At 42.2% G+C, this 144179-nt stretch overlaps 2 protein-coding genes and 1 long non-coding RNA gene across 11 annotated transcripts in view; 2 read left to right on the top strand and 1 right to left on the bottom strand.

Moving 5' to 3' along the window:
- Positions 1-9698, bottom strand: part of LOC115647014 — a 143606-nt gene extending 133908 nt beyond the window's left edge. For both annotated transcript variants that reach the window (XR_003999189.1, XR_003999190.1), the window contains exon 1: positions 7173-9698. This is a non-coding gene — a long non-coding RNA (uncharacterized LOC115647014). The remainder of the gene's footprint in view (positions 1-7172) is intronic.
- An 88-nt stretch (positions 9699-9786) lies between these two features.
- Positions 9787-33299, top strand: PABPC1 (poly(A) binding protein cytoplasmic 1). 3 transcript variants are annotated; one of them, XM_030553595.1, is made up of 15 exons: positions 9787-10396; positions 16832-17025; positions 17121-17236; positions 19086-19216; positions 21492-21586; positions 23628-23765; positions 23864-23959; positions 24938-25210; positions 25504-25594; positions 26045-26155; positions 27445-27599; positions 28360-28444; positions 29158-29288; positions 29420-29515; positions 32858-33299. In XM_030553595.1, the coding sequence occupies exons 1-14, from the start codon at positions 10204-10206 to the stop codon at positions 29510-29512; spliced, it is 1902 nt and encodes a 633-aa protein (XP_030409455.1). In that variant the 5' UTR covers positions 9787-10203; the 3' UTR covers positions 29513-29515; positions 32858-33299. The 3 variants fall into 3 exon arrangements, with proteins under 3 accessions (XP_030409455.1, XP_030409454.1, XP_030409453.1); XM_030553594.1 differs by having other exon boundaries at positions 19086-19225; positions 32862-33299; XM_030553593.1 differs by having other exon boundaries at positions 19086-19225.
- A 20947-nt stretch (positions 33300-54246) lies between these two features.
- On the top strand, positions 54247-125616 carry SNX31 (sorting nexin 31). Of its 6 annotated transcripts, none has more exons than XR_003999188.1 (14): positions 54247-54557; positions 54868-54942; positions 71958-72072; positions 73068-73132; positions 101944-102054; positions 106284-106374; positions 108681-108768; positions 109961-110030; positions 111184-111276; positions 112037-112240; positions 112640-112747; positions 114781-114858; positions 124513-124625; positions 125333-125420. XR_003999188.1 is itself a non-coding variant. In XM_030553587.1 (14 exons), exons 1-14 carry the CDS (start codon positions 54351-54353, stop codon positions 125426-125428), a joined length of 1458 nt encoding a protein of 485 aa, XP_030409447.1. In that variant the 5' UTR covers positions 54247-54350; the 3' UTR covers positions 125429-125616. The 6 variants fall into 6 exon arrangements, 5 of the variants coding, with proteins under 5 accessions (XP_030409447.1, XP_030409449.1, XP_030409448.1 ...); XM_030553587.1 differs by lacking the exon at positions 124513-124625 and adding an exon at positions 118841-118897 and having other exon boundaries at positions 125333-125616; XM_030553589.1 differs by lacking the exons at positions 111184-111276; positions 124513-124625 and adding an exon at positions 118841-118897 and having other exon boundaries at positions 125333-125616.
- Positions 125617-144179: the final 18563 nt, after the last annotated feature.

Genomic DNA, 144179 nt, shown 5'->3' with positions numbered 1-144179 from the left:
ACCTGTGAACTCCACGTCAATATAATAGTCTCACTTCAAAGTTCTATCTATAGGGGACATCTGCCTAAGACAAGGGGGCATTGCTGCAGCTTAGCGGGGTGGCACTCAAGCGACTGACACGGTACCATAAAGTTGCAAGCAGGTAATTCTCAAATTTCTCATTTCTGACCTATATATCAGACCCTGCTTAGATTAACTTTACCAAGACATACATAGACATTTACATCGACATTCATACCATTGTATTGTTTTGATATGACTTTCTCTACTTCCAGTAAATCATGTTTTAATAAAATCCATGAAGTTAGCCTATATTATGTGGGAAATTCAGTCTGTCTTCAAAGAAGTAAACAAACACAACCACTCCATAATCAAAAAGCACATAGAGGACAATTGTTTTATGCTGATCACCAAAGTTACATCTTCCTCTTAAAGTATTGCTAGGCATATAAATTATAACCATCTTGTTTACAATATTTACAGACAATTAAATAAATGCCAAGTCCTGAATTGCACAAGTTACTTGGTGAGAACAGAAGGTAGTGTAGTGGTGAAAAATCACATGTAGGATTGAAGACATGTGTATATATAAAAACATGTTGTGCTTCACATTTATTACAATCTATATGCAAGCTTTACCAAACTAATTATCTTTTTCAATTTTGAGATAACTACTGATTTTTGAAAACTCATTAAACTTTCAAAATGCATTTATTTTCTCTTGTATTTATTTACAAGCTTTTTTTTGCATTCAACATTGTAATATCTGAATACCTCACAACACTCCTGAGAAGCAAGGAATAATTCCTATCTTTTGGACAGAGAAAATGATGAACAGAGGTTAAGTGACTTGTCCAAATCCACAAAGGAAGCCCTATGACAGTACTAGGAATGGAACTAAAGGCTCAGCTTAATCTTGTGCCCTAACCACAAGACCATTCCTTGCCTTCTCCCCCAGAGTGACTGACCTAGACCACATCTCAAAAAGTTTAAAGGTATGCTGGATAGGATCCTTTAATGTAGTACAGGGGCACGACTAATGATGTTTGGGTAACCTTAACTGCCTATTTCTATACTTCCTAAAGGTTAGTTTTTCCTTTTTAAAGAGAAAGCTAAAAGTTGCTTGTCCAGTTTAATATTTCATAGTGATGGTATATGATAAAACAGTGTTAATACAGATTCCCTCCCCTCTATTTATTTTTACTTTAGAGCAAAAATAGTTCAGCTGTTTCTGTGAACTAGAGGAAAATAAATCATTTTGATTAAAATTCTTACAACTATTTAATTGAGACGCTGTAGCATATCTATGTGTTGGAGCAAGGATCTGAAATATGGAGGAGGATCACCCTGGGTCCAGAGAGGTTCCTTTATACTGCCCCCGTGAAAATCAACTTCTGAGTTGTAAACCTATAAAAATCTATTTGCATATTCTCAGTAGAGGTTTGTTAAGGGCTGGCAGCCAAATGTAGTGAACATTCCATTTCTACTGAGCATTGCTCAGCTCTGGGGTGAAGCAGACTTTTTCAGCAATTTTTTCTGACTGCCAAGTCATTATTGTGCTGGGTGATGAACCTGAGAACAAGGAAGGTAAGTCTTACATTACCAGCACTGAAGCGGCACAGTACAGCAACACCACTGAAGCACAGACATGTTAGAGTGACAGGTTTTTCCCATCACTGTAGCAAATTCACCCCCTTGAGAGGTGGTACCTAGGTTGGCATAAACATTCACCATCGACCTAGTGGTGCCTACAGTGTTGCTTAGGTTGGCTTCTGTGACGTTATTGACATGAACTGTGACTGTATAAATCATTTTTGCAACCAAGGTCCTATAGTTGCACCAAATCTTGTACAAAGGAGGACAAGTAAGGTGTCTATGAAAAGGTTGTAATTTGCTGGTTACGATTATGCTGTCTGTATGTATGTAGCATTTTTGCATGTGAAGTTATGAATATGGGCTATGTACTTGTATCTCAATGTGTTTGATGCTAAGTAGCATTAGTGAAGCATTTGATTAGCTTCTTGAGAAAAAATTATTCAGATTAAGTGCCCAATCAACACTTAACTGACAATGGACCTTGGGAGACACCAATCCACATCTGAGGAGCCTTCCTGGAGATGTTCAGGGTAACATGTGAGCAATGGCTGTTCTACCTGCAAAGAGCTGAGTCATGCAGGAACATGTGACTTGCCCATGTGACTCCAAACTCCATCTTGCTGCTTTGATTTTCCACAGTAAGAACAAAGGAGTCTTTCCACATGGCAGAGGATATAAAAGGCCCCCGAAACCCCTCCATTTGGTCTCCAATCCTGCTTCTAACCTCTGGAGGAACTCTGCTTGAAATTGAAGCTCTGAACAAAGGACTGAACGACACATCCAAGCTGGGATGTTTGTACTCCAGAGACTTGATTGGTTTAAATCAGCAGTAATCCCATCAAGCCTAAAACAAGCCTAAATTAAGAACTTTGCAATTGTTGTATGTATTTGATTCCATTTAACCAATTTTAACTCTCATCTATATTTCTTTTTATGAATAAACCTTTAGATTTTAGATTCTAAAGGATTGGCAACAGCATGATTTGTGGGTAAGATCTGACTTGTATATTGACCTGGGTCTGGGGCTTGGTCCTTTGGGATCGGGAGAACTTTTTTTCTTTTACTGGGGTATTGGTTTTCATAACCATTCATCTCCATAAGGAGTGGTGCTGGTGGTGATACTGGGAAACTAGAGAGTCTGAGGGAATTGCTTGTATGATTTCTGGTTAGGTAAAACTGAAGTCCTCTCTGTTTGGCTGGTTTGGTGTGCCTTAGTAGTGAAGGACCCCAGCCTTCGACTGTGACTGCCCTGCTCTAAGCAATTTGTCCTGAACTGATATTCTCAGTAGTGTCCCGCCAAAGGCCGCTTTGTTACAGCTTCACTTTTTCACATCTCTAAAGAATGTGGCTAGGTCAACTTCAGTTTTAGGTTTAGATCAGGCCAGAGTGGTCTCCTGTGTTCCCAGTACTCCCCTGCTGATTCCAAGGCAGTATGGAGGAGGAGGAGAAAGCAAGTTGACTCAGATACAGAGGGGTGAGAAGCAGGAACTGGTTAGGGGGAATGGAACAGGGTGGTGTAGAAGCAAGGGAATAGAGAAAAGGAGACACTGGAGAATAGGGAAGAAGGGGGTGGCTAGTGGGCACAGAAGCAGGAGGGTCTGTAGCACACAGCTGAACATACTCATCTTCAAAACTTGGAATGAAGCTGAAGATTCTTGAGTTACATTATTTCTCTGTTATCAGTAAATATCTCTGAAAACCACTGGCAAAAACTGGCAGTCAGAAATATGGTTGCTCATGCAACATTAATTTGTATTCCTTGTATAAGGGTATTAGGATAGCCGTGAATTACTTGACCATATTTTTTTCCCACAGGACCCTTGCCCCATACACAGGATGGGTCGTACTTAGAGTAATCAGGGTTGTGTAGTAAAGAAGGCTGTTGTCTGTAAGACCCTTGCCTGGTTTGTTGTGGAAGTTGGAAGGTATGTAGTGAATGAGGAAGAGAATTGCAGGAAGAGAGAGGATGGTTTTGTGATTAAGTCAGTGAATGCTACCAATGAGAATTCGATTCTATCCCTGCCTTTCAGTCCCCAGGTGATGCTGGGTAAGCCACACAAACTGAATTTTCACAGCTGGCAACAGTATTCCTCATTTTCTGGGTATCCTATTTGAGAAAACTTGTGCCAGGTTTGCACAAGTGGTGAACACCTATAGTTACAACTGAAGTCAGTAGAAGCCATGCTTCAGAGTGCTATTAAATGCTAAGTACTCTGAAAAGTCAGGCCATGGCTTCTCAAATTGAGCATCCAAAATTTTTGCTTTCTTATCTTGTTGCTTAAGTTCCCCATTTCTAAAATGGGGATAATAAACCACTTCAATTCACTGGCATGTTTAATGAATGTCTTTTATGTTTATGAAGTGCTCATGCTACAGTGAACACCAACAAAAGACTCCCTGAGGAAATTACTAAAGCTGTGTCTACAATTACAAGCTTACAGTGGCACAATTGTACCGATACAGCTCTGATGCTGTAAGAGCGCTCGTGTAGTCACGTTATGCTGATGGGAGACACCTCTCTGGTCAACATAACACCAGCTAAATGAGTGGCAGAATCTGTCAGCAGGAGAGCGTCCCCCACCAGCGTAGCACTATGCACAAGCGCTTATGCCAGCAAAATTTATGTCACTCCCGGGGGGCAGGGAAAGTTCACACCCCTGAGTGATAAAAATTTTGCTGATATAAATGCTAGTATAGACATGGCCTAATTCTGTACTCAATACAGAGCTTGGATGGTATATAATAAATACAGAATGGGACAACATACAGAATGATGAGGATAAAAAAATTAAATAGTTACTAGAACTGACTAAACTCACAATTTTTGGTTCGTAAGAATTGAAATCTGGGTTCATTCCGCACTGGAACAAACCCAAATTTGCCAAAATTTCTCAATGAATCAAGAATTTTGTTTTGCAAACACTGAATTATAATATTTCCTACATGAAGGTAAATGAATTAATTTTTGCTGGAACATTTCTGACCAGCAACACATTCAGTGAGCATAGTCTCTCCTCTGCACCAAATGAGGCTAGGGTTCTGTGGAAAAAAATTGCATGTGATTATGCACTAAGGGCTTGTCTACATCAGAAAGTTGCAGCGCTGGTGAGGGAGTTACAGCGCTGAACTTTGAAGGTGTACACATCTGCAGGGCACCACCAGCGCTGCAACTCCCTGTTTGCAGCGCTGGCCGTACTCCCGTTTTGTCTCGGGTGTAGAGGATCCAGCGCTGGTGATCCAGCGCTGGTAATCCAATGTAGACAGTTACCAGCGCTTTTCTTGACCTCCGTGGAAGGAGGAAGCCTCTGGTAATCAAGCTGGTTTCCTTTCCCGGTTTGCTCTCTCGGTCCCGGAGCCACCCAGCAAACCGCAGGGAAGGAGACCTGCTTGCTCGGGGTTCCGGGACCGAGAGAGCAAACCGGGAAAGGAGACCAGCTTCGCCGCGGTTTGCTCTCTCGGTCCCGGAGCCACCCAGCAAACCGCAGGGAAGGAGACCTGCTTGCTCGGGGTTCCGGGACCGAGAGAGCAAACCGGGAAAGGAAACCAGCTTCGCCGCGGTTTGCTCTCTCGGTCCCGGAACCCCGAGCAAGCAGGTCTCCTTCCCTGCGGTTTGCTGGGTGGCTCCGGGACCGAGAGAGCAAACCGCGGCGTTCCCGGTTTGCTCTCTCGGTCCCGGAACCCCGAGCAAGCAGGTCTCCTTCCCTGCGGTTTGCTGGGTGGCTCCGGGACCGAGAGAGCAAACCGCGGGGAAGCTGGTTTCCTTTCCCGGTTTGCTCTCTCGTCCCGGAACCCCCCTTGAAGCCGCCCAACAGCGCTGCAGTGTGGCCACATCTAACACCACTTGCAGCGCTGGTTGCTGTAAGTGTGGCCACTCTGCAGCGCTGGCCCTATACAGCTGTACTAATACAGCTGTAACAACCAGCGCTGCAAAATTTTAGATGTAGACATGGCCTAAGTCTGCATCAAAGTCTACACAAAAGGGTGGTTAAATTACGGTTGCATGGGCAACTTTAAATTTGGCATTTCCTAATTTAAGTGCTTGACTTTGCAATTTCAGCACTCTTAGATTTGTATAGTGTATGCATACATACACTATAGTTTCATCACTATACCTTTACTTTAGAATTAGATTAAAAATAGCAAAAAATAACTACTATAATGTAAATTAGCATGTAAATATAATTGGATTATATCTGTTTTAATACATCTGACTATCTTATTTCTTCAAAATACATCTGTAAACAAGATTGTACTTATGTCTGTTCTGTTGTAAAATAAAACCAGAAATCTTCATTTATTCTTAAATCTGGATTAAAACAATTTCATTGACAAATTATCACTATTAACATGCAATAATAGGTTATCACATTACACTGTTTGAATAGTCAGTTGCCTGGATTATAATTTCTCCGATACAAAATTCAGTGTCTTCACGTGAGGACTAACTCCCCTCCTCTCCAGCTCCAGATACAATTCTTTCGGTGGGCTAAGGATTCTCACCCTAGCAAAATAACTCTTAACATGTGGCAGCAAAGACCACAAATAATCACTCCTGCAGCTCTATTTAGGGCTCAAGATGACAGATGTTGGTGAAAGGAAATGAAAACAAGATTTCAAATCCTGGGCTCTTACTCTTTCCCCTGAAACTATGTAAAGAAGCCTCAGAAGGGGGAGGGAGTGAAACACTAACAAAGATAAAAAACAAGTAGTATATCTAAGACTACTGTGAAGCAAATGCTTCTTAGCCTATGATATTTTAGGGATGTGTGCTGTAATGAACACAGCAGCCCATTTAAGCAGTTTTTCAACAAGAATCTGAAATTTTATTTAATTATCTTAACAGAGCAAAAAGACAAGACTATACAATTCTAAATGAATGCTACATCCTCCACTTCTAAAATGGAGGATGTTTATAAAGAGGAAGTTTGGATTTTTTATGAGTACTGTCATACAGCCTTTCTAAACTGCATCCATGGTGTTTGCACCAGTTATTTCTTCCCATAATTAATGCCTTATGTGTTGAAGATCATGACAGTGGTTTATGATAGGCTCCTAATAAAAAGTCAGAGAACTGAGCTGTTTTTTACGATCCAAAAATGCCCAGATGTGGTATTAAGTCTTCAGTACCTAATCCAGAAACACAGCAAACTGTGATAACAGAAATTCTGTGAAACAGTCTAACTTAACTGATCAAAATTAAAATTTGTAGGTTAAGTAAAAGCAATAGACTAATCATATAAAACAACTAGAGCAGAAACGGATGTCTTGCCTACACTAGAAAGGTTTGCCAGTATTGCTACACACACATCTTATCCTGCCAAAGTTCTTCTGCTGGTATAGCTTATATTACACCAATCCTCAAAAGGACTTTTTGCCAGTATAACTGCATCTAGGGCTTTTGCTGGTGTAGCTATGTCAATCAGAAGTGTCATCCCCCCTCCCACACACATACTGTTGTTAACCAACATAGCTGTAACAGCAAAATTTAAGTGTTAACCAAGCCTTAATGTGATACAACAGAATGATAAAGTCCAGCAGTAAAACTGAAAGACTCAATAATATGAAATCCAACCTACCTGGAACACAGATTCTCAACCAGTAAAACTGATATCTGGAGAATGAGGCAAAAGCCCATGATTTGATTAAAAACCAATCTACCTTTAAATTTTTAAAACAATAGCTACAGGCATTATTAAAATAGAATCCAAAGTAAAATTCAATTTGTTTTGAACAGATTTATTAGGTACCAAGATGGGGGCAAAATAGTTTAGCAAAACCAGCTAGTACTTATTCTCAGTTTTTAGACTGGACGATATTATCAATAATTTGCTAGCATTAGGATATCACATAAAACAACTTAATCTGTAGTCCCATGCAAAGGGAAAATAACTTTTCCTCCTTAAACAGGCACTTATGAACAAAAATGATGAGGTAGGCTGCTGTATACTGCAAATCTTTGAACAAGATGTGGTGGAGAACTGTAAATCCAAAGTGCTCTACACTTGGGTCTAGAACCACAAAATGACTTAAGCACCTAAAGTGGCAGTTCAGTGCCTAAATTCAATGTTCCACTGTGTATAAATAATTGAATATGCACTGAAACAGGGAGGAATATGGATCTCCAACACATTCCAGGTGAATGCTCTAACCACTGAGCTGAAAGTTATGGGAAGGCACCGCCACCTCTTCCGGTATTTCTTGAAAAATAAAAAATTAAAAAAACAGTCCAGGCACCTAGCTCCAGGAGAGGTTTCATGACTATGAATTCACGTGGAAATAGGTGCCTAACTCCCTCTGAGGGGCAGAGTTCAGGTCCCAACCCTTTCCTCATAATTTCCTATTGGCTGGCTGAAGCAGGTCTCTGCTCAGCTTGCTGACTTTAGTGGGAAATTTTTTTAGAGGCCTCTCTCTCCATGCATTATATAAAGATCCTGGGTGCCTAATTCAGGACTGTGGATTTCACTAGGTAGTAAAGTGCTACAATTCTGAGTGTTGCAAAGCTTAAATCACCAGTTCTAGCCCTGGGTGCATAAAGTTAGATGCCTAAAGAAGTGGTCTATTTTTTAGTGCTGGGAGCTGCAAATGCTTTAAAAAAAAAATCAGGCCACCTACTTAAGGACCCAACTTAAAACACTTTTTTGAAGAAAATTGCCTAAGGTTGTAGCACAGTTGCCAATTTTCACGTGATAAATAAGCACCCCCAACTTTCACAATAAGCCAAAAATCAAGCAAATCCCATTTCAAAACAAGGCGAAAACAAGCCAATCCCTAAGAACCCCAACACTCTAGATGTGACTAGATCTCCCTGGCATGCAGTCTGGCACTGTACTGGGCCTGCTGTGCACCCCTGAATTTCTCCCCCCCTTGCCCATGCTTGCCGATCACATAGCTCTAAATCTCCCCACTGTTTCCACCTGTTACTGTGTTTTTAGCTGCTTTTGAATGTAGTTTATTTACCTACTCCTAATTTCCCGTGTTATCAATTGCGTAGTTTCCACAAGGGTGCTGTATAATCAATCCTGCTTGACTAGGAGCTCGATCTAGGTCAGGAGTCCGAGAACTGCACCCTTGCAGGTTGAATGTGGGCAGAAGCAGGGCATGGCCAAACTCTAGCCCAGGGTGGGTCAGGGGAGGGGGAGGGTCTCTGCCTGCAAAGGCCAGTTTGAGCTCAACACCGTCGCAAGGCGTTACCGCCCCAGCCTGATGGCGCCATGGGAACACACGCAGGCAAGGCAGCGGCAGGCAAACGTCACCAGCCAGAGCCGTGTACCCCAGGCCAGGGAAAGAGGGCGACGGAGCCCCCCTGGGCAGCACCAGACGGGAAGGCAGCGCAGCTCGTCCCCGCGCCCCGGAACAGAATGGGGATAGAGATGCGGCCGAGCAGCACAGGCCGGCACCGGATCACCCAGGTGCTCCCACAGTGCAACCCCCTCAGCCGCGCACACAACCCCTCCTCCCGCCTAGGCGGCTGAGAGAACAGCACCACCTCTACGTGAAACGGTTCTCTCATGGGGCGCGCGCGGGAGAAGGGCACGAGCCACAGCTCAGCAGAAGCCTCCTACCCAGAGCGGAGACAGACCCCGCACACGCGCACTAGGACCTTCCGCCTCACACCACACGCGACCCGAGCGCTCAGTCCTGTCACGGCGCGTGCGCGGTCAGTATCTTCCTGACCTCCCCTGCTGTGCAATACACGCACACACATACTTACTTCTCTAGCGCATGCGCTCTCTTCTGTCTCTAGCACTATGCACGCGTTCTCGAGATCCTTAGCCAATACCCGTATCCAGACAGCTTGACTTTCAGCGGCGCACGCGCTTTACGTCTCATCAGTCGTCACACATCTCTACTGCGCATGCGCTTTCTAGCTAGTTCGTTCTCCTCCCTTTGCATGTGTACGGTCGTCCCCGCGGCTGTCACTTAGCGCATGCGCTCTCGTCCACTTCCCCTTCCCCCTCGGCTTTCTCCTGCGTTCAATCTGTTGTCCGCTCCCTCTTCGGCGCATGCGGCTTTCCCTAACTCTCCCTGTTGCACTCAAGCGCTGTGCGCGTCTCCAGTCTCCTGTGCTGGCGCCTGCGCTTTGCGTGCAGTCGGTGCGTGGCGTACAGTACGGTGGGGGCGGGCGGGGGCGGGGCGGGTATATATAGAGCGCGGCCGGGGCGGCGGCCTCCCCCTTGTCCCCCGGCCGCTGTCGGTGCTGTGTGCGCAGTGCGTGTGCTCCGGCCCCCCGGACACGCCGGCCCGGCCCCGCCGCACCATTTATTACTAAAAATACTTAAAAAATCCAAAAAAAATCCAAAAATCCTGAAAAACCCATAAAAATCCCCCCGAAACCGGCCGGTTTGATATAAAATAACCCGGTGAAGCGAAGCCCCGGACCCGGCACAGCCGAGAGGAGACACCGAGCGAGCCTGACCCCCGCCTAGACCAGGAGCAGCCGAGACCTCCGCCAGGGTCGGCCCCGAGCGACCCGGGCCTTCCCCGCCGAGAATCCGCCTCCCGGAGCCGTTAAGTTTCGAATCTTCCACTCGCCCCTCACGGAACCCGAGGCCGCTGCGGCCTCCTTGCGTCAGTGTGACCCCTTCCCCTGCTGGAGACGGCGGCAGGATGAACCCCAGCGCCCCCAGCTACCCCATGGCCTCCCTGTACGTGGGGGACCTGCACCCCGACGTCACCGAGGCCATGCTCTACGAGAAGTTCAGCCCCGCCGGGCCCATCCTCTCCATCCGCGTCTGCCGGGACATGATCACCCGCAGGTCTCTGGGCTACGCCTATGTCAACTTCCAGCAACCTGCCGACGGTGAGCACCCGTGGGGGGCAGTAGGGCAGACCCACACTGTGAGACGAGAGGGTCAGAACCGGGAGCGTGCTCCCTCCCCCCCCCCGCGCAGCACCCTTGGGTGGCTGGTGCTGCGTTCCCCTTGCAGAGCCCTGAAACCCCTCTCCGGCCTCTCCCTGGGAGGGGGCAGGGGTTCCTCGCCTCCCGGTATTTCCCCAGCTGGAAGTTGGGGTGCGGGGTTTTGGGACATGAGCAAAACTTGGCGCGGTGCTTGGGGAAGTTTGTGCGTTGCAGCCGCCGCTGCTGCTCGGTGACATGCGGCCTGGGGCTGTGTCTGCGCCTCGTGGCGTGGGGGAGGCGCTTACTCGGGAACCGAAAGCAAATGCGAACCCATCAAACTCGAGAGACGGGCCTCGCCTCCCAAAGGTCTCCTGTCTCCGGGAAGAGCATTCGGTACCTCGTCGAGTTGTAACCGCCGGCCCAGCCGGCTCTGCTCAAAACTAGTTTCGACCTAGCTGCAGTGACTCCCTGGTTTCCGGAACCTGGGCTCCTGCAAGTATCGGTGGTCACCAAGAGGGGAGTGTGCAGGTATTTCTCCGGAGGTTAATACGCTGAGTACACGGAGGGAACTGTAATTAAAGCCTGTTTGAAGGAAATGCCACAACAATGAGCACCTTTACTGTTGCCCTAAGAATTGGGTGTGTAGGCATGACGTGGTGAAGTGGTAAAAGGTGGAAGTGTCGGGCCATTGTGAAATAACCTAGCACTCAGATATGAAGTCACATAATGTCCATGGAAATGGATGGGTGTAAAAAAAAGAAGTTAAAGCTTTATAAGCAGGTGCGTGCAGCAAAATGTAGGGTTTTACTTTTGAAATAATGTAGAGCTGAACATCTATAGTCTGTGTCATCTAGCAATCTTGCTTTTGGTACTTAATTTGTCCACAGTACATTCCTCAATGTGTACTGTTGAGTTGTAAGAGCTTGCATTATAGTGTTGGTGCAGCTATAAGTTAGGTTAAAGCAAAGCAAGACAAATTATTTTTATGCAGTTCACAAATAATCTGTAAACAGAGCTTCCGGGTGAACCTTGGCATACAAGGCCTTCCTTTGGAATTATATTTTGAAGACTCCATCTGACCAATTTGAAATTGAATGACTCACTGATTATGAAATGTCATTATCTCAAATGACTTTGATTAAAGCACAATTTGCCAAATACCAAAATATGTATTTTTAGAAATGTTAAGGAGTCTGCACCAGTTAATTTCCCAACTGTTCAGGCATATGCATTAACTGGTGTTTGAAATTAGTTTTCCTGTGTATATGTTATGGCCAAATTCCTGAGTCTGGTTTGCTGACATCTATATATATTAAATTGACTGTCTATATGGATGGTAGATATGGTCTCTTCAGCCTATTTAACAATTCTCTCTCACTGTAGAGAGCTTTTAATTTAATTTGACTAATATTTCAGAATGAGAGGATTTAAATGCTTATTTTTAACATAAATTTGTCTGGTTTTAAATTGACAAAGGCCTACAACCCAGACAGCTCTCACAAAGGAAAAGGGTGGGTTGGGACTAAACCAGTCAGTACTTTGATGTGGTAACTTCATGATGTGTAAGTATTTTAGGAAGTTGTAGGTGATTCAACATATGCTAGTCTTCTTTCTGATTTTGTATTGAAACATGCCCTTGTATATTACAAGGGTTGATTTTATCACTTTACTCACTGGATTGAATAGGTAATTTCATTCTGCTATATGCCTAAATTCTATTTGCAGTTTCAGTTGGATAAGGTGTTTTCTTAATACAGAGTTGTTGGTTCTTCAATACCTGCTGTTTCACCCAGAGACAGTTGGATTTCAGTAATGGATAATGATCCTTCCGTATAGTTAGTGTCATTTAAATTTGTAAATTATTTTGAGATCCTTTGGGATGGAAGGCTGTATACACACAACTAAGTCTTTTTCAAAAGTACAACTCTTTTGGTTGAAAACCTCTCCTTCCACTACAGTCTCATGTTCAAGTGACAGCAATGTTCAAAATGTATCCAAACTATATCTAGTGAATTAAATCTTGCAATATTTTTTTAAATTAACAAATTTTGCAAATACCATCAAAAGCTATATTTGTGGAAGAATTTTGCAGATAATCCTGTAAAGGCCTAAAAACTGAGTTGAATCTGAAATATCATCCTTGACTCCTACTTAATTCAAAATTCAATTTAAAACTAGTTATCTGCCTTTTCTCAATCTAGGCTTAATTCTCATCTATACTTTAACATATCTTATTTTTGTTTTATTAACTATTAGTAACTTGTTAAGAGGTCTTTGAAATTCTTGTTTCACATATAGAGTACTACTAATCCGGGACACTCAAACTCTCTTCAAACACTAATTATGTCTGATGACACCCTTGTGAGGTATGCAGGTATCTATCTCCACATAATTCTGATTTATCTGATGAGAGTGAGTCAGTGTCAGTCAGAGCTAGGACACAGGTATCTTGTCTAATCCCTGTATACTAGAGAGAATTATGGGCAAATAGCGTCTCAAACAGCAGCTTTTTTCAGACGATTTCTAGTTTAAATAATGTTTGCAGCATTTTGTTTAGTGTACTAAAATATATTTCTGTATCTGTTTAGCAGTACCAGTCCTGGTATTATGGGATATGTTCCATGCAGAGTCTCTATAAAGTGACAAAGTGCAGTCACTTCTGAAGCAGACTGTCCGGTTCCCAACTAAAATGGGAACTAATGACTCATTCAATAGACGCTTAAGCAGAATCAGCAGAAGTATAACATGGGTAAACTCAGGAGGTGTGGCCATTTTGTAATAAGTTAACTATTTAATCTATTTGTCTCTTACAAACTAATGCACAGTCCTTTATGGAAAAGAAGCTGAAGTATGTTGGATGCAGTCAGTTTTATTAGTTATAACTTCACAGATGTGTAAATAGGCCAGTGACTGATTGGGATATCTAGTTTGAGGTTAAAGTGTATTCAGTCCTCATTTTATGCCGAGTGACTATAGCTTTACAGATGGAAAAGGAATTGAAACTTTCTCTATACAAAGGTTATTGTTTAAGAATTGCTGTGAATTCAGTGCTTAGGAAAGGTGCCAAATTGGCAGCCATAGATGCTGATGACACGTGTTTATCCAGACCAGGTATATCATGGGCAACCGTAGTTCAGATTTTTTGTGCTGGCCTTGTCTATGTGGGAAAGTTGTGCCAACCTTAAAGATGGTCATTAACTTATTGTAGTTAATATGTTTGTAAAAGGGTAGTTTGGACTCACCCTGGAACAAATGTTTAGGGAATGTGTCCTGGAACACTGTCCTTTACAAACAATTAATGTGTATGCACAAGTCCTTAAGTGTTACTGGAAACAAATAGTGAACTCATTTTTGGCCCCTCTTCTAAGACTGCCAATGATGATTCTAATTATCTCCAGTTGTGGTAACTGAGACTTTTACTGATCCTCCAATTCATTTCACTTGGCCACTGTTTCGATGCTAAAAACTTCTGATTTTTATTAGCCTCGGATGAGACTCCATTTCTCACTACTGATCACCCAAATTGTCCATCCTCCCCTACTCCATGTTCAGAATTAAATTTGTGTGTATATTGCATTCGTTTATTCAGTGGGAGAATAAACTTTCATTTTGTACAGTTTTAATTTTTATCCAGTTTAACAATTTTAATAGTGTCTTATGCAACCTGATATTTTCTCCAGAGCAAATACTCTTCTCATTTTATTCTCCTTCCACTTTATAACTGATACAGTTATACGTGAATATAGGGATAACGTGTCTGTTTGGATGAGAGTTTAAGTGGAACCAATTTTCCATCAATTTCTTTCAAGTAGTAGACCCCCATCAGTTGTATGTACCTACTTACTTTCTGCAGAGCAGTAATCTTTCAACACAAAAACATTTCCAGTTTAATATGAAAATCTGAAAATAAGATAGAAGTAACAGAGGTATGTGCATTATCAAAAAAGGCAGTGATCAGGATATAAAGATTTTCCTTGGGCTATGATATGCATTTGTTTAGCTAGAAATGAGATGGCAATTCAAAAATGCATAAAATATTAGTAATTTAGGCAGCACTCATCTTGTTAGAAATAATTTTAAGTAGATTTTTAAATGGAAATTGGCAGTAAATTCTACAACTCCTTATACATTTGACCCTTCTTCCACTTAGAAAAAATGGTTAAATGACATTACTATTTTTAAAAGAACAGCTTACTAATACAGTACAGTATTTTGATTTTCCATTAACATTTTCCTATTATAACACTAAAATGATTCAGTCTCCTTACGTTGTGAAAAAGACAGGCTCCGTTTTGCTTATAATTTGTCAATTCTGTTCTTTTCATAGAAGTCGTGTTATCTTTGTGGATGACTATAACAGTAAAGAATGCTCTGTAAAAAGCTTACGAGCTCATAGGTTAGAAGGGATAATTCCATAGCTGATGTTTTTCTTTTGAAAGTGAGCAACATTTTAGTCCTGATAATTAGCTTTTTATTTGTATCAAAGCTTTTTCTGATTTGGTTGCTGCTTACATCGCATCACTTTCTCTATAGTACCATTGGTTGAGGCTTCAGGCATCTACTGAGGCTCTGCTTTGATCTCCCTCTCTGGACTTATACGAAGAAATAAACACTGAAAGAAGCTGGTCCACCATAATTTAGTACCATCGCTACTTCTTGCTTAAATAACTTCTCACTCTTTTCATATATACCTGTGATTTTTAGTCATGTTATTGCTAGGAATTACCATCCCATGGACATTGAGGATTACTTTTAAAAGATGGAAATGTCAAATATAGTGACATCAGAAATCCTACTCTTCTAAAAGAAAGTTGGCCGTGGACGTCTACTGGAGTGGTTAAAAACTAACTTACATTATTTCATATTATATGTAGTGTTGTAGCTATGTTGGTCCCAAGATACTAGACCAGGGATCGGCAACCTCTGGCACGCAGCTTGCTAGGATAAGCACCCTGGTGGGCCAGGCCAGTTTGTTTACCTGCCACGTCGGTAGGTTCAGCAGACAGCAACTCCCACTGGCCGCGGTTTGCTGTCCCAAGCCAATGGAGGCAGCAGGAAGCGGCACGGGCAAGGAATATCCTGGCCATAGCTTCCTGCCACCCCATTGGCCTAGGACGATGAACCGTGGCCAGTGGGAGCCGCGGTCCGCCAAACCTGCAGATGCGGAAGGTAAACAAACTGGCCTGGCCCGCCAGGGTACTTACCCTGGCAAGCCATGTGCCAGAGGTTGCTGACCCCTGTATTAGACGGACAAGGTGGGTGGGTAATATCTTTTTGGATCAACTTCTGTTGCTATGTGAGACAAGCTCTTGCATGTACACGGAAGTGTTCCAGTCTGGGAGATGTAGTACGTTTGTGTAAACTGTAAGCTTGAAAGCTTGTCTCTCTCCTAACAGAAGTTGGTCGAGTGAAAGATAATGCGTACCCACCTTCTCTCCGTTATTTCGTATTGCTGTTTTAATACTTAATACTTTATGCATCTTGCAAATTTTCTAAAAAAAATTATTGCTTTTATCTGTAAAAAGAGTTTGTATATGAAAAGTATGGCAATGTTTCCATAAATCCGTTGTTTAGAAGTACAAATAGTATTTCTACACTAATGAGTTAAATGCTTGCTACATGCATTGTTCACTTCTTTCTTTGTATATTTGAAAAACAATATAAGCTTGGTTAAACTAATATGTCCTAGTCTTGCTTTTTCATCCTCATCCCTCTTGGATCCCCCTTCTGCGCCTCACACCATCTTAGTAAACATGTTGCTCTAAGAGTTGTATTGGACTTATTCAGGAACCTGACTTAGGTCAGGTCTACACAAGAAATTGCTGGTAATGTTTGTTAGAGGTACAATTTTTTGCAACTTTTTATATCAATAAGACAACTATATCTACATAAGGGCTATCAGCATAAAAGTGTTTTTGCTGTTATCTGTTCTCCATTACATAAGTTATATCAGTTATATTGGCAAAAGTGCTTTTTTGGTATAAGCTATATCTGCACTAGGAGGGTTTGCTGGCGTAGGTATGCCAGCAAACCTTTTCAAGGGTAGAAAGGTTGCCACTAATTGATATATTGTGTTCCTTGCTCTTCCATACTGTATCTTGAGCACAAGGTGTTCACAGTGATCACAGCTCTTGTTAACCCAGGAACAGAGAAAATCCTACCATTCGCAATCCAATCTATGTATTTTTCTCTTTTTGGTAGAATGTAGTTAATTATTTAACTTAAATCTCCGAACAAAAAATTATTTTGGTGATTGAGATGGGAGTATGATAGTCATTATCAAAACCTCTCTAATGTCTTCAAGTTTATCAGGAATTAATGAACTTCAGGTGGAGTTAGTATGTTGATAAAGATAAATGGTTTAATACTTCCCATTAACTTTAGTGTCTCTTCCAGCTGAACGAGCTTTGGATACCATGAACTTTGATGTCATTAAAGGCAAGCCAGTGCGCATCATGTGGTCTCAGCGTGATCCATCTCTACGCAAAAGTGGTGTTGGAAACATCTTCATCAAGAACTTGGACAAATCAATTGATAATAAAGCTTTGTATGATACATTTTCTGCTTTTGGAAACATCCTCTCCTGTAAGGTAAGTGGAAAGTAACAAATGTGCCCAGTGATTTGACATTAGAAGCTGCAAAACTGTACTGGGGCTGTTTGACATGTTGACATTTTTTCTTATAGGTAGTATGTGATGAAAATGGGTCCAAGGGCTATGGATTTGTACATTTTGAGACACAGGAAGCAGCAGAAAGAGCTATTGAAAAAATGAACGGTATGCTGCTTAATGACCGCAAAGTGTAAGTACATAAATACATACTTTGGGGCTCTCAACAGACTGTAATTCAACCTAAAGTAGATTACTTCCTGAAGTGTATCTAGAAAAGGCAGATTTTTCTAAATAGGTTGCTAATTTTAAAATGATTAAAAATCTAGTGCAGTTGTTCTATAAATATATTGATGCATGTGCTGAAGGTAAGAGGAATGTGAATAAAAATTGACATCTTAAAGTCTTTAAAGCTCAATTTATGGTGGTAAAATAATGTTGCAGCTAATGTGTTTACAGCTGAATGTAGTACGGTTGGACACTAGGACCGGTTACTGGTCTTCAGGCCAGAGTAAAAGCCTTTTGATCAGGCTAGAATAAAATTGAATCCATCAAGTATTCAAAACAATACTTATTTTCCACATCAGGTGTTATCAAAAACTGACACAAAAGCTCTTGTTTGACCTCTGGATTCCTGATTCCTAGTCTAATGGAGGTTTGAATGTGTTACACAAAAGGTTCTTAGGACATAGTAATGATCCCTGTTCCAAACCATAGTACTGCTAAAACTTAGCACGTGCGATACAAGCATGGCTGTGTAATAGTCTTTTGGAGGGCAGGCTAAGAATGGTAGTGGCTTGGTAAAATGGGAATAATAGAAGCTCAGAATTCTTTTTTTCCTGTTGTCTTCATTTATACATAAAGGGGAGAGTGAGGCAGCAGCCAGGGAGAGTCCATATCTTAGAGGTGTGAGGCCCTGTTCTGTAAAAGGTTGATATGGGAGGCTCTTCCAAGTAGTTTTATACCATGATTTTAGCTGAACTGAGGCACTTAATAGATGGTGGTGGTTTTTTAACTAGCCCAGTAGTTCCAGCAGGTTAATCGCTGAAAAAACCTGTAAATTAAATAACTAAACATGATTTAATGTATCATAAAAGTTACATTTGCTTCAGGCTTCTATTTAGATCATGGAATCGAAGGACTGGAAGGGACCTCGAGAGGTCACCTAGTCCAGTCTTCCGAAGAACATTTTAAAGTAGACTAACAATTTTCCTGACTATCAAAATCTGCAGAGTATCAGGCATCACCAACATTAAAGTCCAAACATAGCTACAAACCAAGTCAAGGCAATGTTAAATTTTGACGACTGAGCCATATCGATTTTGATGTGGGTTTGCCAGTGGGGTAATTTTAGAATATAATTGGAAAGACTAGAAGAATGATTCAGTTTCTATACCAGTCATGTAGCATTTGTAATTGTGCTGAAGTGATTCTGTGGGCCAACAAAAGCTGTGCTAACAGCACATTCCTCCTCTGATGGTAGGAACTGACCTCACTGTTTTCAATCAGCTTTTGGCATTGGCCAATTCAAGAGCAAGTCAGATCCATACCTTCTTACTAGTAAGGAGGGACACTGATATGAGGCTTCTGTAGAGAAGAGGAAAGTTGGGGGTTTAGTGAAAGTCCCTTGCCTAAAAGTCAGATGGGCTATGGAAACAATATTTGAAGGCTACAAAAAACTTTCAGTATAGCAGAAACCACTATGATAGAGTTTGCTCATTGTCTGATTAATGATGCTGAAAAGCAAGCTTTACACTAATTAAAATTACAATTCTATCAAGTCTTTGGTAAGATTATCACAGTTACTCTGATAAAAAGGATTTAAATGGTAAAGAATAGTCTAATTGTCTCTTGTAAAGTTGTATCCTAAGTATTTTATCCGTTGCAGATTTCATGCCTATCATTGATCAATACCGCGTTTAAGAAATAACCCATGGTTGAATATTAGTCTGGCCGTATGCTGATGTATGTAGTCTAGGAAGAACCTTAGACCTGGATAGATTCATTTTAACTCTGTAGTCACTTTGGTTTTCTATAACTAGATTTGTTGGAAGGTTTAAATCCCGTAAAGAACGAGAAGCAGAACTTGGAGCTAGAGCAAAGGAGTTCACGAATGTTTACATCAAGAATTTTGGAGAAGACATGGATGATGAAAGACTTAAGGAACTCTTTGGCAAGTTTGGTAATGTCTTAATTTTCCACATTGTTTGTACAACAGCAAATAGACAAGCTTCAGTTTGCTTGTTAAAACCTTTTAACATTAGGGTTCAGGCCATTGTGCAGAGATAATTAAAATGCATGTATGCTGAATAGTTAGTTGTCAGTTCAGTGTTCAGATCCAGCGAACTGATTAATACCCACTAAAGAATTTCAATTGTCCAGAGTAGCGCACACAAGAACTTGGCCATCAGAAATGTCCTCATCCAGTTTAAAAACAACAGGAGGACATTATATTTGAATACATACACATTTTGAGGATCTTGGAGTTTCAAATGAAATGAGGAAGTGAGCCTTTTAGGTTTGGTATGGCCATTGAATAGTGGATCTTTGAAAGATGTGTAAACGAATGATGCCTTTGTTACATCTCCATTGCCATGCGGGTACCCCTGTGCATTCTTCCTTCTGAGGGTCTTCTATTCCACACAATTGTTTGCTTGGTTTCTGAATTAAGGATGGAAATATAGAAAATTAAGCTTTCGACAATATCAGTGTCAAGATGTTAAATTTAATCTTGCATAGCAATTTTGTTTAATATCTAAAGTCTGTATTGGTGCTGTCATCCATGTCCTAGTAATTCATACTGTATGACATCACTATTGAAGCTAGTGATGTTAAAACCTTTGTAAATGGTTTTTCCAAACATGTTAATACATCTGCCAAGCCATCTTCTACTTACTGACTTGAGTGGTGATATAGGAGGACATTTAGCAAATTATACGGAGGAAAGAGTCTAGTGTATAAAACTTGAAATTCTAGCTCTGATTTATATGGATCATTATGTACTGTTCTAATTCCAGATGTCACATGAAGTATCTTGCTAGTGTTTCAAAAAGTATTTCATAATTAATATGCATGCTTGATGACTATTGTCCTTTTAAAGTTAGTATATGATGCCAGCTATGTCATTTGTGGAAAGGGTGGAGTGAAGTAAATTCCAGGCTCTGGAAGTGCTCTGGTAGGCATAGATTCTCCTGCTTGCAGAAATGGGCAGATGTCTTTTGACCCATTCCCTCCAACCTGTCTTTGTAAGGCTTACAAATTGGCCAAATTTGGTTGGATTTTCGTGGGACCTGCAAAAGGCATGTCCTTGACAGAAAGGCCACTCGTATGCCAAATTCAAGTCCTGCTTCAAATCATAGGGCACTAATGCTTTTCAAAGAAAAGGTCACCAGAATTTTTTAATATGGGCTAAACAATGTATTTTCCCCTTGTTCTCTGAAATGACTGGACTGTTTTGGTTGGAATTTTCTGTAAAAATTGGGCCTTGAGACAGACACCAAGCATGGAAACTTTCAGCCCAAATTGTTGATTTGGCAAAATTTATAAGGAAATTAAAACAATTTTATAATGAGAAGTATCGGGCAAACTTAATAGATGGGGCTACCAGCCCTGCCTATGCATTTGTACAAAGGAAATAAAATATATTGAAATTTTGTCATAAAATTTCAGGGTTATGTCAGTTAAGGTAAACTCATCTAGGAAAGCCCCATTTGTTTATGCAGAATCTTGCTGTCAACTTCAGTAAAAAAAAAACACCAAGTGCCTAATGTAAACTCCTAAATACAAGTGACTTATTTCTCACGTGCTGAGCTTCAATTGGCGTATGTAGGATTTGTGGATGCTCAATACTTGTGAAAATCAGGCAACTTCTATTTAAATACCAAAATGTAGATTTAGGAGCATAACCTGAGACAACTGTGACAGAAAGTTTTGGCCAAGAGACTTAAGTAAACATCGCTCATGTAGAAAGTGCTTCTAGGGGCTGAGGATGGCAGCACACCTGGGGCATTCTTTAGGAAAGGAATCTGCTGTACACTTAGCAACTGGAACATTTCTGGATCAATAGACATTCTGTATAGCATCAGTGTTAACGCAAGCCTTAGTTAGATGCTGAATAATATAAATTAGATTATAATCTCTTCAGGACCGGGACTGTGTCCTTTTGTACTATCAAGCACCTAGCAAACCTGTGGACATTGTAAAACTTAACCAAAAAAAGTGTGTGGGGGGGGGGGGGGGGAGCTTGGAAAATGGATTTTTATGGAAAACCCACATCTTCACGTGGTATGTAAGATCTCATACCATCATGGTGCTGTGAATGGAACAGATTTACTAATTCTGTAGGTTTTTTAGGATTTAACTTCTTGCAGTTAATACTAAGATTTAACTGCCAAACAGACAGGTATATAGAATGTACATATAACATAAATATTGCATACTTTTTTCAGGCCCTGCCTTAAGTGTGAAAGTTATGACCGATGAGAGTGGAAAATCCAAAGGCTTTGGCTTTGTTAGCTTTGAAAGACATGAAGATGCCCAGAAAGTAAGTTTACTCCGGATATTTTTCTTTTAGATGCATCATTCTGGGAGACTAGTAATTTTGAGTCTTGAATACAAACTTTTTGCATCCTGTAGATCCTTCCAAATGTTTATTGATTTGATCTTTATGAAAAAATGTGAGGAATCAGGAATGAAATCTGCTACTTTGGATGATGTAATGGTTTTTTATTCATATTGAGAAGACTTCTGGGTTGGATTTTTGGAGCATATCACTAAGTTTGCTGCTTCCCCAGAAATAGTCCTGTCTAGAAATGATATAATGGCCTTTAAACTATTTAACATTTATATTGTAATATTGCCTAGAGAGCTTAGTGGGGTTTGGGTCTTGTTGTGCTAGGCATTGTGGAAACAGTAAGTAACCCCGACTCCAAAGAGCTTATGAGCTGAAAGACAGGGTACAGCAGGTGGCTATGACAAGTGGGCAGGGAGAGTGCATTATTTTTTAAAAATTACTAAGACTGGAAACTTTACACAACGAAACTGTTTCCTGTATGTATTCAGCCGTATCTACTTGCTTTAGTTAACAGCATATGGTTTGCGCTGCTTTTTATTTCTTTTTGCATCGCAGAGACAACACAGCTATGACAACTGACCTGAGGACTCTATTCCATCTTGTATACATGGACAATTGTTTAAACTATAGTTACTTACACCTTTGTGAAACACACTGGAAAAAATAGGACATAATTTGACCTATATAATCTTTATTACTATTGATTTGCAAGACAGAAAGAATGCTGCTTTGAGCGCAGGTTGATGTTACACGGCTGGAAGTTAGAAAGAGCATCTTAGTTTCCCTCAGTTGTCACGAGCTCAAACGTGCACACAACACATTAGAATAAATCCCACCTTATAAATAATAAGTAACATTTAGATTTGCAGATTTTCTTAGTCTGAGTGTACTTAAGCTCTCGTGTTCTATATATGTATTACATTCTTATGGAAAATGGTTCACTTTAGTAACTGTAATGCATTTGCACAATGGTAGACAAGTTATTCCAGTATATTGGGTAAATACACATTTAAAAAAGCTTTTAAATTAATAGACAGACCTGTACTAAAGCTTTCACACTGAAGAGGATACACTATAAATTCAAAATCTTAGTGTCAAGTATTGCCTCTGCTAGAGTGCCCTTACCAATTTAGAATTGATGTTCAGTATTGTCCTATTTTGAAAATGTGTGAAAGATGCAGGAGGAAAAAAGGGAAATTGAGTATATGGATGGCACTATCAAATGCACAAAGTGAACAAAATTTGGAAAAGTTTCTCTTAAATCTTTAAGTGACAGTAATTTTACATGTTTAACAGTTGTGGGTAAAATTCAGATGTATGATTTTTGAGCTTATGGCCCTTTAACAATCTTCTTTGCATATGATTCAGAGTATGCCTATACTAGACATGCTATAGGGGCACAAGTGCACCGCTGTAGTTGTAGATATTGACCCATCTCTGAGAGGTTGTGGCTAGGTTGGCTGAAGAATTCTTCCATCAACCTAGTGGTGTCTACATCATGGGGTAGGTTGGCTTACAGGGTGTGAAATTTTCACAGCCCAGAGTGACGTAGTTAGGTCAACTTAACTTTAATGTAGACTAGCCCTGAGTTAGACAGGGCTATGAACATGTTGTGGGTTTTGGATATGTATTCTCTATGGGCCTTGGTTCTCAGAAAAATTCTTAGAGGATATCTTTAATAGTCTCAAGTGCATTTATCAGTACAGTTGATGAATGTTTACTTCTGTCCCCTTTTGATTTTTCTTTAGTCCATATACTGGACAGAAAATACACTTGTACATATCATCTTTTACTTAATGAAATATGATCCAAGAGGTTCTAAAGATGGCTTTGTTTCAGTTAACCATATTTTACATCTATTTGTTGTGGCAAAAGGCGGGGAAAACATTTCGTTTTTATTGTTGGAAATTTTATATAACTTGTGCTCTTAAACTGCTTTAGTCAGTGGCTGAAAAAACATGTTAGGTTTAATATACTATGAGCATTGGTAACCCTTTGTTTATTTATGAAGGCTGTGGATGAGATGAATGGAAAGGAGCTCAATGGAAAGCAAATTTATGTTGGCCGGGCTCAGAAAAAAGTGGAAAGACAAACAGAGCTCAAGCGCAAATTCGAACAAATGAAGCAGGACAGGATCACCAGATACCAGGTTACACTTTTAAATTGAATGAAGACATTTATTTTATTACTAATCTTTTTAAATAAAGCAATTCTGTCTTTTCTAAAGAGGGTAGTTTTATTTTTTAGGGTGTAAACCTTTATGTGAAAAATCTTGATGATGGGATTGATGATGAACGTCTAAGAAAAGAATTCTCCCCATTTGGTACAATCACTAGTGCAAAGGTAAAGTTAGCATTTTAGACTTAATTTGTGTTTTGCAACGTCTTGTATGAAAGAAAGTAAGTCATGGTTTGTCACCGAAGAAGTGAGTGGCATTCAGCTTTTTCTCAACTGGCAAAAATAAGATGTGGCGATATCGTACAACCACCCCTACATCCAATCATCATTAAATTTGAGTACGGATTCTTACTAAAAAAAAATATGGTTTTTGAAAGTGTATTCATGTTGTATTTTTGGATGCAGTGATACATGATAGTTTTAAAAATGCATGCATTATAGGCTTTCTACAGTACCTTATTACTCCTTTGTGTATCACATTCATGGTCATGAACCACTGCATGAGTATTTATTTCTCTTTTTTTCACAAATTAATAAAAACTCAGATCAATCAACCATAGAAAAACTCCAGAAATCTCAATTTACATCTGGGATGGATGGACGCTGACATTACTAACAAAAAAATCAAATATTTTTTCAGTGCAATAGTTCGTTCATACTGTTCCTCACTAATAGGCCTGAAGTGACTAGTGTTGCGAGAGGATAGACTTATATCCAATAAACCAGCTCTGAAAGAAAAGAACAAAAATCATCCTATGCCATTCACGGTCCTGGCACAGGAGCTGGCAGGTCCATTGTATGCAGAGCAATTTATTAAAAGGGATTTTTAAATTATATATTCCTCAATTCAAAGCTGGAACAGATTACTTGAGTCTTAGAAAACTGTAGGTTAAATCAGAATTTTGAGATTCTGGCTGTTTGCAGTCAACTGAGTTGGATTTTTTTTCCCTAGCAGAAGGCAGCATTGACAGTGGGTATATTATGTTTCAAAATTAAGCAGTATACATCATATACCTTCTACTTGCAGAAAGTGTGTTTAAAAAAAAAAAAATTCAGAAACCTGGAATCCAATTCTTATCTGTACCAAATTGTGCATCCTGCTCCAGACTGGTTTTAAAAAACTACCTTGTGTTTTTTTGGCAGGTCATGATGGAAGGTGGCCGCAGCAAAGGGTTTGGGTTTGTATGCTTTTCTTCACCAGAAGAAGCAACCAAAGCTGTCACAGAAATGAATGGTAGAATTGTGGCCACTAAACCATTATATGTAGCTCTAGCCCAACGCAAAGAAGAGCGCCAGGCTCACCTCACCAACCAATATATGCAGAGAATGGCAAGTGTGAGAGCAGTACCTAATCCTGTAATCAACCCCTACCAACCAGCACCTCCTTCAGGTTACTTCATGGCAGCTCTCCCACCGGTATGTATAGAAATAATCAATTTCATATTCTATACCATTGATAGAATCTGTTTAGATTTAGCAATAAATTATGACTCAAACATCAATATCACCAGCTTTATGAATTTAAGTACTGAAGAACCTGTGAAAATGTCTAAATGTCTGGATGGAACCATACATTACATTCTATAAATCAGTATTTTTTCGGATATTTGAATTAGGAAAGTTTATAGAAGAAAGTATTTAAAAATGCCTGGGTGGTAGGTGGAATAGGTACATCAAGATTAATAAACAGATGTTTTATTTTTTGACAGACTCAGAACCGTGCTGCATATTATCCAACTAGCCAACTTGCTCAACTCAGACCAAGTCCTCGCTGGACTGCTCAGGGTGCTAGACCTCATCGTAAGTAGTCTCCTTAACTTTCTAAATAAAGGGGCATGCATTGAATGCTTATTGTCTAGCGAAGGTTAACTATGTGGCACTAAAATAAAAATGTTTGATGGTCATTACATGTAATTGGTAGAAAGGTAATATGCCAGTTCTGGCTCCTGTTTGCAGATGTTTGCCAGGAGACCTAATTTAAAGTTAACTTTTTAAAATATAACTGATGAGATAGTTTTTATATAAAACCACCTAGCTTTTATTAAGCAGCTGTATCACAAATTGTCATTGGGTTAAATTTCAACTCCCCAAAAACTAGACTGCTGACTTTTCCCTTTCTACCCTTATCTATAATACTAGTTAACGTGCCATGTGAGGATGGCAAAGGAAAAAAAATGACTGACAGTCTTCCATCACCATTCAATATTGTTACATGATACAACTTAAACACTCTCATTGTTTTAAATGCAGCATTCCAGAACATGCCTGGTGCTATCCGCCCAGCAGCACCCAGACCACCATTTAGTACCATGAGGCCAGCTTCTTCACAGGTTCCACGTGTCATGTCAACACAACGTGTTGGTGAGTTTCAGGTTTTAAAAATTGCATGTTCCTTCATCAGGCTGCACCAATATCCACCTTTTGTTTAGTATGTAACTCATTTGTGGCCACACTTCAGAGATTCTGTTCATGCTGAATAATATTTCAAATACCTTTCTGAAGCTGAATAGTGCAGAGGAGGCACCCCTTTGCTCTGTATTGTACCTGCCCTTAGCTGACTTGGGGTTTCTAACCTCCTAATGGCCAGTTAACATGTTAGCCCGGCGTGTATAAGGAAGGTTGAGGAGGCGCCTAGTCCTCATAGAACCATCCATTTCTCTTCTGCTTATGGCTATATGGCTATTTCATACTTCTCAGTATTTCCCTCCCAGGTTAGATTGCTGTCCTCCTACTCCCTCGCTGTGATTTCTCTACCACCTACCCCTCTTCCAGTAAAAACCCTTTCCCTGCTTAGGAATGTGCCCTGTCAAGACTGCACATTTGAGGCTGACCTCATGTCTCTAGGGGAGGCTGCTTGTTTAATCCTTCTCAGTCATAACCTGTATTTTCCAATTATTTTGCAACTATGAGAAGATGTTGCTCAATATATTGATCAACTTAACCCACTAGATTAATATTAACCAGGAGTTCTCAACTTTTTCATGCTGTGGGCCACATCTTAATGATATTGCATGGGTGGCCTTCCCCTCCCATTTGTATCTGTACCATTCCTGTGGTAACTACAGCAGTGGATTATGTGGCAGAATAATATTGAGAAAACATTTATTTTTAGCTCTTAACATTGTTGCAGATGAGAACAAGGAGTGCCAGTATCACATGACAGTACTGTCTGGAGATCAGCGGCAAGTGGGGACCACTGTTCTATAAAGAAAGGCACAGTCAGAATGTATTAGTCAGCTATATATTAGTAACACATCTAATCATTTAAAGTAATTTTTAGAGTAATTTAATTAGCAAAATGTTTTAATTGAAAAAGAGAATCACCTTTAATTATGACTGGGGTAGAATGAAATTCAAGTAAACATGTTTAATCGAAAGCAGATATTCTCTCCATGGTGCTTTTTTATAGTGTTTAAAGAGAAGCAAGTAATTAGCAAAATAATGAGAAAAGAAACATGCTTTTTGGTTTTGAGCCCACAGGTTGACCATTGGTGTTCTTATTTCCTATCATTGCTGTATTCAAATATAATACAATACTAAAATTAGATATTCAGTATAGTCGTAACATTGTGTCAATTCATTAACTTGTACAAAATGTAAGCTTAGTGAAAGCTGAATTATTAACATATAAATCATGTTAATCTTTACAGCTAATACATCAACACAGACAATGGGTCCACGTCCTGCAGCAGCTGCTGCTGCAGCCACTCCTGCTGTACGCACAGTTCCACAGTACAAGTATGCTGCAGGTGTTCGTAATCCTCAGCAACATCTTAACACACAGCCACAGGTTGCTATGCAGCAGGTATGGAGTCTTGGTTTTGGTAGCCAAGTGATGTCTTTGCGAGGAAACTTTTCTTTTGCCTAATCTGTATCATAACTGTAAAGCATCTGCTTTCACCACTGAGATCATTGAAATCACAGAGTCTGATGTTAAGGCTTTATTTTTCACAATTCTAAAATATATTGGGAACAAAACTTATTTTCTATTGTGATATTACATATTTTTGAGTTTTCTCACCTTATATGGTTGAGATTTTTTTGTGCTTCTGCATTAGTTTTCCCCCCATTGCGCCAAAATTCAGGTACCAAATTGTGGCACCAAGTTTGCAAGCTTGGAGTTTAAAATAAATCTCAAGCATTCTTAAGGAGGACATGACTCTGTTCTTCTTGTTTTGTACTACCCAAGTGCTTGATGATACATTCTGGGCTTGAGCTTTGCTTAATATATATAAATTATGCTCAGCAAGAGATTGAATCAGCACTAGTGTGCCTTGCAGTATCAGTCATCTTTTACCAGCCTCTTGAAGAAAATTACTCAGCTATAATTTTTTCTAATATTTGACAAATATGCAGGCATGATTGTTATGTTGAAGATTCCCTGTTCTGTTCATGCCATCTGAAGCACCTGGCATTGGCTGCTGTCAGAAGGCAGGATACTGGGCTAAATGGACCATTGGTCTGACTCAGTATGGCCGTTCTTATGTTCTAAGTCGTGGAGGTATAAAATATGTTTGAATGTTCCAGAATTTAACTTTAAAGTACAATGTTTTATTAACTTGCAGCCAGCTGTCCATGTGCAAGGTCAGGAACCCTTGACTGCTTCCATGTTGGCTTCTGCCCCTCCACAAGAACAAAAGCAGATGTTAGGTATGTACATTTGATCCCACTAGCCAATTGTATTAGAGATTAAATAGTTTTCAACTTTTTTAAAATATGTGCTTCTAATCAGTTGTAAAGGAGTATTTTGAATCCTCCTGTTGTAGGATACATGGTTGAGTTTTTAAGATGAAAGTATTTGCCCCTTTTCACATTGTAGGATTTGACATCTGACTATAGCACTGCTGTCTATCCTCATCAGATGTAAAATGGAGAGACATGAATGAAATATCAGACCACTTTAGATTAGGATTAGGCAGTTGATGTATTTTCTATTCCAATAAACCAATGATTTGTTTACCTAATGCAAAAGCCTTAACTAGGTGAGAGCATGGAATGCATAGCAGTGGGGTTGATACTGCTGTAATTTAGGCTTTTAATGGATACCACTTTTCTGCAACAGAGTTAACCTCTGAGTATATGCAAAGCAAAGACTCAGTTGCTGATTACTTTAAAGGCTCCTTTAATCTTGTTTTAAATGACTGATACTCTAGTTTTATACAATCATATTCAGGAGTTTTTATTTTTAGCATTCAAGTGGGTAGGATATAATACTTAACCTTTTAATAATTTTGAGGAATTTAGATAAAGTCCATAGATTGCTTAACAGATTTTAGTGCCTATGTTTAGCATTGTTAAAGGCTAAATTAAATTTTAATGACATTGATCACTGTAGCCAACGTAGAGTTTTAATGTTTTTCTAGGTGAACGGCTGTTTCCCCTTATTCAAGCTATGCACCCTACTCTGGCGGGTAAAATCACCGGTATGTTGTTGGAGATTGACAACTCTGAACTCCTTCATATGCTTGAGTCTCCTGAGTCTCTTCGTTCGAAGGTAGATAGACTTTTAGCATCTAAGCCCTCCTTTTGATACTACATGTGTATTGTGTGTAATTTAGCTGCTTCACTATCTTAACTTCACTGAAATTAAAGCATTCTTTTGTAACAATTGTTTTATCCTATTAGGTTGATGAAGCTGTAGCTGTACTACAAGCCCACCAAGCTAAAGAGGCTGCTCAGAAAGCAGTTAACAATCCCACTGGGGTTCCAAGTGTTTAATATGTAAGTTTTCCTACAGAATGCATTCTTAATTTTTCTCATCTGACCAGGGTGTTCTACTGGCATTTTATTGTGTATATAGTTAATCAAGAATGTTTTAATATGACCTGCTGTAGCTAAAGTTTCTGTACTCCTAGAAATAAGTTTCTAGTTATAAGCCACTGTTAAATAGACTATCATTAGACAGCTTTGGCAACAATAATTTGGAAAGAAGGGAGGGAATTATATAAAAATATAGCTTTAGTTTAAGTTGACCTATTTACTAGAGCTATTGGGATGCAGGACTTCACTAAAGCTTTTCCCTAATCTGGGACCTTGTAAACTTGAGACTGCTTGGAGATGGCCTTTTTATTCCTCAAACAAGAGGTATGTGCAGCTATGTGAAGGTTAAATTCTATCATAAATTACTCATATACTTGCTTCAGAATAAAAAGAAACAAGATATTAATACCTGAACATAAATGCAACTGCAAGATTCTGTTGTAAAGCCCTCAATGGGGGGGAGGGGGAGAGAAGGCGATTAGAATTGGAATTGTAAAAGGAATATCCCTAATTAGCAATACAGAAGATACTGTCCATAATTGAAATGTAAATGTCCTCAGAAATACAGTTCATTGAGGAATACATCATAAATTAGAACTTCGGAGGAAATCACCACCTCTGACAAATATAAATCACCATCCATATAATTATTCAAATGGCAGCTTGAGAATTTTGGGGAGGTTTGATGAGAATGTTCTTTAGGATACACAAACTTGATGAATTTTTTTTTATATAGTATGTGTGGCATTCCCTTTTTTCACTTTCCTTTTTTCAGTAGATATGGAGCTCAGCTATTTATGCTATAGTTTGTGCATAATTGAACACCCCACCCTGCAGAATGCCTGGGAATGCCCGCCAGCGGGGGGACAGAACTATGGGTATGAGGGGAGAGGGGGCACATAGGGTTACCTGCCACTGGGCTTCTCCCTCCTCTCTCCCCCCACCCCCTTTCTGCAAGCACAGAGCTGCCCAGCTGAAGGAGGTTTTCAGCTCAGCTGACTCTGCAGCTGAATGCCACCTCCTGGGTCCTAGTGCCAGTCATGCTCCCCTTCTGTGTGCTTGGGAGCCTTCCTGTTTTCTGTGCAACAGGGCAGGGGGAGGAGAATAAGATCGGGAAGCAAAGGGGATAGGGGAATAACAAGGGGGAAGCAGGAGCCCAGCATGCCCTGTCCCCTTGGCAACAGCTGAGGCTTCCTGTTAAGCAGGTCCATCAAACCTTCATCCTGACAAATCCTACCCCCTACATCTGGACTCTCCCACTGAGCCCCAACCAGCTGCACCGGGACCCTCACCCCATCAAGCCCCAGCATCAGACACCCCCCTGCCAAGTCTCATCTCCCCACACCTGGACATGACCCACCTAGACACCCCCTGTTGAGCCCCAACCACCTTCACCTGGATTCCCTGCAGAGTTCCCATTGCCCCTGCACCTGGAACCCCCCAAGAAGCCCCTGTGCATTCAGATCTCCCACTGAACCGCCCACACCCAGATTGCCCCACACAGAAACCTCTTGCTCCTCTACACTTGAACCAAACTGTAAACCCTGTATGTAATGGAAACCACTTCAAGCCTGGGGCTGCTGCAGTAACTCCCAAACCCTTAGTTCCAGTATCTATGCACCTGGTGCAGAGGGGTGGGGTCCCAGGGTGTTTCTGGGGCAGGCCCAGCCCTTGCACTGTGAGGGTTGGGTGCAGCCTCACTGCCAAGTCCCTGTACTGGGCGAGGTGGGGGCTTCAGAGTGATCTTCTACCTCAATGTAGCCAGTGGCCTGTGCTCCTGACCACCATGCTGGAACCACATTATTTATTGAGAAAATTTGCAGAATTTTAAAATATGCACATAACTTTTTGCAGAATTCCCTCAGCAGTGACAGTTGTCCAACTAACCGTGTATATAGAATTCACTCTGCAGGGTTTTCTTTACATGCTGATTACTTTAATTTTTATATTTTTATATTTCAGTTAAAAATTGTCCTCCCCATGAGGTTGCTAAATTTTTTGTCTCCATTTTACAGATGAGAAACTGGGGCAGAAATGTGAAATAACTTGACCAGGTCCAGAAAGGGAACAGAATTGCAGAGTCATGATTACAGTGCAGAAGTCCCATCATTCAATCCAGCGTTTAGTCCAGTTAAACCACATTACCTGACTTTATATATGTTGGGGTAGTCAATAGGCAGGCCACAGGCCAAATCTAAACCACTAATGTTTTTGAACGGATCCTGAAATCTTTTTATTTACATATATATTTTTTTTATTTTCTGTGGAGTCTGGATCTTGACTACACCTTGACTAAGACATTTGGACCTTGACAAAAAATAGACTACCCCTGATATAAGTTAACATTTTTTAACAATCTTCACCGGAAATGGCTAGGGATGTGCTTTTTAAAAATGAAAGTTTAAATTCTATATCTAGGTCCCTAAAATGGAGGTTAGGGAATTGAGGAGAGAGAATTCAAAACATCTAGTTTCATCATGATCTGTTATTTTGCAGGAGCAAATACAACAGTTGTACGCTAGTTTCAATATAGTCTCTCTAAACGGCCAATTGTTGCCATTTTTAGTTTGTGCCTAGATGAACAGGGGGAAAATGTGTTCACACTACTTGAAAAGAAAATGTTTTCAATTCTAATTTTGGCCCAAACTCAACATGTACCTGAAGAGAGGATTATTTGGTAATGTTCTCCAGGAAATTTGCTCATATTTAATGTAGGTTGTCTTGGAGCTCTACTTGGGTACCTGATGCATCTTCTCCACTATTAAAGGAGACTCAGATTTGATGTCCAGCAAATTACCATCATTAAAATTACTTGGAAAGATCCTTCACTACTACTATCACAACATTACTTACCAGCATATGTGCTTGCCCATACTGTGATGTTTTTTGGGCTTCATGACACATTACTACTTGGGAATAGTTACTAAATTAGGTGTTCTCCATTGCTGTAATTAAGTGTATGGTAATAGTTGTCTCAGAATGAGGCAGTATAGTCCAGTGCTTAGAGTAGGGAGGACTTGAATTCAAACTATTTATTTGTATTACTGTAGCCCCATGGGCGATGGCCCCATTGTGCTAAGCACTGTACAAAGATAAGAGATCTAGTTTCAACTCTCAATGAGTAGCTATGACCTTTGGAAGAGGCACAACTTCTCTACCTCTTTCCACATCTGTACGTGAATTTGTAATGTTTGTGGCGGTCTTTTAGATCATTATGTAGATGATACTATGAAAATGAAGAATATTACTGTAAGTTACTAATTTTTTCACATTAACAGCTTCTAATACTGTTCTTGTTTACAGAAAGATCCGGGACTTCAAACTAGAACTTCGCTTCACCGAAGAAAAAAAATCTAAACATGGAAAAATGATTAAATATTGAGAAAAACATTGCAAAATATAAAATAAATAAAAAAAGGAAAGGAAACTTTGAAGCTTATGTACAGAGCAAATGCCAGGGCTAGCAAAACTAATGCTGGTCCTAGATTTACCTATTGATTTAAAACAAAAAAAAAAAATAGTAAAATAAAAAATACAAATTAATGTTTTATAAACCCGGGGGAAAAGAATTTTCAGCACAGTACAGAAATTTAAAGCATTCCTTTCTTTAATTTTGTAATTCTTTACTGTGGAAAAGCTCAGAATATCACCACTGTTTTAGTTAACAGCGAGAATTGATAGCTGAGCAAAGAAACGTAATTTGGATTATAAAATTCTTGCTTTAATAAAAATTCCTTAAACACTGTTTTATTTAATACTCTTTCCTTTTTCCTCTCATGTTGGTATGCCTCGAACTACATTGGTGTCATTCTAGAGTCTGAGCTGGAATCCCACTCACTATAATACCCTTATGCAGTTTCCAGATCAGATTAACCTACATTTAGCCACCTGTCGCTAATATTATAAACTCAGGTACTAAAACAAGTGAACTGAACAGCTGGATCCACATGTTTTAGTTTTCCATTCCTAGTATCATGTATTTTCTATGTCTTCATGAACGTATTTATGTATTTATAAATAAGATATTGAATTACTTCCTGTAGACCACCCTAAAACATGAGCAATTTAAAGTATAGGACTATTGAAATTGGATCTCACTCCCTTGTGCAGCAGGAGAAATTTACCAACTGTTCCCATTTTGTGGAAGGAAACATGATCTCCATGCACCCTTTTGGCTGGCTTTAAGAAGGCTGATTTACTCTGAAGGAGTTTTATCCACTGTAGCTGAAGCAAGAACTTGAGTGTGGACCAGTCTAAAGAAGGGAGATTCTCAAAAAAGATACCCCCAGGGATGTGGAAGAATTAATGGGGATTCTGTAATTGACACCTGCAAGTTTCCTCTGCCAATAACGGATGTTACATAACTCTCACTTAAATTATCTTAAAGTAATCAAGATTTTTTTATGCGTTTAATTCAGTCAGTGGACCCGGTGATTTAAGAATCTTGAAGTGGTCTGAGCCTAATCATTGTCCCCAATTAATAAACAATTTATTCACTTATAGGTATTTCACAGCAGTGGTATGTTACTAATGCTTTATATGCAGGAGCAGTAGAAATCTGCAATTAAATAACAGAATCTATTCATAACTTCCCCATTCATAAGTGATTTCTAGCTTTTTTGAGAGAGAAGGGTAATGGTTGTTGGCTGGTAGATGGTGCATGGCCTGAACTGCTACTTCCCCTTCAGAAACACTTGGTAGCAACCAGCAATCCCACTGCCCCAAAATGAAATTATAAAGCGCAGGTCTCTGGCAGAGTCAGGATCCTGTGGCAAATTTAAAAAAAAAAAAAAGTTATCTATAATCTGTATGGTGACCATTAATGTCCTACAACAGGTATAAACCTGTTTCTCCATGTAAAGTTGGCTTCTTGATTCCTTTCTACTGTTTGGAAGATGACCTAAAACGAGGCATTTCACAGTATCTGTTCCCTCTATTTAGTCTGTAAAATAAGTTTTAACCTTAATATAAAATTGAGACCCAGGGCAAATGTGGAATGACACAAAAATCAGCCTGCGAGTATTCACTGAGGGTAGAACAGGAACCTTTGTTCATCTTCCTTATAAGAAAAGAGGATGTTGAAAGGTGGCAAAATCAAAAGTAAAGAAAGGAGGAGATGCTTTAAAACCATGCACAATCAGCTCCTGAAACTCAGTGCCAGAGAACACCCTTGAGGCCAGTAGCTTAATAAGGTCAAAGTTCTATGCATAAAAGGAATATCTGGAATTGCAATGAATACTAAAACGGTACATTTGAAAGGATGCAAGCCCTCTGAATGTAAGCTATCCTCTCACTACTGGTGTTAAGAAACTCCCTAGGGACAGGTTATCCCAGAGCTGCCTGTTAGAGTTTTTCTTGCACTTTCCTCTGAAGAACAGTTACCAAGGCCCTGCTAAGTAGAGACTTGTGGGCTATGCCTACACTTTGAACTTAAGATGATGTTCACCTGCTCATAGGATCTCAAGGGACCTTGAGAGGTCATCGTGTCCAGTCCCCGGCACTCAAGGCAACTCTTTCACTTTCTTAAACATAACTGTGCAGGAACATCAAACCTTTTATTTACAGTAGTCACCTAGTTCTGCCAGCAACTGCTACATTGGTGAAAGTTTCTCATGACAACCATTTAACGCTGTAGGCAGTACTTTCCTCTTCAGTGGGCAAGAGCTAGGGTTTGGTCCTGCACGGTGCTGATGCAAGGAATGTTGCGTGTGTGAAAAGTCAAAAATGATAAGTGGAGCTGAGTGCACAGGAATCCAATCCTGCATTAATGAGTGCGCGGCTGTGCATTACCTGGGCCAAGTGACTCCTGCCTACCAGCAGGCTACACTGGAATATGTAGTGAAACAACTCAGTGTGAGGATGCCTCGGGCTCATTCTCCGCACACATCCTGCCCTTTTTTCACTGCATATTTACAAGACAGAAGGGGTATGGGGGCAGGGGGACTTGAGACTCACTGTTGCTTAATGCAAAACTTGATGCCTAGCAATATCCACTTGAACTGGTACTACATGTACTCTATAGCTCTCATCGAGCGAGAGTACGAATAGCAGTCTAGCTACACTAGCCCTGAATTTACAAAAAACTTCCCTTTGTTATAAAGTGAGCATTAGGTTAATTACTGTAATCTCTTTAAAGATATTTTGCTAGATGTGGCCTTTTTTTGGTCTGAATTTTTTAAATTCATCCTATCCTAAAATAATATTTTGCCATATTCTGAAATGATTTAAAGTTCTTAAATATGGAAGTTTTAGAAGATCTAAACAAAACTGCCTGGAAATGTGGACTTCTGGCATATGCCAGACCCCCTCCAAACCAACTGAGCACACAAATATATAGTCTACAAAACACCAGGAGTATGGATCTCTGATTTATTCACAACAGGGTTTGAAATCTTTTTTTCATAATCCCTTAAACATTCTCTAGTCATATTACTTGATTTTACAACAAGCTATACAACATGCTGCCCAGTAGGCACAAAAGATTAGCTGAGCCTGGCCCTCTGTCTCTTCATTCTCCCCTGAAGATAATCATACCTGGGCTCTGACAAACAGGAAGTGAATTGCAGAACTAAGAGTCATCTTCTGAGCTTGCAGCACACAGATTTGCAGCAATTTAGCTTGGCAAAAAGGAAAACTCTGTTAAACTCCCTTTTCTAGTTATAAAATTGATAGGATGTCTGGGTTGATCCTTAACTCTTTCTGAGTGGCAGCAGTGCTGAAGAAAACAGAAGACATGGAGTGGGAGTTTTATCACTGACTTCACTGGAAGCAGGACTAGGCTGTATGGGACCTAGATTTAAACTGGTAGTCCCCCTGAAGTCAATAAGAAATGGTTTGTGGGATTGGACCCTAAATTGGACATGGTCAGTAGAGATCAAACTGTTGTGCAATGTACAGAAGGCATATACATGATTAAATGAAAGGCTGAAGGTCAAACCCTGTCTGGCCCACAAATTAATTATATGCAGTTAACATTTGGTGGATTGGAAGGCCTTGTTGGAGAAATGTGTTGTGCCTCATTCTGTCCTATCTTAAAACCTTTTTTCTGTTTGAGACTCAGGATCACTAAGACAGAACAAGAGGATTTCTTTATAGCTTATGTTATGTGGCAGGCCCTCTACTCATTCTGATGCTTGGGTAGCAAGCTGCTAGGTGCTATGGTAATGCAAATAATGAAAATTAAGTACAATGGACTTAATTATACTTAATTACTTATATAAGGCTCTTTGACCTTATCAAAACAATACATGATAATTTTTCACAAATTCAGATTAACTCATTGAGTTTCCAAGAAACTGATTTTAAATCAAGATTTTTTTGATGGAAAACTGTTGAACATGAGAACTACAGACCAAAATTTACTGCTATCCCTGGGAAGATTATAGAGCTTATTAGTGGGAATGACATATTCTGGGCTGTACCATTCTTTCCAATATTTCCCACAGATTAGAGAAAGTAGTGGAAAACTCATTATAAGCAGGACTCCTTATACTTCATGGCATAACTATCAGATTCTGTGGTGGTAACCCCTAAATTACACAACAATGTTGGTTTATCCGGTCCTCATGAAAACTCCTTTGTTCCCAGCCCCCAAAACACACAGTAAGGCTCAGGCAAAAGCACTAATTGATATAAATGTTGGTTTTTCTACCATTATTATTGTTTTCAAGGATGGGTTTTTCATCACGCTCTTTATCTGCTACAGATCCCCATCTCAGCTCCCATGATGTTGTCCAGGAGACTCAGCTCAAAACCGCTTTCTCCCAACATGCCAAGGAAGAGGGGAGCTTGGAGCCTTCTATAGTTTATCTCCCCAGCTCTCCAGATCTTAGGCTATGTCTACTTTGTGCACCTTACAGCAGCACAGCTGTGCTGCTACAGCAGTGCCACAGAAAGGCATGCAGTGTAGCTCTCTCCTGTGGACAAAATAAAACCACCCTCAATGAGGGGCAGCAGCTTTGTCTCCTGCTGACAAAGCTATGTCCACACCTATGCTTTTCGCTTGTAACACTTTTGTCAGTTGGGGTGTGTTTTTTCACACCCCTGACCAACAAAAGTTTTACTGACAAAAGTGCAGTGTAGACATAGTCTTAGCTGCTGCACTGTTCTCCAGACTACACTTATGCTTCCTCTGGCTGGGAGCTGGATTCCACTTCTCATTCCCGTGCTGCCTGGCTCCAAGGAACAATGCAAGGAGCATATGCTGTAATCCAATTAACTTCTCCAATTAACTCAGGGTGACAGAGAAAACAAAACATTGGCTTCAGCAAAATGGTAAATACTGTGGCAGGGATGCTGAATTCCATGGCATCTTGGGAAAATTTCAAGTTATCCAGCCACTGAATTGTAGAGTCTAACAGGCTGTAACTGAGATAAATGGGGCAGGCCACTCCTCTCAGAACTATTGGTTCTTGCTCTGATCAGATGTAGGCAAATGGACACTGCATTGATTTATGCTCGGTTCATGTACTTGAAGTTTTTTTCTGTAACCATAAGGGCTGCTAACATACTGTTTTTAAATGAAAGCTGAGAGTCTGGAGCACATTTTTGCAACAAATCCCACAGCCATGGAATCACAGAATACACAGCAGGCCCTGCCTATAAATTAATTGCCCCAAATCTGTCAAAGGGAGAGGAGCTGAGACCAAGCTGCAGTAGCAGCCCCTTTGTCTCATTACCAAGCTTGTGGAAGCCCTGCATGGAAAGAGCTCCAGAAGTTTAGGTGATTGCAGATCCAGGAGAGTAACTCTTACCTGCAGGAGTTAATGCAATATTATTCTTGTGGGTTTCTAATCAGCACTGTCAATAGCCTTTGCGGGGCTATAACATAAGCCAGACATGGAGGAAGAGTCCAAGGTAGGATGGCAGTAGGGACTAGTGGAGAGGGGATTTCTACAGCACTTCATATAGCTGTAGCATTTTCTTATGAAAATAAGAATATGAATGAGTGGTGCTGGAGAGCCTCATCCCTGACCTCCATGCCGTTGGACTGCAACCTCCCCCCCCACCCCATTAAACCTGCATGATCTACAGAAACTCCACAAGAAGATATATGCAGAGTTTTCTAGGACATCTCTATAGTCCTCTTGGATTTTCCACAATGAAGGTGTACCCAGGCCCTATTTATCAGGAGCCATTTGTATGCTGTTAATGGGGCATTTGACTGACTGGGGTAACAACAATATCCTCAGGCTTTTTATTTCCTGGATTGTGAAGGGGATTGTGCTGGTTCAGGTTGGGGGCCCCGTATTCACATGCTATTGTAATAATCTTTGTACAAGATATGCCTTGTAAGGTATTTGGAAACTAAATTACTGGTCAATAATATCATGGTGATTTGTGTGTAACAACATCATGTGTAAAGTTATGAAATCCCCCCTGTATGATGTTAAAGGCACATGTTCAAACCCATGTATCCCTGATTAGGTAGAACTGGTCAAGCAGGTCTGTCTTTAAAAAAAAGGATGTGTGTTCACTTCAGTTTGCATATAAGCTGTATACAAAGGCCTCAGATCGTGAGAAGGGAAAGAAAGAAGACAAAATCTGCATTTCAGCAAACATGGGGAGAAGAAACAGCTTGGCACCTCTTCCACACCAGACTCCATGTTTCCTTGCTCTCAGCCAGAAAGAACTTTATCTAGGGGTCACTCTCAGGAACATGCATTTCAAGGGGTGACTGAACTATAAAAGTGAGGAGCAACAGCACTCCATGTTATTCCTCCTTGTCCATCTCTCTTTTTTTCACCTTAGAAGACAAAAGAAACAGACCACTAGAGCTTCTGAGCAGTTTCTGGCCTGAAACTTGGTCAGCAAGGCCACCAAAAACCTATGGTAAGAATTTCACCTTGAACCATCTCTAGTTTAAGTTTAGAAAGTGTTTTATCTTTATTTTTCATTTCTGACTTTAGTGCCTTGATACTTGTACTCATTTAAAATCTCTCTCTTTGTAGCCAAAAACATTTGTTTCACTCTTTAATCAAAACTAATCTGGTGTTGTGAACTGTGTGAGTCACTCTATTTAAGGTGGTAAGTTGCTGTATATTGTTCCCCTATAGTGACAATGAACCTGAAGTATCTGAACTGTCCAGGAGAGGGCTGCACATTACAGAACACACATTTTGAGGTGGAGATTCAGGACTGGGAGTGTGTTGGGGTCACCCTGCAAGTAATGACCCAGACCGGTTGAAGCTGGTGTTTGCTAACAGGCTGCTGGGATCAAAGTTGCTGAACCAGCACTGTGATCATACACAGACACTCTGGATGTGACCTGTATGCTGACAGGCTGTTTGTGAATGACCCAGGTGAGAAGGCAAGGCATTGTGAGTCATCTGAGGTTGCAGGGCAGGGGTGACTCAGCCCCTCGCTCATTTGTATTGCACCCTGGAATGTCATAGGAATTAATTCTGATGAGCCCACTGATGCTTACACACAAATGTAAAAAAAAAGTTTGAGATAACACAGGGTCATTCTCAGGAATAGCCCCTGCTTCCAGTAAATCCACATCCCCTTTATACACTGGTTGAGGTGCAGTAGTTGCAATCTCAGCTGGGAAGGCCTGGCTAGGGCCTTCTTGTCAATGGAACTTGTCAAAAAAGATGTATGGTGGCTTCATCAGAAACAGTGCCGGATTAAGGCATAAATTAACTAAACTACAGTTTATGGCCTCACGCTATGAGGGGTCTCTAATAAAGAGGAAACTGACTCCATTTCAAATTTTATCAAAATTGGTTGATAAATAAAGGAAATATGGGAAAAAGAAGAGTCTTTCTAAATATAGACATTTTCATTCAAATATGACAAAAATATACAGATCTGGCTACACAAATACCCTTACGCTACCCTTCGCTAAATTGTTCATTATTGACAGGCGGAAGGCCAGGGCTGAGAAAAAAATGATAATTGCACTTGTAAAATTAGTATTTCTACAAGTAACTCTATTATCAGTCTCCTAAGGCAGCGTTTTGTTGGCCAGCTGCTACTGGTAAAATTCTGACCATGCCTTCATAACTTATTTAAATAAATGAATAAACAAACAATCACCCTTGCCAATAAAATTGGGAAAACTGTGAATTCAGAGACAGCAGTGCCATGATGCAATTCTGCAAAGCTTATACTTGTATGTTAGTGTGTTCTTTCTTCTTTTGATCTGTACATACATACAATTGTATATTTTAGTGCGCATGCCACTTTCTGCCCCATGCAGTATCCATGCTTCACGTGATTGAGTTGGTAGGTGATCGTCTTATGGATTTGGGTTAAGTGGATCTTGAGAAAGATAAATTTGTGTTGGCTTCCCTCCATCAGTTTTGGGAACCTTCACAGTAACTATCAGAGAGTACTAATGAAAGGATAACTAGAAGGTTTTGAGAAAAGTGAAGGAAGATACACATATATACACATATATCAAATTATTCTGAGTACTTGGTGAGTAAGTTATTTCAAACTATGTGCATATATGATTTATAGGCTATTAAAGCCTATAATATTCATTATATTTGCTTGAATATAGGGTAAAAGCAGCAAAGAATCTTGTGGCACCTTATAGACTAACAGATGTTTTGGAGCATGAGCTTTCGTGGGTGAATACCCACTTCTTCAGATGCATGTAGTGGAAATTTCCAGGGGCAGGTATATATATGCAAGCAAGCTAGAGATAATGAGGTTAGTTCAAACAGGGAGGATGAGGCCCTGTTCTAGCAGTTGAGGTGTGAAAACCAAGGGAGGAGAAACTGGTTCTGTAGTTGGCAAGCCATTCTTTGTTTAATCCTGAGCTGATGGTGTCAAATTTGCAGATGAACTGAAGCTCAGCAGTTTCTCTTTGAAGTCTGGTCCTGAAGTTTTTTTGCTGCAGGATGGCCACCTTAAGGTCTGCTATAGTGTGGCCAGGGAGGTTGAAGTGTTCTTCTACAGGTTTTTGTATATTGCCATTCCTATTACCTGATTTGCGTCCATTTATCCTTTTCCGTAGAGACTGCCCAGTTTGGCCGATGTACATAGCAGAGGGGCATTGCTGGCATATGATGGCGTATATTACATTGGTGGACGTGCAGGTGAATGAACCGGTGATGGTGTGGCTGATCTGGTTAGGTCCTGTGAGGGTGTCACTGGTATAGATATGTGGGCAGAGTTGGCATCGAGGTTTGTTGCATGGATTGGTTCCTGAGCTAGAGTTACTATGGTGTGGTGTGCAGTTACTGGTGAGAATATATTTCAGGTTGGCAGGTTGTCTGTGGGCGAGGACTGGCCTGCCACCCAAGGCCTGTGAAAGTGTGGGGTCATTGTCCAGGATGGGTTGTAGATCCCTGATGATGCGTCGGAGGGGTTTTAGTTGGGGACTGTATGTGATCGCTAGTGGAGTCCTGTTGGTTTATTTCTTGGGTTTGTCTTGCAGTAGGAGGCTTCTGGGTACACGTCTGGCTCTGTTGATCTGTTTCCTTATTTCCTCATGTGGGTATTGTAGTTTTGAGAATGCTTGGTGGAGATTTTGTAGGTGTTGGTCTCTGTCTGAGGGGTTAGAGCAGATGCGGTTGTACCTCAGTACTTGGCTGCAGACAATGGATCATGTGATGTGCCCGGGATGGAAGATGGAGGCATGAAGATAGGCATAGCGGTCGGTAGGTTTTCGGTATAGGGTGGTGTTAATGTGACCATCACTTATTTGCACCGTGGTGTCTAGGAAGTGGACCTCCCATGTAGATTGGTCCAGGCTGAAGTTGATGGTGGGGTGGAAGCTGTTGAAATCCTGGTGGAATGTTTCCAGAGTCTCCTTCCCCTGGGTCCAGATGATGAAGATGTCATCAATGTAGTGTAGGTAGAGAAGGGGTGTGAGTGGACGAGAGCTGAGGAAGCGTTGTTCCAGGTGGGCCATAAAAATATTGGCATATTGTGGGGCCATGCGGGTGCCCATAGCGGTGCCACTGATCTGGAGATATATATTGTCATCAAATTTGAAATAGTTGTGTGTGAGGATAAAGACAGAGCTCAGCAGCCAGTTGTGCTGTGGCATCATCAGGGATACTGTTCCTGACCGCTTGTATTCCATCTGTGTGTGGGATGTTTGTGTAGAGAGCCTCTACATCCATGGTGGCTTGGATGGTGTTTTCTGGAAGGTCGCCAATGCATTGTAGTTTACTCAGGAAATCGGTGGTGTCACGGAGATAGCTGGGAGTGTTGGTGGCATAGGGTCTGAGTAGAGTGTCCATATATCCAGACAGTCCTTCAGTGAGAGTGCCAATGCCCGAGATGATGGGGCGTCCAGGATTTCCAGGTTTGTGGATCTTGGGTAGTAGATAGAATAACCCTGGTCGGGGCTCTGAGGGAATATAGGGTAGTTATTCTCACTTTCTCAGTGCCTGTCTAGAGATTACCAGTGTTTTTTCTGGTAAATTCTTTCTCTTTTGTGCATATAGCTTGTTGTCACTCTGTGTATCCAAGGTGTTTTCTCAAAATTAATTAGTGGTCCTAGGGGAGACAGAGGATAGAGAAGCAAACACGAAAAGATATGTCTGCCTAGAAAAAAGACTGGGATATTCTGCTCAGCAGGTTTGGAATGTGCAAGATAATATTTTATTACAGGTAGTATGCTATGTAAAAATTCTTACACAGACTTATAAATCACATATCATATGCATAATGCATTGTAGTATTTTTATAGTATGGCAAAAGAAAAATCCCACAATTCATTGTTTCGTAGCGAAAATTAAATCAGAATAAACATTTGTAACACTTTGTATTTCCCTAACAAAATCAATCAAATGCTTTTTAATTTATTCGTATGAAAAGAAGGATAAATTTCCTTATTCATGGTGTAAAAAAGGGTATATATCTTCTCTTGTTTTCCTGTGAGAAAATAGACAAAATAGCACTAACTTGCACAGAAATATCCTGGTAAAATAACACAGGTTCTTCTTTGAGTGCTTGTTCATGTTAATGCCAATCAGGTGTGTGTGCACTGCGTGCACAGTTCTCAGAAAGTTTTCCCTTAGCAGCTTCCATCAGGTTGGCTGTGGAGCCCCCTGGAGTGGCACCTTCATGGTGCTCAATATACGACCCTGCCAACCTGGCCCCTCCTCAGTTCCTTCTTACTGCCAGTGATGGTCGTTAGAACTGCAGTCGCTTGCTTAGCAAGTGCGTCCTTAGCGTTCTTTCATATAGTTAACTTAGCCTAGTTTAGTTGTAGTTAGTCTTAGTTGTTAGCATATATAGCTTTGGGAGCAGGATTTCCCCAGTCCCAACCTCCATACACCTCCACTATAGGTGTCTATACCATTCATTCTAGAGTATCTTCTGTACCTGAAACAACAAGGACTGGCAGCGTCATCCATCAAAGTACATCTCGCTTCTATCTCAGCCTTTCACCCAGGAGCAACCTGCCAATCCATATTTGCTAACCCCATGGTCATTTCCTCGAGGGTCTGGAACACCTACATCCTCAGACCAGACAGTCTGTCCCAGCGTGAGACCTCAATCTTGTCCTCTCCAAATTAATGGGGGCCCCTTTTAAGCCAATAGCGACTTGCTCCCTTCTCTATCCATCATGGAAGGTAGCCTTTCTGGTGGCCATCACATCAGCTAGGAGGATGTCAGAGGTAAAGGCCCTTACCTCCGATCCACCCTACACGATCTTCCACAAGGATAAGGTGCAACTCAGGCCTCACTCAGACTTTCTTTCCAAGGTAGTGTCACTCTTTCATACTAGCCAAGACATTTTTCTACTTGTCTTGTATCCTAAGCCTCATGCCAGTAGTTGAAAGCAGAGACTACACTCATTGGAAGTTTGGCGAGCACTAGCATTCTACATCGAGCATGCTAAGCCGTTCAGGAGGGATAGCTCAGTAGTTTGAGCATTGGCCTACAAAACCCAGGATTGTGAGCTCAATCCTCGAGAGGGCTGCTTAGGGATCTGGGGCAAAATCAGTACTTGGTCCTGCTAGTGAAGGCAAGGGACTGGACTCGATGACCTTTCAGGGTCCCTTCCAGTTCTAGGAGATAGGTAGATAGGAAGTCAACCCAGCTGTATGTAGCAGTAGCAGACCAGATGAAAGGACTCCTGGTCTCATCTCAAAGAATATCTTCCTGGATCACAGTGTGTATCCGCACATGCTATGAGCTGGCCAAGGTTCCAGCCCTGATACTTACAGCACATTCCATGAGGGCACAGGCCTCATCAGCAGCGTTCCTGGCCCAGGTCCCAACACGGAAATCTGCAGGACAGCTACTTGGTCCTCAGTGCATACATTCACCTTTCACTGTGGCAGCACATTAGAGATGATGCAGCTGTCAGCAGAGCGGTGCTCCAATCAGCGTTTCCTTAACTTGGGAGTCACCTGACTGGAAATGACATGAACAAGCACTTGAAGAGGGGAAAAAATGGTTACTCATCTTCTTGTAACTTTGAGATGTGTTGTTCATATCCATTCCAATATCCACCCTCCTACCCCTCTGTCGGATTAGCTGGCAAGAAGGAACTGAGATGGGGCTGTGTTGTCAGGCTCATATACTGAGCACCATGAAGGCACCACTTCAGGGGGCTCCACAGCCAACCTGACAGGAGCTGCTAAGGGAAAATTTTCTGATGACTGTGCACATGGCATGCACATACCCAATTGGAATGGACATGAACAACACATCTCAAAGAACAACCGTTACAAGAAGGTGAATAACTGTTTGTTTTGTTTTTTTTTCAAAAAAAACTTTCTGCTACTAATTTTAGTACCAATATTAGATAATTCAGCATAACCTTCTATAAAAACAAAAATCAATTTATTGAAAAAATGCAATTCACATACAATTTTTTGATGATTTTCTTATTACCTGGATGTAATTCATATAAATATAACTAATAGTTGAATTTTAAGACTGTGGGTTATCCACATCCGGTATCCTCTATTGCAGTGGTCCCCAACCTTTTAGTCTGGCGGGCGCCAGATGAAGGACCACTGCAGCGGTGGACAAGTGAAGTCATTGAGAGGCGTCCCCGCTGAAATGCTGCTGAAATTCAGCTGCATTTCAGTGGGTGCTCTCCTAGGGGCCAGGACGCAGGCGCATTAAGATGCCCTTGCGGGCGCCATGGTGCCCGTGGGCACCGTGTTGGGGACCACTGCTCTATTGCCATCTTATCTTCTCTAAGAGTTTCTTTCCTGTTCAGACAAGGAATTCTGCAATTTAGATGCCCCAACAGAGAAGAAGAGTTTTCTGAAAACTCTTCTAGTAAATTGTATTGTTTACTTCTACTTTACTTACATACACAATTAGTTCAAAGAGTTTGTCTAAAATGTATTTCTGTCATGATGTCATCGTTACAGAGAGGGCTGCTGAAAATGAAGATTATTATTCTATTTTTACAACTTCGCCTTTGTATATATGCAAATATAAAGCTTTAGTGTTTATATTCATTTTTTTATTATATGGGGCCTCTTACACTTGACATAATTTAGGGCCTCAGATTGTCATAATCCAGCTGTGATCAGGAATGAACAAGTTGCAGCTATTGATTGTGAAAAGAAAAGAGACTTTTTTTTGTCAGTGCAGCCTGAACATCTTGTGCCTAGATACTCTGGTGAACGGCACTTTTCAGGTTTAGTAAGTTTCAAGACTAGCCTGAATTTTCATCTCAACAAAAGTTTTAGGTATGATTCTGAGAGAACAGGAAAAAAAGGCTGAGATTGTGTGCTTTGTATCCAGGAGGCCAAAGGTCACCTAAAGCCATCTTTGTACTCTCCCATTTTAAGCCAGGCAGGGGCCAAAATAGTCCTTGCTGTCACAGGTAGCCCAGGGAGCTGCTCTAAATTTTAGCAGGACTTACAGGATTGTACTCCACACAACCCAGAGCTGCCCCGCACTCTCCAGTTCACTATTATGACCTCACCCCCTCCAGCTTCACAGATGGCCCCATTCATGCTTGCTAGGCTAGTGCTTGAAGCCTACAATGCCTGGCTGGAGGAGTTCTCCCATGGCTGGCTAATGAGTTTTTACAGCTCTTGTACATTGCTGCAGTAGGGTGGAGGGCCACAGAAGGAGAACCCCATCCAATGTCAGGGAAACAAACCTAACAGAAAGATTAATCATAGAAATGGGAGAATTTCTTACCTCATCTGAAGTATTCTGAGCTGCAGAGGCAGGTTTGTCAGAACAGCTGGAGATAGAAGACCCTGGCAGAACAAGTGTCTCTTATAAGCCCTAATCACATGAAACAGTGGGACATGAGACTCTGGCAATGTGTGTCAGAATTATGGATCATAACTTGGATTATCTCTAAAGATAAATAAAACTCTTGTTTTGAAGATTTACTTGATATTCCATGCAAAATCTTGGTTACTAGAGCAGAAGGCAAAAGCCTATTTGCCAAGGTTCTTAGTCTAGGAAAATGATAGTGGCTCTCTTCCAATATCCAGTTATCCATGACAGTCACTGACAAAGTTGCTGATTCCCTGTAAGGGAACATAATCAACCTGAAGGGCATTGTTTACTTTTTGAAATGCAGATTGTGTTTTGATGTGGTAGTCACACAGCCTTTGATGTGGTAGTCACACAGCCTATCTGAGGTGAGAGAGGCATCTGTGATTATGCTGCGTGAACCAGGGATACTGATTAGATTTCGCCTCCAAAATCTTATCCAGATCTCCAGGCCCTCTGCAGAAACCCAGAGAGAATACTTGCAAACCCAAGTAATTTCATTTGTGTGTGACTACACTAAAGTATTCCTTGCTTAAGAACCTCAGGGGCAGGGGCGGCTCTAGCTTTTTTGCAGCCCCAAGCACGGCAGTCAGGCTTGCCTGTGAGAAGTCCTCGGTCCCATGGATTTGGCGTACACACCGCCAAATTGCTGCTGAATCCATGGGACTGACAGATCTCCCACAGGCAAGCCGCCGAAGGCTGCCTGACTGCGGCCCTCGCAGGGACCAGCAGGGTGCACCCCGTGGCTTGCCGCCCCAGGCACACGCTTGGAGCACTGATGCCTGGAGCAGCTGCTGCTCAGGGGTTTACATGATTCCATCAATTAATTCTAGTAACCATACATTTCAGGCTAGGGGCAGTGACTTTTGACTCTCTCTCATCCCAATTCTGAAATGTTTGCTGTGGCTAAAATGGAAGATGGGGGAGGGCTGAGGGAATGAAATGCTAGAGGATTCAGCAAAATCGGCTTAGGGCTGAGTGTTTAGTGGTACTGCAGAGAATCAATGTTTCCCTGTTTTCTGCTCTAGATCAGTTGAGCTAATGTAAGCCTCTGACACACAGAATGCCCTGAGGGAATGTGAGATAGAAGGAAGTTGCTGATTAAGCTGGCTAATATCCTGAGGGAACAATGCCCTACCTACTGAGTAAACTGACATTTCAGAGTGGAGGTTGTAGCAGAAATGTTAACAATACACTTTTACTACTTACTACAAGATTATCTTTTTAAACTAAATAATTCTGTTAGCTTTAAAATACTGAAACAAATATTTTAGAAGGTAAAACAAATCATGGAAATTAGGTGTCTGTTGGCTAGTCTGGGTGGTTGATCCTGCTCTCATTGAGGACTCAATGAATGGGAGAACTCCAGCTGACAGCAGAATTCCCTCTCATCCCTGCACACATTTGTTGCTTTGTTCAGTGCTGGCACATATGCTACTCTCCCTGAGCATTTATACAGCACTTGTTCATAGATCTCAAAACAGTTTACAAGGGTTGGAGAACATAATTTTTCCATTGTATAGATGGGGAAAATGAAGCACACAGAGGTTAAATGACTTGTCGCAATTTGCACACTATGTGGAAGCACAGGCCCCGACTTTCCAAAGAGCTGGGGGGTGCTCAACCCCCCAGCTCTGCCACAGGCCCTACCCCCACTCCATTCCTTCCCCCTAGGTCCCACCCTCACCCCGTCTCTTCGCTCTCCGTCCACCCTTCCTCCAAGGCCCAACCGGGCTTACCTCTTCCTGCCTCTGCTCCACCCCCGCCATGCCTTTTCGCAGTGGACAGGAGGTCTGGGGAGGGAGGGGAAGGCGTTGATCCATAGGGCCCGCAGGCAGGTGGGAGATGCTGTGGGAGGATGGGGCGATCTGATAGGGGGGCTGCTGGTGGGTGCTCAGCACCCACCATTTTTTTCCCAGGGGTGTTCAGCCTCGGAGTAGGGCCTATGTGTGGAAGAACAAAGAATAGATCCAGAACTCCTGACTCTGCTACTCTAATCACAGCATCATGATGCCGCTGTCCCCCAGCTAAGAGGAAAAAGTCAATATTGCATAGGTTCACTTATTTTTTCATTCTACCAGGACCCCATTGTGCTAGGTGTTGTACAAAGACAGAACAAAAAGACAGTCCCTGCCCCAAAGAACTTTCAATTTAAGAGTAAGACAAGAGCCGACAGATGGTGGAGCACAAGGAAATGATGAGAATATTGGTCACTATGATATGCAGTGGTATCTGTATACCAGCAGCCTAACCTTTGTCACGTTTTTTTGTAGGCGTCATGGAAAAGAGGAGTTTTGACCAGGGATTTGAAAGATAATGAGGTAGCTTTGTGGATGTTTAGGGAGAAGGCCCCTGTGACACTGAGCCAGCGAAGGTTAAGCAACTAGCAGGCTGATAGAACTAAAAGCAACCTTTTAAGGACATTGTAGAAAAATATTGAAATGGTAAACAGGGCTATTCGTTGAAGATAGACTAGAGTTCTTGAAATTTAAGTGTCTATTGTTAGACAATCAGAAGTAGATACTGATTGTATTTGTCTGTGTTTACCTATATCTTGTTAGAAGTTTAGAGATATAAAGGGGATATTAACATTTAGATGAAACTTGTAGTGTAATAAAATCATTGTGTTTCTCTTTGAAGTTTGTAGTAAATTATCTATGAACCATTTGAATGGTTAATTGCCTTATGGTTTATCAGTGTAACTAATTATCAGTTTATGCCTAGGAAATAGCGATTTACTTCAAAACAACAATGTACATTACCTGTTCTTCATCCAAGGAATGCCTGCTGTGATCATTTGCTGACAAGAGGCTAATCAGCTGAGCTTTGGCTATGCAGATGCTCCCCTACTTACACAAGCGTTCCATTCCAGAACACCTTGCGTAAGTCGAATTTTGCATGAGTTGGAGACGTATACCTGACAATTATACAAAAAAAAAAAAAAAGGCTTACGGAACTTTTTCCATAAATGCGGGTTTGCCTAAGTCGGGTTTGCGTAACCTGGGGAGCGTCTGTAAAGGGACTTTGGGGACTGATCCTTACTATGTCAGATCTGCTTAAACTTTGTCATGGGAAGTTCAAGTTGCAGGACTGAGGTCTCTAGGTCTACTCTGAATTAGCCCTGCAGTTACTCATAGAAGAATTTGAACAAACTCTGCACCTGGACTGCTTATTGAACTATAAGCTATTGAACTGATTCTGGAAGAACTTTTACAAATCAGCAATTTCACCATCTCTGCTAATAAAACTGACCTAAGAACTTTACTCATATCTGTATAGATAATCTTTAACCATAGTAAATCTTTTCTTTTTTTTAAATAAATTTTAGATTAAATTCATAAGAATTGGCTGTAAGTATGTATTTGGGTAAGATCTGAAATATTCATTGACCTAGTGGGTAATGCATCTGGTCTCTTGGGATTGGTAGAACTTTATATATGGTGAATAAGGTTTTAAATAACCCTCACTATATAGACTTAGCTGTCTGGTTAGGAGCCAAAGGCTGGATTGCTTAAAGGGAACTGTATTTTGGCTTCTTGGTAATCAGCGAGGTAGTACAGAAGCTGTTTTGTTACTGGCTTGGTGAATTTAATTATCAGAATAAACCACCAGATGTGGGGATCATCTGCTCTACTCTTTGTAGTTTGCCCTTACTGAGCATTCTCAGTATAGTTCTTCCAGTGACCATGGTCACAGCCTCCCGTGCACATGGGGTCGCATGAGAGAAAGCACAAAGGTGTTTGTTTTAAAATTCAGCAAGTGGGCAGTGGAGGCTGGCATCAGGAGGTGATCAAAGGCTAGCATTGACTGCTCCACTGCCAGTGAGATGATAAGTAGGGTGATAAATGAAATTGAAGTGAAGTAGGACCCACTGTCTGGAATGACTCTCAAGCTAGAATACCAACCTCAGGGCAGACTGTTAAGACTGTTAAGAAACCCTAAACTGGTTGTGCATTCTGTAATTAGAGTTCACCAACCAAGTAACAAGTGGTGTAAAAGTAGATAATAGTGAAGGGCAGTGTCCTGATGTAGGATCTCATAGCTATGAGTAACTCCAGATTTCATTTTGGAAACTATTCGAAGGAGTGGAGTGACCAGGGCCGGGAAGATGCAAGGAATGTGTGGGAGGAGTTTGGAGAGAGCATGGCAAGCAGTTCTGCATCGGCTGCAGGAAGTGGGCTGCCTGCACATATTCTGCCTGCAGACTTCAACATCTCCATTTGCTTTTCCATCACATTTATCATCCGCTCCTGATCCATAAAAATTCGCTGTTGGATCTCCTTCCTGTCCTGCCTGTTTGTTTTATGATGTTCATTTACAGTCTCTCTCCATGCCCTGTGTTCTTGTTTTTCATCATCTGAGGACTGGAGCACCTCTCAAAACAGTTCCTGCTCAGTCACTTCCTTATCTGGCGGAGGTGCTCCACTCATGTGTAGGGGGTTCCCCTGAAGGCCACATCTGCAGAAGCACAATAAACAATAAACAGAAGCATGATGGTTAGTGCACTCACTGCATTGAATCATAGTAAAGTACACCTCTTTTAACATACAAATCAGTTTCTCATTGTCCCTTGACAAGCACACAGCCATAATAAGTTTGGCCTGGAGGTGGGCAACTCATGATGGGGCAGAGGGTGTAGATGTTTTTTTAAGGTGATAACTGTAAGTGACCAGGGACAAAATTGTAAATGCTGCCAACATTTCCCACAGGCGGGGGTCATTGAAGCCAATATCTCATTCTTGAGGGTATGCAAAGATGCAAGGGTGCATCTCCTGCAGGTGTGGGCTTCATATCCAGTCCCTAAGCTGCTCACAAATGTGCCGCTTTGGTCCTGGCAGAAGTGGTTGCCAATTGATGTGAGAAAGTTTCCTACCATAGGGGAAGGAACAAAGCATCTCTGCCAAAGAAACTTGGGTAGAGGATTGATGAGTACATCCAGGAAAGTTTCCTAGAGATCTCTCTGGAGGATTCCTGTGAAATCTCAGTGTGCATGAACAATCAGTTCTGCCCCACTCTGTAGCTGCACAGGGGAATGTGAAGCACACTCAAACACAGCTAGTCAGATACATTTCTAGCCCTTTAACTGCTTCTAACATATAAGAAAGCAAAGGACAGCTCTACCTCATATAACTGAGCAGCATTAACTCAAAAACATCATTTACCAGAGCTACCCTCTCCTGCATCATGTGTGCCAGAGATGGAGTGCTGGGACTGACTCAAACCTTCCTGGGTTGAGAAGAGGTCCTGGCTCACCACAGTACTGAATGACCCTGTCATCTGTCCCATCTTGTCCTCCAACTTGATTTCCTCATCCACCACTTTGTCCTCGGGATTGAGTCCACTGTCTCCAGTCCCTCCAAACTATCCATGTGGCTGTTGGCAGTGGAGGTGGAATCGCTGTTGAGGATGGCATCCCGCTCCCTGTAGAAGCAGCAGGTCTTTGGCGCAGCACCAGAGCAATGGTTTGACTCCCTTGCCTTCTGATATGCCTGCTTCAGCTCCTTTATCTTTGTACAGAACTGATGCGTGTCCTATTAGTAGCCCTTCTCCAATGGGCCACGAGAAATCTGACCATAGGTATCGAAGTTCCTATGCTAGAGTAGAGCTGGGACTGCACAGCCTCTTCTCCCCACAGTGCCAGCAGATCCAACAACTCAGGAGTGCTCCAAGCGAGACAGCATTTGCTGCATGGAGCTGCCATGGTCAGCTGAGAAGATGTGATGTGAGCTCTCCATGCTGAGCAAGTGGAATTTCAAAAATTCCCAGGCATTTAAAGGGCAGGGACAGATGCCTGTGTAACTGGATGAAGGGCAGCAGAGTTCGAACAGCTGACCAGAGTGGTCAGGATGGGCATTGTGGGATATCTCCTGAAGACCATTTAAAGTGACATAACCAAGCACAGTGTCAACACTTACACTTTGTCAATCTAACTTTGCCGCAAAAAGATCTATGTTCCTCGTTGAGGTGGCTTTATTTTGTTGGCGGAAGTAGTATTGTAGTGTGTACACCTCCAGAGTTTTGTCAAAAAAAGCTGACTTTTATCAACAAAACTCTGTAGTGTAGACAAGCCCTCAGACATGAGTTCAGCACATAACACAAATGGGTGTGTCCTAATCCAAAATGCAAGTTACAATATAAAATGGATCTCACTGTTTGGTCCAGATGTATTCCATGCTGTCACATCTTCACCTGTAAGTCCCCCCAACCCTGTCTCCTTCCACCATAAAAAGGGGCAACCAAGAAAGGAGGGAGAGATTTTGCAGCTAAAAGTGCCAAAGCTTCTCCCTCTGGTAGAACTCCTGTAGTCTGCCAGAGAGGAGTCATGGTCTGACAGACCACCTGTTGGAATTATTATTGTTTGTGCAGGGTATTACCATGTCACTCATTTAACCATAAATTCCTTTATTAAATCCAAAGGCTGAATGATATTTATACAATTGCTCTAAACATCCCTAAAAAATCTAAATAACAAGCAATTCACTACATGGGGGAGTCTGAAAACATGGTTCCTTGGATGGTAAGCACCTGTTTCTTTGATTGTTTCATTATCACAAGCCTGGTCCCAGGAAGCAATGAAAAGCCAGAAAATTGAGGCTGGGACTAGGAGCTGCCCAATACCTAGAGCAGGGGTAGGAACCTATGGCATGCGTGTGAGCTGATTTTCAGTGGCACTCACAATGCCCGGGTCCTGGTCACCGGTCCGGGGGGGCTCTGCATTTTAATTTAATTTTAAATGAAGCTTCTTAAACGTTTTAAAAACCTTATTTAGTTTACATACAACAATAGTTTAGTTATATATTCTAGACCGCGGTCGGCAACCTTTCAGAAGTGTTGTGCCGAGTCTTCATTTATTCACTCTAATTTAAGGTTTTGCATGCCGGTAATACATTTTAACGTTTTAAGAAAGCCTCTTTCTATAAGGATATAATATATAACTAAACTATTGTTGTATGTAAAGTAAATAAGGTTTTTAAAATGTTTAAGAAGCTTCATTTAAAAGTAAATTAAAATGCAGAGCCCCCCCCCCAACCAGTGGCCACGACTTGGGCAGTGTGAGTGCCACTGAAAATCCGCTCGCGTTCCGCCTTTGGCATGGGGCGATAGGTTGCCTACCCCTGCTCTAAACTTATAGAATGAGACCTTCTAAAAACGTTACAGTGTATTAATGGCACGTGAAACCTTGAATTAGAGTGAATAAATGAAGACTGGGCACACCACTTCTGAAAGGTTGCCGACCTCTGACCTAGAGGAAGGATGGGAGGAAAACTCATACAGAAGGAAGGCAGCCTCCAGCGGCCCTTTACCTGCTTGCATCCCTACTGTTATATCCGTGGTCACACAAGGGACCTTGCTCACATTTGGGGCAGCGAGGAGGAGAGCACAGGAAATCAGACCAATGATACCTGTAGGCTGGGAAACGCTCTCCTGGTGATTCCCAGCCTGGCTAAATAAAACCCATGGAAGGGACCCGGCCAACTACAGGGCGGGGGGAGGAGAGGAGCGGAAGTTGTAGCCAGAGCTGGATGCTGTTCCTGCCCTGGGAGCGGGGGCTAAGCCAGGAGGCCTCCCCAGTTTGTGGCAGACCCCAGCCGGCGGCGCGAAGGCAGCATCACCCGCCAGGATGAGCGGTTTGCCCCCCGCCCTTAGGAGGGAGGAGACCTTCCCGCCGTCCCCTCTATCACGTGGGAAAACAAATACTGCGGCCGCTGCCCTGCCCCAGTGGCCCGGCGAGGCGGAGCGCGGGCGGGCCGTGTGCGGCACCATGAAGATGCATTTCAGCATTCCCGTCTCGGAGCAGCTGCTGGAGAAGTTCGGAGGCCGCTACGTGGTTGAGTATCTCCGCTGTCCGGCCCCGGCGCTAGGGCTGGGGAGTCGCGCCTCCGCGGGATCCCGGCTCCCGGGCAGCGCTGTTATGGCTGCGGGCGGACGGGAGCGGCTGAGCGGGAAGGGGAACTGAGCTGTGTGGGGAGGCAGGGGAATGGGGGGCTTGTGTGGGGAGGGGAGCTGTGTGGGAAGGCAGGGGAATTGAGGGAGGGAGGGAGGGTGTGGAGGAGGAGGATGGGGGTGCTGCGTAGGTAGGGGAGCCAGGAGGTGTCTGTGCAGGCAGGGGAGCTGATGCTCCTTGGGTGTATTTTCAGCTGTACTCAGTGTACCTGGAAGGCTTCCTCTTCTGCAAGGTGCGCTACAGCCAGCTACACCACTGGAATGATCAGGTGAGAGACTCCAGCACAACCCCCTTCACTCTGCCCTTCCAGCTTCAGCTATGGGAATTTCCAACAAATATGGAAATTTGAGGACATTGAAATGAGGACAGACAAGGTGGGTGAGAGCATATCTTTTACTGGACCAACTTCTATGGGTGAAAGAGAGGAGCTTTTGAGCTGCACAGCTCTTCTTCACCTTGTTGAAATGAATAAAGGCTGATATCCTGTAATGTTGCCTCTGGATGGTAACGAGCTTTTCTTGTGTAGTACCTGAAGTGGGAGGGAGATACATAAAGGTCTGGATGCTGTGGAGTGAATGTGTTGTATTTGTTATTACACACATTTTTAAGGTGCCCAGCACAATAGGGAGTGGCAAACTCTGAAGCAAATCACAGAGAAATATTGAGAGGAGGGGTGTTGGGAAATACAATATGCTGGGAATTTATATTAGTGTCAAATAAGATCTATTTTTTGGGTAATGGCGATGGAATTTTTTGGTTGTCCCCCATTTCCTTTACACTTAAACAGGTAATATGAAGTATGAATTGGAGGTGATTACAAATCGAATACTTCTTTGGCAAACTCTTCCCCCTTTGTAAGCAGTCTGATTTTCATTTTTTTCTCCTACTTTTCCAGTTATTTTCATGGCAATTCTTTGGCTTTTATTGTGCATACCCCACGTGTGCTGGTCTGAGCTATATGCAAGAGATGAGCTCTTTCCCCCACTTTTTTCTTTGCAAAGTATTTTCCGTTTTCCCCATAATACTCCTCAGTGAAGGTTTAAGGTGTTTCCTTATTGAGACCTGGCAACATCTGAAAGCTATGAAAGAGGAATTGAGTAATGGTCATGTACCTAGTATTCAGGGGAATAGGTTTCACACAGTTATTTTTATTATCATTGACTACAAGAAGCTTGCTCTGATTTTAGGACATCCGAAACTATTGCAGCATTCCTGTCTGAGTCATAAATAACACTAGAGCCTCTTTTAGGTTCTCTCTATGCTAGAGTTCAAATCATAGGTGGTTGGTTGGTTTTTTTTTTTTCAAACTTTTCTTGCTTGGAAGGTGTTAACATTGTTTTGAGTTCAAGTATGTAGGCTCCAACTATGTATGCTGGGGCCAAGGTCCTGCTGTTAACACACCTATGGACTGTGTGAGTCAGAGTCATAGGAAAGATTATCCTGTGAATAGGGCACTGGACTGGGATTGAGGAGACCTGGGTTCAGTTTCTAACTTGACTACAGACACTCTGTGATCTTGGACATGTCAATTAATCTACCCTTTTCCTCAGTTATTTATCTGTAACATGGGAATAATTACTTCCCTTCCTCACGGGGTTGGTGTGAAGATAAAATCCCCATTAATGATAGTGGGAGCTTTATAAATACCTAGAGAGGTTTATCACATAATTTTCAGATAACAGTAAGTGTTACAGATAATTACATAACAAGCTGTTTTGTATAATGTACAATCTGTTGCTCTTCATTAATGTATGTATTCTTCTGGATCACCCATTCTCTGATCCAGTAACAAATATGAAATAATAAGTGTCCAGATCACTTATGTTTAATAGCGTCGTAGGGAAGCCACTCTGCTTAACAATTCTAACAGCAGACTGGAAATAGCAGTAGAAAATGTACTGCAGAGGTCAGTCCAGTACTGGTGATAGGTGGACTGGATAATCTATTCCAGAAGTTCTCAAACTGTAGTCTGTGGAAACATGCACGTTAACATAATGTTGGTTCCCTCCTCCTCCTCCAGCTGCTGTATTGCATGAAGACAGCTGCAAATACATAGAAAAAGGCCACTAGGGAAGTATTGTAAGTAGGGCTGTCAAGCAATTACAAAAATTAATCATGATTAATCCTGCTGTTAAATAATAATAGAATACCGTTTATATAAGTATTTTTGGATATTTTCCACATTTTCAAATATATTGATTTCAGTTACAACACAGAATACAAAGTGTACAGTGCTCACTTTATATGTATTTTTATTGTAAACATTGGTACTGTAAAATAAAAATATTAAGTGAACTGAAAAAATAATACAAGTACTGTAATGCAATCTTTTTATCATGAAAGTTGAACTTACAAATGTAGAGTTATGTACAAAGAGTAACTGCATGCAAATAAAACAACATAGGCTCTAAATTTTTACAAGTCCACTCAGTCCTACTTCTTGTTCAGCCAATCACTCAGACAAACAAGTTTGTTTACATTTGCAGGAGATAATGTTGCCCGCTTCTTGTTTATAATATCACCTGAAAGTGATAACAGGGGTTTGCATGGCACTGTTGTAGCCGGCGTTGCAAGATATTTACTTGCCAGATGCTCTAAAGATTCATATGTCCTTTCATGCTTCAACCACCATTCCAGAGGAGATGCGTTTTTGCTGATGATGTTTTCTGCTCATTAATGATCTAAAGCAGTGCAGACCAATGTATATTCATTTTCATCATCTGAGTCAGATGTCACCAGCAGAAGGTTGATTTTTCTTTTTGGGGGGGTTCAGGTTCTATAGTTTCTGCATCAGAATGTTGCTCTTTTAAGACTTCTGAAAGCATTCTCCACACCCCATCCGTCTCAGATTTTTGGAAGACACTTCAGAGTCTTAAACCTTGGGTTGAGTGCTGTAGCTATCTTTAGAAATCTCACATTGGTATCTTTGCATTTTGTCAGATCTGCAATGAAAGTGTTCTTAAAATGAACAACATGCTGGGTCATTGTCCAAGACTGCTATAACATGAAATATATGACAAAATGTGGATAAAACACAGAGCAGGAGGCATACAATTCTGCCCCAAGGAGTTCAGTCACAAATTTAATTAATGCATTTTTTTTTTAACGAGCGTCTTTGGCCGGCATTCCAGAGGACATGCTTCCATGCTGAAGCATGTCCTCTGGAATGGTGGCCCAAGCATGAAGGGGCATATGAACTTTTAGCATATCTGGCACGTAAATACCTTGCAATGCAGGCTACAAAAGTGCCATGCAAATGTCTGTTCTCACTTTCAGAAGATATTGTAAATAAGCGGGCAGCATTATCTCGCGTAAATGTAAACAAACTTGTTTCTTTTAGCGATTGGCTGCACAAGAAGTAGGACTGAGTGGACTTGTAGGCTCTAAAGTTTTACATTGTTTTGTTTTTGAGTGCATAGTTATGTAACAAAAAAAATCTACATTTGTAAGTTGCGCTATCACAATAAAGAGATTGCACTATGGTACTTGTATGAGGTGAATTGAAAAATGCTATTTTATCATTTTTACAGTGCAAATATTTGTAATAAAAATAATATAAAGTGACCACTGTACACTTTGTTTTCTATATTGTAACTGAAACTAATATATTTGAAAATGTAGAAAAACATCCAAAATATTTAATAAATTTCAATTGATACTCTATTTAACAGTGCATTTAAAACTGAAATTAATCATGATTAAATTTTAAATTGCAATTAACTTTTTTGAGTTAATCATGTGAATTAACTGTGATTTAATTGACAGCCCTAATTGTAAGCAATCATTTCAGTTGAGACAGGGATGTTACGTGGTTATGAAGGATCAGGGAAGTGGTCTTCATGATTATGGGATGTGGTGTCCGAGACAATCTCTGTGTTTAAAGTGGTCCATTTTGATACTATAATGATTCATGCAGTGAAAAAGTTCGAGAGCCCCTGGTCTGTGAGGTCTGTTCCATCCCTTAATATTATGGCCCTGATCTTGCAAGCCATTCTACATTGGCAGACCTCTGCCTCCAATGACCCACTTCTATTGCTTTTTCACTCTCCCCACTTAATGTGTAAATTTCTTGATGCTATAGAATGGAACATCACAGTATGGGATCACACTTATAGTGCAGTCATCATAAAAGCCAATGTCATTGATTGAAAATGTAACTAATTTGAAAACCAGCGTTTTTGTAGATAACAGAATTACTTGACATTGAAGTTTTGTATTTATCACTGGAATTGTATCTGGTTTTGGATGTCAAGAATGGCATTTATTCAGAAAGTGTCCCTTGAATTCCACTTCTGTCTTCTGTGAAACTGAATTTTTGAAATGTACAATATAAATCATTGTAACTTTTATTGGATGGATGTTTATGAAACTCAGGACTTAAAACACAATTTTTTTTCATTTCTTTATTTTTATTTAAGTAGATGTGACCCAATACATGTCTTCTTTTTAGCTACTCCAACTGAGTCTTCCTTTAGTGTCCAACTTAAGTAGTAATTTCTGAGAACAAAAAGGTAGAATTTTGTTCTGGATAGTTTCCACAAAACTTAAAAATCTTTTATTTGTTTTCTGTCTGATATGGATTTCATGAGTCCATGTTTCAATCATGTCAGCATTTTGAATAGATTTTCTCTGCATGTCCAAAATTTCAAGCTTGGATGCCCTCAGTTGAAGCTCTTGAATGTATATTTAGGCACCTGTATAAGTGGCCTCTTCTTTTCCCAGAGTTAGTGAGCATTTGTAACTCAGACTTCAGTAGGAATTGAGGGTACTTATATTTCTGAAAAGCAGACCACATAGATCTTGATTCTGCAATGTGTTTGTCAAGCAGTTGAAGTTGGTGGGGCTTTGTGGGGGTGCAGGAATATGCATATGTTGATTTAATTGCACAATCAGGGACCTATTTAAGTACTTTTCTTCAGGCTTCTCAAGCTTAGAAAATGTAAGCCCTAAGCTTTAAAATGTCAGCCTTTGTTTCTAGGGGATATGCTAATAAGCTATATAGCCGGAAGAACAGTGTTTTTCAGACTTGTGAGTATTTATCCCAGTGGTTCTCAACCTACAGCCCAATCAGCACACAGCTGTGGCCCATGTGACATCCTTAGTCCCATACAGGTAGAGAGAGAGAGAGAGAGAGAGAGAGTGTGTGTATGTATATTGTGTGGATGTGGCCCACAATGGTAAATAGGTTGAGAACCACTGGCTTATCCAGTGCCCAAATTGAGGATTTGATGAGTTCTAGCTCACTTCCCCCAACTTTCCAGTGACTTGAAGAGGCTGCTGTGATATGAACACTTGTCAAATACCTTTTCTCTCTGTAAATGAGTTTTTTGATGCCTCTGTTCCTCGGATTCATTCTTGGTTTTGCTCTTTATTCCCAGAGTGCCACATTGAAACAAAGCAGGCTTGTGAAACCTGGATGACTCCAAAGATTGGTCGTGGGCTATAGAAACTTTTATATCTAGGTCACCAGTTCAAAACCAGCTCTAGTGGTAATGCTCAACCAAGCAGACAATAACTTTTATCTCAATCCTAGTCCCAGAGGACACTTGTCCCATGACAAAAACCATAACCAAGTACTTTGTTGGCCATCTTGCCAGAGAGGCCAAGGACCAAAATAAGCCTGAAGAATGAATTATGTCTTAGCATCCTTGGAACAAAGTTTGGAGCCATGTTAACATCGTAGTGTGGAAAAGGTTGTAGAACTGAGGACTATGCTATATCTGTTCAGATATTAAACAGAAAACTTAATTTCTAGGGCTGGTACTCATTGCCTTTTGGCCTCAGAAAACACACATGCGTACACAGACTCAAGGAGAGCAGGATGCAGCTTTATCCATAGTCTCAATGGTGCTACTTAAGTAGACAAATGAACAGTTACAGTGACACAGATAAACAGTATCACTAAAACAACTGGATTATTTCAGAACTACTTTTTTGGGAGTTTGTGTATCTTATTTACTGTCCAAGTTGCCTCTAGTTTTGCAAGCAGGAGCACATGGCTCTATCCTCTGCCATCATCACCAGGTTAACTGCATCTCTCACCGTTCTGGGTCTTTTTGAGGGCACTCCCTCTCAAGTCTTGGGCTTCTAGCAGTTTCTGTCTCAGGTTGTAATCATGCGATTCTCTCACTCTCAAGCTAGTACCTAGTAGCAGTCCCTTGTGATCAGTGGTGATCATCTCTTTAGGTCTGACTTAGGCTCAGCCCTGCAGTTCTATAACAGTGGTGTCCAAAAACCAAACAGTCTGATTAGAGCAAAGTGTTATTTATTTAGAATAAAAACATTTCTGAGAAAACCAATCTTAAACAATAAACCTGTCTATACACAGGCCTGCCTTTCCCCAAGGTTTACCATTCTCGGGATCTGTGAATGTCCAACTCCTTCAGACTCTGTCTGTAAAGTCTCTCAGTATCAGCCTGTCTCCCAACAGCTTCTGAAAATTCAGAAGCCTAAGAAGGGCTTTTTAATTGTTTAGTGCAGGATGGATTAAAGATCCATTTTTAGAAGCAATTTTTTAAAGTCAAATTAATTAAAAAAAATCTGTTTAAAATTGACAATCATATTTAGGCCTCAACTTATTATACTATATTAAAATAATTCAAATTAAATAAAAGAAAATTCAAGCAGTATATGTTTGCTACCCAAGTTTTAAACACTCAGACCACTGAACTGGTAGAAGTCAGTGGCTAATCACCTGGAAGCAGAGTTGGTTGAAGTGCTAAACTAGCTTTTAGAGAGACAAGGTATGTGAGGTAATGTCTTCTATTGGACCAACAACTGTTGGTGAGTGAGAGAGAAACTTTCAAGCTACACAGCTCTCGCCAACAGAATTTAGTCCAATAAAAGATATTACCTCACCCACCTTTTCTTTCTCTTGTCCTGGAACTAACACAGCTATAACACCACTGCCTAAACTGGCTTTTGACAGCAGGTGCAGAGAACCTGTTTTCTTTATTTCAGTTTATTCAATTAGTTCAGTTCAATGACTAGTTCATTCTAAGTTGAGAAACCAGTTGGGAGTTGAAAAGGCAGGAAAACTTGTTTTCAATTTCAATCTGAGACTAAAAACTATGGGTGAGAGAATTAGATCTACTATTTCCAAAATGTTGAAGGACATGGTCACCAGAAATAATCAGTTCTATATGCTACCTACAGAGAATATTTCCTTTGATTCATAAAGCAGTTACTTTTTAAATGTAAATCATATTTTGATAAACTTTTTCTTATGATGTATTCAGCGCATTTAAGGTAGCTTTTATTTAATTAACAAAAACAGTTTTTAAATGTCCGGTTTTGTGCATTTTAATTGAATTCCAAATTTTCATCGAGTGCAGCTTGACACATATCACAAGTAAAAAAAGGATTAATCAAGTAAGCAAGAAATGCCTCATTTGTCATTTTCTAACATAATAAAAATATAAAAAATAAGAATCTGAAAAATATATATTAAGCCCTATAAGTGTGTGTGTAATATATAGTGAATCCCTCCGAGTTAGCAAAAAGTAGTACCAAATTATATCTACCATTATCACTCTTTTAAAATATTTTCCAAAAGAGAGTACCAGTTCAAAACAAGGTAGAAAGCCTGGATTTAAATAACTGATTTGTGCTTGCTGATTTAAATCATGATTAAAATGGATGATTTAAATTTAAATCAGTCCATCCTGTTCATTTTTCTTTAGATCTTTGTTTCCCAGAATTGGTAGAACAGCTGTCACTTTGGCCTGGTGCTGGAAAGTATGCCATTGTCCTGTAACTGCTTCCCCAATGTTTGCTGGGAGGTTGTTACTGTGTTGCATCACTGCTTGTTCTTTTCCCTACCCTATTAAGTTAGAACAGTACATTCATACAGGAAAGCCTTATAATCCAATGTACAATAACATCACCTCACTAACCAGGTCGTAGAGTATTCATAATATTAATATACTACTTATTGCATAATGTCTCCACATCTGCCACAATAAATATTCATGCTTCTGGTCATAATTGGACCACTGAACGGCATGAGTCCAGGGGAGTGCGCAGAAATTTAAATTTTACTGCTTTCGAGGGGGGGTGAGGTGACGGGACACCGGTGGAGGATACAGAACTCCTCCGGCGCGGGGAGTGTCATAAACAGATAGTTAAGGGTTAATGTCTCTTTTTTACCTGTAAAGGGTTAACAAACAGGGACCCAAACACCTGACCAGAGGTCCAATAAGGAAACAAGATACTTTCAAATCTGGGTGGAGGGAAGCCTTTGTTTGGGGGTTTTGGGTTTGTGCGTTGTTCTCTCTGGGTCCTGGACGGGACTGGAGGTGCAACCAGGTTTCTGCCAATCTCCCTGCTACAGTCTTTTATCTATTCAGAATAGTAAGTAAGTACAAAGGCGGTCATAGTCTTTTAACTTGTTTTTCTTTATTTGCAGATGTGTACTTGCTGGAAGTAGCTTAAATTGTGTTTCTGCTGGAGAAAGCTTCTTTCTATTGTCTATAAGCTAAAAATCCCTGTATATTTACCATCTTGATTACAGAGACAATTTTTATGTTTTTTCTTTCTTTATTAAAGTTTTCCTCTTTTTTAGAACCTAACTGATTTTTTTGGGTTATCTTTTGTAAGACTCCAGGGAAGGGAGTCTGCACTCACCAGGGAATTGGTGGGAGAAAGGAAAAGGAGGAGGGAAGAAAAACCTGCTCTCTGCGTTTATCTCTGTATCTCTCTCCGGGGAAGAAGGGAGGGGGAAGGGAACATTCCTTTCGGGTGGGGATTCAAGGAATTGAATCACGGTGGTCTCCTAGTGTACCCAGGGCGGGAAGGAGCTGGGAGAAAGAAAGGAGGGGGAAGGGAAATGGTTTATTCCCCTTTGTTTTGAGACTCAAGGATTCTGGGTCTTGGGGGTCCCCAGGGAAGGGTTTGGGGGGACCAGAGGGTATCAGGCCCTGAAATTCCTGATTGGTGGCAGCGCTACAGAATCTAAGCTGGTAATTAAGCTTAGGGGAATTCATGCTAGTACCCATATTTTGGACACTAAGTTTCAGATTTGGGAATGATACTATGACAGGGAGAGTGAGCAAACTCCTCTGGCCCCAGTGAGGGGTGCAGAACTCCTCCTGCTCCTAGGCTGTGGTGGGGAGAGGGAGACAGCTCCTCTCCCTGGGGCTGCGGCAGGGAGAGGGAACTCCTCCTGCTCCTGGGCTGTGGCTGGGAGAGCAGAACTCCTTCTTCAGCCCCAGGGCTGCGGTGAGGAGAGCACTTTTCTTGCCACAGCCCCAGGGAGAGGAGCTCTCACTCTCCTCGCAGCAGCCAAGGAGCAGCAGGATTTCTGCATCCCCTGCTGATTATTAGGGGGGTGGGGGGAAGAAATAGCTGAGTCCCTGCTGGCTCCGCTTTGTGCACACGCCTGCATGGGTTTGAAGGAAACTTCCCCTGTGGGCATACTATTGCATAATTGTTCACTACAGCTTCCCTTGAACAGTTCTCTGAAGCATCTAGTTCTGGCCACTGTCAGAGACATGATACTGGGTTAGTTGGACTGCTGGTCTGATCCAGTGCAGCAATTCCTAAGTACTGTTACCTCATCTCTAGAAACTCCTCTCCTCAGACTGACTCAATCTTTAGTTCATTTTTGCCTGTGACACTTGAACCTCACTTTTTTCCCCCCATTTGTGCATCTTTCCATTCACTATTATTGCAAGTAATGTACTTGCATCTTTACCACTTTTAAATTTCCTTTCCTTTCTATCTGTAGGGGCCATTGTATTCTGTAGAAAGTATTCCCTGAATTTCTCCACACAAATCATTATCAATATCTTTAAAGGGAATGTGCCAGGTAAATATTGATGCGCTTTTAATGTAAAGCACTAACTGCACTAACCCCAGATAAGTCTGATTTGAGGAACTCAGGCTGATGGTATGGTATTAGTAGATGTCAGCTGTCTCCTTCATTCAATTAGAGTATATTCTTCCTAAGTCTCAATTATAAAAGTATGGGAAACTGAACATAATTTTTTGTTTTGAAAAGGAGAGCTTTACTGCAAATTGTTTGGGAAGATTGAAATAGCTGTTGGATTTCATTACAAAACACTTCTATTTTGATGAGGGTTGTGGTGGCTAAACTCTCCTTACTTTCCAACTTTGAAAAACTGTGGTGTTAACAAATGACTTTTTAGATTTGGGTGACTGTTCAGAAGCAGATGAAAATAGTATGCTGCTTGTCCCTTTCTAGACAAATATTAGAATAACACGCATATGACAACCTGACAAGAAGTTATAAAGCCAAGAAGAAAAAGCTGCTAGGTATCATAATTGTACATTTAGTGCCTGGAAATAAGTCAACAATGAATATTCAGACAAAGAGTCACTTCTGAAATGGTAACAATTAGTCTGAAGACAAAAGCATAATGTTGATTGATTCTAAACACTGTACCAGCATTCACTGAGTCAGTCTCGGAACAACCATGATTTTCATGAACAGCTGTTTGGAAAATTATTCTAAAAGTCAATTAATCACAAAAGTAATTAGGCATAAAGGATTTAATGATTAAAATAAATTTGTTTTTCAATTTTGTGTATTCGTATAGCAGACTAATTTTATATTTTGGGTTTGTTAGGCATCTACATATACAAATATTTTTATTAGCATGTGAAACATGTTTAAATACACTTTAAAATTAGGAGCCCCTTTCTGTACACTTCATCTAAACTGTATCTAAAAGTACAACTCTCTTAATCCCTCTTTATGGACAGTTTGACACCTTTCTAACTCCTTTTAGTAAAGCTGCTCTGACTATTATTTCCAGGGTAGAAATCTTATCTCAAATGCCCCATCTGCCCTAGGCTTTTACCATATAATGGAACGTGGCTGTGGCTGAAATAGTTGGTTTAGACGGTGTGGGTGGGGCTAAACACTTCATTTAAAAACACCCCCACAAGATTAGGTAATTCCAGCCACTTACTCTTGAAACTGTCCGTCCCTAATGCGGGTTTGGTGAATTTTTTAATTGAGAGAGGAAAATTAAAACCAGACAAATTGAAACTTCAAAACACTACATGGCCGTTTATTAACAGGGAAAAAAATCTAAACTTGGGCTGGGGAGGAGCACTTTTACCAACTAACAGTACTATTGGAACAAGAAATCTTCACACAACCTGAAGCAATCTATTTACATCCATTAACAAGAAACCAAATACTTCAAAATTAACTGCACTTTAAAAAAGGTAAACGAATACACGAAATTAAACGAACTGTGTGCACACTAACCAAATACTACTGTCAAGTACACCAATTAACTTCAATAGCAGTTATTACAACGACTCAGTTCTTATATACCATATATACACAACTATACATCAGATAATATATGCAGTTCTGTATCAAATAAGAGAGGAGAAAAGGCTAAGCAAAGCACAGACAGAAAAATTAGAAAGCAAGTACCATATTCCAGGCGCAGCTGACCAGCAGTACAGACACCAGAAACATACCGAATCCGTAAAAGATAATGTTGCAAAAGCAATAAAACGACACATCCCGAGCCGGCTACATCCGGAGGAGACCCCTGGCTGAAGGGTTGATCAGGTCCTTCAGTCAGTACGTGGATACTCCTGCAGATTCTGGCACAAGGCATAGTTTTATTCAAAGGCTCTTTTACACTTGTTAAAATCTGATTGGTTCCTAGCTGCTTCACCTTCCAGGTTCCGAGCTGGCGCCCTCCACGTAGATAGTCTGCACATGGCACACTGGAAGCTGCTAGAAGCTGCACCCAGCACACTAGCATGGTTTTGCACACAACTCCAATCTGACCGTTTGAACTGAACTACGATTGGTCAGATTGGATTCCTTTGTTCACGGCACGCCGGTGCTATGCACACAGCACTAACCTGACCCTTAGATGACCAGGCAAAAAGAGCGGGAAACTGCACACGGCACACTCTAATGTTGCACACCGCACCTTAAGATTGCACACAGCACCGCGGTGTTGCACACAGTACCAGTGTGACCTTTAGATGACCGACAATTGGCCATACAGACACCATGTTGGAATAAAGACCTTAGGGCTGCGACCGAAATAAGCAACCATTTTCTGTGGAGGAGGAGCATTTTTGTGGATGGATGGAAAAGAAACAATGCTCTCTGCTTTGTATGTCTTGGGCCAGATGAATGGAGGGTTTCAACGTTAGGTGGATTCCACAAGGTAGTGTTGTAGTTATGTTAATCCCAGGATATTAGCGAGACAAGGTGAATGAGTTAATATCTTTTTATTGGACTAAGTTCTGTTGGTGAAAGACACAAGCTTTTGAGCTACACAGAGCTCATCTTCACGTCTGGGAAAGATACTCAGATGGTATATCAACACTGCAAAAAAAGACGAATGGCATATCCAAAGCTGGTCTGGGTCAGCTGACTTGGGTTAGTGGAGCTTGGGCTGCAGAGTTGTAAAATTGCAGTGTAGACATTCGGGTTTGGGCTGGAGCCTGGGCTCTGAGACCCTTTCCCTCCCAGCCTCTCAGAGCCCACGCTCCAACCCAAGCCCAAACATCTACACCGCAGTTTTAGTTAGTTCTGAAACCTGAGCCCTACTAGCTCAACTCAGCTGACCTGGGTTTGGAGACTCCTTGTGGGGTGTTTTTGTTTTTTTTTTTTAATTGCAGTGTACACATATCCAGAGTGTTGCAGCTAAATACAGGGAGGAACAGATTGTTTAGCATAAAGACTTAACATGTGAAAAGAGAGCATTCAAGGTGAAGTAGGCAGTTAACACCTTTGTGGTCATAAAATGAAGATGTATTAGTGGGTTACAGATTGTAATGAGCCAGAAAGCCAATAATGTCTTTACGGAATGCTAGACACTGAAAATCATGGCAAGTTATGAATTTAAGCTCCCAGGCTCATCTTTTTGAATGTCTTGTCCCATTTTCCTTTAAGGATGCGGACTGAAGTCCGAAATGAAGTGATCATGCTGGGAAAAGTGTTCATCCATGGTTGATAGTGTTTTTCTCTCATCAATTTTCTGTGAGTTAATTCAGGAATGTAGTGATTGTCTCATTTCACCCACATAGTTGTTGGGGCATTTAGTACACTGGATGAGGTACACCAAATGTTGATAGGCATGGGTAGGTCCCATGGATTTTTGAAAGGTTCTGTGGGGAACTGATGATTTTGGGGGGTTGTTTGAAGGTCAGAAGAGGGAGTTCAGGGAAGATTTCCTTCAGGATGTGGTCCTCATAAAGTATGGGCTGTAATTACCCCACGTATGAGTTCCAGCCTGGTGTAGTACATGACAACAAGAGGTGTGCGATTAGACAGGTTTTTCTTCTGTATTGAAGCAAGTTCTCTCAGGGTATGTGGGTGTCCTGTTCAAACAACTCAAAGCAGCACTAGACCCTGCCATAACACTGCTATGATGATCAATACTCCCAACAACACACGTTTCAAGATCCATTGGTCCTACACATGCCTGTCACACATGTGGTGTGCTCATCTAGTGCACTAATATGTGTGTGTATATATATAAAAAGAAACAATTAATTCACGCTACCCTGGCTCTTTTGGGTAATGTTGATTGCTAATTTGGCTTCTGAGCCACAGAGGTCTGAGTATGACTGTGCTAAACAATCTGTTCCATCTTGTATTTAGCTGTGACACTGAGTACTTTTCCCGGACCCAAAGAAAAGCTCAGTGAGACAAAGTGGGTGAGGTAATATCTTTTATTAGACCAACTTCTATTGGTGAAACCACTTGTCTCTCCACAAGATAGGACAGCTTTAAACCTGTCTAGGTGTTCATATGAGCTCTACTGGTGGAAGAAGCCCTGGAGAGACATTGATTCAGCTCTTCTCCCAGTCAGCCTGGCCTTGCCCACTTTGAGATGTATTACCAGGCTTTGAGGTTCTCAGCAGAGAAAGGGTTGCAAGCAGCTTGTGCTTCTGGCTCCTTCTCTAGATGGATTTACTGCCATCTGGAGATCTGCAACCTATGTTGTGCTGGAAGTGAATTTGGCCCCCAGAACATAGCTCTGCCAGGTACAGCCTCTGTTTGTGTTTAAAATATAAGTCCATCTTTTGGGCTGGTGAATATTGGAAACAACCAAGTTTCCAATCATGTTGGACTGAAACTTAATGCCTGCAAACTGATAGCTCTGTCTGATTTAAAATAACTCCCCACCTCCACCTTCCAAAGTATGTGTGTAAACTATTATGGAAAATTTCTATAGTTCTTAGAAGTACGACAAGGGAGATACTTCTCTCCCCACCCCACTTCCCCACTCCTCCAAATCCTTCAGACAAACATAGCCTAAGTTTGAAAAATAAAATTGACCAATCAGTCTGTTCCAAAGTGAATTAATTGCTCTCATTGATTTGGATATTTTTAAATAGTCCATATCTCCATTTGTACGAACTACTGATGATGATGGGTAGTGCTGTATTACGTGGGTGATAGGCATGGTGAGGAGGCAGGAGGTTCTGATTCAAGCTCTGACTCCATCTCTGAACTCTGGCAAATCACTTTTTATATCTTTGCCTCACTTTTCCTGTCTGTAAAACAGAGAATGCTTCTCTGTCTCTGAGGCTTTGGAGGCATCAGTGTATGTATATGAAGAACTTTGAAGATGAAAAGCATTCTATAAAAGCTGCTGTTCGTTATATTTATGCAGCAACACTACATGGAAAACATGATTTGGTTTTATATAGCTCCTTTTATACTCCTGTGTCTCTCAAGGCAATTTACAAGTACCTAATAATAGGTAACTAATAAACAAATTGGAAACTGGTGATGTGTTGCCAGTATAGGGGTAATGGAGTAGCTGCTACATGTGCCACAAGCAAAGCTCTCACAAATCTTAATATATTCAGAAACTGCTTTACTGAGAGAGGGATTTTTGGCCAGGCTTGTCAGAGTTAATGCCTCTTCCTTCCTGAAAATGCCTATAATTGTTTTCTACCTCCATTTCTCCTGGTTCCAGAGAGTGGCATTAAATGTATAATAAACCTTGATCCATGAACTGTCATTTCTCAATAGTGGCCGAATGGTGTCTGGTTGTAAAAATCAATCTGTAAGTCCACTAAATTAAATAGCTTTGACTAGGGTTGACTGAAGCTTTTCAAACAAAGCTTTTCTGGTATTAAAAAAAAAAAAAAAAAAAAAAGTCCCTTTGCAAACAAAAGGGTTTTTTTTGCCCTAAAGATAAATTAAAAGTTAGTTTTATGGCATTTTTTTCAAAATCCTTGTAAATATTGAGAGTCACTTTTAAAACAGTGGTCCCCAACCTTTTTGTCTGGCGGGCGCCAGACGAAGGACCGTGGCGATGGTGGAGCATCCGCCGAAATGCCGCCATATTTCTGCGTTGGGGACCCCTGCTTTAAAAAATGGCAATAACTTTGAAACTTTTTACAATTTTTAAATTTTACAACAAACTCTAGTTTTTAATCAGTCACTTGGGTTAGGATGGAAGTTTAACACTTTGTAAATACTTTAAGCTCCTTGTAGCACGTGCCATTGGTGACAATGGGATTGCGCCGCCCATTAAAAATTATTTTAAGCAGGATGTTCACCTTTCATGCTCTTTTCATGTTAGTCAGGTATGGTCTTGAGTCGTGGAGATGGGAAAACCAACACATAGTATCAATGTGCACCTTTAGTATATGGTAATGTTAAAAAAAAGTTTAAATTATTATTTACTTACTACAACAGACTCTTAGACCCTCCTTGATTATATGAGGTGCCCATGCTTCCAGCTGGCTTTTCATTTTTGCCAGCTTGTTGCCTGGTAGCCCCTTAAGGGTTTACAAAAGCTGGGTCTAAGTGTGTATTTTGTTTGTTTTTTTAACTGACCACATGAGTTCCTGCAAGCAGGAGCACTTCCAGTTTTGGGAATCACATGATCAAGTGGCATGAGTAGGAGAGAATGGACGTCTTAATTTCAGGTTTCTTTAACTTCAATATTGCCAACCCTATTGGCTCAAAATTCCTGAGTCAGCCCCCCTCCCCAAATTAATAAATTGACTAGCTGAAAAATGATGTTTTTAAAAATAATGAATCTTTCTTCTGGGTTTCTGAGGCCTTAGGGTGCACTTGGTTCATGATTTCAAGCTTTCCTCCACAAACAAGAGAATTAGAAACTTTTTTATTTTTAAGTGAAAGCTGAGCACTTCACATTCATGTGACTCTAGGAGCTGGGGCTTCAGGAAAAAATGCCAAATATCACAGGATTTTGGATAATATCACAAGAATTGGCAACATTGTAAATTGTAACTTTAAAAACAGTTGCTCCTTCTTTAGTTTGAGATCCCTCCCTCCTGTGTACTGGAAGATTCCCATTGGATTGTCCAAATGCCAAGTTGGAAAATCTCCATTTAATTCAACTGAACTAAGAGGATCATATTTCCTGTGTCTTCCATCACTTTCTGCTGGAATCTAAACTGCAAGAAAACTGGTATTGTGTTGGGTGACAAACAAAGAAACGGAGTCCTGAAGTGACTCTGCCCGATCATGTATTTTTAAAAACAAAAGCCAAGCCAATCGAGTGTTCTATGCTGTTGTCAGAACAAAGTTCAATTTTCTGCTGTGCTTGGTTGCAACTGAGTTGAAAGTGCTCAGGAAGCAACATGCTCTCTGTAAAACTTAGCTGTGGTTGAATGTGGACAGTGACTGTAAAGCATGGTAACAGTCAACTGAAAGTGTAAAGTGTCTCCAAATATTTCTCAACGCTATACAGAGTCTTTAATATGTTAAAGAAATACAGTGATGCAAGGGAGACCTGTGGCAAGGATTATGGCATGTCGAGGATTCCTTTCTTTGCATTTGTGAATGAAAATCAAGGATGGAAGTGGTTCCCAAAAGAGAGGGTTTATGTGATCATACAGTATTACCAATAAATCTTGGTATAGATAGTTTGGAAAGCAAATACTGAGTGTTGACAAAGACAGCATAGCATTTGTCTATATAGAATGTGTAAGACTTAATGAAGAAGACATGCTGCGATCCTTCTGACTTGGAACTAAAAACTGCTTCCAAGCTGCTACTCAGATTCTATAAAGCTAAAAACAAAACAAAATGCAGCATGCTTTGCATTGGTGACAGAGTCCCCTCTGAGTGGCTCTGAAGAAAGTTTCATTATTGACTACATTGTTTGGCACTGAAGGGGTTGTATGTCTTGAATACATTTAGAAGTTGAGAGAGCTGTCAGCTGCCTTGGGGCTAAAGTGAATGGACATCTCCAACCCGGGGAATGTGGTAATACGGTGATGTCCACAGAAGCCCATAGCGGATCTTCACTAACCTTAAGCATTATTTGACTGCCATTGTAGCTAAGACGGATCTTTGGGAGTACCGTGCCTGCTTTCCCTCCGAAGTTCTATCTTGCAATGACCAAGTCCATGGCTGAGGAGAGGAGGTCTCAGCTTGAGCAATATCTACAAAGTGGTACGGAGTCTCTGCTTTCACTAGATGGTTGGGTTTTCATCTCATGTGGATTGAACAGTTGAAATATGTTTATGGATTCTGCAAGTCATGATTTGTAGGCTCTGGGGGGAGCATACCCTGAAATGTTGGGATTAAACTACATAGGGGGCCTGATCCTGCAGTCCTAGCATGCCAAATACTTCCACTGACTTCAGAGTCAAAAACTGAGCCTTTGGGCAGGTCCCTTTCAGATATCATACCCCTCCTCTTGCCTTTAAATTGGCCTCCGTTTTTTCTAGAAGTAAGTAAATTTGTTTTTCTCAGATTTCCAAGCAGAGAGTTGAGAATTGTTACAAGACACGTGAAGTTTATAGGAAAACTATATATCTGAAGTGCAGGTATAATATGTCGTGCATGAATTTCATGTAAGCCAACAAATTAAATGTAACCCTTTCAACTACAAGAAATAGGAAGCTCTGAGACACTTTTTGGCCTCTGATGTAATATATGCTTTGGCCAAGACTTTAAAAAAAAAAAAAAAAAGGTTAATCTTTTAAATAACCTCACTTCCAAAACTGTTGAGCACCCAGCAGCTTCTGATGATGATAGTGGGAGCTTCTGGGTGCTCAGCACTTCATAAAATAAGCTCCTAAATAAATGACCACAACTCTAGGCCCATATATTAAATATTGGGATGAAATCCTTGCACTGTTGAAGTCCATGGTAAAACTTCCATTTACTTCAGTAGAGCCAGGTTTCACCACCGGGATGTGTACCTAATGCAGTACCTGCCTTTGGCTGAGCAGGACTTGGAAGTGATCTGAGCACCATCCAATAAAAAGCAAACTTTGCTTAAATCAAAAGATGGTTAAAGCACTCATTGACAGCTCTACCAGAAGTCTTTTGATACTTAAATGTTAACTTAGAGGGGCATTGCAGGTAATCTTACTTTCAGATGCAGACCCTTTTCTCCCATCCCTTCAATTAACTTTGATTTCTATACCTTTGTTTTTCAGTAACTGTAGATCCAAGTATTACAAACAGTGATGTCTTCATCAGTTTTTTTAGAAAATTACAGCAGGTAAGTTTTTTGAATTTTTCAGCAACACAGTTAGCTGCTTGGGACGATTGAACTTGCGCTTCAGCTCCTCTGCACAAAGGCTGCCTTTTCTGTGTGTGCTTCCTTGTATTCATATGCTCATAATATTGACCTCCTTTGTAAAGCACTTTGAGATCTACTGATAAAAAGTGCTATGTAAGAGCTAGTTGTTATCTTATCCACATGCTAAATTGTTCCTCTCGGTACAACCTCACCATTAAAAGAATTTACTTTATTTATGTCCTGGTGTGGTATCTGATGAATCTTTTGCCCCTAAATAATGCCCAGAAAAGTCTTTTGTTGAGAGCTCACTGAAAGGATTATACACATCCTTGCGTTTTGCAAGCATAGATGTTTTTTGGTTGTGTCAGTACTTTGGGGCAATGAGTGTATTGATGACTTCTGTGAATGTCAGCTTCTCTTATCTTGTAACACACCGTGACAGAGTTTGGCATGTATATGGAGTTTTGCAGCCTGAACTGCTTTCAAAATCCATTTTTACTTGCTCCATAGTGGGGCAGGGGGTGAAGGACGGGAATATTAAGTATAATCACAAAAATCCCCACTGCATTGAAAGGTCCACCATAACATTGCAGTAAATGCACAATCCGGAAACTGTTATGACTCCCAAAGTAACTAACTAACTCTCTTGCTCTCCCCTCCCCCCCATTGTATGGTGTTTGTGGATGTGCAATATGTCAATTTTATGTTTAGTTTGGCTCTTAAATACCACAGTGAGCATCTCTTTCTGAAGGGACTTTTTTGTCTTTTGTTATGGAAAGCACCTACCTGTTGTGTGACCATAATCCTAATAGTTATTAGAAATTCCTGAGAGGAAGTTATGCTTGAAAGAATTTCATAATGTAACAATTAATGTTTAACTTTGTAACTTTACTGCTCTTGGTTAATATTTGCTGTGAATTTTAGGGCTAGCAAGATTACAGGTAATTGCGTAAAGAAGCATTCCACACAAAGCTTAGACAAATTTTTTCACAATAAAAATGTGGCTTATTTACTACCTCTTCTTTTTTTCCAGACCAGGAAAGGTTCTTGAGTCAATGAGCAAAGCAGCACTCTGTATTTGAGAGTTAGGGCATGTCTTCACTAGCAATATTAAAGCGCTGCTGGCTGTGTAGTCGCTGCACAGCGCTGTAAAAAAACCACCTCCATAAGGGGAATAGCTACCAGCGCTGGTACACTGTCTACACTGGCACTTTACAGTACTGAAACTTGCAGTGCTCGGGTATGTTTCCCCAAGCTGTAAAGTGCCAGTATAGACAAGCTCTTAGAGATTTATTTAGGGAAGGACATAGCATGTTAAGCTCTGATCCAAAGCCTTTACAATCAACAGAATGACTCCTGGTGACTCCCATGGGGTCTGGCTCAGATCCATAAAGATGGCTAAAGAGAGTGGATCCTTCACAGGTCCCCTTGTCTTGTCATTTTCCCCCCTCAACTATTAATTTCTGATAATAAGCCTTTTCTATCAGAGCTCTAATGGAAAAAACTTTGCCACTATGTTGTCTTAACTGGGGGAGTGGGGCACTGGATTTGGAATGACATATTCCTACATGTGTATTGCAAGTGTTGAAACTGGCTGTCTGCATAGGGGATGTGAATTCCTTTGTTTTGGGGAACATCTGATGGGGGGGAATGTTTCAAACTATGATTGTACAGTCAAATGCATTTATTAAAGTAGAGAGATACTGAACACCACATTAGTCAATTGCTTCCTGCATTTCATGGTAGGTTGAAATAAATCTTAAGTTTTAATACAAAGTCAATGTATCCTCACAACACAAAATCAAGAGAACTTTCTGTTCCACTTTGGAATGTCTTGTTTCTTGTGCTGTTTTTTTTAAGTTTTCTGCCTGGCAAAGATACTAGTTCCGCAACATTTTTGTTTACAGCTTCGTCTTATAATTATTAGACTTACACAAAGTGATTTCTTCTTAATACACATAGCAATAGTGCTGGGTATGTTCTTCCATTATGGGGAAGAGCTGGATCCTGGGACAAACCTGAAAGCTGTGTGAATGACACAAGTTCATTCTCTGTCATCATCTGTGCTTAAGTGCCTTTAATTGGTGTAAATAAAAGCTTAACAGACATTCATTTAGATATTAAATAATCTTGCTTAACAACATGGCTTTGGTTGAGATGCTCCAAATATTTAATAGCACAATCAATGTCTTGTAAAAATGTTCTATGGTAAAGAAATTCTGCGATAGTTTTGAAAGAGGTGAATAAACTTGATCTTTCATATGTCCCTATAGAGTCCTCATTTCCATTGCTATATCTTTAAGACTTGCAGGCATCACTTATTGTGTCTTGCATGACACTAAGGGCTAGTCTACACTGGCAACGTTAAAGCGCTGCTGTGGCTGTGCTTTAATGTGGCTTGTGTGGTCATGGCGCAGCACTGGGAAAGAGAGCTCTTCCAGCACTGGAAAAAAAATCACCTCTCTGAGGGGTGTAGTAAATGAATGAAAAGTCAATTAGCTGTCCTGCTGAGTTGGGGGTGCCACCAGTACATCTTTGTAACAGGAAGTATATTTACACACTTACGCAAGGGCCCTTCCCTTGCATCAGGCTTGCCCGTTTTCAACTGCTGGGACTGACTGAACTGCAGTGGAGTCTCAAACAGGTCCTGGTTCATGGCATAGCTGGACCCTCCAGTTGCATTTTCCTCCTTTATCGTCCATGCTAAGGGTCTGTGTGTTGGGTTTCTTGGACATATCCATGGAGGTCTGCAGAGTGGTGATGGGGTCTTTACCAAGAGCTGCATTCCATAGTTGGCAAAGAGTGCAGATCTGTGGCTTGGTATCAGATTGACTCTTGGCCTCCCTGGCCTTCTGATATGCCTGCTGCAGTTCCTTTGCTTTCACACAGCACTGCTGCTGATCCCTGTCATACCCCCTCTCCTGCATTTCCCATGCAATCTGCTTGTAGATGTCCATGTTTCTATGAATGGTCCGTAGCTGTGCCTGCACAGCCTCTTCTCCCCACAGTCCCAGCAGATCCAATACTCCCTGTCTACTCCAGTCCAGAGTGCATCTGAAGCATGTAGCCAGTATGGTTGGCTGGGCTAATGTACACAACCGTGGAGAGCTGCTACTATGCTTGCTCAGTTCAACTATCAGGAAAAGCATTTTAAAAATTCCCAGAGCTTTAGAGGGTCAGGAGGTAGGGGGACTTCTCATCTCTGTGACCCATGGGCAGTGGAGTTAACAGTTATGACCAGAGCAGTCAGTGTCAGGCATTGTGGGACAGCTGCTGGAGGACTGTTAGGGTCAACATAGGTCATCAGTGTCTATGTATTGAGGTCAATGCCGCTCAGGGAGGTGGTGTCACTAAAGGGGTACTTGCATCAGTGGATGACAAATTTAAATATAGACACGTGCACAACTAGGTTGATGTCAGCCATCTTGTGTTGACCTAAGTTTGTAGTGTAAATAAAGCCACCTTTTTGCTTCTAATGTATCCGTAAAATGTTTTCTTGTGGCCTTTTTGCTTAATCTCATTTTGTGTTTTGGTCTTTTGAGTTGTGTCCCTATGTGTTTGTGATGGTGGGTTGTGTTTTTTGTTTTGTTTTTAATTTGTCCTTTGTAATTTGACCTCGCTTCCACTTTTTGTAGCACTCTTGAGTTTCAGGTTACTGAAGATCTCCTGGTTAAGCCAGGGTGATTTCTTACCATACTTCCAGTCTTTCCTGTGCAATGAGATTGTTTGTGCTTATACCCTTAGTAATATCTCTTTTTTTTTCCCTTTAAAAAAACCCAAAAACCTCTCCTGAACTGTTTTTCTCCTTAAACTTGTTTCCCATAGGATCTAACCTGCCAGTTCTCTGAGTTGCTAAAGTCTGCCTTTCGAATTCCATTTTCTTTAATCTGCTGTTTCTGCTCCTACCATTCCTTAAAATCCATAACTGTCATATCCCATGATCATTTTTACCCAGGCTGCCTTCCTCCTTCAGAATGTCAACTAGTTCCTCCATGTTTGTCAGCATCAAATCTAGAACAACCATTCTCCTAGTCACTTTCTCCACCCTATGTAAGAAAAAGTTGTCTGCAGTGCATTCCAAACACTTGTTGAATAATCTGTGCCAGCTGTATTTTCCAACTGATGTCTGGGTAGCTGAAGTTCCATATCACCACAAAGTCCTGTTCTTTGGATGATTTTGTTAGTTGTTTAAAAAAAAGCCTCATCCACCTTTTCGTGGTTAGGTAATCTGTGTTAGACTCCTACCATGAAATCACCCCTTTTATCCTGACCCTGAGTCTTTCAACAGGTCTTCCTCCTATGTGTGGACACTTGCTTCGGTTTAAACCAGGCTTAGGCTTAAATCAGGTTTAGCTTATGCCTATAAATTTAGAGGTGCAAGCTAAACTGATATAACTAGCTTTAATTTAATTTAAGAATGTCTGGACAAGGGTTTATTTGTTTTTGTTTTGTTTTAAACCAGTGCAACTTGTATGTAGGCAAAGCCCTGCAAACGGACTTATCTAAACTGAATTAAACTTTCCTTAAACCAGAACAAGAATGTCCACACAGTCCCTTGCACTGGTTTAATTCTGTCATTTAAAAAATCATACTTTCAGTTAAGCCCGTGCAACTTTCTCAACAGAGAGTCCCTGAGGTTTGGCAAATAGAGAAGTGAGAAATCCAGGAGCAAATGAGCTTGACCTTAGTTTTCTTCTAGGTTCCACTACTGATCTTGTTGTCCCTCTCCCTAATATCTGGAAAAAAGAGGAAGTGGAGATTCCTTGCAAGTAGCTTGAGTGTACATGCTCTAATATTCCTTCTTTCTTTAAAAACAAGACTTAAACGCCCAATTTTTAAAATCTTTCCTCATAGGTCAAATTTCTAAACCATATTTTTCAGTAAAGCCTTTTTACCTTTTTCAAAAGTGATCTCTCCTGTGATGTAGGTTTCCAAAGGTATTAAGCACATTCTTCCTTGAAAATTTCACCATCATAATTTCACCATCATAAAAGCTAACAAAGGAGCACTAGCTGGGCAGTGTCACTTAAATCGCTTGATTTGTTCACTTCAAGAGACATGTATTTGACATATCCAAATCAGAAAGCAGTGCTGACAAACTATCCTCGTAAATTACCTCCTGTCTTTGCACTGCCTTGGAATCAGACAGGGGAACTTGCATCATGTGGTTCACAATGTTATTTTTGTTTTTAATTTCTGGCAAAAAGCTCCTCTAGCATTTCCACTATGCACTTCTTCACAAGCTTGGCATTCAGGAAAGGCCTTTTCTTTTTAGCTAGTAGCACCATTATCCAAAGAGAAGCAGCTGTTGCTTTTGCCTGTATAGTCCCTGACGTTGTGAGAGTGACATCTGAAGTGTGATATGAAGACTTAAGATTTTCAATTTTGTCATGTCTTCCAATACTACCAGGAGACTAGGCTGCATTGATGTTACTGTGCTTTGATTTAAAGTGGTGCCTCACATTGACAACCTTACAGACAGACACAGTGGTCTGGAATGTTAAACACGAAGATTTTGTGTTTAAATGAGATGGCATAATAAAAAGAAAATCCACTATCCAGTTTACGTTAAAAGCTCGGTTTTTGCTGTCAACTTTGCAACGTTTACCTCTACTCACGTACATTTTTTGGCTCCATTTCCATCACTAATGGAAAAACAGGCAGCATCCTAGCTCAATTGTAGCTGATGCTATCGTGAGTACTTAAGATCCAGTAAGTTACTAAGGAAGTCCTAGGCAAATGATAGGCTGCACATCACTGTTTGTGAATTTAATTATAAATATTTTTGTAAGATGACCTGGTGGGCCACACAAGAAGGCTTGGTGGGCCACATTTGGTCCACGGGCTGCCTATTGAATATCATTGCATGAGACCAACAACCCTGTCAGGGAAAGAAACTAGGTTGGCTTGGCATGGTTTGTTCTTGACAAATCCATGCTGGCTAGTCCTTGTAACCCTATTATCAGCTAGGGGCTTACAAACTGATTGTTAAATAATTTGTTCCAATATCTTCCCAGATAGTGAAGTTAGACTGACTGGCCTATAATTCCATGAGTCCTCTTCATTTCCATTTTTAAAGATAGCTACGAGGTTTGTGCTTCGCCAGTCTTTTGAGATTTCACTCACCCTCCAGAAATTCTCAAAGATAATTACTAATGGCTTTGAGATATCTTCAGCTAATACCTTAGTGTTTAGCTAAAAAACCTGAAGTGGGAGTCCTGGAGCCAGCCCAGCTTGTAGACAAGCTGAAGAGATACATTTAAACAGTGCATCTCTGAGGCAATTTCTGCAGGTGTGACTTCTGTGGAGCTGCAGCCACAGAATATGATTGCTCACTATGGCTAAATGGAAAAACAAGAATTTGATTTCTTAAAAAAAAAAGACCTTTGCTTTGTTCTGCATTGAAATGAAAGCTAGCCGTTATGAATTTTTTTCATGAGGAAACACGAGAGACAGACCCCTTCCCCTCCTAAGAATAGCCAGTAGCCTTGTGCTGTGCTTCATTTAGATAGGGAGTTGAACCTGGAACCCACTCAGCAGGTGAGTGCTCTAACCACCCTAACGGAGGCCAGGTTGAAGCTCCTTTTGAAGATTTGTCCTTTGTGTAAAAACGCTGTGCTTTCCTAAACCAAAGCGAATTGAGATCCGTATTTACTGCTTTCTACTTCAATATTTTATCAATGATCTAAAACAATGATAGAAAAATCTGATTGCAAAGTTGGTGTAAATGTAAAAATTAAATAATGAGGACGACAGGTTACGGTTACAGAGTGATCTGAATCACCTAGTTAAATGGTCACAATCCAATAAAAAGATTTTTAATACAACCAAATGCAGGGCAATACATCTGGAGACAATGAATGCATGATATGCCTACAAAATGGTCTCTGTCTTGAAAAGCAATGACTCAGAGAAGGACTTAGGGGTTGTGGTGGGTAATTGCCTCAACATGACTGCTCAGTGATGCAGTGGCAAAATGAGCTAATGTGATCCATGGATGTATAAAAAGGGGGAATATCAGGTAGAAGGATTGAAGTGATCATGCCTCTGTACACTGCATTGTAAGACCACTATTAGAATGCTATGTCCAGTTCTGGTGTCCACTCTTCAATATGGATGTGGAAATACTGAAGAGAGTTTGAAGGAGGTCCACAAACATGATCTAGGGGCTGGAAAACAAGCCTTACAATGTGAGGCATAAGCACCATAACATAGTCATTGGGTTGAGACTAGATATCTTTCTAAAAGTTATGCTTTAATCCAGTTTCTGGAAGAAATTTTATGGCCCATGATGGGAGGGGGAGTGTTTGGGATGGTCATGATGGTCCTTTCCAGCCTTGGAATCTCCTTGGTTCATCCCCTTCCTTTCCTTCATGAACATGGGGAGGACAGGATTGCAGGCATTACCCTCAACATGCTCATAACACTTGCAGTTCTGCATTCAGACAGTGACTATAAACAAATCTCATGCTTCAGAGTTTGTGGGTCATCTCCAGGGTCAGGAAGGATTCCTCCCCCCACCCCCACTCTCCCCGGATGCACAATTGGCCTGATGTATTCTGGGTTTTGTTTTGCCTTCTTCTGAAGCATCAGAGACTGATCACAGCTGGAGATGAGACACTGGACAAGATGGATCAGTGGTCCTAAGTGATACAGAGAATCTTCTTTCTTAGATACTTGGCTGGTATGTCTTGCTCCCAGTGCTTGGGATTAAACTGATGATTAGATTTGGAGTTAAGAAGGAATTTCCCCCCATCTTAGATTGTCAGGGATCTTGGGGCAAGGATTGCCTTCCTTTTCAGTGTGGATTGCCTGCTAGGACCTGCTGGGCATATTTCACCTAATCACTTCCTTGCCATAGCTGAGGCCTAGGTGGCACCTTGGTCTCTCTTCTCTGCCTGTGGCAGACACAACAGTTGAGTCTCCTGAGGACTGAAATGCTCAACTTTAACTAAACTCATTGAGCTTAATATAGGAGTATTTGGGTGAAATTTAACACCCTGTGATATACAGGAGGTCAGAATAGACAATCTAAGGCCTGGTCTACACTAGTCTGTTATTTCGGAATTAGCTGAATTAATTTTGAAAAAAATGATTCCGTCCACACAAACCAGTTTTTTCGATTTAAAGGGCTCTCTAATGCAATTTTTGTACTCCACCTCAGCAAGTGGAGTAGCACTTAAATTGAGATCGCAATCCCAGGTTAAAGGTATTGTGGACGCAATTCGACGTTATTGGCCTCTGGGAGCTATCCCAGTATGCTCCCTTGTGACTGCTCTGGACGACACTCTCAACTGCCAGGTGGGCAGGAAAAGCCCCGGGAACTTTTGAATTTCATTTCCTGTTTGGTCACCATCAGCACAGGTGACCATGCAGAGTCCACCATCACAGGAGATCATGCAGTCCTGGATTTGCAGACAAGCTCCAACATGGTCCGAATGAGAGGTACTGGATCTCATTGCATGTTGGGGAGACGAGTCTGTTATGGCAGAACTATGTTCCCAAAAAAGGAATGCTAAAGTCTCCAGGGCCATGACAGAAAGAGGCTACTCCAGAGACACAGAGCAGTGTCGTACAAAAATCAAGGAGCTCAGGCAAGTGTACCAAAAAGCCAGGGAGGCAAATGGGCGCTCTGGGTCACAGCCACATACATTCCAATTCTATCATGAGCTGCATGCAATTATGGGGGGTGATGCCACCACTACCTCACCACTTTCTGTGGACACCTGCAAGGGGGCAGTTGCACGGAGCAAGGAGGAAGAGTCATTGGAGGATGAAGAAGAGGAGGAGGAGGAGGACAGTGCACAGGCGGCAAGTGGGGAATCCATTTCCTCCCCCTAGCCAGGAACAATTCTTAATGCTGGAGCCAATAACCTCCCCCCCACTCCCAGGGTGGGTTCCCGGACCATGACCCTGGAGAAGGTACTTCTGGTGAAGGAGAGCCTAATCAGAGCCACCCGGCGGGGGGCAGGGAAACCCAGCCGCGCTGGGCTGTTCACGTTTAGTTTGAAGGGCTCATCCCTGCTCAGAGCCTCATCAGAGCCGTGCGGGGCGGGGGGGCGGAAGGGGGTTTGTTGTGTGAAGCGATCATCCCAGAGAGCCCACAGGCCCTCCTTTTATATGGCAAACCCACCATTGCTTGCTATGGAAAAGGGAGCCTAGCAGTTTGAAAGCATTGAAATGAATGTAGAAGAAGCAGAACCCCGCATGCCCCCAGGCTGCCTGCATGCTGAATTCTGTTGACCGGCCATGTGTGATGGCTTACTCACACCAAAGTGTCCCCTTTGTTCTCTGAAATGTATCTTTTAAAATACTACCCTCCCTTTTTCTCCTCCCGCAGGTGCAAATATTCCATCCCAGAGGCTGGTCCAGATTAGAAGGCAGAAAAAACAAACTCGGGACGACATGATTGCTGAGCTCATTCAGTCCTCCTGCACTGATAGGGCCCAGCTGAATGCGTGGAGGCAAACAATTGCAGAGTCCCGTAAAGCATTACAGGAACCCAAAGAGAGGAGGGAGGCGCACAATGAGAGCAGGCAGGACGCTATGGTCAAGCTCATGGGGGAGCAAACTGACCTGTTCCTCTGTATGGTGGATCTAATGCGGGAAAGGCAGCAAGATCAGACTGCTGCTGCAGCCTCTGTATAACCACCCTCCCTCCTCCCCAAGTTCCATCACCTCCTCACCCAGACGCCCAAGAACATGATGGGGGAGGCTACGGGGACCCACACACTCAACCCCAGAGGATCGCTCAAGCAGCAGAAAGCTGGCATATGCAGACTTTTGATTTGGTTTCTTGACTTGTCCTTCCCTCCACCCCCCCGGGTCTACCTTTGGATTTCTCTCAGTGTGTTGTGCAGCAAATAATAAATAACAGTTTTAAAACAATTTTGACTTTATTTCCTTTCACATATATATAGGGGGCAGGTAACTTCAAGAGAAACAAACACAACTGTCACAACGTACCCTGGCCAGTCATGAAACTGGCTTTCAAAGCTTCTCTGATGTGCAGCGCACACTGCTGCACTCTTCTAATAGCCCTGTTGTCTGGCTGTGCAAAATTGGCCACCGAGTGAGTTGCCTCAACCTCCCACCCCACCATAAATGTCTCCCCCTTACTCTCACAGAGATTGTGGAGCACACAACCAGCAGCAATTACAATTGGAATATTGGTTGCTCTGAGATCTAACCAAGTCAGTAAACTGCACCAGCGCGCTTTCAAAGGTCCAAAAGCACATTCTACCACCATTCTGCACTTGCTCAGCCTGTAGTTGAACTGCTTCTTAATACTGTCTAGGATGCCTGTGTACGGCTTCATGAGCCATGGCATTAAGGGGTAGGCTGGGTCCCCGAGGATAACTATAAGCATTTCAACTTCCCCAACAGTAATTTTCTGGTCTGGGAAGTAAGTCCCTTCCTGCAGCTATTCAAACAGATCAGAGTTCGTGAAGATCCGAGCGTCATGCACCTTTCCCAGCTATCCCACATTGATGTCGGTGAAATGTCCCTTGTGATCCACCAGTGCTTGCAGCACCATGGAAAAGTACCCCTTATGGTTTATGTACTTGCTGTCCTGGTGTGCCAGGGCCAAGATAGGAAAATGTGTTTCGTCTATCGCCCCGCTGCAGTTAGGGAACCCCCAGTGCATTAAAGCCATCCAAAATGGTCTGCACATTTCCCAGAGTCACTACCCTTGATAGCAGCTGGTCAATGATTGCGTTGGCTACTTGCAGCACAGCAGCCCCCACAGTAGATTTGCCCACTCCAAACTGATTCCTGACTGACCAGTAGCTGTCGGGCATTGCAAGCTTCCACAGTGCTATGGCCACTCACTTCTCAATGGTGAGGGTTGCTCTCATTCTGGTGTCTTTGCTCTTCAGGGCAGGAGACAGCAAGTTACAAAGTTCCATGAAAGTGGACCTACACATACGAAAGTTTCGCAGCCATTGCAAATCATCCCAGACCCACAACACTGTGTGGTCCCACCAGTTTGTGCTTGTTTCCTGGACCCAGAATCGGCGTTCCACAGCATGAACCAGGCCCAATGCCACCATAATCTCCCAACCGCCACATGCCATGCTTCTAGGAATATCTGTGTCCATGTCCTCATCAGTATAGTAATTGCATTGTCGTCGCGTCCTCTCTGGTTTTGCAGGTACTGCACGTACTGCTGGATACTGCACGAGGTATTTAGAATGATCAAAACTGCAGCGGAGATCTGAGCGGGCTCCATGCTTGCCGTGCTATGGCACCTGCACAGGTAATCCTGGAAAAGGGTGCGAAACAAGCCGTTTGGTTCAAGATGGCCAATAAAAGGTGGTAAATGGTTGTCTTCTGTAGCTTTCAGGGAGTCGGGAAGCTCGTTAGAGCTACAAGAGCGGAAGAGCAGAGTTTGCGGCAGAAGCTGTGCGGCTTAGGTCACGATGGCCAAAAAACAGCGGGGAATTGTTGCTGTCTGTAGCTTCCATGGGAGCCCAGGACAGATAAACATGGAAAAACTAGCTAGCGATGCAAGAGCAGGAAAACACAGTTTGTGGCGGAAGCTGTGCTGCTCAGTTCATGGTAGCTGAAAAAAGGCGGGAAATGGTTCGATAAAAGAGTAGATAGACATGAGGACATGCGAGGTGGATTCATAATACCAGGAGGCAGGCGGTGTACGGCAGTGCACCATCTGCTGGCAGTATGGCATCTGCCATAGCTTTCACGGAGGGATGAGTGAGTGATGGCACACACCCAGAAACACCCGCGAGAATGTGTTTGCCCCATCATGCACTGGGAGCTTAACCTACAATTACAATGGGTGTAGGGAACTGTGGGATAGCTTCCCACAGTGCACTGCTCTGACATTTGATGCTTGTCTCAGTACTGTGGATGCACTCTGCCGAATTCACGCGCTTTAGTGCAGACACACAACACTGATTGTATAAAATTGTTTCCGAAAATTCGAGTAAAATAAGTTCAAATTAAGTTCGTACTGTAGACGTACCCTAACAGTCCCTTCCAGCCTAAAGATATATGAAACATTGATCTGACCTGCTGTACTATTCTCATAATTTCCACCCTGCACTAAATTTTGATATTTCAGAATTTGTTTTGATCCTAAATCAGGATGAAAAATTAAAATATTAAAATGCAAACATTGTGAAAAATTGCAATCTGGAGATGTCAAAACATTTAGTTTTGGCTTGGTTTGACTTTAATCTGTGTCCCCCTAAGCTGCTGCAGTGCCTCATGGATGCCCCATCCCTCTGTTCTGCTGTATGGGCTCGACTCCCTGTTTTGGACTCCAATAATGCACTACAGCAGCTCAGTCAGAGGGGAGGCTGCTGTATGCACTATGGGTGGTTCAGCTAGGGAGACTGGCCTATAGAGGGGAATGGGTGTGTGAGGTACCAGACCTACAGTTCCAAGGAGGCACTGCATCAGCTCAGGTGAGACCTATTAATATTGACACTAACCAAAATGTAATATTTCATTTTTAACTTAGTGGAAAATCAAAAAAAAAAATCAGTAAATTCAAAACTTTTCCAGGGAAAACTGATTGTGCAGAAACTGCTTTTGTTCCATCAAAAACATATTTTGATGGAGAATTCTTGGCCAGCCCTACTCAATAGCTTAGTTATTGTTCTGAATTCTTGTGTTAATAACTTGTTGGACTGTATAGTGAAGAGGGGGCAGCAAATGTTGTTTGCAGTTAAAAAGATGTTACTATTGGTGGTAGTAGTAGCAACTCTAAGGCCTGGTCTACACTACGCGTTTAAACCGAATTTAGCAGCGTTAAACCAATTTAACCGTGCACCCATCCACACAACGAGACCCTTAATATCGATATAAAGGGCTCTTTAAACCTGGTTTCTGTACTCCTCCCCGATGAGAGGAGTAGCGCTGAAATCGGTATTGCCATGTCGGATTAGGGTTAGTGTGGCCGCAAATCGACGGTATTGGCCTCCGGGTGGTATCCCACAGTGCACCATTGTGACCGCTCTGGAAAGCAATCTGAACTTGGATGCACTGGCTAGGTAGACAGGAAAAGCCCCACTAACTTTTGAATTTAATTTCCTGTTTGGCCAGCGTGGAGCGCTCACCAGCACAGGTAACCACACAGAGCTCATCAGCACAGGTAACAATGCAGTCTCCTGAGAATAGAAAAAGAGCTCCAGCATGGACCGCATGGGAGGTACTGGATCTGATTGCTGTATGGGGAGAGGATTCCGTGCTAACAGAACTCCGTTCCAAAAGAAGAAATGAAAAAACATTTGAAAAAATTTCCAAGGCCATGATGGAGAGAGGCCACACCAGGGACTCAGTGCAGTGCAGAGTGAAAGTTAAGGAGCTCAGACAAGCCTACCAGAAAACCAAAGAAGCAAATGGAAGTTCCGGGGCAGGGCCGAAAACATGTTTTATATTTACAAAAGTACACTCACCAGAGGTCGCTTCCATGGCTTCATTGTCTGGGCTAGTGGCTTGGGAGGGCAGGGAGGGTAATTCGTCTGGGTGAGAAAAAGCTCCTGGCTGTTGGGAAGAACGGAGTGCTGTGTGCTCTCTGCAAGGTCATCCTCCTCTTCCTCCTCCTCATCTTCCCCGTCCGCAGAATCCTCAGGCATGGCTGAGATTACCACCCCCACCTCAGAATCCACGGACAGGGGTGGGGAACTGGTGGCGGACCCCCTTAGAATTGCATGCAGCTCAGTGTAGAAGCGGCATGTTTTAAAAGCAAGCGTTCTTTAATGATTAATTTGCCCTGAGGACTCGGGATGCATTCGCGGCCAGTACAGTTATTGGAAAAGTCTGTTAACATGTCTGGGGATGGAGCGGAAATCGTCCAGGGACATCTCCGTGAAGCGCTCCTGGAGGTACTCCAAAAGCCTTTGCAGAAGGTTTCTGGGCAGGGCAGCCTTATTCCGTCCTCCATGGTAGGACACTTGACCACGCCATGCATGTAGCAAGTAATCAGGTATCATTGCATGACAAAGCCTAGCTGCGTATGGTCCCGGTAATTGCTGGCACTCAAGCAACATCCATTCTTTATCTTGCTGTGTTATCCTCAGGAGAGTGATATTGTTCATGGTAACCTGGTTGAAATTCAGGAATTTAAGTAAGGGGACAGAGATGGCCATTCCTACTGGGCTGTTTGCCTGTTGCTTAAAAGAAATCCTTCCTTGCAGGAAGCCAAGCAGGGAGAGGTGAGGAGGGGGGAATGGCGCTGAGCTTTTTCGCGTTTGGCTAGCAGGGATCTTTCCTGCTACCAGCCATGCGGTGGGGGGAGGGGTAAAGCGATCAACCCAGAAAATTGGATGGGGTGGTGGTTTCTGCTGCTGCATGTTAACAGGAAAGAAGCAGCACTGCACGGGATTTGCTTGGTATTTGGGAAAGGAGGGCACTGTGTATATGAAGGCTGCAGAAGCCAAAAGACAATGGCTTACCATGGACGTGTGCAAGCTGAATGCTGCTGCCTGGACCTGCGTCTGTGAGATCTCTAACACCAGAGCTGCAGGTACTCAATATTAAGATGCAAAGTGCGACCTTGTAGTGAAATGACGTGCTAGGTAAGATGAATAGTGTTGTTCACCGTGAAAGAGTATAAGCATTGTTCTGTAAAATGTATCTTTTTAAATACTTCTCTCCCTTTTTTCCCCTCCCTCATGCAGCTGCAAATTTTTTAAGCCTCCCTACTCCGTCCTGAAGGCTATCTCAGATAAGGCTGCAGAAAAAAAAGACACGAGACGAAATGTTCTTGGAAATCATGGAAGTGACCCGCAATGAAAGAGCTCATCTGAATGAGTGGAAGGACGTGGTATCAAATTACAGGAAAGATGCCAGTGAACGTGAGGATGGGAGGGACAAACGTGAGGAGAGGAGAGACGCTTGAGATCAGAGGTGGCGGCAGGAAGATCAGAGATGGCGGGATGCAACACTGGGGCTGCTGCATGATCAAACTGACATCCTCCGACGTCTGGAGCTTCAGGAACAGCAGCAGGGCCACTGCAGCCCCTGTGTAACCACCCTCACCATATTCCATATTTTCCTCACCCAGACGTATAAGAACTCATAGGGGAAGGCTTCATGCACCTGCCCACTCCACCCCCATGGGCAGCCCAACCAAAAGGCTGTCATTACTTTGAAATTTTTTTAGTGGCCTTTTCCTTCCCTCTTATCCTTCTCCCAAACCACACCCGGGCTACCTTGTCAGTTCTCTCCCTCTTTTTATAATGAATTAATAAAGAATACATGATTTTTAGACGACAGTGACTTTATTTCCTTAAGCAAGCTGTAATCGAAGGGGGAGGGTGGGTTGCTTACAGGGGATGAGTCAATCAAGGGGGGGGTTGATCAAGGAGAAACAAACACAGCAGTCACACCGTACCCTGGCCCATGATGAAACTCGTTTTCAAAGCTTCTCTGATGCGCACTGCTTCCTGGTGTACTCTTCTAATCGCCCTGGTGTCTGGCTGCGCGTAATCAGCAGCCACGTGATTTGCCTCAGCCTCCCACCCCACCATAAAGGTCTCCCCCTTACTCTCACAGAGATTGTGGAGCACACAACAAGCAGCAATAACAATGGGGACATTGGTTTGGCTGAGGTCTGAGCGAGTAAGTAATGTGCACCAGTGTGCCTTTAAATGGCCAAATGCACATTCTACCACCATTCTGCACTTGCTCAGCCTGTAGTTGAACAGCTCCTGACTACTGTCCAGGCTGCCTGTGTATGGCTTCATGAGCAATGGCATCAAGGGGTAGGCTGGGTCCCCCAGGATAACTACAGGCATTTCAACATCCCCAACTGTTATTTTCTGGTCTGGGAAGTAATTCCCTTGCTGCAGCCGTTTAAACAGAGTAGTGTTCCTGAAAACACGAGCATCATGAACCCTTCCCGGCCATCCCACGTGGATGTTGGTGAAACGTCCCTTGTGATCCACTAGTGCTTGCAGCACCATGGAAAAGTACCCCTTGCGGTTTATGTACTGGGTGCCCTGGTGCTCCAGTGCCAAGATAGGGATATGGGTTCCATCTATCGCCCCACCACAGTTAGGGAATCCCATTGCAGCAAAGCCATCCACTATGACCTGCACATTTCCCAGAGTCACAACCTTTCGTAGCAGCAGCTTAATGATTGCTTTGGCTACTTGCACCACAGCAGTCCCCACAGTAGATTTACCCACTCCAAATTGATTCCCGACTGACCGATAGCTGTCTGGTGTTGCAAGCTTCCAGAGGGCTATTGCCACTCGCTTCTCAACTGTGAGGCTGCTCTCATCTTGGTATTCTGGTGTTTCAGGGAAAAGGAAAGCAAGTCACAAAGTTCCATGAAAGTGCTCTTACGCATGCGAAAGTTTCGCAGCCACTGGAAATCGTCCCACACCCGCAAAACTATGCGGTCCCACCAGTCTGTGCTTGTTTCCCGGGTCCAAAATTGGCATTCAATGGCTAGAACCTGCCCCATTACCAGCAGGATCTCCAAAGCACAGGGGCCCGTGGTTTGAGAGAATTCTGTGTCCATGTCCTCATCACTCTCGTTGCCGCGCTGCCGTAGTCGCCACCTCCTCGCCTGGCTTTGCAGGTCCTGGTTCAGCATAGAATGCGCGAGGTGTTTACAACGTCCACGATTGCGGTCTTGATCTGAGAAGGGTCCATGCTTGCTGTGCTATGGCATCTGAACAGTTCACGTAGGGAAAAAGGCGCGAAACGGTTGTCTGCTGCTTTCACGGAGGGAGGGGTGAGGCTGTACCCAGAACCACCCGCGACAATGTTTTTTGCCCCATCAGGCACTGGGATTTCAACTCAGAATTTGAAGGGGCGGGGGAGACTGCGGGAACTATAGGATAGCTACCCACAGTGCAACGCTCCGGAAGTTGACGTTAGCCTCAGTACATGGACACACGCTGCCGAATTATTGTGCTTTGTGTGGCTGCGTGCACTCGACTTTATACAATCTGTTTTACAAAACCAGTTTATATAAAATCGGAATAATCCTGTAGTGTAGACATACCCTAAGGGAGAAGAATTTGGATGGGTGGGGGGTTGTTTCATGCGATCTTGAGAATCTACATAGGAATGTATTTGAGAGGCAAGAAGACCTAGGGAATATAGAGAGAGGTAACGGCATAAATACTGAAGGGGGGGTTGCCAAATTATTAGCTTTTTTAAAAAAAAATAAAGCAAAAAAGAAAAACATGAAGTTGTAGTCTGGAGAAAGTTTTTGGGCTTTGAGTAAATGGGGCAGTGCCTTTGTCCCTCTCCTCAAATAAAATTAAAACAGCATAGAATAAGAAGTAAATGACTACTCAGGTGATTGTATCACTGCCGTAGCCTGGCCACACTTTACTCCCAGAGTTGTGGACTTTTAAATAACAAATTTATTTTTCAGTGTTATGGAGATTGTATTTGCTTTCTAGCTATGATAAAACTGTTCCCAATATGTCAGGAACAAATTAACCCCAAATTCCCTTAGTACTTTTACAGCTATCGGGGGGAATATATATTTTACAGTGCTATTTCCTTCTTTTGCTTTTACGTAAGTATTTTTTTTTGTCTGTACTGTAGTTAGCTGAACATGGATATAACAAACACGTAAGATGTTAAATTAATGTATAGAAATTGTGGTTTAGACCTTTTTTGGGTGAAGGTGGTCTGAGTTGTTTTCACCCAAAAGCTTTTAATGTACAGGTGAACTTTCTGGGGGGAGCAGCCACTCTGTTGTAGTAAATTTTCCTAATGCAGCTACTCTGTTGTAGTAAATTTTCCTAACGTTACTATGACAAATGTTGGAGATGAGGAAATGGAGATCTTGTTACAGCAATACTGTTAAATGAAACAATTGCCTGTAGTTTAGTGGAGACAGATGGGTGTAGGCTTAAGATAGCAAACAAGGAAACTATGTATTATGCAGTTCCAGAGTGACTCAATGTGGTCATTCCAGTCAGGGTAGGTTTTCTCCATATTTTTCTCTCTTTGCACTTACCTCCCACCTTTCAGGAGATACCCAAATTAACCTGATCACCTATGCATTATCTAGTCCTCAAGAAAAATTCATCAAGGTAAATACCTAACTCAGTGGCTTGTTAGTAAATACTAATGTTATAATTGGGACTCGGCAGCAAGCTGAAACTGTTGTGCCAAGGCCCTGTGATTTCTGCAGCAGATTCAGGTAAACTTTAATTCAACAATTCAGTTCTAGCTCTAGTTTAATTCAGCAACATATAGCTCCTTAAGATGTCAGAAGAAAAGCTCTCTAAAAGAGCCCTACAAAAGATGGTATTTGTCTCCATTTTACAGGGGGAAACTGAGGCACAGGGGTGCTGTGACCTGTGCAAGGTCACCCTGCAAACTGGTAATAAATCTGGGAGAAAACCTCAAGTCTCTTGACTTAGTCCAGTGCACTTTCCCCCAGTCTATGCTGTTAAAACAGATAATGCATCCCATACGCTATTCCTTGTGGTGTCTGAGGGTTTTTTTTAATGTACCGAATACATCTTAGTTTATGATAGCCAAACATTTAAAATTTAAGGGTAAGTTTTGTGTTGAAGATACAATAGCTGAACTATGGATGGAGGGGAACCTGGAGATCAACAGCTGGGCAGGGAAAAGTTGGTATTTCTGACATTCAGGAAGGTGGGTGACAGTTTAAATGTTGGGCAGTTCGGAGGTAGCTGAATCTTCTGATGCAAGAGGGGATGCCTCTCCTCTTTCCCTCATCCTCCTGGATGGGTGACTGGACACTGGGGATGAGATCCTGTGCTCTGCCTCTAAGACGCGTAGCACCAACCTCTCAACCTAGGTGGAGCAGGGCGAAGGTAGCTTTAGGCCACTCTTTCATCCACCTGATCCTGGGCCACTGCGGGGACTGAAGTGGCCACTAGTGTTATATTTAGACAGCTCTGTCTAAATTTACAGCAGCCTATTTCTGCCATTCAGTCTTGATTAAAAATTACCAATGATGAAGAATTCATCACAGCCCATGGTAAGTTGTTCCAATGGTTAATTATCCTTACAGTTAAAAAAAAAAAAAAAAGCTGTATTTCCAGTCTGAATATGTCTAGCTTCAACTTCCAGCCATTGGACTATGTTATCTTTTTGCCTGCTAGACCGAAGAGCTCATTATCTAATGTTTGTTCCTTGTGTAGATAGTTATAAACTGTAATCAAGTCACCCCTTAACTTTCAAGAAGCTGAATCTATTTAGCATAAAGAAAGTGTCACTATCAGGCATGTTTTGTAATCCGTTAATCATTCTCCTGGTTCTTCTCTGAACCCCCTCCAATGTATTAACATCTTTCTTGAATTGTGAACACCAGAATTAGACTCCCTGTTCCAGCAGCAGTCATCAGTGGGGGTGAGGGGTGGGAAATCACCTAATATAACCTCCTTACTCCTATTTAATAATCCCATTTGTACGTCCAAGGAGCACATTAGCCCTTTTGGCCATGGTGTTGTACTGGACGCTGATGTTCAGTTGATTTTTCACCATGGCCGCCACATCAGAGTTGCTGCTTCCTAGAATGGAGTACCCCATCCTGTAAGTATGGCCTAAATTCTTTGTTCCCGGATGTATGACTTTATATTTGGCCATATTGAAATGCACATTTACTTGTGCAGCTTACCAAGTGTTAGAGACCAGGATGTGGACAGTCAGGCCTAGTGGTTGGAACGGGAGTCCAAAGTCAGGAATCAGAGCCAGGGGCTCAGAGGTGAGTTACCTGGAATGAGGCAAGGCTGAGTCCAAGGCAGGAGCTATCACAAGTGAGGGCAAATGCTTTGAGAAGCCACTGCAGAGCTGCTGCTGCTGGGTTTACGAGCCTGTCTGCTGACTCTTCCAACCAATCAGGCAGCCTACTTCAGGCCAGCTGTGTGTGTTAGGTTGCTTGCAGACTGGCTCTGCTGCAAGCCCTGATTCTTGACACCAAGTGGTCATATTGCTCTGTCCTCATCTTTACTTACCATTCCTACAATCTTTGTGTAACTTGCAAACTTTATCAGTGATTATTTTAATTTCTTCCAGGTCATTAATAAAGATATTAAATAGTGTAGGCTCATTAATTAAATGATACAAGCAAGGTTATCTTTGCCCTTATGTAAACACATTTGCCACCACCTGGTGCTCCAGCAACTACTCATCACCCTACCCCTTCTCCTGAGGATTCTCCCCCTCCTTTCCAGGACCCCGCTGCATTGTGGGACATGAGACTGAACTGCATGGAGGAGTCCGGATCACTCCCATCATTGGTCCCCAGAGGGAAACACAAGAGAAAGAAAAGGAAAGCATTTGTCCAGTGACAAAATAAAGAAGAAAAAGAAGCTGAAGAACCCCAAAAAAGCCAAAATAAAACTCACAAAAACCTACTGAAAAATTAAATGAAAATAACTAAAAATCTTCTCTATCTCCTAAAACACCATCACCCAGTGGAGGTGCAACTCTGCATAATGATGCAGCAGCAGCTTTTGGGGAGGGGCTGAAGCTTCTCCTGTGCCATTGGTATTGGTAGCATAAGGTTGTAGCAGGGCCCAGTCCTGGACCATTTCAATGTAAGCAGTGCTCATAGTCTCATAGTCTGTCTAGACAGACTATGGGCAAAAAATGTAATGTACAGGTGCAAATAGACATGTGCCTGCTGCTGGCAATTGTGCTAGGAGTTCTGCAGCAATTCACAGGTCTTGCAAAGCTTGCAGGGAGTATTCTGTCTGTGGATGCAGTCAGGGCTGGCGCTACCATTTAGGCGACCTAGGCAATGGCCTAGGGTGCCAGAATTTTGGAGGGGCACTATTTTGCCGGGGGTGGGGGGGGCAGCACGCGGGTCCGGTGGACTTACCACAGTAATGCCAGCGGATGGTCTGCTGCTGGAAAGGTTCCTGTGGAGCTGCCGCAGTTATTTCGGCGGATGGTGCGCTGGTCTAAAGGCTCCGGTGGACCTGCCACTCCTGGATGCAGTGCTCACTGTGGCTCCAAAACAGTATGCCTAGCATGAATGCTTTACACCATTGTAACTTGCTCAGGTGTAATCCCACTGGTTCAAGTTGGAAGGATACATTTTCTAATGTAGATTAGGCTTTAGTGCTCAACGACACTGGATGCAACTGGTGGCATCCAAAACATCCACTCCTCATTCATCAACAATAGATGTGTGTGTTTGCTTAATGATTGCACTCTCATGACTGGTAGTAAAATAGTTAACAATGCCAATGTTTTACACTGGGCTTGTCTACACTGGTAAGTTTTTGTCGCCCAGAACTGGCTTTCGGTGACAAAACAGTGATAGCATACACACTGCAATGTGACTTTTTTTAAAAAAACGCCTAGTTTTGGTGACACAAAACTTCCACCTGTGCGAGAGACTTTTGTCTTTTCCCCTCCCTTCATTGTTGACAAACATGCAGTGTAGACACTACAGTTTTTTGGGGGGTTTTTTCCATTTTATTGGCCTCCAGAAAGTATCTCATAATTCCCATGCTACTGCTCTGATCAGTGGTTTGAACTCCGCTGCCCTGTAGCCAACCTGCCCCTCCCCCATGCAAGACCCGGGAATTTTAATTCTCATTTCCTGCTTGCTGGCTTCCCAGGTAGCTTCCCAGGTGAGCATGGCTGGCTATCTCACCAAACACACTCCCACTTGGACCACTGCTGAGTTGTTGGATCTGATCAGTATGTGGGGAGAGGAGTCTGTTCAGTTGCAGCTGCAAGTGACCCATAGGAATCAGGACATATGTGGGCAAATTTCTCAAGTCTTGTGTGAAAAGGTCTGTCTCTGTCTGATCCTCCATAACTTTTCTCATCCGCTCTGTCTCTTGCCTAGCAAAAACAGCATTCTCTTTTCTGTCCTGCCTTTCAGCACTCTTTCCATTCCATGGTCTGTCTGTCATCGTGCTGCAGCACCGCCCAGAACATGTCTTCTTTGCTGCACCTAGGGTCGGGACATGCAGCAGTGCAGAGTGAATATAAAGGAGCTGAGGCAGGTGTACCATAAGGCCCCCCTCACAGCTTGCAAAATGATAACTGTAGCTATACACAGTTGAGGTTTTACACTTTTTAACAATAAATAAAGGCTAAAATATTTAATGGCACAGCATTTTTATTCTGTGTTCTACAGAAGCATATAGCAATCAATTCACTCTAGGGAACAGGCTTCTAAAGCATTGTGTTGCATGGATCTTGGGCCCCAAATTTGTACATGGATGCACCAGGGAAGCAACTCCAAAGCAGACATGTGTTACTGACCCTCATTGTCAAAGTGGTTCCTCAAAGCCTCTGTGATGTTAATAGCTGCCCTCTAGGCTCCTCTGACAGCCCTAGCATCTGGCTGTTCAAACTGTGCAGCCAAGCGCTCTGCCTCAGTGCTCCACACCTGAGCAAACATTTCACCCTTAGATTCACACAGATTATGCAGAGTACAGCATGCAGCTATGACCGTGGGAATATTATCCTCGATAAGGTCTAGCCTGCCACTGAGACACCTCCAGTGAGCTTTCAAACGGCCAAAGGCACGTTCGACTACCATGTGGCACATGCTCAGCCTGTTGTTAAAATGCTCCTTGCTGCTGCCCAGGTGCCCTGTGTAAGGTTTCACAAGCCAGGGCTGTAAGGGGTACGACGGGTCTCCCAGGATTACTATGGGCATTTCCACATCCCCCACTGTGAACTTGTGGTCTGGAAAGAAAGTCCTTGGCCACAGCTTTCTGTACAGATCACTGTTCCTGAAGGTGTGTGCGTCATGCACCTTTCCAAACCAGTCTACAATGATGTCCGTGAAACACCCCCGGTGAGCCACAAGAGCCTGCAACACCGTGGAGAAGAATCCCTTCCTATTCATGTATTCAGAGGCAAGGTGGTCAGACACTAACATTGGAATGTGTGTGCCATCAATCGCCCCGCCACAGTTAGGGAGACCCATCTCTGCAAAGCCATCTGCTATTTCATGCACATTTCCCAGAGACTCGGTCCTGTGCAGCAAGATGCGATATATTGCCCTGCACGCCTGGAGTAATACATCCCCAACAGTGCCCTTTCCTACTCCAAATTGATTTGCAGCTGACCAGTAGCCGTCTGGATTCGCCAGCTTCCACACAGCTTCTCTACCGAAAGGGCAGCTCTCAATCTGGTGTCCTTGCGCCACAGGTCAGGGGACAGCTCAGCACATAGCTCCATGAAGGTTGCTTTACGCAGTCTAAAGTTCTGTACCCACTGGTCGTCATCCAACACCTGCATGACGTTGCAGTCTCACCAATCAGTGCTTATTTCCCTAGCCCAAAAGCAACTGTCTACTGTATGCAGCTGCTCTGTGAATGCACAAAGCACTGATAAGTTGCTGTCATCCATATCACACTCTGGGCCTGTGATTCATCCTCTGCTAACTTTGCGAGTAACTCTGTGAATAACTGTGCTACCATGCACAATGTCCTCACGACAGCTAACAATGCATAAGAGAGAAGTGAGAGATTCAACCTCTCACTACAGATGCTAGCGCGCACTACAAAAGAATGACAGTTGGAAAAATGGCACGAAAGGAAGCCAGAAACCTTTGGAGGGGTGGGACACAGAGCGGTGCATGATGAAGGTACATTTTGCACATCCCAGGATGCGTCGCACTCTGTTTCCGCATTCCTACGACACTTAGCAATGGATGGTGTCGCCAGGCACTGTGGGATACATACCCACTGTCCATTGCTCTCGCTGTAGACAAAGGTGCACCGAATGTGGACACGATCTGTCAACAGAGGGAGAAAATGTAGACACGCTTTGCTGACTTTGCTTTTGTCATTTTTTTCCTTGTCGACATTAGTTTCATCGACAAAACTTGCCAGTGTAGACAAGCCCTCTGAATCATAATAGCGACCACTTTACATTTCATTGAGAAGAATGGGACAGTTCATCCTCTGAGGTGTTTAAGGCTGTCTCCTAGCAGACTCTGAAAGACAATGCTGCCTGGGTTTGCATTTGTTTTACAGTGTGGAAGTTTTCTTCTCTAATATGTGGCTAGAAGCTTGAATTATCTTCATAATTAAATAGCTTATTTTTAGGGCTGTCCAGCAATTAAAAAAATCGTGATTATGTGATTAAACAATAATAGAATACCATTTATTTAAATATTTTGGATGTTTTCTACATTTTCAAATATATTGATTTCAATTATAACACAGAATACAAAATGTACAATGCTCACTTCATATTTTTATCATAAATATTTGTACTGTAAAAACTAGTATTTTTCGATTCACTTAATACATGTGTTGTAGTGCAATCTCTTTATCATGATAAAGTTGAACTTACAAATGTAGAATTATGTATGAAAAATTAACTGCATTCAAAAATAAAACAATGTAAAACTTTGGAGCCTACAAGTCCACCAGTCCTACTTAGATAATTGCTCAGACAGACAAGTTTGGTTGCAGTTTGCAGGAGATAATGTTGCCCACTTCTTCTTTACAATATCAACTGAAAGTGAGAACAGGCATTTTCATGGCACTGTTGTAGTGAGCGTCACAAGATATTTACATGCCAGATGCGCTAAAGATTCAAATGTCCCTTCATGCTTCAACCACCATTCTAGAGGACATGCGTCAATGCCGATGATGGGTTTTGCTTGATAACAATCCAAAGCAGTGTGGACTGACACATGTTCATTTTCATCATCTGAGTCAGATGTCACCAGCAGAAGGTTGATTTTCTTTTTTGGTGGTTTGGGTTCTGTGGTTTCCGTATCTGAGTTTTGCTCTTCTAAGACTTCTGAAAGCATGCTCCATCCCATATCCCTCTCAGATTTTGGATGGTACTTCAGCTTCTTGGGTCAAGTGCTGTAGCTACTTTTAGAACTCTCTCACATTGGTACCTTCTTTGCATTATGTCAAATCTGCTATGAAAGTGTTCTTAAAATGAACATGTGCTGAGTCATCGTCCGAGACTGCTGTAACATGAAATATATAGCAGAATGGGGGTAAAAAAAGAACAGGTAGCGTACAATTCTCCACCAAGGAGTTCAGTCACAAATTTAATTAACGCATTATATTTTTAACGGGCATAATCAACATGGAAGCATGTCCTCTGGAATGGTGGCCCAAACATGAAGAGACATATGAATGTTTAGGATATCTGACACATTAATACCTTGCAACACTGGCTACAAAAGTGCCATGCAAATGCCTGTTCTCACTTTCATGTGACATTGTAAATAAGAAGCAGGCATCAGTATCTCCTGTAAGTGTAAACAAACATGTTTGTCTTAGCAATTGGCTGAACAAGAAGTAGGACTGAATGGACTTGTAGGCTCTAAAGTTTTACATTGTTTTGGTTTTGAGTGCAGTTATGTAACAAAAAAAAATCTACATTTGTAAGTTACACTTTCATGATTAAAAGATTGCACTACAGTGCTTGTATGAGGTGAATTGAAAAATACTGTTTCTTTTGTTTATCACTTTTACAGTGCAAATATATATAATAAAAATAATATAAAGTGAGCACTGTACACTTTGTATTCTGGATTGTAATAGAAATCAATATATTTGAAAATGTAGAAAAACATCCAAAAATATTTAATACATTTCCATTAGTATTCTATTGCTTAATAGTGCTATTAATCATGGTCAATTTTTTTTAACCACGATTAATTTTTTTGAGTTAAACGCATGAGTTAAGTGTGATTAATCTACACTTATTTTTGCTAGTCAACTCTGCTGATCTGGATTTATTCTCCAACTGTGGAATTGCAGTAGGTGCAGGGCTCTGGTTATAATATACATGAGTACAAGGATTGAAATTGGGCACAGAAACATAGGAGTAGTGTGTTCCTGGATTCTTCCTGAATAAGGAAACCCTGCTAAATAGTCTCTCTGTTTTGTCGCTCTTTGTTGGTTTACCTCTGCCCTTCACTAAGTCTGGGGCCTCCTTTGCTTTCCACCTACAAGAGCATACCTGGTGTTTTGATCATGTACATTTTCTGCTCTCCAAATGAACTCTATTGGTCTCCTAAGTCAATGGCTAAGACAGCTTGGGAACTCTGAGCTACTGTTGGTTTTATCCCTATGCCCTAGCATGCTGAGAGCGTCCTGGGTTTTTAATTTATCTTATATTTTGATGTTGTTCTCCAACTGTTCCTGTTTTTAAAGTATTTTTAGTATGACGTATTGGCAGTGTTTCAAGATGAAAAATGAGCTCCAGAAGAAAAAATGATATAGGTCTGTAATCTGTTATGTGTATCTTAAAACTAGGGAGCTCTCCAAAGGGTGAATCTTGCCCTGTACCTGGCTAGCTCGTGTCTGAGCAAGTGGGTTTCAAGCAAACCCAGTGAAGGAATGAAGTATATAGAGAGATTTCCCTTTGCAGCCCAGTTTGCTGGCTACTCGCATACTTTCGCTTGTCCAATTACTTGTGTAAATTAAATGGCTGTAGTGTGAGCTTCCTTAAAATTGCATAGGCAAGTATATCGGTGCAAACATGTCCTTTAGGGATCCAGTCTGTGCTGTGGAAAGCCACCATATTGTGGTACAACACAGTAGATCTTAATGTGCTTAAAACCCAGTTTAATCCTGTGGTGAAGATAATACTGAATAGTGTTTTAGCCACACTCCATGATCTGAACCTCACCGGGTGTTCAGCATTGCTTGGGAGCCTGGTTCAGTTTTGCCTACACTACAGGACCACTCTATGTTTTAATCAAATCAGCCGCTGCTGTTTTGTAACTGGGTCACACAGTGTGGTTGCGTTGCTAATATGTAGCTGGTTGATTTTGATAACACTAGTGATTCGATATTAAAAATGTTCGAGACCAAATAACCACTTTCAACCAATTATTGTCTAAAGACAAAATAATACAGTACAAAAAGGAGACACATACCCTCCTTCCAGGAAGCAATTATTGTCTTACAGCATGCTCACCTTACATAGTAGGTGTGCTTTGGAAATATGGAATTAAACTGGGTATATTTATAGTGTGGTTTTAAAAGTTACAAAACCCTCTCTTTGTCACTGAAATCCAACCCTCCAGTTTGTAACAGTTCCTTAACTTGCCATTTTGTTCTGTACTTTTCTTATCTCTGTTTTGGATATTACATTTCAAAGCAGTTACCCATGAAGGTCCCTGTACTAGGACGTAGAACAAATGTATCTTGAATTTTGACAGACTTCATATCATCTGGAGCCATAGCTGACTTCAGCTTTGCAAAGTGTTATGGGATATTTAGCAAAAGGGAACAGAACTGATGGAAGAGCGTAATACATTAAATTAACATAACCTCACAAAACTTGTATATTATGTTAATACCTTGCACATAATACCCATTAATGTAGTGTATACTACACCTAACATATATGTGTAGGCTAACAGTTTGCTTTACACAGTGTAGGCAGGATATTAAACTGCCCATGTTTTAAAATAAACCCTAAATTGCATAAGCTTGTTTTCCTAGCCATAGGTGGTGAAACTTGGGGTGCTGCTGCACCTCCTGGCTTGAGATGGTTTCCATCATATACAAGGGTTACAGTTTGGGTCAATGGCTCTCAGCACCCCCACTATACAAATTGTTCTGCCCATGGTCCTATGTAACAGATCCTTATACATCCTCCTCATTTGGATGAGATAAGTGACCTCATAGTTTTTTTCTCAGGCAGATTTGGACTGTATTTTCATGGATTTTCTTTATTGTATACCTCAGCACGCATATTATCTATCTATCTCTCTCTATATATAAATGTACGTATATGTTTACAGTTGTATAGTCTGAGCAGTACTGTATTGCCTATGCCTTTGGTGCTACGTTTGTCTCCATTAGAAAAAATTTAAATCCAAGTCAACACCTGTCCTGTTGGTCACAGTGGCAAACTATGTAGAACAAAGCAGAAAGCCATACCCTTTCAGCCTTCAGTCTAACTAGAGAGCTTACAGCAGCGTAGCTGCACCGATGCAGAGAGCTCTCTCGCCAATTTAAGTAATCCACCCCCAACAAATGGTGGCAGCCTGTCTTCAGGAGAAGCTTTCCTGCCAACATGTCCACACTGGCATGTAGGTCGGTGTAACTCGTCAGTTGGGGGGTGGCTAATTTACACCCCGAGAGACATAACTCATGTCAACTTAAGCTGTAGTGTAGCCATAGCCAAAAGTTGCTGTCTGCTCTTATCCAGGATCAGCTGAAAACCCCAAACTGCAGAGAGATGCTGCAGCCTTGGAGGAAGCCAAAAGAGCCTTTCTCTTCTTGGCAAGATCACACTGGAAATGGTGTCACCTCGGAAGGAAAATGAATTGTAACACTAAATCCCGGGAGTTTTCCAGGGAAAGGATAATTATTTTAAATACACAAGGCCTGTCTTGGGTTTCAGCTTTATAGTACAAGAGTGAGAATCTAGTCAATACAGTACTTTCCCCTTCCCACCTACAGACCCTCAGGTCATGTCAACACTATGGGGGCTAGAATGGCACAACTATAGTGCTGCATGTATGCTACTGTAGCATTGCAGTGTAGACGCTTCCTACATTGACGGAAGGAGTTTTGCTGTCTCTGTGTAAAAAATCCACCTTGCTAAGCAGCAGTAGCTTGGTTGATAAAAGAATTCTTCTGGCCACTTAACTGCGTCTATGCTAGGGGCTTGGTTGGCTTAATTATGGTGCCAAAGGTGTGACTTTTTCATACCCCGAGTGATGTATCTGGGTCAATCTAAATTTAAAGCATAGACCAGGCCTCCATCATGCTGTAGCGTCCCTCCCCATAATCCAGTTCATTTCTCTAAGATTAGCAGGGAAGCGGAGCACCAGCACCTTCAGCAGGGCTCTAATAAGAAGGGCAGCAATAAAACACCTTCATATTTCACTTTAACAGGATACATTTCAGATCCAGACACAGAGAGCCTCTCTAGATGTTTACCTGGCTGATGGAAGGAATGTTAGGCTTGATATCCAGACATCGGACACTGCTGAAAGAGTACTAGAGGTAATGGGTTTCTAAATGGGATACTGCTGAAACTGTTAAATTTAAGGAAAAGCGTGTGAAGAATTGAGATGCCTTCCCTCATAGTTTAGCAGGACATGGGCAAAAATGCTTGTTTGAAGGAATACCTGAAGAAAACATACACTTGGCATTGTTTACTAATTCTGTAGATAAGTTTCTTAAAGTTTTTATATTAATCAGCATTTTTTTCCTCTGCCCCTAACCTTACTCACTCAACATCCCTGCAGCTCTTTTTGTCTCCAAAGGTGGTTGTTTTGGCCCTGTGTGCAGGAGGCCATCTAAGATGATTAGAGAACTGGGGTTTTGTTTTTTAAAAAGCTTTTTTTAATATAGTTCAGGCCAAATCTGTATAAACGTTGTGTTGCCAGGCAGTGTGGCCAGAGACAGTGTTCTACATTTGTCTTAAATATCGTTTAAGACTGTTGGGATGCTGACATATGTATTGTTACTATCCTAGCACACAGGAGCTCTAGTTATGGACCTGGACTCCTTTGTGCTTGGCGCTGTACAGAAACAGAACAAAAGGAACAGAGGTTCCTGCCTCTACAATAGAAGGAATCTATAAACTATGTATCTCGCAGACTGATGCCCAATCTTTTTTTCCTGGTGCTCCCTCTTTCTATCTGTCTTGTATCTATCTGTTGTCTATAGTGCTTATGTAGACCCTTTAGGGTAAGGAGTGTCTCTTTGTTCAGTGCCTAGCACAATGGGGCTGAGGTGTCTAGATTTTGCCGCAATACCAATAATAAACAGTTACAAGTTTTGTCTTAGACACTATAGCAACCAAACTTTATTTAAACAGAGAGAGTCTGAACCGTGTTGTCACATCTTTTTTTAATTCAAAGATGACAATAGGCCTGTTTATAGATAGGGAAGCTTGAATTGCTGGCCTTTAGTTGTTTTTCTTCTTAGTAACAGAAGCCAAACTATTGCCATCTGCCTGATTTCTATTTTCTCATTCCTTTCACATTGTGAGCTTCATCCTCCAACATTCCTCTAGCCAGAGATGGCGAGTGTGTAACAATATGGATGCTACTTCCCCAGTAGCCACTGTTGCTGCTGCAGGGGACACAGAGAGCCAGATTGCGTGAGATTGGTGAGCAATTACATACCAGTACGCCCATTGACCTCAGTGGGATTATTTGTGCACGTAACTGCTTGCCATCCTAAGTAAAGAATTTATGCAGCCTGGCCCTCAGATGTTACTCTGTCTAATGAAGTCTCTCCATCTCTTCACTATGCACATTATCATTGCCTCTAATATCCCCGTTCATCATGGGTCCAAGAATAGAGAGCACTAAATCTCTTCTCAAAGCGAAGTCCCTGATATAGCACAGAGAACTGCCCAAATACTGGCCAGATCACAGTGCTTAAGTAAAGCGCACTGCAGCTGAGCAGCTGCTTTGCCTTGTGTAAAGATTTCTCTCACTTTGGTTTCTTTTCATTAACAGATAGTTTTGCTCACACAACCACATTCTAGCAGTTCTACATCATGCAAGTGAAATGAATTCCACACACCTTCCTACAATGATTTCCTCCACCCCTTTGAAAAGCATCATGTTCAAGTTTGTTGAGCCCCTGTCTACCTTTGGAGCTCCTCACTGGTTAGTTGCCAAAATAAAGGAATTGCAAAACAATAAAATTGGTTAATCCAAAAAGCACATACAGTAACTCCTTACTCAACGTCATCATGTTCCTGAAAAATGCGACTTTAAGCGAAACGATGTTAAGCAAATCCAATTTCCCCATAAGAATTAATGTAAATGGGGGGGTTAGGTTCCAGGGAAAACTTTTTCACCAGACAAAAAACTATATATGATATAGATATATACACACAGTATATGTTTTAAACAAACAATTTAATATGGTTCACAGCTATGATGATTGTGAAACTTGGTTGAGGTGGTGAAGTTAGAGAGTGGAAGAGGGAAGGATGTTTCCCAGGGAATGCTTTGCTGCTAAATGATGAACTAGCATTCGGCTGAGCCCTCAAGGGTTAACACGTTGTTAATGTAGCCTCTCATCAAGGCAGCATGAACAGGAGGGAGAGGAGGCAGCATAGCAGACACAGACAGACACGCACCTTGTGTGTGGGGGAGAAAGAGAGAGAGAGAGATGCACACTGCCCCATTAAGTAAGCTGACCCACTCTTAAGTGCATTGTCTTTTTAAGTGGATCAGGAAGTTGAGACAGCAGCTGCTGCCCCAGGCTCTCTCTGTCTCTCTCCGTCCATGTCCCCTCCCTGCTCTATATGGAGAAGGGGTAAGTGGGGTGCAGGAGTTGGGGGGACACCCTGACATTAGCCCCCACCTTCTCCTCCTGTACAGCAGGCAGGAGTCTCTGGGAGCAGCTTCAAGGCAGAGGGCAGGAGCAGCACATGGCAGTGGGGGGAGGGACAGCTGAACTGCCAATTGATAGCCTGCTGGGTGGCTGCAGCGCAGGGAACTTAGGGGAGCAGGGAGCTGATAGAGGGAGCTTATGGGGGCTGTTGATCCACCCTGGTTACAAGCCCCCACCAGCTAGCTGTAATGGGCTGCTCTTCCTGCAAGCAGTGGACAAAGCAGGCGGCTGCCAAACGACGTTAGAAGGGAGCATTGCACAACTATAAATGAGCATGTTCCCTAATTGATCAGCAACATAACAAAACAGCGTTAACCAGGACGACTTTACATAAGGAGTTACTGTACCCTTCAGATTTATATCAGCATGACAGTAGCTTCCTTCATCACTGGCATCTTCAATCCCATCTCTCCATAAAAATATCTTGCTATCTAAGCATATTGTTTGTTTGTCCTGTTTAAGGGCCAGATCCTCTTCAAGCTGGTGCCACTCTTTGTGCAGTAGTACCTTGGGTACACTTCACAATAAAGTGCCATGTTCACTTATGGCACTATAGGCAAACAGCAATGAGTCTGATAATTCACTGGCACTGTAAATGCTGCTTGTTCTTTGGTTCCCTTTAGCGTGAGACAGGCTTAGGGGCATGTGTGAGCTTTCCTCATTATATATTTGTCTCACCACATTCCCCCTGATAGCTTCCCAATTAATAGCGTAGAGTCTACAGGGGGTTGGAGTGATGTATTTTGGGGTATGCCTTGATCCAAGAATTAGAAAATTAAACTCAATACTGACTGAATGTTTCACATTGGGTAGCTCTATGAAGCGTGTTGAATAGAAGTAGGTGCTTCATTTGGATCATTGCGAGAAGCTGTACTAAGTGATGAGTTTTTGACACTCTGTAGTGCCACCTTGCAATTTCAGGTAACAGGTTAATGGGGACTTTGGGTAAAGAACATAATACGGTGAAAGTTAGTCCTGGTCAGGGTCTTTTTTGCCTGGGCCTCTGAACATTTATTCTAGTGCTTAGTGAGGGTTAGGGGGAAGTGATATTATGCTCCAGCTCTCTCTCTCATCTGGAAGTGTTTGTGGAATTCGTACCTTCTAAAGGCACTCTGAAAACTTGTGCTTCCACCTTGTGTTCAGACCAAAGAAGTCCTGCTTCTCCCACTATACTTCTTATGCCAACTCACACACCCAGCAACTAAACTATGGAAAAATCATTTTCCTGGTGAAAGTTTCTCCATGTCCTTGCCTCTCCATAGTTGCATCTCAGTGACTTCCTGATCAAATGGGCTGCTCATGAGTGAAAGAGGCACCTTTTTTACTCTTTTACCTGTGAGCCCAGGAGGTTCTGTGGTACCCATCGAGTGCGGGAATGGTGGGGGTAGGCTCTGGTTGTTTTAAATTAAGCTCTGATTTCCAATGTCTGAAGCAGAAAATAGGCAGAGTGGAGTGTTTTCAGATCCTCTTCCACCCTACACTTTCTGTTCCTCTCCCTGTCCCACCCCTTCCTCATCACACGTCCTGCCCTTGAGGTTGGGGGGCAGGACTGGCACAGGACTGTTTGTACTTTCTTTGCCAGTGGGGCTGTGGCCACTCCTCCTTTACATCTTTCAGGTGGCATAAAGGGGCCATAGCAAAATAGAATCTGCTTCTGAGAGTCAAGTTGGGTAGGTCTTTCTCATGCGATGCCAGAAGCAAAAATATGGAGGGTTGAAGTTTAGGTCTTAACAGCTGCTTCTGCCTAGAGGGATAAAGGAACAGTTTAAAAAAAACAATTTTGAAGCTGCATTAATGGCTGGTGACCAGACCTCGGATAAATTCATGTTCAGATGCATAGGTGACCTCCTTTTTCATTTTTTGTTTTTAAGGTTGTCTCATACAAGATGGGGCTGTCAAGAGAATTAATAGGATATTTTAGCTTATTTTTTATTCAAGATCACAGCAATGGAGTTCTCTCTGGTAAGCCATGTGCAGTATGTGTCACATAATGTACCCCTGGGTGGGTCATTGCCAGTGGGGATCGGACCTCTGGATCTAAAAGCATTAATCTGTCCTGCTTGAGCTAAAAGACTCATCTCTGTTAGCTGATGAACTTCCAGCCTTTGAATCTCTATATGTAGCCCAGCAACCACGAGGGAGGAACAGAGGCTCACAGGTGGGTTGAGGTTATCTATAGCGTAGTGGACTTCGCCTATAAGCACAGTTTTCATTGCATTTAATTTACAGGGCATATAGTAACTTGGTCACTATTGTGTGGGTTGTTTTGGTAAATATTGAGCTAGGTTGGCTTTATTTCAGGCTTCTCTGCAAATGGTTATACTTTGAAGTAAAAACTGTTTGTATAATCTCAAACTCAGATCTGTACACTTGGAAGATTTCCCCCTCTATCCCCTTATAAAATGAAGTCCCTAATTTACTTACATTTATGCCCTCTTATTCCACTATTTCACTTTTTAATTGATAAGCATAGAAAGGTCATAACAGTGATGGAACTGGATGTGCCCTAAATCTAGGGGGTGATTCTCTGTGCTCACAAAATGTAGAAGTCTCTTGGAGTACTGTGTGTTTTTGTCCGATATGGGCTGGTGATACATATATGCCCTCCGCCCCTTCCTCCATTTGGGCAGCTGTAATCTAGTGGACTGAACCCAGGACTGAGACTCAGATCTGGGTTGAAATCTTGGCCCCATTGACGTAAATGGCAAAACTCTTGTTGACTTGAGCGGGGTCAGAATTTCACTCACCCTTGAATTTGCTACTTGACTGTTACTGATTCTGCGTGGCCTTGGACAAGTCACTTAACCTCTCTCTGCCTCAGTTTTCCAGTCTGCAAAATGGTGATGATGATACTGTCCTGGAAGTATCATCCATAGACAAAAACAGTGCTGTAGAAGTGATCTAGATTTTTTTTAAATGTATATAAGATTAAGGCTGAAAGACTTCTGGGTGTTAGGGTCATGACAGGTGTTCAGTACCTTGATGGGTTTGTAGTGCAACTGTCACTGTGAAACTTCACTATATATGATCATTTTATTTATCATTTCTCTGTCTTGACTCGGTCTTGCTTTAGGATGAATGTGATGTTGGGAGTGTGGAATCCCCAGCTTTTATTACATGAGTAGTACCTGAAAGTCTGTGCTATTGCATGTGTGGCAGTTGGGCCAAGTAACCAATCAGTGCATGCTCCCTCATATAACCAATGAAATTGTTGCATGCAAATTAGATGTAGAGTTAGGGTGATGATTTGTCTAATTACCTCTGATGTTACAATGGTCTAGGACTCTTGGCACAATATGAGGTCCCTGGAATAGATGATGTTTTATAAAGTCATATTCAAAATTACTACATATAAAAATATTTGTTGTGTATATATTTGTTAATGGTAATAAAAATTCTATAATTAGAGAAATAGGTGCTGCCCCTTTAAGAATAGGGTGGGAGCACACTGAGTGAGCTACTGCAGGGCCTAAAGCAGGTATGGGCAAACTATGGCTCACAGGCTGCATCTGGCCTGGCAGCCATTTTAATCTGGCCCTCGAGCTCCGGCTGGGGAGCGGGGTCTGGGGCTTGCCCCGCTCTGGTGCTCTAGCTGGGGAACGGGGTCAGGGGCTGGTCCACATGGCTCCTGGAAGCAGCAGCATGTCCCTACTCCAGTTCCTACGCAGCTCTGCTGCGTGCTGCCCCGTTCACAGACACTGCCCCCTACCCCTGGCCCTTAATTTTATGTTTGGAAAACTTATTACTGACAGCAGTCACCTCTCGTGTGACTTTTATTCCTTACTGTACTTTAGTGATACTGTGTTTGTCTTCTGTTTCATTCAAGCAATGAATAACTTAAAGTGCCACAACCCTGTTAGCGTACATCCGAATCACACAACATTTCTTTTGCCTCCCATATTTGCAGCTGCCTCAAACTGCTCAGCGTTATTTGAGATCTATACTAACTTAAATCTCCTTTCCTGGATTTCTCAGTTTAGTGCTCCTTATTTGCAATCCTTGCGTTAGTATAAAGCAGAATAAGGAGACTCTGATACACTGCTCCTTAAAAATTAGGTAAAGGGGTGGGGGTGGGGAGTGTCTAAACAACATGATTGTCATCTACCATTTTTTATCATTTGTTTTTGTGATGTCCTCTTTCTTTTACATAACATATGTTGTCATGGAGCACTTACTGAAATACTAAAATAGCTGTTCTGCTTCAGTGGGGTTTCAACCAATCAGGCTTATTTGTCTCTTCTGTTTTTTCCCACCTGCCCTGCCCCCAGTGGTGAAAAAAGTGGCAGAATTTGAACTTCCTTACGTGAGTCTTCAGAGTATGAAAGAGTCAGACTGTAAGATTGGGATCAGAAAATGGTGAGCTGAAAGCTAAAGAGAAATTTGGAAGATGCATTAAAATTATGAATGTACTAGAGAAGAGAATCCTCACAACCTAAATTCTTTGTGTTTGGCCTGAGAGCATAACACACAAAGCTGATTTTTGTTTTGTTTTGTTTTGTTTTGTTTTGTTTTGTTTTGTTTTGTTTTGTTTAAGGAATATAATGGTTCCTAACTGCTGGTCTTTGGACCTCTCAGTGTAAAGTTGGAACTGATCCCTTTACATGATCCTGTAACAGTTGTTGATGGAATGTCCACTTCTGCAATCAGCCAATTACTCTTGAACACTTTCAAAATCTATAAATACAGATGGTTTGTTGTTGGTGGTTTTGTTTTATTTTTGTTTGTTTTCTTGCCAAAGCCACCAATAAAGGAAACATTTTATGCTTATTTTCTTTTCTTTAGTTAATGGTGTTTGTTTATTTTTTATATTCAGCATTGTATCTCCTACAAGAAAAATGGGAGGGCTAGGGGTTCTGAGCTGCAAGTTGCAATGTGTTTGGGGGAGATTGTTTTTTGGGAATTTTCTTTAAAGATCACATTGCTAAATATTAGATCACAAAATACCTGAATTATAGCAGTGCCACAATGCTTAAGTGTCTGTCACTGAGCTACATAAAAATATTTTCAGACACTTGTAACTTCTCAATTTTAAATTTAACTGGACTGAAGCTTGGCATGCATAAGCCCTCCTGTTAAATTCTCCAGTTTATAAGGACTTACCTACATAGGGAAATTTAATGACAGAACTTTCTGTCTGGACACACTTATTTCAATCTGAGTGCTTTTTTGTAGTTTAGCTTATGTGTATGTTCTGCCACTAAACTTCCCCATGTAGGTAAGCCCTAAGTTTTAGACACATGCAAGAGAAATATTTAATGCTGTTTTTTAACACTTGGATTCTAAATAATTGTTTTCCGTATTACTTTGATAAAAGCAGATGAGCAATTTAATTTATTTCATACCGCAGTCTATTTGCTACAGTGCTGTAAAGAGTAATTTTTTTTACATGCTTCTCAGATGTGTAATTTCAAAGATGTGACATGTTGCTGTCTTTTATTACTTTGTGAGTAGTAGGATCTTCCTGTATCTAAATGTATACTTATTGCTGAATGAAAATGCTAATAGTTGTGCTTAGAAATGTAATGTTTAATGTTTTTCCATTTGTCAGGTATATGGATCCTTCTCTTGATAAAATGTTAATGGACTGTGACGCTTCAGTGAATTTACTCTATATGCAGGTAACAAAAGAAGAAAACTCCTGATACTTCTAAAAGCTAATTCCCAAAATGTGTCTCCCATTTTAATAATGTAAAAGCTATGTTTTAAATAGTGCAAGTTATCTGAATATTAAGTATGGACAAGTACTTCTATCTTGTTGTATTTTTCTTTTTTTTATTTAAAAACAAAAGAAATAACTATGAATGAGCTTGTTCTATGAGAATTTTTCATGTACAAATAACACTGTCTAGTTTGCAAATTCTGTTTAGTGTAAGTAATTATTCCATGCATACAGGGGATTTATTTAGACCTCAGTCCGTTTTCTTCTCATGACAGTATAAGTAAGTGCTATTATGTGCTAGTGGCATTAAGGCTGAGATTACACTAGCATACTGAACACTTCCACTACTTACCATTTTCTCAAAACAAAAAAAAAGTCATTTGAGGATTAAAATGTCTCCTGGTAGTTTCTGTCCAGAGTTAATTTTTTTGGAAGATTTCATAAAACTCCACTAGGTTCCTTCTGTTTTATCTGAAGGTAGAAAAAAATAAATATCCGTAATAACTTTTACGCTCCTCCTTTCTCTATTGAGAACTCAACACAAAAGGCTTCAAACCTGGCACGTGCATTGTCTTAAGCAATCTCTGTTAGCAAATTTCATGGTTGTAATTCACCCTCTGTGCAGCTCCACCCGTGATCGTTTTGGTGAAAGCTGTAGTATAGACAGGGCTCCAATGTCCTTACCACTATATTGTTCTGGGAGGTCCTTCAGTGTCATGATTAATTACCATTTTTGCGTGCTCATTTTATTTTTAAAATTGGTAGTTGTGCCCCATCATTCCATGTGTTGTTACATTTTCTCTGTGTACTGGAATCATATTCTGCAAAAGCAAACGAGCAGGTTGACAGAGTAACAATAGATACCACTTTTCATAACCAGAGGTCAGGGGCTTGCAGGTATGTTGGGCAATGCTGAATTAGAAACCATTTTGGTGCAGGGACTAAGGGTTGAGTAGACTAAAAGTTATGTGCAGCTGTCCAAAAATCTGAGTGTGTGTTTTAAAAAATGTTGGGATATCTTCCCCACCCCCACAGTAAAGGGCAGATGGAAATACCCGTGGCCGCCCCCCTTCTTATTTTTAAGTTAAAATTTACTAACTCTTCTAAATAAGGCACTGCAGGAAATTGAGAAGAATTGGGTCAAACCCACAGATGGACAGATGCAGAAACTGGAATCACTACAAAACACGGCAAACAAAATGAAGGTGAAGTGCTCTTTTAAAATGATATAAACCTATAGAGAGAATATATTTCAGGATGAAGATCCTTGAGGCTGCAGCCACATATAATTAATGTGTTTTTTCTCTGAAAAGTGAATCTGTAAAAATGGCATCATAATGTTCCATATTTATCCTCTCCTTCCCCCGCTCCCTCTGTGACTTTCAGACCCATTTTACAGGGAAACTGAGATACAGACACCAGATGACTAGAGCTGGGTGAATAATGGATTTTTTTGGTTCACTGCAATTCCAAAAAATTGAAGAAAATTTTTTGGGTTAAACATTTAATTCACTCTAAAACAAAATGTTTCAATTATGAGCATTATTAAACACTGTTAATGTTTAATACAAGTGAAGGAAATTTCTAAACAAAGTTTTTCTGAAGCAAAAAAATGAGTTTAATTTAAAAAATGTCAGACTAAAACATTTCCATTGTTTCAGATGCCGGGGCGGGGGGTGGTGGAGAGAGAGGTTTGACTGAAACAACTGGTGAATTTTAAACCAATTTACAAGATGGCTTGGTGTTACTGAATCTGCATTTTTAGCCAAAAAAAAATTCAGATAGAAAAACTTTTCCAGGTCCAGAGGTGACTTCAAGGCCACAGTGAATTGGTAGAGCTAAGATTAGAAATCAGGTCTTGGTTCCTTGTGCCTTGCTCAGTTACTAGATCACAACTGCCTCTGTACAGAAGATCATGTAGGACACTATATTTCATCACTTTCTAATTCTGTGTTTCTGATGCAGGTTCTAGAGCTGGTTCAGGAAGTGCAGCACTATGGATATATGCAGCTTGATCCCTGCACCTGTGACTATCCAGAAGTAGGCTGTTCTGCTGCAGTTCATGTAGGAAATAATGAGATTAGCTGCTCCATAAAGTTACCTAGTAACCAGACCAAAGAGGTCAGCTTCAAGATCAACAGAGTGAGGTGCTGGCAGGTCACTTTTCTAGTAAGTACCTTGCTGACATTGCAGCTCCCCAAATATTTCAACACATTTAACTCAAAATGACTTTTTTCCTGTATGAGATCAAGGCTGTCAGTGAGCCGGTCGGAGCTCTCTAATTCTCAGATACCTTGCCCTCAGCGTACGTACCTTCAGTTGCTTTCTCTTAAGCTAGAAGGTGGAGTGGGACAGTGGAACTGGCACATGAGGTAGAGCCACCTTAGTCAATTTTATGTTAGTGGAGATTTCACCCTTCGCAGGAGGACTCTTCCAGTACAGATCTCCATCTGCCTAAAATTCACTTTTGCCCTGTAAGCCACACAGACTGAACCTGGCTGACTGGAGAGTCCAGCCCTGATTCTGAGTTAATACCTCTTTGCAGCAGTTTCTTCTCTTTCTCTTCAGGGCGCTGTTACACAGCCAAAAGACCAAGGACATGAGCAGACCCTAGAGCTCAGGTTTGAGTACAATGATTCGGACTCATGGAGATGGATCGTCTTTTACACAAAACAGGTTAGCTTCAGGGCAGTAAAAAGAAAGGCTTTTGGTGAAAAGTAGGCTGCTAGTCACTGGAGCTGGAATTTACTCTTCAGTGCTTATGTGTGGCTCCTATATTTAGACAACTGCTGTGTCTTTGCCAGTTCAGTCTAAGGACAGACTTACATGGGAGCTCAAATACTTCTCCCCAGAGAGAGGGTTGAGATTGGCAAGAGAAATTGCCCTGCACTGGGCTGCAAGCCTGGAATGGTATGCAGAGGTGTTAGTTTTCTTTTTTTATTTACTAGTCCAGTGGATAGTCACAAATTTTAATGTGGTGGAAATGCTTAATGACTGGACACTGTCTTCCACGTAGTAGATGATGCACATGAATATTCCACTCAAGTACATGTTAAATAAAAAACAGGTACATGGTAGATATAAATCTATGTTAGCATATTGTAAATAATAATAATTTTTTAGTAGCAGAGGGGTAGCCATGTTAGTCTGGATCTGTAAAAGCAGCAAAGAGTCCTGTGGCACCTTATAGACTAACAGACGTATTGGAGCATGAGCTTTCGCGGGTGATGCATCCGACGAAGTGGGTATTCACCCATGAAAGCTCATGCTCCAATACGTCTGTTAGTCTATAAGGTGCCACAGGACTCTGCTGCTTTTACAATATTTTTTTAAAAATCCCTTTTTCCTCCTTCGGTACTGTCCCACCCCACCCATCAGGTCTCTGGCTGCTGTTCAAAGAAAAAGGTGTTCAGAAAGAGAAGTAGCCAATATATAGTTATGCAACAGAGCTGCAAAACTCAAAGCTGGATATGAAGGAACCCAAGTTTTTTTGAGGGGTGTGTGTGGAATCTGGGGATCTCGGTACAGGCCCACCCCTAGTACTTTGCTTTAAAAAAAAAATCAAACAGAGGGAATGTGGTGTGTTCTTCAAATAAGCTGTTTCTCTTCTTTCCCCTCATCTCTCCTCTCTTTCCTTCCTCACACCCCAAACCTGCCAAAATTAATAGCAGATAAGACTTTACAAGTGAAATCAGAATGCTTAATTTTTGATGCTTTATTTCTGCCTTCCAGTATGACTCTGTATTGTCCACCCACTTATGTAGCAGCTCATTGTTTTGCTGCTACTCAGAGTTTTACAAGAACATCAATCACCCTCATATTCACAAGCTTTCCACTTTGGTTGCTGTTATGGGAAGAAAGCAGCCAAATTGAAATTCCCTCATTGTTAATTTTCGGGCTGAATCTGTTAACTAGAGCTGCCCCTAGGCTCCAAGAAATAGGAAAGCAGTGTCCCTTTCTTCAAAAGTGAGAGCTAGAAAATATAGCCTGAAAAGGTGCTGGGAGGACCCCAGGGCTTAATCTAAAGCCCACTGAAGTCAATGGAAAGACTCCTATAGACTTTGATGGGCTTTGCATCCGGCCCCAGTAGAACTGGTGTTGCTGCCATGCCCACTGCTTTCAGTTCACACTACCACTGTAACCATGCAGTGCACAATAGCCGTGAGATTGGCTCCAAACAATTGCAATATACTATCAAATATATGCTATTTGCATTGTTGCAACAACTTTTTCATGTAGACACAAGGGGATCTGAATTTAAGAGGTGCTGAGCACCTGCTGCTCCCATTTACTTCCGTTGAAGTTTTGGGTTCTCAGCACTTCAGAAACTCGAGTTTAAGGTGTGTTAGAAGTATGGTAGGTACTGTACTTAATTTGATATTTTCAATACCAATGCAGTTTGCCTAAGCCAGCCTTGAATGTAGTTCAGCGGCCTTAGAGGCACAAAATGGGGGTAATTATAAGAGAATAACTTGCGGTACAGAACCCACAATAAATACACCTACCCTAAATTTTCTAAGTGGTGGTGTCAGGTCACAGTGAGATTGGATTGCAACTAATTTGGTGAGCACAAATATTTTAAACACATGGTAAAATTAACCAGATTAGGCAAGTAATAGTTCAGTAATTACCACGAAAAGTGGGAGGGGAAATAGGGTTGAGTAATCTTTAACAAAAGAAACTAGAATATATTCTGTTTATCTATTTAGGCATTTCTACTGAGTAGCTGCTTAAAAAAGATAATATCAGAACAGCTGATGAAGACAACCAAAGAAGACAAAGAAATGGTGAGCAAAGCGATCTATCTGCATCTCCTGGTGCCCAAGTATATGGCAGCTGGCCAGCAACTCTCACTTGTCTATGCTAAGGAATTTTTATGGGAATGAAATTTTCATTGCTGCTATCATCAATTCAGCTGCATCAGTGGCATCTGCAGTGTAGAAAAGGCTCTTGCAGCTTCCAATATTTTTACTGTAGATTGAATTGAACAAGGTGGGGGAAATGGCACAAAAAATATTGTGATCTGGATTTCAAAGATGACCTTTTGTCGTAATGGTGTTTAATGTTAGTCTTTCTCTATCCCCCTCTAGCTTTAGCTTTTATCACAAATGACAAAGCACACTTATCTTATAACTCTTATATGTCTTCTCTCACTTGCTGTATTCAGGTCCTGTCTGAATTTTTGTTTTCTGCTGAGACATTTTATTCACCACGTTTGCAGTGATCAATCTGAAATTTTGAAAATTCACACGGAGACAGAGAGGGCCTATTTTTTTAAAAGAGAGAAGTTTAGTAAACTTAAAAAGTAAAAAGGCTAATAGTCAAAGTTCCCTGTTGCTGTTGAATGGTTTTTTTTTAATTTAAAAAGGAACATATTTTATAGGTGTTAGATTTATTCATAATATTTGAAATTATTAATATGGGAAAGCACCAAACACCAATGTAACCAGAAATTCTTTTTATGAAATCTAAAGGCCAAATGGTAGTTTATGCAGATGCTATAAAGATGCCTAAAAGCCTAACTAATAAGCAAATTCCTACATCCAAACAGTAACAAAACATTTATAAGCATATGATTAAGATGCTTTCAAATGTGCTAAACCTAGGAGTGATTAGACCCATATTGGTTTGCTCAATGTGGTCAGGCAGGTACTGTATTAGCAATGAACCCTTTAAGAGTTTACTTTTTATACCCTCTAACAAACAAGTGATGTTATTGCCAATTACTGACTTCTGCTAAAAACAAATTTGAGACAGTTCACCCTTATTTCCAGTCTTAATCCAGATAAGATTTACAGCCTTCTTTCTTTCCAAGGCCTGTCCTTTCTTATCTTGTCCCCTCATTCCTTGCTTACTCACAGAACAATGGGAAGGTATAGGCTTGTTTCTTTTAAGACAGTTTGTCTTATTACTGGAGCTCTTTATTTTATTAGTTACTTTTGGAACCATACATCCTTCCCATAGTACAACTAATGCTACTTATTCTCATGGATTTCTTTTTCTTGCTGATTCTGTCCTTCTTTACAGCACATACATATATATATATCCGTGACCAAATTAATCTTTAATTTTATACTTACCCCACAATAGGTGTTTCTGTGGTGGTCTTAGCTATAGTGACTGAGGGTACGTCTACACTACGGGATTATTCTGATTTTACATAAATCGGTTTTGTAAAACAGATTGTATAAAGTCGAGTGCACGCAGCCACACTAAGCACATTAATTCGGTGGTGTGTGTCCATGTACCGAGGCTAGCGTCGATTTCTGGAGCGTTGCACTGTGAGTAGCTATCCCGTAGCTATCCCATAGTTCCCGCAGTCTCCCCCGCCCATTGGAATTCTGGGTTGAGATCCCAATACATGATGGTGCAAAAATAGTGTCGTGGGTGATTCTGAATAAATGTCGTCACTCATTCCTTTCTCCGTGAAAGCAACGGCAGACAATCATTTTGCGCCCTTTTCCTCTGGATTGCCCTGGCAAACGCCATAGCATGACAATCATGGAGTCTGTTTTGCCTTTTGTCACTGTCACCGTATATGTACTGGATGCCGCTGACAGAGGCGGTACTGCAGCGCTACACAGCAGCATTCATTTGCCTTTGCAAGATAGCAGAGAGGGTTATCAGTTGTTCTGTACTGTCTGCCATTCCATTGTAAATTGGCGATGAGATAATGGTTATCAGTCGTTCTGTACCATCTGCTGCTGTCATGGGTGCTCCTGGCTGAGGTCGGCCGGGGGCGCAAAGACAAAAATGGGAATGACCCCCCGGGTCATTCCCTCCTTTATGTTCTATCTAAAAATAGAGTCAGTCCTGCCTAGAATATGGGACAAGTGTGCTAGAGAACCAGTGTACTAGAGAGCACAGCCGCTCTGTGTCAGATCCCGCAGAAATGATGAGCTGCATGCCATTCTAGGGGGTGCCCCTGCAACAACCCCACCTGTTGCTTCCCTGCTCCCCCAACCCTCCTGCGCTACCGTTGCAGTGTTCCCCTCATTTGTGTGATGAAGTAATAAAGAATGCAGGAATAAGAAACACTGACTTGTTAATGAGATAAAATGAGGGGGAGGCAGCCTCCAGCTGCTATGATAGTCCAGGCAGGACATTAAACGGTGCGGAGGAGAGGAGCCCAGCATCCCGCTGCTATGATAGTCCAAGCAGTACAGAATCTTTTCTTTAGACATGAAAGGAGGGAGGCTGATGGAGCTCAGCCCCCAGTTGCTATGATGAAGATGGTTACCAGCCGTTCTGTACCATCTACTGGGAATGACCGGGAGTCATTCCTATTTTTACCCAGGCGCCCCCGGCCAACCTCACCTGAGGCCAGCCAGGAGCACTCACGGGCTGATAATGATGATGGATAGCAGTCATATTGTACCATCTGCCACCGGGGAGGGGAGGGGAGAGGGTGCTGCTGTTCAGTGCCGCAGTACTGCATCTACCAGCAGCATGCAGTAGACATAGGGTGACATATAAAAAAGTCAAGAAACGATTTTTTTGCCTTTTCTTTCACGGGAGTCGGAGGGTAAATTGATGAGCTATACCCTGAACAATGTGTTTCACCCTACAGGCATTTGGAGCTCAGCCAATAATGCAAATGCTTTTCGGAGACTGCGGGGACTGTGGGATAGCTGGAGTCCTCAGTACCCCCTCCCTCCCTCCATGAGCATCCATTTGATTCTTTGGCTTTCCGTTACGCTTGTCACGCAGCACTATGCTGAGTCCCTGCTGTGGCCTCTGTCTGGAGATTTTTTTCAAATGCTTTGGCATTTCGTCTTCTGGAACGGAGCTCTGATGGAACAGATTTGCCTCCCCATACAGCGATCAGATCCAGTATCTCCTTTACAGTCCATGCTGAAGGTCTTTTTGGATTTGGGACTGCTTTGCCACCTGTGCTGATCAGAACTCCACGCTGGGCAAACAGGAAATGAAATTCAAAAGTTCGCGGGGCTTTTCCTGTCTACCTGGCCAGTGCATCCAAGTTCAGATTGCTGTCCAGAGCGGTCACAATGGTGCACTGTGGGATACCGCCTGATGCCAATACTGTCAATTTGTGGCCACACTAACCCTAATCCGATATGGTAATACCGATTTCAGTGCTACTCCTCTCATCAGGGAGGAGTACAGAAACCGGTTTAAAGAGCCCTTTATATTGATATAAAGAGCCTCATTGTGTGGACGGGTGCAGCATTAAATCGGTTTAACGCTGCTAAAATCGGTATAAACGCGTAGTGTAGACCAGGCCTGAGTGCTAAATGTCAATACCTTTGCTAACATTCTGAAATTTGACAGTATTGTAGAACAGCTGTTATGTTCAGTTCTTTTTCTTTAAGAAGTGAAAGGAAGAGAATGCATGTGGGCTGCTGGATTAGTACTTGGATTATGATATCGCCATGCTCATTAAAGTGAACAGGAAGGCAACAAATGACTTCCATGTTCCATTTTAAGCAATTAATAAACGAACATTGGGTAAATGGAGCTGGAGACCAATTTGAAACTGATTTAATCTTTAAACCGTAAGTTATATGTAGTAGAGAGATGCTAACATTTTAAATGTGGCAATGATGGCTAATTTTCAGATGCTGCTGCTACTACTATTTAGTAGCTATAGTGATTTTGAACCGAATTAAGGACTTGTAAATAAATGAACTAATGCCCTCTTCCTGCTCCTATTGGATTAAATGGAAACTGGGCCAGGCCCAATGTGGTTTGTCTGTATACTTGTTTTCTTTGAGTTTACTGTGTTTTAAATTTCATTACTCTGTGTAGCTGATTGAGATGCCTGAATCTCTGAAGAGTAAAAAATCCAGCGTCCAACAAAGTCAGGTCAGTGAGTGAGTGTGACATACCAAGGTACAATCCAAACTGAGGCCAGGTCTGCGCTACAGACTTATATCGGTATAACTATGTTGCTCAGCGGTGTGAAAAAGCCACACCCTTGAGTGACATAGTTATACCGACCTAACCACCTGTGTAGACAGCACTATGGTGACAGGAGAGCGTCTCCCATCAACATAGCTCCCACCTCTTGGAGAGGTGGATTAACTCCGCCAACAAGAGAAGCTCTCGCGCAGGCATAGGAGCATCTTCCCTAAAGCGCTACAGCGAGCAGCACAGCTGCAGTGCTGTATGTGAAGACAAGCCTGCGTAGTTGTCATCCCTACCTAGGCGTGCCCATTATAGTGCCTTGCTGCTGTAGCCTCCAACCTGGACTGCTCACAAACAGCCTCCAGCATGTAAGTCACTCCCACCTCTAGCTGTGTGTTCTGCAGCCAGGTGGCCACACCTTTGCTCTTAGTAGCTATAGTTATGCTGCAGGGTGACCTGAACATATCCCCAGTCCGAGATCGTCCCTCCGAAATGTATGTCTTGTACTGCCCAGCCCTCTCCTGGATAGCACAAATATATTAAGTCTCTTAAGGAAATAATATGGCAGTTTATCATTTTAAATAGTTATCCAAACACTTCAATTTAAACACACTATATTAGATAAAATAAAACAATCTTATCAACTACAAAGAAATTTTAAGTGAGTATAAGTAATGAGGCATAAAAGTCAGAAATGATTATAAGAAAAATAATGAGAAACTGCTTATTGGTGCCTAATTTAACAAATTATATTAGATTCAAGCAAAGTTTGTCATCATATGCTCCAGCAAGATTACTGGTCAAACTCTCAGTTCAGGACCCTCCCTTCCTACCCAAGTCCAATGGCTGTTTTCCTTTGTCATCTTACATGCAACCAGACACACATGAGAGAGAAGGGGTGTTTGCCCCTTCTTTTTATAGTCATAGAATATCAAGGTTAGAAGGGACTTCAGGAGGTCATCTAGTCCAACCCCCTGCTCAAAGGGGGACCAATCCCCAGACAGATTTTTGCCCCAGATTCCTACATGGCCCTCTTTAGGATTGAACTCACAACCCTGGGTTTAGCAAGCCAATATTCAAACCACCGAGTTATCTCTCCATCCCCCACTTTGAGAAGTGTTTAAAGCTGGGAGCAAGGTGACAGGCAGTCTGTATGGAAGGAAACTCCATGCTCGTTCTTTGCTAAAATGGAGATTTTTGCCCTCCCCCCTCCACTTTTCCTGCCAAAGAATGACCACTTAGTAGGTAATGGTCTAGCAGCTTTGTTTACACCTGGCTGAGGCTTCAGCTTGCCCATTGTCTCTGAGGAACTGGTTTGGCCAAACCCCAGACTTATCTGGAAAACATATTTTTAGTCAGGATCTCAACTTATGTTTGTAACGTCACATATAACACTGCTACATGCATTTTGCCACATTATTGATGAGCAAATTGAGTTTTTAAATGATACTTCACAAGGCATACCTTGTACAAACAATAATGTAGGATGTGAATACAGGTATATTCTATCGAAATGAGAAATTGTGTAAATGAAACATTATTGCAAACAACTTTGCTTTTTAATGCTGTTTGAGCAGACAGTTGGGTTCTTTCCCTGGGCAGACTCCCATTGAGTTCAGTGGAAATTTAATTCAGAGCTAGACAAATATGGAAATTGAATCTTCTTTAAATAAAAATGCTAATTTGCTTTGATGGATTTAATGGCACCCCACACCACACTCATGTATTTGGGGGTGGGGGTGGGGTTTGGGTTTGGGTTTTATGCTTTTTGCAAATATTTGCATGAGTAGAAATTTTTTGTTTGCAAGAATGTTTGTGAAAAACAAAAGTTCACACTTGCCTATATGTGTGTATCCATTGGCAAATGTTTGTGCAAGTTATATACTCAAACAAGTATTTCACTAGGATTATTTGTTCACGTAGTATTGTTTCTGTTCTCTGATTGGATAACTCCCAATGAAGTAAAGAGAAGTCAAGAAAGTTTCAGTCACATAGAGCATATAACAAATTACAAGTAGCAATTGCTCAAAGCATCATTCATGGCTAATACTTCTTGAGTACCTGTTGGCTAAAATATGTTCACTTAAACCAATAGTTGAATAAGATCCAAACATAAAAGTTGAAAGGTAACAAATCTAAACTTAATAAAAAAGTCCTTTTTATACAATGCAAAGTTAACCTATGGAACCCATTGCCACATGATAATAAGACCAAGAGAAAAATTGATGTATAAGGGCTATAAACCAACCACTAAATGTGCTGAAATTAGGAAGTAATTTTCCTCCAGGAGCAAATTATTCAATGATTGTCTGTTGTGAGGTTTCTTGTCCCTTTCCTCCGAGGTATCTGGTAGTGGGCACTGTTAGAAACAGGTTACTGGACTAGAGGGACCAGTATTGCAATTCCTATGTAAAAATCCACATCTGTTTGCAGATAACTTGTCAATGGAGAAAGGGAACTAAATTGTCTGAATAGGTTGTTCACTGTCAATCGTTCACCTAATGCTTGTAATGATTGAAAAAGGACCCTAGAATTTGAGCCAGTAGCCTTGTCTGGTGCATCATTAGAAGTGAGAGTTTTTGCACTTCTTTTTCTCAGTTGTGTGGAATGGTCCATTTGAGAGACATCTCTTCTGATTCTAACATACTTCTCATACAACCTACTTTATTAGCATTGATAACATACATAGTAACATTTACTCCAGTACAGAGGTCCACACAAGACCCTGTGCAAAAGATTTAAATGAGGCTTAAGAGGTGCATATGATCTTGAGGGCTCTCTGTACTGCAGTGAATGTCACCCATAGTGAATTCTAAAAAGAAAACTGTTCACTTATGCTAGATCCAAGCACTTGCTTTAGCTGATTTTTATCTACAATATTAGCCTTTTTATTGAATCTTTACATGAGATGCTGATACTTTCTGTCTAGACTTCAAAATCCTTTCTCTAAGCTATAAAACCACCAGTGGGGTAAGTCTTCAGTCTTTATTTCTGGTTTTAAGAAACCAGATTTAATTTGCAGTGTAAATATTCTGTAATGTTAACAACCTGAGGGAGGAGGGAATTGATTGTTGGACAGTGCCCGTCTGTGGAATACACTGTTACATTATCAAAAATGCAGATAATAAAGATTTCATTTGATTCAATCTTATTCAGTTGAACCTCTTAAAACCTCCTACATATCTCAGTGGTAAGGTTCTTGAGGCCTCCCAACCCCACCCCCGTTGTTGAAGCCTTAATATCACTTAGTAAGATGCTTGAAAAGCCTTTCATAAAAATTACTCTTTCCCTAACAGGTTTTTTAAGTTAAAGAGAGAATTTCTTGGGCTGCCTCTATTTACTCTCACCACGACCATCTTGATCAAACACCTTGCTGATCTTCCTTCTAGCCCAGGCAGGGCTTAAACTCTCAGAGCATTTTCTGGAGCCCCAGGGTTTGAGGCTTCTGACCTGTGGATTTGAAAATATTTACCAGAGCTCCACTCCAGACAGCTCCAGCTGAATTTAACCCCTTTGCCCAGGAGGGATGGATGTTTAATGAACCACTCTGCCAGTGTTTACCCAAAGGAATCTCTAGAGAACTATTTCTGGGTATTTTTTGTCTACTCATGGGTACAAGAAATCTGACTTTCATTTTTCTTGCTGCCTCATGGGTGCTACTATTAGGCCACCAAGATAACCTATAAAGAGTCTCTGTTTTGTAGATTATCCAGTACAGCTATAAAAATTAATAGGAAGTTGAAGAATCATCCGCTAGATGGAAATAAAAACAATGGTTGACAGGCAGTATATAGGCAGTCCATAAGTACAGTGAGGCCATGTTATGGAATGTTCCAACATCTAGACAAGTTTAGAATGACTGAAGGTATATGTACACTACAAACCTAAGTCAGCCTATATTAAGTCAACTTACAGCTACCGCAGTAATTACTGCAGTGGTGCATGTCGACACTACTCTTCTTGGTTTGGGGGTGTGTCTCCTCAGCAGGAGCACTTCCGCCAACCTAAGAGAGGCAGTGTGGGAGCTGAGAGCCCGGTCCCTCAGCTCTGTTGGCAGCTGTCTGCCAGGAGCCTGGCAACCCCACTGGCTCATGGGCTCCCGACAGGCTGTCCCCCCCTCCCCTCCCCCCTTTCCCCACCGACAAGACCACCAATGGGAGGCACGCAATGTCTGTGTAGACACTGCATTGCCTGATTACACCGACATAAGCCTTACACCTCTTGTGGAAGTGGATTAATTATTTTGGTGTAGTAGGGCACTAAAATCGGTAGGAGGAAAGCTGTAGTGGGGACACTGACATAATTAGGTTGACATAAGCTGCCTTAATGTTGACCTAACTGTGGTGTAGACTAGCCCTGAGTCTTCGAGGAATCTCTGAAAAAGGGAACTGAGATAACTAATTTGTTACTGCTAGGTGAAGTTATAAACAGAATTTTGTACAGATGATAATGAAAATTAAGGTTGCCACAATTTATATAACATACATTTTTATACATTGCTTTAAACAATTCATTTAATGTGTAATTCAAGATTTCAGCTATTTGCAAGACACACAAAAGAAAAACCTATGCTCTAAATTCTCCAGATATAAACAGTAATCTACAAATACATATCACATTAGTGTAGAGGCAGGCTCATGTTAAATGCAAACTTAGACACTAGAGAAATTGGGTGACACTGTAGTGGGAGAGTTTGGGGTAGCATCTACCACCTGTTGGAAGAGGTCTCTTCTCCCAACTAAAAGCTTAAAACAATGATGGCTCTCTGAGGACAGAAGAGCAGAATGCAATGCATTCACAGTGGTTGGATATAAATAATTACCATATGTAGGCCCCAGTCTTGCAAACACTTGCCCACTGTGATGGATTCCCCAGGGTGCAACTTGGAACTGGGGTTCTGCAGAGCTGTCTGTCTTACCAATCTGAACTCCATCTCACACTGTGACGCTGTGACAAGCTGCAAACCCCTCCAGATCCTGCACTCACGCAGCCGTCCACAGGCAGGGACATACCCAGCTGAGTTACATGAATGCTTCTCCCAGCCACTCATGAACTAACAATAGAGAGGCTCTAGCCAACTCTCCCCAGCCTAGGAACCTAGAGCTGTACCGTTTTGCCTTGGTCAGAAGCCTGACCAGTGTAAGTTTATTCCCCAGTCCATTCCTCCCTCATTGTGGAGAGGATGGCATAAGCCCTTGTTCCTGAGAAGTTTTCCCTTGTACTTCAAGTAACACACTGTTTTAGGTAAATATATATAAAACAGATTTATTAACTACAGAAAGATAGATTTTAAGTGATTATAAATTGTAAGAATTCAGATCAAAGTTGGTTACATAAGAAATAAAAAGTAAAATCACAATCTGAGTTCTATATACTAGACAGGATTTGAATCAAGCAGGTTCTCACCCTGATAGACAATACAAGCTGGTCACAGATCTTCATACACAGGCTGGAAACTCCCTTCAACCTGGGACCACCTTCCCAGTTCAGTCTTTGTTCTCCGGATGTACTGCCAGGTGTTGAGTTGTGTGGGGAGTGAGGCCAAATGATGATGTCACTTCCCCCTTTTATAGCTTTGTCTAGCTTGCTGGAAAGATCCTTTGCTATGATGTGAGTCAAGCAACGTCCAATGTGTACGTGCTATCTCTGAGAGGTTTCCATTTTATACAGTTCCTGGGTAATCCTTGTGAGTGTGTGTATTCCTCTTAATGGGCCATCATCAGTTTCTGGCTGTACCATTGTTGTACCCGAAGGACTGGTTGTGCGTGTCTTCAACCTCACAACATATTTCAGTAACATACATATAGCAAAACTTCATAACTCCACATACGATGATAGCACATACAGTGTAACAGGATATTAATGTTCAACAGATTAAGACTTTTAAAAGATACCTCACAAAGCATACTTTTACAAAACATCATAATTATATCACCGTGGTAAATACGGGGGTTTCAGGGTGTTGCCTTGGGGTACAGAGTGTCACACCCACATCTCTAATTTAAAGCATGTGAGTATTCCCACTGACTTAACTTTAGTATGTAAGCAATTTTATTTAAGCACTTACTTGTAAGTATTTGCTGGATTGTGACATTATTATTCAGGCATAACACCAATAAAAAGCAGCCCCAAATGTCCCAATTTGTCCCATCATTAGAGCATTGAAATAAATATTACTAACATTACAGTTTCCTGCTCCAATAAGCAATTATCTGCCTCCTAAGTGCTGACCTAGAAGTGCCATCCATTGCATCAGTAAAATAGGATAATGTCTGCTAAACTTTTTTTAGTTGCATTAATGTTCATACTTATCGCTGAATGTCTGTTGGTTTTTTTGGTTACTGTGATTTGTGTGCTCGTACTGTATTTAACTGTGTATTTGTTTCTCTGCAGATAGCTCACTCTGGTTTTATACCAAGAAAAAGGATTTTGGTTAGACCAAATAAAGAGGATGGTGTTTTTGAGAAGATAAGAGAGGAAGATCTGTGATAGATTATTTAGAACTGCCTATAAAAATATGTTGCAAAGTATCAATTATATTAAAATAGTCTTCAATTTAACAATACCTTATACATTTTTCTAATTCCTTGACAATTATAACATTCTTGATCTTGTAGTTTTAAGATCCAGTTAACCACTCCCTGGAGTTAGAACTTGCTACAAATTTGAAGAAAAAGTGAAGACAGGGCAACATAAAAACATCTTGCATTTCTTATATATGTGTATTTTTATAACTGAAATTTAAAAAATTTTGAAATAGAAAACAGTCTACTGAAATGTTAGAGCTGGAGAATTTTATTTTGCAGTAAAATACAAAGTTTTAATTAGTTGAGGGCTGGTTTAAATATTGCAACAGTGGTTGAGTGCAGCTCAGTGTTGCTATCTCTGGATTATCTGGGAAGTCCACCCATTTCCCTTGGACACACACCTTACCATGATCATTTATGCTTTTACTTATCAAGGGCAGTGAGCCTACTACAATGCCCCTATGCTTCTAACTGAGCTTCACTTGATGCTGATCTGGAGACTGCAACAGTTGCTGAATGCAGCTTTTAATGTACTTCCTGGCATAAGAGATATACCTATCTCATAGTGGAAGGGACCCTGAAAGGTCACTGAGTCCAGCCCCCTGCCTTCCCTAGCAGGATCAAGTACTGATTTTGCCCCAGATCCCTAAGTGGCCCCCTCAAGGATTGAACTCACAACCCTGGGTTTAGCAGGCCAATGCACAAACCACTGAGCTATCCCCCCTTAAAGCTATTTCATATTACACTGAGATAACTATCGTGCATTAGCACGCTTGCTGTAACAAGCAAGGGAGTCAGTTATACCTATTAACCCACACAGTGGAATCTACATTGGCTGCTGATACGCCTAAGAACATATTTAAAGGTCTTAGGACTTGTCTACACAGGGAATTCATGGGGAAGTTAGTGCAATTAGGGTGTGAATTAGTGCAGTTAGAGTGTGAATTTAAAGCCCAATAGCTATTTTTCACTAGCTATTCTGGGTCTCTTTCCCTGTGTAGACAAGCCCTTAAGTGTTCATATATAAAGTCCTTCAAAATGTAATCTCTAAAATGATGAGTCCATGGCCAGCCGTTATGCTGAGGCTGTTCTTGGTCCCTAATTTCAGCCAGGACCAAGCTACAGGGAGAACTTTCTCTGTCGAGGCACCCTGGGTTGTAAGAACTACTGAGAGGGAGGTTCCTTGGCAGCCTCTAGGGAACACTACAAACCCTGCAAATTTCACCTGGCCAATCTTGACTAGTTTTTGATCCCCATATTTTGCACAAGCTGGTGGGGTGGATACTATGAGAACTGTCAGGAATCCTTCTGTGCCTGCTTGCAGGGTTCTGACTGAATGTGAAGTTGGGCTGGATGATTCTTCTGACCATGTGTTGTGTTTGTGCATGCTTTGTAGTATGGTGTGCAGATACCTTATGACAGACAAAAATACAGCATATTGTGCAGTTTATAGGTGATCTGCAAAATTTAAAGAATACCTTTCTGGAAGATGCTGAATGCCACAAAAAAGGCCCTCTCCTGCACAGGCTCTCCTGCAATTTCAGTGATAGGGCATACAGGATTGGCTCCAAAGAGCATTTCAGGATGTTAGTAACTTAAACTTACTCAGCATAGACTGGCATACAATCTCCTTAATGCAGTAAGGAAAATCCAATTGTTTTTAAATGTCTTGTTATACCTTTATACACAGAAAGCTGCCATTTAAAAAAACATGCAAATTGCTTCTCCCCTACAGGCAGCCTGCAAGCTCTAGCCTGGGTTTTTATGGCAGAGTAGCAGAAAGCATGTTTCATTGATGTCACATTGGGCAGAAGCTAGCAATCATAGGAGAAAGGTGTCTGGACTGAATGAATTTACAGAAGGAGGGGTGCTAGAGACAAGGTTAATAAGACAAAGTATCTCTTAAAACTTTTATTAGATATGTGACCTGGCTGGCTGTATCTTGAATTACTCTATATGTAAATTAGTCTTTCATGTGAACTATGTATTCAGCTGAATAGCAAAAGATGTAGAGAGACAAGCTGAAAGTGGTTGATCCATCATTTGACCTATCTCCTTCTCTCTTTAAAAGACAGGCATATCTGTGAGTGATCTGAGAAAGGAGCTGAGAGCCAAGAATGTCTAAATTCTGATCTCTGTTGTATCTCTGGCCTTGGGCAAGTCACATGACCAATTATGCCCACTTTACTGATGGATAAGCAAATACTTATCTATCTCACAGAGGTATGGTGGGGACTAATTAGAGAGTGTCTCAACTTAAATCACATTTGCATCTGAGTTTTTACCCACTGTCACAACGTAAACTAATGGGCCAGTGCCCTAGCCAGTATATCAAATAAAGCTGCCGTCCAAGCAGAATTTCAATCCCCTTCTTCAAGGTTTTCTTTGTTCAGCAAAACAGTTCAGTGTCAGCTCAAAACAAATCTCTAATAGGCTTCATAGTTCCTTCCTGAAATTCAGAAACTGCTGCCTGACCTTTTCTAAAGGCTCTCCCCACTAAGACTTCTATCTCTGCTCCCTGCAGGGATCTCTTACCAGTAGAGCACTGCGCAGATACAGAATTTGTATTTTCATCCATCTGCTATCCACAAACATGGGCCACAGAAATAAAGTGGATATCCACAGATTTGCAGGGCTCTATATAAAATTTGGATCCCATCAGCAAACATGGTCTATGGATATAAAGCAGATACAGGGCAGTGTGTCACACGCATACACCCCAGCACCGTGTGATTAATATTACTATACCTGTGAAAGAATGGAAGGAAATATTTCCCATTTTTCAACTTTAGTTTGTATGTTGTCTTCTTGTTACACTAATAGTCATTTCCCCTGTTTGGGCCTTTCTGTGACCCTAAGCACCCTTGTACTCACACCTTACACATGATTGTAATAATCTTTGTACAAAATATGCCTGTGAGGTATCATTTGAAAATTTCTAACTCACGGGTCAATAATATCATGGTAAAATGTATGTAGGCTTACGATGGTGAGGAGGACCCGCAACACCTGTGGCAGCACTGCTTCTGTCTCCTCCACCTGCGCCTGTAGCCAGACAGAGCACCAAAGCATGGATGCTTTTACCCAGATTCTGGTGTGGGCTTGCAAAGACTGTAACTTGCAATTTCCACTTACTGATATCCAGGCTGGGGGTGGCATCCAATGTGAAAGGTGCCTACTGGTGGAATCTCTCAGGCAGCAGGTGGGAGAGCTACAGGAGGAGGAGGCTAGGCTGAGGAACATCCATATCCATGAGCAATTCCTGGACAGTATCCATGTGGAGACAGCTGACGTAGCTGTCCCAGTTCACAGGACTACTGGCACACCAGTGGAGAAAGAGATGGCTCAGGGTGGACACTGGCAGCTGGTTACTTCTGGCAGCAGGCAGTGCTCCACCCCTGCTGCGGTAATAGATAACCGTTATGCTCTTCTTGATACAGGAGAGAAGGAATCACCCCCAACAGTTAAGGAGGCGAAGCCTCGTATCCCTAAGGCTGGGAGGTCTGCTGCCACCACTGATAATAAGAAACGTAGGGTAGTGGTGGTTGGAGACTCTCTGCTGAGGGGGACGGAGACACCCATCTGTCGCCCTGACCGTTCATCCCGGGAGGTATGCTGCCTGCCAGGGGCCCGTATCTGAGATGTTACAGAGGCATTGTCGAGGATTATCCGGCCTTCTGACTACTACCCCATGCTACTCATCCATGTGGGCACAAATGATACTGTGAGGTGTGACACTGAGCAGATCAAGAGTGACTACAGGGCTCTGGGAGTACCGGTTAAGGAGTTTGGAGCGCAGGTGGTATTCTCTTCGATTCTTCCTGTCGAAGGTAGGGGCCCGGGCAGAGACAGATGCATCGTGGAGGTGAATGCCTGGCTGCGAAGATGGTGTCGCCAGGAGGGCTTTGGCTTCCTCGACCACGGGATGCTATTCGAGGAAGGACTGCTAGGCACAGATGGTGTTCACTTTTCGAGGAGGGGAAAGGCCTTATTTGCGCACAGACTGGCTAACCTAGTAAGGAGGGCTTTAAACTAGGTTCGACGGGGACAGGTGAGCAAACCCCACAGGTAAGTGGGGAACAAGACCTGGGAGATGGTTGGAAACAGGAGGGAGCACGGGCTATAATGGCAGAGAGAAAGGAGGGTCAGGGCAAAGCTGGGAGGCAAGATCAAACCAATATCTTAGATGCCTATATAAAAATGCAAGAAGTATGGGTAATAAGCAGGAAGAACTGGAAGTGCTAATAAATAAATAAAACTATGACATTGTTGGCATTACTGAAACTTGGTGGGATAATACACACGACTGGAATGTTGGCGTGGATGAGTATAGTTTTCCCAGAAAGGATAGACAGGGGGAAAAGGGAGGAGCTGTTCCCTTATATATTAAAAATGTACACACTTGGACTGAGGTGGAGATGGACATAGGAGATGGAAGTGTTGAGAGTCTCTGGGTTAGGCTAAAAGGGGTAAAAAACACGGGTGATGTCACGCTGGGCGTCTACTACAGGCCACCTAATCAGGTGGAAGAGGCTTTTTCAAACAACTAACAAAATCATCCAAAGCCCAAGATTTGGTGGTAATGGGGGACTTCAACTATCCAGATATATGTTGGGAAAATAACACCGCGGGGCATAGACTATCCAATAAGTTCCTGGACTGCATTGCAGACAACTTTTTATTTCAGAAAGTTGAAAAAGCTACTAGGGGGGAAGCTGTTCTAGACTTGATTTTAACAAATAGGGAGGAACTCGTTGAGAATTTGAAAGTAGAAGGAAGCTTGGGTGAAAGGGATCATGAAATCATAGAGTTTGCAATTCTAAAGAAGGGTAGAAGGGAGTACAGCAAAATAGAGACAATGGATTTCAGGAAGGCGGATTTTGGTAAGCTCAGAGAGCTGATAGGTAAGGTCCCATGGGAATCAAGACTGAGGGGAAAAACAACTGAGGAGAGTTGGCAGTTTTTCAAAGGGACGCTATTAAGGGCCCAAAAGCAAACTATTCCGATGGTTAGGAAAGATAGAAAATGTGGCAAAAGACCACGTTGGCTTAATCACGAGATCTTGCGTGACCTACAAAATAAAAAGGCGTCATATAAAAAATGGAAACTAGGTCAGTTTACAAAGGATGAATATAGGCAAATAACATAGGAATGCAGAGGCAAGATTAGAAAGGCTAAGGCACAAAATGAACTCAAACTAGCTATGGGAATTAAGGGAAACAAGAAGACTTTTTATCAATACATTAGAAGCAAGAGGAAGACCAAGGACAGGGTAGGCCCACTGCTCAGAGAGGAGGGGGAAACAGTAATGGGAGACTTGGAAATGGCAGAGATGCTTAATGACTTCTTTGTTTCGGTCTTCACTGAGAAGTCTGAAGGAATGTCTAATATAGTGAATGCTTACGGGAAGAGGGTAGGTTTAGAAGATAAAATAAAAAAAGAGCAAGTAAAAAATCACTTAGAAAAGTTAGATGCCTGCAAGTCACCAGGGCCTGATGAAATGCATCCTAGAATACTCAAGGAGTTAATAGAGGAGGTATCTGAGCCTCTAGCTATTATCTTTGGGAAATCATGGGAGACGGGGGAGATTCCAGAAGACTGGAAGGGGGCAAATATAGTGCCCATCTATAAAAAGAGAAATAAAAACAACCCAGGAAACTACAGACCAGTTAGTTTAACTTCTATGCCAGGGAAGATAATGGAGCAGGTAATTAAAGAAATCATCTGTAAACACTTGGAAGGTGGTAAGGTGATAGGGAATAGCCAGCATGGATTTGTAAAGAACAAATCGTGTCAAATTAATCTGATAGCATTCTTTGATAGGATAACGAGCCTTGTGGATAAGGGAGAAGCGGTGGATGTGATATACCTAGACTTTAGTAAGGCATTTGATACGGTCTCGCATGATATTCTTATAGATAAACTAGGAAAGTACAATTTAGATGGGGCTACTATAAAGGTGGATGCATAACTGGCTGGATAACCATACTCAGAGAGTAGTTATTAATGGCTCCCAATCCTGCTGGAAAGGTATAACAAGTGGGGTTCCGCAGGGGTCTGTTTTGGGACCGGCTCTGTTCAATATCTTCATCAACGATTTAGATGTTGGCATAGAAAGTACGCTTATTAAGTTTGCAGACGATACCAAACTGGGAGGGATTGCAACTGCTTTGGAGGACAGGGTCAAAATTCAAAATGATCTGGACAAATTGGAGAAATGGTCTGAGGTAAACAGGATGAAGTTCAATAAAGATAAATGCAAAGTGCTCCACCTAGGAAGGAACAATCAGTTTCACACATACAAAATGGGAAGAGACTGTCTAGGAAGGAGTATGGCAGAAAGAGATCTAGGGGTCATAGTAGACCACAAGCTTATTATGAGTCAACAGTGTGATACTGTTGCAAAAAAAGCAAACGTGATTCTGGGATGCATTACCAGGTGTGTTGTAAACAAGACACGAGAAGTCATTCTTCCGCTTTACTCTGCGCTGGTTAGGCCTCAACTGGAGTATTGTGTCCAGTTCTGGGCACCGCATTTCAAGAAAGATGTGGAGAAATTGGAGAGGGTCCAGAGAAGAGTAACGAGAATTATTAAAGGTCTTGAGAACATGACCTATGAAGGAAGGCTGAAGGAATTGGGTTTGTTTAGTTTGGAAAAGAGAAGACTGAGAGGGGACATGATAGCAGTTTTCGGTATCTAAAAGGGTGTCATCAGGAGGAGGGAGAAAACTTGTTCACCTTAGCCTCCAATGATAGAACAAGAAGCAATGGGCTTAAACTGCAGCAAGGGAGATTTAGGTTGGACATTAGGAAAAAGTTCCTAACTGTCAGAGTAGTTAAACACTGGAATAGATTGCCTAGGGAAGTTGTGGAATCTCCATCTCTGGAGGTATTTAAGAGTAGGTTAGATAAATGTCTATTAGGGATGGTCTAGACAGTATTTGGCCCTGCCATGAGGGCAGGGGACTGGACTCAATGACCTCTCGAGGTCCCTTCCAGTCCTAGAGTCTATGAGTCTATGAGTAGCAACATTATATGTAAAGCTATGAAATCCCCTGTATGATTTTATTAGCACATGTTCAAAACCACACAGCCCTGCCCAACCAAACAGCCCTGTACGATTTACATATAAGAAGTAAACTGGGTCCTTGAGACATCAGGGAGAGGAGATGGCAGGAGACAAAGCACATTTGCATTTCAGTAAACACAGGTGAGAAGAAAGAGCATAGAGCCTCCTTCTCACCAGACTCTATGTTGTCTCCTTTACTGTCTGAATAAACTTTGCTGTGAGGGGTAACCCTCAGGAGAATCCACTTGAACTGGACTATAAAAGAAAGGTGGTTGTAACTGTTGGTCTCAAGATATTAGAGAGACAAGGTGGATGAGGAAAAATTAGCATGGGGAAATAGGTTTTACTTTGTGTAATGACCCATCCACTCCCAGTCTTTATTCCAACCTAAATTAATGGTGTCAAGTTTGCAAATTAATTCCAATTCTGCAGTTTCTCAGCATGAGGTATCTTATTGGACCAACTTCTGTTGGTGAGAGAGACAAGCTTTTGAGGTTACACAGAGTTCTTCTTCAAGTCTGAAAAACTTACTCATAGTGTCATATTTTGCATTTAGTTGTGATACTCTAAGTTTCCCAAACCTGAAGAGGAGCTAGGTGTAATCTCAAAAGCTTGTCTATATCTCTCACCAACAGAAGTTGGTCCAATAAAAAGATACTACCTCATCCTGAGAAACTGCAGAATTGGAATTAATTTGCAAACTTGACACCATTAAATTAGGTTGGAATAAAGACTGGGAGTGGATGGGTCATTACACAAAGTAAAACCTATTTCCCTATGCTAATTTTTCCCCCTACTGTTACACCTTCTTGTCAACTGTTGGAAGGGCCATCCTGATTATTACTACAAAAGTTTTTTTTTTCTCCTGCTGATAATAGCCCACCTTAACTGATTACTCTCATTATAGTTAGTATGGCAACACCCATTTTTTCATGTCCTCTCGCGTGTGTATATATATCTTCCTACTGTATTGTCCACTGCATGAATCCATGGGTTGTAGCCTACAAAAGCTTATGCTCAAATAAAGTTAGTCTCTAAGGTGCCACAAGTACTCCTCATTCTTTAAACTAGGAAAATGTCTCTGTAAAATCACAAAATTTGGTAGTGGGATTCAGGAATAGGGCAGTACTTCACAAATGACGTGGATGTTGATCTAGTCAGTTTTTAAAAATGGGTTAACAGTTTGAAGTGCTTTACAACACTTTCATGTTCTCAACTTTGAAGTCTGATCTGTTTCAATTATCTACAACTTGTGCTTCTTTTTAGAAATAAACATCACTGTTTTTAGTAAATTCACATAGTTCAACACTTAAATAACTGGACAGTAGAAAATTACAGTACATATGATACAAATTGGCTGATAAACATCAATAGGGAAAGATTTGTCAGTGGTATAAATGATGAGTAACAATTACTAAACATCTATTAACTACTTGAAATGTTCTTTTAAAGATTTAAAGTTTTCAGCTGGCTCTAATACTAAACTAAAGGCACAGATCTACAATGAACAGTAGAATAATGCTAATAACTAAAATTGTCACCTTTTGCTTACACTGTGGATGGTAGCAGTTATCTTCATCAATCATACCCATTATATTGTCATTCTGAAGAATGAAATCATGGCTGCTTTAACATAATTTAAATTACGTGTAGTCCATTATTGTCTTAATAGTAACAGCTGCAACTTTTAAAAATGTACAAACATTTTTAGCAGCATGTGATGGGAAATCACTTGAAAGTCAAAAAATGTTAACAATGAATAAGAAATATTGTTGATATTAGGCTTTAACAAACATCAAGAATCAGATCAGAACCTTTGCTGTTGTTTGGTAAAAGTCTCTAATTATTATCTTCGTACCTCAGGTTCCTTCTGGGGCAACCTTAAGCACAAGCCATTGTTTGGAACCTAAGAGTTAACTAGGAAAAAAGTGTCTTTATTGCCTCAGCAAACCCAAACTTCCATCTGCCCCTCAGCAACTGGAACCAGCAGGAGGGACCGTTCATAGACCAAGCACTGCTTTCCACTGGCACCAACCCTCCAAAATGAACAAAAATACACACTTTAGTGGAGTGGCGGGCAGTATGGCCGGAGCACCGTTAACCCCGGAGTGCCTCTAGCCCCAGCACTGGGCGGGTGGCATGGCTGGAGCGCTCCCAGCCCAGAGCACTAGGTGGACGGAGCCGCCCCAGAGCACTGGGGGCGGGGGTGTGGGGCAGCCCGGTCCCAGCACTGGGTGGATGGGTGGTGTGGCATGGCCTCAGCCCCAGCCTTGTATGCCTTTGCCCCAGCCTGCCTGCCCCAGCCTCTAGGCCACAGAAGAGTGGGAAGGGAACTGAAGCAGGCAGGAGAGTGTCTAGGGGCAGAGTGTGGGCTAGGCCACACCAGGCTGTTTGGAGAGGCACAGCCTTCCCCTGCTTATGCTACCTGCTTCGCATGCTTCAGGCCATTCTCAAAATGATCCAAGTGTTTCACTTATGTCTGATGCATATATTCCTTTGGCCTGGTCTACACTACGAGTTTATCTCGAATTTAGCAGCATTAAACTGAATTAACCCTGCACCCATCCACACAACGAAGCCCTTTATTTCTGTAACCCTTCTGCCCCTCTTAGTTGGCAGCAACAAGGGCCGGGTTCAGTATCCAGGGGTTCCGTTTCAATAACACAATGCAAAACCGGCTCGAGCCCCCACCCAGTGACCTGGGACAATTACATACCATCACCCCCCCTGGGCGCCTCTAGGAGGCAATATTCACCACTCGCAAGCACGGAGTCTGAGTGTTGCAAAATACTTTTAATAAAGGAGGGAAACAATGCAGCATCACATTGGAGAAACACCACAAACACGATTATAACACAAACCATAAGCAAAAAAAAAACCCACCTCCAAGTACGTTTGGCAATGTCCTTTCCCCCTTAGGGTCTTAATTCTAATCACCCCAAAGTCCAACAACCCAAAAGTCTCTGGTCAGTGCCACCCCAGAGTTCAAAAGTTTATCTGCAGAGTTTTACCTCCCCAGGCTGGGTGGAAATGTGGGGGAGGCACACGGTGTTAAGGGGCACCTTACGTGGGCCAGGGCCAACTGCTCTGCCTCTCCATGGAGTTCTGCTGCAGGTTTCACCACGACCAGCTCCACTCCGCCAGCTGTGCTGCTCCTCCAGCCGACCCGTGATCTGCTCCAGTCATCCCCGCAAACCGCTCCACTCCGCTCACTGTTCCGTGAGCTGCTCCAACATGCTGAAAACTGCTCCGCTCTGCCAGCCACTTAGCGATAGGTCTTCAGGCTCCCCCACTAGTTAACACAGCACTCAGTGATCTCAGCTCAGTAAGCTTTGCTCTTTTAGTGATTTCAGCTCTTAGTGATTTCAGCTTGTAGTAGGGGAGCCCCGGTGCTTGTGCACCATTGGCCCAATGTGAATTCAACTCAGCAGCCTCTAGATGGACTCCTAATGGAATCAAAACTTGCTCTACTCTTCAACAGTGGAGAGAGGAGGATGTGCAATTGGTGTTCCAGGCCCTCAAAAGGGGCCCATACCATCTGGTACACACATCAGTCCCCAATTTCTCTCCTTTCACTGGGTTTTGGCACCCATGTCCCTTGTATAGCAAGTGCTACTTAATTGATGTTGAGACTTCTCTGTCATAAAGCAGTCTCATAGTTCCTTATTCACATAATCAGGGTGACAACACTTTATTCCTCCTGCCCCAATAACAAAGAAATTGGGGATCTCAGAGCTGTCAAAATAATTATCCCAGGCTGCCGTGGGCTATGCTAGGTGGGGTGGGCGTGCCAATGCAAATACCTGAAATTCCTTTCCACACTCCCCATAATTCACCACCAGATGTCAGGGTAGAGCTCATCCTGACTCTGCTTACATCCTCCCCCCAGCTGAGAATTTGTCATCCCGACAAATCACATTCCCTACTATACCAACTCACTGGTCCCCTCCAAAGGGCCTAGGATAGCCCACTTTAGCTTCCACAAACCTGTGTGCTAAATGTATTGACTCCTCACTAGTCACCCCAGGTGCATCGTAAGTTAACCATTTCACTGGTCTTATTACCCTGTCTCACCTATTGAGAATCTCTGTTGCTGTGGTAGGGGGGGACATCCTCTTGAGTGACGGATGGGGAAGTTTCCTGTGAGGTCCCCTCGGATACTGGCATAGGCTCCTGCATTTCTAGTTCTAACAGTGGAGGGTCGAAGGTGCTCAGGACATCCTCCATCTGTATGTTGCCACTGTCCAATAACCTGTGTATGTCATCACACGGGGGTCCCACCAGTGGCTCAGGAGTGTCAGAAATGGGCCTAAATACTTCTGCCATAGGGTTTGGGGCAGAAGAGGAGGTGCTCTCTTTTGATTCAGCTGATCGAGACTGAAATCTTGTCTTCATCCCAGGATACACCATGGTTGTGTCTTCCTCCTCAAACTCACTCTCAGATGTGCTGAGTAGGGGTATGTTAGCTGCAGGGGGCCGGCTGTCTACGTTGGAAGGCAGCTTTGGTACAGCACCTTCATTCTGCCCAGTTGCCCTGTTGTGGCCCATCTCATAAGGGGTGCCTATCAATTCCCCCACAGGGAGCAAAAGGTTTCTATGCACTGTCTTTGTCTGCCCTGGACCCTCTTCAGGTTTGATCTTGTAGACCGGCAGGTCTCCTAGCTTTTCCATCACCAAGTAAGGTGTTGCCTTCCATCTGTCAGCTATCTTGTGTTTGCCAGCAATACCCAAATTTCGCAGCAGGACTCTGTCCCCTGGCTGGAGCTCTTGCAGACGTACCCTAGCATCATATCGATGTTTGTTGCGGTTTGCATTCTTCCAAGCTGCAGATGTAGCTAAGTGATAAGCATCCCGCAGCTTTTTTCATAGTCGGGATACATATTGCTGATGGGTTTCATAGCTATCGCCATCCTCTGATACACCAAAGCACAGGTCTATGGGTAATCTTGGTTCTCGCCCAAACATCAAGAGATATGGGATAACTCCCGTAGCATTGTTCTTTGTGGCGTTGTAGGCGTGCACCAGAAATGCAACATGTTGGCTCCAGGTTGCCTTCTGCTCTGGCCACAAAGTCCCTAAAATATCTAATAGGGTTCAGTTGAACCTCTCTGGCTGAGGATCACCTTGCCGGTGATAAGGCATTGCCCTCGACTTTTTAATTCCTGCTGTCCTCAGCACCTCCTTCAGAAGGTGACTCTCAAAGTCTTGTCCCTGATTCGAGTGTATCCGGGCTGGGAATCCATAAACTGAGAAATATTTTTCCCACAGCACTCGAGCGACAGTGGTGGCCCTCTGATCACATGTGGGATATGCCTGCGCATATCGCATATAATGGTCAGTCACTAATAGAATGTTCCCAATATTCCTCTTCCCTACTTCTAAAGACAAGAAATCAATGCAAACCAGCTCCAGAGGTTTGATGCTGGTGATGTTCTTCAGATATGCAGCCCTCGTGGGCAGAGTTTTCCTTTGAACACATCGAGCGCAGGTGTCACATTTCCTGCGAACATCTTCAGCCATCCGGGGCCAATAGAACCTACTGCGGATAAGTTCCAGGGTCCTCTCCATCCCTAAATGTCTAAAGTCATCATGGAGGGCCCTCATGGCCAGGGCTCTGTACTCTTTCGGCAGCACTAGTTGATTCCATTGCTTTTGCACAGGGTCTGTGGTCATGCGGTGTAGCACTCCCTGAATCAGTTTTAGTTTGGTCCATTCTCTCAATAGTAGTTTGACCTCCGGGTTAGGTGGGACAACCGCAGCTGGCCCTCGCCCCTCCCTTTTGGCAAGTAGTGTATCACGAATGTCAATATCTTGCTGCTGGGCTTCCTGCCAGTCAGCCGCATTGAGCATAGGCAAGGGAGATTGGTCCAGCAATATAGTTCACTGAAACAGAAGGCACGCATTCAGGGGGCAGGCCCAAAGCTTCAGTAACACATCCATGAAGGCTTTCATGGGCCTCCAGCTCTCGGCGACTCACACTGCAAATAGCTCTCACTCCATCCATGGGTATCACAGCAACTCCTGGTACCAGTGGATGCCTGGACAATGCATCTGCATCTACATTGCTTCTCCCTGATCGGTATTGAAAGCTGAAGTCATAGCTAGCCAAAGCGGCCACCCATCTTTGCCCTGTAGCATCCAGTTTAGCACTTGTTAACACGTAAGTCAGTAGGTTGTTGTCTGTCCACACCTGGAACTGAGCACCATACAAGTAGTCTCGAAATTTCTCAGTGATGGCCCATTTCAAGGCCAAGAACTCCAGCTTGTGGGTGGGATAGCGGGTTTCACTATCAGACAATCCTCGGCTGGCAAAGGCTACAGGTTTACACTTGCCTTCCACCTCCTGATACAGTACTGCTCCCAGACCCTCCAAACTGGCATCAGTATGCAAGATAAATGACTTACTTGGGTCAGCAAAGACTAGGACTGGGGCACGAGTTAGGCAAGTAATGATTTCTCGAAAAGCCCTTTCACATCTCTCATCCCACCATGGCCCAAAGGGTTCGAAGGGGCCATAGTGTCTCTGCACGGAAGACCCCTTATTCTTGGTCTTAGATTTGTTCTTGCTGGACTTATATCCCCTGGTAAGATCATTGAGGGGTTTTACAATTGTAGCATAGTTTTTCACAAATCTGCGGTAGTAGCCACTAAACCGAAGGAAGGTCTTGAGTTCTCTGTAGTTGCTTGGACGTGGCCATGTAGTAAGTGCTTCTATTTTATCGGGATCAGTACTCACACCCTCTTGGGACACGATGTGACCCACATACTTCACCGAGGTCCTGCATAACTGGCATTTGTCAATTGAAAGCTTCAAACCATAATCCTCCAACCTATCAAGTACTTTAAGAAGTCTTTCTTCATGCTCCTCCAAGGTTCTTCCAAACACAATCAGGTCATCCAAATAAACTAACACTTGCAGTAAATTCATGTCTCCCACAACTTTCTCCATAAGACGTTGAAATGTGGCAGGTGCTCCAGAAATCCCTTGGGGCATGCGTTCGAACTGATAAAACCCTAATGGGCAGATGAAGGCTGTCTTCTCCTTATCTTCTTCACCCAGAGGGATCTGGTAGTATCCACTCTGAAAATCCAACACAGAGAACCACTGGCTTCCCAGCAAACAGTCTAAGGCATCTTGGACTCGAGGCATTGTGTACTGGTCAACCACAGTACGGCGGTTTAGGGTGTGGTAGTCAGTACACATCCGGATTTTCCCATTCTTTTTACAGACCACCACAGTGGGTGAGGCACATGAGCTGCGGGACTCTGTAATGATGCCATTTGCAGCCAGCCTTTGAAGATGTTGTCGCACAGCTTCCATCTTGGAGAGAGCAAGCCTCCTAGATCTCCGTCTGAAAGGTCGAGAGTCATGTAATCTGATGTTGTGCTCTACTCCTTTTGCACATCCCATATCCCACTCATGCAATGAGAACACCTTGGATCTTTCACAAAGTTTCCTCCTCAGGCAATCTTTCCACTCCTCGGACAATGGTGAATCTCCAAAGTCAAACTTTGCTGGGTCTATTGTCGGAACTTAAGTCTCGCAGTGGGGTTTTACAGTTGATTCAGGCTTGACGAGGTCTGCTATCTTTTGTCCTTGCTTCACAACAACATCTCAATTTGTTTCATTAGCAATCAGTATAGTCACCTTTTCCTGGGCTTCAGCAGGTAGGGTTATGACTCCACTGGGGACCAGCACTCCTTCTGGGAGCTCTCCTTCAACTGGCTGCTCTATCACTGCTAATGCCCCTTTACTACCTTTCAGCCTGGTACTCATGACAAGCACTTCTTGCTCTGTCCTTGCAGACACTACTAAGGGAGTTGTGCCCGTGTACTTCAGTGCCCCAATTGGTAGCTCAGATGTCTCCTTTTTAGCACTCTCAATCTTCCTATAGGCTTCAGCACAAAGCGTATGGATCATCAGGGTACTCAGGTATTGGTCCCCAGCCCGTTGTCTGCAGTAATCCGCAGGCACCTTGAAGAGACTGGAGTTGGTCCCTATCAGCACAGACACATCAGAGGTCCCTTTAGGGTCAGGGCATATTAAGGCAGCTGTGTCTACCTCTTCCCTTACCCCAGCAACCTCCTCTGGGAATTCTAGGTGCACTATGACATACCCTTGATAGGGGTATTCATCCATGCTGAGACCACACAGACCAATGCCAGTCAGTGGCTGCATAGGCAGGTGCCTAAGCATTTGTTGGTAGAATGACTGAAATATAATAGTCACTTGAGATCCAATGTCAAGCACGGCTTTACACTCCGCCCCTTCAATCCTCACCATGATCTCTGCACGAGCCCTATCAGTCCTGCAGGGATCCCAGCTGGACGGTCTCTTCTGGAGGAATCTTCAAATCCTGTAGGCCTAGGTGGTCCCTGTCCCTAGACATTCTGGCAGCTACTGGATCTCTTCCAACTGATCCTCAGCTTTCTCATACACTAAGGAGGGGTTCTCTTCCTTATGGCAGTTAGCAGCACTGTGCCCATCCTGACGACACTGGTAGCAAAAGAATTGTCCTTTCCCCCTTCGCAGGGGTGGGACAGTGGCTCTAGATACTGACTTCTCCATCGTCACAGTCTGAGGCTCCTTATTCCTGGAAATCTTAGCTCGGTCAATGGTGCTGTGCAGCTCAGCTATCCGTTCTGTCAGGATCTGCATTTGTTGGGCAAGTTCCTCTGTGGTGCTCACCATCAGTACACTGACCATTTGCAGTGGCGTTGTGCTGACTGGTTCCAAAGTTTGGGCTTCCCAACACTCGCTGGCAGCCTGCCTTTCTTCCTCTTCCCTGACCTCCTTTATCAGCTGGGAGTAACTTGGGGGATGTTCCTGCCATTCTCTTAGTCGGAGATGAAGTAGAATCAGTTTCTGATACTGAGTCCCTCTTACAACTTGAGCAAGTCTGGTCTGATCCATCTGCTCAGCAGTCACTGCTCCCCTCATACAGCTCTCTGAAGCAGTCTCTCCAACCTCTGTATATAGGCTGAAATTTTCTCTCCTCTTTGCTGTCGGGAATTAAGGAATTTACAGTAACTGTCTTCAGGGCCCTCTACACTCCCAAAGGTATTATCAAGGGCCTCTAGGCAGTCCTTCACACTGACCCCAGGGTCAATGAGCTTCAGGGTGTGAATTACATCTAATGCTGGGCCACTAAGGCTCTCTATTAGACATCTTCACTTTTCTACATCGGGTACGGCCCACTCCCGCAGCATTTCAGTGGTATGCTCCAACCAGGGTTCAAACTCCTCTTCCCCAGCAAATAACCTTAACTTATGACAAGAGTTTGACGTAGCATAGGCCAACACAATCTTTTCCAATATATGCCCTAGTGCTTTTTCCCAGTCACTGGCTGAGGCTGCCGCCCCTGAGCTAGAGGCTGCAGGACTGGGGCCCAACAAACCCGACATATTAGCCATTATACAAACAGTAATTTCCTCAAAATATAAACACAATTGTTTCCCAATACAGTGGAACACACAACAGGTGCTTGTGAGGGGTACTGACCCAGGGATCCCGGACAAGCCCCCAAAAATGTAACCCTTCTGTCCCTCTGAGTTGGCAGCAACAAGGACCAGGTTCAGTATCCAGAGGTTCCGTTTCAATAACACAATGCAAAACCGGCTCAAGCCCCCACCCAGTGAACTGGGACAATTACATACCAGCCCCCTGGGCGCCTCTAGGAGGCAATATTTCCCCACTCACAAGCACGGAGTCTGAGTGTAGCAAAATACTTTTAATAAAGGAGGGTGTCATAAACAGATAAGTAAGAGTTAATAGAACAGAAGTACTTCATATCTCTTTTGCCTGTAAAGGGTTAACAAGATCAGTGAGCCTGGCTATCACCTGACCAGAGGACCAATCAGGGGACAGGATACTTTCAAATCTTGAGGGAGGGAAGTTTTTGTGTGTGCTTTTAGTTTTTGGTTGTTGTTCTCTCTGGGTTCTGAGAGTGATCAGACATGTAACCAATCTCCCTGATACAGTTTCTTATAGATTCAAAATAGTAAGTACTAGGTGATAAGGCGAGTTAGGCTTATGTTCGTTTTCTTTATTTGCAAATGTGTATTTGGCTGGAAGGAGTTCAAATTTGTATTTTGCTGAAAGGATTTTAATTTGTACTTGTATACTTGGGCTGGGAGGGTATTCCCAGTGTCTATAGCTGAAAGACCCTGTACCTATTCCATTTTAAATTTACAAAGATAATTTTTACTGTTTTTTCTTTCTTAAAAGCTTTTCTTGTTTAAGAACCTGATTGGTTTTTTTTTATTCTGGTGAGACCCCAGGGGCTGGGGCTGGATTCACTAGGGAATTGGTGGGGAGAAAGGAGGGAAGGGGGAGAGGAAAGGTTAATTTTCTCTCTGTGTCAGGATTACTTTCACTCTCAGGGAGAGTCTGGGAGGGGGAGAGAGAAGGAGGGGGGAAGGTTAATTTTCCTCTCTGTTTTAAGATTCAAGGAGTTTGAATCACAGTGATCTTCCAGGGTAACCCAGCGAGGGGAAGCCTGGGAGAGGCAATGGTGAGGGAAAGGGTTTACTTTCCTTGTGTTAAGATCCAGAGGGTCTGGGTCCTGGGGGTCCCCGGGCAAGGTTTTGGGGGGACCAGAGTGTACCAGGCACTGGAATTCCTGGTTGGTGGCAGCGCTACAGGTTCTAAGCTGGTAATTAAGCTTAGAGGAATTCATGCTGGTACCCCATCTTTTGGACGCTAAGGTTCAGAATGGGGAATTATACCATTACAGAGGGAAAAAATGCAGCATCACATTGGAGAAACACCACAAACACGATTATAACACAAACCATAAGCAAAAAAAAAAAAAAAAAAAAACCCACCTCCAAGTATGTTTGGCAATGTCCTTTCCCCCTTAGGGTCTTAATTCTAATCACCCCAAAGTCCAACAACCCAAAAGTCTCTGGTCAGTGCCACTCCAGAGTTCAAAAGTTTATCTGCAGAGTTTTACCCCCCCAGCCTGGGTGGAAATGCAGGGGGGCACACACAGGGTGTTAAGGGGTACCTTACGTGGGCCAGGGCCAACTGTCTGCCTCTCAGTGAAGTTCTGCTGCAGGCTTCACCACGACCAGCTCCACAACACCAGCTGTGCCGCTCCTCCAGCCGACCCGTGATCCGCTCCAGCCATCCCCGCAAACCGCTCCACTCCGCTCACTGTTCCGTGAGCTGCTCCAACATGCTGCAAACTGTTTTGCTCTGCCAACCGCTTAGCAATAGATCTTCAGGCTCCCCCACTAGTTAACACAGCACTCAGTGATCTCAGTTCAGTAAGCTTAGCTCTTTTAGTGATTTCAGATTGTAATAGGGGAGCCCCGGCACTGGTGCACCATTGGCCCAACATGAATTCAGCTCAGCAGCCTCTAGATGGACTCCTAATGGAATCAAAATTAGCTCTACTCTTCAACAGTGGAGAGAGGAGGATGTGCAATTGGTGTTCCAGGCCCTCATAAGGAGCCCATGCCATCAGGTACACACACAAGTCCCCAACATCTCTCATTTCAATGGGTTTTGGCTCCCATGTCCCTTGTTTAGCAAGTGCTACTTAATTGATATTGAGACATCTCAGTCATAAAGCAGTCTCATAGTTCCTCATTCACATAATCAGGGTGACAACACTTTATTCTTCTGTAGCAGGGTGGA

The sequence above is a fragment of the Gopherus evgoodei genome, chromosome 2, assembly GCF_007399415.2.
Source record: "Gopherus evgoodei ecotype Sinaloan lineage chromosome 2, rGopEvg1_v1.p, whole genome shotgun sequence".
Taxonomy (NCBI): Eukaryota; Metazoa; Chordata; order Testudines; family Testudinidae; genus Gopherus; species Gopherus evgoodei.
The sequence above is the reverse complement of the archived record's forward strand: the minus strand, read 5'-3'. Positions and strand labels throughout refer to the sequence as shown.

Coding starts and splice junctions, on each gene's coding strand:
- PABPC1 (XM_030553594.1), top strand. CDS start 10,204: ATGAACCCCAGCGCCCCCAGCTACCCCATGGCCTCCCTGTACGTGGGG. Junction 25,595..26,044: donor TCAGGGTGCTAGACCTCATC/GTAAGTAGTCTC, acceptor TTTTAAATGCAG/CATTCCAGAACATGCCTGGT. Junction 29,289..29,419: donor CTGAGTCTCTTCGTTCGAAG/GTAGATAGACTT, acceptor TTATCCTATTAG/GTTGATGAAGCTGTAGCTGT.
- SNX31 (XM_030553587.1), top strand. CDS start 54,351: ATGAGCGGTTTGCCCCCCGCCCTTAGGAGGGAGGAGACCTTCCCGCCG. Junction 112,241..112,639: donor GCTGGCAGGTCACTTTTCTA/GTAAGTACCTTG, acceptor CTTTCTCTTCAG/GGCGCTGTTACACAGCCAAA. Junction 118,898..125,332: donor CCAGCGTCCAACAAAGTCAG/GTCAGTGAGTGA, acceptor GTTTCTCTGCAG/ATAGCTCACTCTGGTTTTAT.